This window comes from Perognathus longimembris, chromosome 5 (assembly GCF_023159225.1).
Source record: "Perognathus longimembris pacificus isolate PPM17 chromosome 5, ASM2315922v1, whole genome shotgun sequence".
NCBI classification, from domain to species: domain Eukaryota; kingdom Metazoa; phylum Chordata; class Mammalia; order Rodentia; family Heteromyidae; genus Perognathus; species Perognathus longimembris.
The window spans coordinates 67,541,282-67,682,085 of NC_063165.1; the positions used below are offsets into that span (position 1 = coordinate 67,541,282).

At 39.1% G+C, this 140,804-nt stretch overlaps 1 protein-coding gene and 1 pseudogene across 2 annotated transcripts; both read right to left on the reverse strand.

Moving 5' to 3' along the window:
* Window positions 1-497: 497 nt before the first annotated feature.
* Window positions 498-69,008, reverse strand: Pik3ca (phosphatidylinositol-4,5-bisphosphate 3-kinase catalytic subunit alpha). Of its 2 annotated transcripts, XM_048347082.1 has the most exons (22): window positions 68,586-69,008; window positions 61,476-61,545; window positions 31,981-32,408; window positions 30,703-30,912; window positions 28,656-28,906; window positions 26,846-27,091; window positions 26,004-26,089; window positions 23,380-23,485; window positions 21,709-21,861; window positions 21,483-21,617; window positions 17,883-18,007; window positions 15,985-16,066; window positions 15,515-15,679; window positions 14,064-14,167; window positions 13,019-13,190; window positions 10,673-10,779; window positions 10,070-10,191; window positions 8,613-8,691; window positions 6,627-6,797; window positions 5,981-6,098; window positions 5,495-5,646; window positions 498-4,379 (listed from the first exon to the last, which is right to left on the reverse strand). In XM_048347082.1, exons 3-22 carry the CDS (start codon window positions 32,330-32,332, stop codon window positions 4,109-4,111), a joined length of 3,207 nt encoding a protein of 1,068 aa, XP_048203039.1. In that variant the 5' UTR covers window positions 32,333-32,408; window positions 61,476-61,545; window positions 68,586-69,008; the 3' UTR covers window positions 498-4,108. The 2 variants fall into 2 exon arrangements, with proteins under 2 accessions (XP_048203039.1, XP_048203038.1); XM_048347081.1 differs by lacking the exon at window positions 61,476-61,545.
* Window positions 69,009-115,300: 46,292 nt separating this feature from the next.
* LOC125351956 lies at window positions 115,301-116,699 on the reverse strand (annotated as a pseudogene).
* Between the last annotated feature and the right edge of the window lie 24,105 nt (window positions 116,700-140,804).

The window sequence follows — 140,804 nt, forward strand, 5'->3', positions numbered from 1 at the left end:
AGAGAGAAAACAATTTTTAGGAAGAAGCTTCCCAGGCCATAGCATACATGTATATAAACATATATACACACATACATACATATGTATACATATATGTATATAAACACATATACATACACATATATACATATATGTATATATATTTCAGTTGAATGCAATAATTAAAAGGGTTTTGTGTTACATTTTAAAAACAGCCCAGATGCAGCATTGTAACCACATATTTGAGGATACTGTTAAGGCTCAATGTTATGGTTCAACCTTCACAATTCCATTCTTGATTAAGACTTAATGCCCTCAAGGTACACATAATTTCACAATCTGCAGTCTTCTGAAAGATGACTTGCCCCATCTGAGTGGGATGGATATAAAAATGAAGTTCATTCACACTATTTCACTGTGTTCTAACCCCTCCCTTCACATTCTCCTCTTTTCAACAACATTGGAAGCATAACATTTCTTTAAATGGTGGAAGCACCACAATTACTGATACCTCATGCTGTCTCTAAATTGAATATTTTAGTGATGTCTTTGACACCAAGATAAACTTTTAAGGTGGACTCTGAATATTTGGATCCAGCCCAGTATGCAGTTTGTGCAGGCACAGAATAGGAACTTATAATACTCAGAAAAAGTTAACATACTGTCTTTACCATACTGCTGAAAATTAAATTTCTTCAAAAAGTTGGCAAGTGTGGGCTACTGATCAAATTAAGCAGATAGTCAGAATTAACAGATATTCAGAATCATTATCTAAAGAAACAAATCCAAGTTTATGCTCTGTGAGATTTCCATGGAACCTCTAACTAGGCATTTTACAAGGTTTTTCAGTAATGTCAAATCATTTTTTTTTATGGGAAAAGAACACAAATGGACTGTGGTTTATCTGTGTAAAAATCACCAATCCATTTAAAATAAAATACAAGCGGGTATACAGAGTCTAATCAAATCATCATTTTCCTTATTAATAAGAACTACACTTTACACAAAATACTTTATCAGCAGCTGTTTTCATGAAAAAACCAAGTCATAGTTTCACAGTTGAAAAAGTTACACATTAAAATATTTTACAGTTCATTATATATTCACTAGGTTCCCATTTCCTAATGGACTTGTAATATAAAGCAGAATAGAAAGGAACACCTCAAAGTTGATTACTCAGACACTAACTTTTACAGAGAACACTAAGAACCACAAAAGCTTAGGTTCTATCAGAAAATAGCAACCAAATTCCATTCTCTTAAAAAATCCAATTAGAAACATTAAAAAAACAGATTCAACAATATGATTAACAGATTTCAAATTAACAGCAGTCTAAAAATCTTCAAAAGAAATGTCTGTATAGCTGCGAATATCATAAAAAGTTAAAGCATGAATTTCAGTTGATTATCTTTTGCTAATGTATTTAGTTAGGGATATTTTTTTCTTTAGAATTTGTTCCCCCCTCCAAAATAATTACTTAATGAATTACTTCTTAAGTTATTTAATGAAACCATGGAGACTAAAGTCAGTTACACTGTATCTAATAACAATAATGATTAGCTATATAGGAACTGACCAATCCTTGGGTACTAATTTCTGATATTCAAGTACCTAGAAGCAGCTATATTATTGCTCACTTCAGACAGATGTTAGTCACTCCATGTAGCTTTCAATTCAATTTTTGGTCTTTGCCTTTATGAACTCTCGCTGTCCCCCTTTCTTAGACTAGCCGAGATTCTTCATTTGTTTACAGGGCTCCAAATACAACTAATTTGGTGATAATATTGCGAAAACAAGTGTGAATCATGAAATAAGCTATACAACTTGTGTGTTCTAAATGGGGAAGAGGTCATAGGAGTTGGGGAAAGAGGATAATTATCTGAATTAATGTGGAAAACATTCAAAAAAGGTGTAATTTTGTGCAAGGAGTCTCAAGGCTTATTTTTACTTTTTATTTTTTGGCACTTAGGCAAAACACAGTTCACTGTTAATTCTTCAGTTTCCAACATCAAAGTTGCAGATTTGTATCTTTCACTGAGTTTTCCTATAATCAATCCCTGATATAGAAAAGACTGGGATGTTCGTATGAACCAGCTGCATGTATCTTAACATAAAATGTGAATTGAGAAGCTTAAATAAGTTATGAAACCTATACCTGCACAAGAATCTAATCTATTGGGTTTCCTGCTTAAAACAGAGTTAAAATTCTGCTTTACTATTCCAAGACAGTTTACAGAAATAAGTTCACCTAATATTCAAATTTATATACTTTTGGCAATATTATATACATGCTTTAGTGAAGTACCTACATCTTCAGTAATTATGCCCTTTGAGGGTTCTAAAGTAGCTGGATATTAAGTGTATTAGAGTCCCTTGTTCACTATTCAAGACTTCTACTATAGTTATCTGATTTCATAGATGAGTAAAGTGATGATGTTTTTACTAGAGTATATAATGTACACTCTTTATAAAGTTGTTCTCCAATAATATGTCTAATCTAGAAAACTGTCAGTAAATTATTGCACTTTTATTTCTTGGTGTGGCAACTGTACATTTGCTAAAGCTATTTTTCAGGACATGAATCATTTCACATAGTGAGTAAAGTATCATATTCTACGGTGAAGACTAGAATCAGCTACCATATCTTGGGTGAAATGTTTTTCAAAATGTTTAAGAATGTATCCTGTGCTCAAATGGAATTTTAATGAAGTTGGAGTGAGACCTGACCACTTGGAAATGGAAAAAGATCTTAAAATGGTTTAATGTTCTACTTTTATTATTGAGCTATAGGTAAATAGCTTAAAAGGTTAAAAAAAGTTCATGGTTTCTATTTACCCATATTATAAAGTATTTATGGGCACCATATCTCACCTGAGGGGTGAATCTAAGTTACATTAATTTTGGTAACTAATTTTCTTATGATTACCATTCTCAGCTATAATAGGGTGAGGGAACTCATGTAAAACAAAAAGAAATAAAAGTTAGAAGGGTGAAATTCAATCTGTTTCCTCAAGTAGGTATACAGTTGATATTGGTACAAATATGAGAGTGAGCCTCTCCTATAGACCAAGAGAAAAGCTAACCATGCTCCAACCAACAATAAAAATTTGGGGTGCAAAACAATGCGGGACTATGGGACAGATTATGTAAATAAAGAGTATATATTAATAAAAGTTTCTATAATATAAATAGCCTTTAATAAAAAAAATAATCTTTTTAATAACATTAATACTTCTATTTTCTGGAAAACATGCATGAAAAAATGTATTCAGTTCAATTGGAGAAGAAAAATCAACTTAAGATGAATACTGTACAATGCTAGAAGAACTACTCTTGCTATTCTTTTGTATGATTACTTTAGTTTGTGGGAGACCAGAATTTTCTAAGGAAGTAAGAGTCATATTCTTGTAAATACTGTCCAGGAGAAAAAGAAGAAGAAAAAATCCAAAAACTACCTTATGTCAGGTCTCATTTGTTACTGCTTCCCAACCTGCAGATAAGACCGCAAATCTTAAAAATGTTTGATTAATTAAAAAGTCTCTGGTGAAATCTCAAAACTCCCTTCCACCCCAAGTATTGTTTCTTCATTAAAACAAGAAGTCCAAGGGAAAAAAAAAAAGACCTCAAAGTTTAAATTTGAGCAGCAATGGGAAAATATTAAATTTTCATTCTTTTCCAATCTCATGTAATTTAACATGAACTTCAGTTTTCTTTGAGCTAATATAATAACAACATTTGTTGCATCTACATTTTAAAACATAGAACATTTATGAGACAAACAGAATGTCATTCTTTTCCCTCTCCATCATTTGTATACATTTTGGGAATTTTCGTTTCACTTTTAAAAAAGATACAAACAATCTTCAAAGTTTACCTTTTTTGGACTTAAGGCATAATATGAAATTGCGCATTTTTCTAAAGCTTAATTTTGAAATGAACTAGTTTAGTGCTATCAAACCCTGTTTGCATTTACATTATTTAAATTATATAATATTTCTGTTCTTGCTGTGAATTCTAATGCTGTTCATAGATTGTGCAATTCTTATGCAGTCAGTCTTTGCCTGCTGACTGCTATTAACAGTGCAGTATAGAATCCAGACATTGGGCTTTCAGTTTCTCGGTTACCATTTCAGTTCAATGCATGTTGTTTAATTGTGTGAAAGATCCAATCCATTTTTGTTGTCCAGCCACCATGATGTGCATCATTCATTTGTTTCATGAAATATTCCAAAGCCTCTTGTTCAGTTTTATCTAAGGCTAAGGTCTTTCGAATATATGCAATGTCATCAAAAGACTGCAGTTCTGGCATTCCAGAGCCAAGCATCATTGAGAAAAGATTTATGAAGAGATTAGCATGCTGCCGAATAGCTAGATAAGCCTTGTAACACATCTCCTGAAACCTAGAAGTGGTAAAAACATTTGGTCAGTATGAAGCAAATGGGTATTAATATCTTTAGGTCTCTACATAAATATCCCATAATTAAAGGAGCTTATTTGGAAAGAAGGATAAAACATAACATACCTGCCCCTCCCTTCTCTTCTTCCCAGTATTTTCTATTTCCTTTACCATACTAAAATATAAGCACCATGAGGACAAAAACTTTGCTTACTGCTTTATTACAAACACACAGAGCAGTGTAAGACAGCAGAAATTTAGTATTATATGGATGAACAAGTCCATAGTAAAATATGAAGTTATGGAGTCAGTAGACTGTCACATAAATCCGTTTTATAAAATTGCTTTAGGTTTAAAGATAGAGTAATGATAGAAAAATTATGAATACGCATAGAAATGCACTTGACTTTAAGGATAAACAGCTTTTGTTTGTTTTGTGCAAGTACTGTGCCTTAGATTTTTTTGCTCCAAGTTTGGCTGTGCTGGCTTTAAATCTAGATCCTCAGGTCACAGCTTCCTGAGTAGCTAGGAAAGCCACTGCTACCTGGCTTCTTGGTACATGTTGTTTTAATCATTTTACATTATTTGAAATATGGAGGACAAAGAGCTTAATTACCTAAACAGTAGCAATACTTATTTTTAGAGTATAAATGGCTCAATAAATGAAATGAGTTTTCATTCCTATTCTCTTTCACAGCATCAGGCAAAGAAACACACACACACACACACACACACACACACACGAACATTCTAGTTTTGCTAAGTAGTATCCACTATTTTAAGCCTCTTAAAAGAAACACCAATTGCTACTGAAACATAAATAAATTTTTTTTTTAATTTTTCTTTTCTCCTTTTCTCTTTTTGCCAGTCCTGGGGCTTGAACTCTGGACCTGGGTGCTGTCCTGAGCTTCTTTTTGCTCAAGGCAAGTGCTCTACCACTTAAGCCACAGCTCTACTTACAGCTTTTTTGAGTAGTTTATTGGAGATAAATAAGAGTCTCACGGAGTTTCCAGCCTGGGCTGGCTTCCAACAGTGATCCCCAGATCTCAGCCTCCTGAGTAGCTGGGATTAAAAGTGCGAGCCACCAGTACCTGAGACTCTATGCACTTGATTTCTTACCTCTCAAATTCTCTGGTCTTTGTGCACTCTTGGGCTCCTTTACTAATCACTATCAAGAAATCTTGTGTCAAAACAAATGGTACACGTTCTCGTTTATAACCAAACTTTTTCTTCTTGTGATCCAAAAAGTGCCCAAAATCTATATGAAAGAGCTTTCAAAAATAAGAAATCATGTTATATATTTTGACATATGGAAACATACAATATATATAAATATTTTTTTTTGGCCAGTCCTGGGCCTTGGACTCAGGGCCTCAGCATCATCCCTGGCTTCTTCCCGCTCAAGGCTAGCACTCTGCCACCTGAGCCACAGCGCCCCTTCTGACTGTTTTCCATATATGTGGTGCTGGGGAATCGAACCGACAGCTTCATGTGTAGGAGGCAAGCACTCTTGCCACTAGGCCATATTCCCAGCCCCGAAACATACAATATTTTAAATTTATGTTTAAATAAGTATAAAACATTTTGAAGAGAAAAAGGCATTACCTGTCCATCATCTTTCACCATAATGTTACTGTTGTGACGATCTCCAATTCCCAAAATGAAAGTAGCAACACAATATCCAGCACATGAGCGTGTAAATAGGTCAATGGCTGCATCATATCTACAAAAACATAAAAGAAACACTTCATAAAGAGTGTAGAAACAGGAAGTGATCTAGGCCAGACTGTGGGAATATGACTGAAGTTTCTCATTGACATGAGGTAAGTTAAGTAATTAAAGACTTGAAGAATTTTGAAATTCTGATGTTTCCTAGGGTTTCTAAGAAAATTCTGTATGTTCTCTGACCAAAATATCATTCTGATAATGGCAAAAAAATGTAGAAAAATACACAGAATTAAAGTCAGCTTTTTTCTAATTATTTTTGTTAACAATGACTTATTAAGTAACATTTTGAATATACATTCTCTTTAAAGCCATAAGAATACATGCTATACACATACGGTGAATGCACAGGATTTATCAAAATATAAGCAATTCTGGTCTCAAAATAATCTTAGAAGTTGAGCATATTTTTTTCCAAAATAAATTTTGTTTTTTTGTGTGGTCTAGCTAAGAGGAATATATATATACTCAATCACTAACAAACTCATCTAACAAGAACTCAGATGAATATAAGAAAGAAACTCACATTTCTCCTTTGTTTTTATCTTTGAGCCATTGATGCAGTGTGTGGCTGTTGAACTGTAGGGCACCTTTTAGGCCACCTTTGCACTGAATTTGCATGATGGTGTGAGAATTTCTCACCACTTCAATGAGGCCTACACAGTCACCAATTGACAGACAACCATAAGGTAACATTCTGAAAAACAGAGCAGAACCATTTATAATTAAAACAATGAACTTTAAGGGAGAAAATATTTTAATAGGACAAAATATCAAATTTCTATTTGTAAATTTGTTGTACATGACCTTTACTGTCTTAACCTACATTATTATTATTTTTTTTTTTTTTGCTTTTTACAGTATGGCAAATATATTCCTGGAAAGATCCACAAAATGATCTACCATTATTTACTGCAGCCTCCATTTCACCACTTAATTTTCTGAAGGGGATTATTAAAGAAATTATAGCAACAAAAATATAAATATTTATGACTAAAAAAGGTGTGTGGATTTTGAGATGTTTAAATGTCATACAAGTAAGAATTCAGGGTGGCAGTTCTCAAATTTCTGATTTCAGTTCTCTTATACACTTGTAAAAATTTAAGGACCCCATAGAGCTCTTATTAATAACTTACACAAAAATTACTCAGAAAATCTCTTAATATTTCCAATAAGCTGAATTTAACTTTAGATGCTTCTTTTTGTAGAGCCACTAATTTACAATTAAGTATTGTAAGAACCAGAGTTATTTATTTAAATCCTTCATTGTTTCTAGTTCTGAAATCTCTTTTATACTCTACTCCTCTGGGAATGGTAGTGGTATGTGGATATCTTATGACACAGGAAACTATGCCAGAAAGTAATCATGATGGAAAAGGCCATTAATTATCTTTGGAAAGCATCAGAATAAGCAATGAATGAGGAGGTAACAATTTGAAGTTGATGACAAATTTTTATTTTAGCGGATAAGTGTCTATTTCCTTTCTGGCAATAAGAGAACACTTACTAATTGTCACTGATGTGTACGTGTATATATGCATATTGCATATTGCATATATGCACTTGTATATATATCCACATGTATGCAATTCTTAATTTATAAGAGGCATATAAATAAGCCTTTGTCTTGTATCTTTTATTTGTTTTTTCTGTCTGTCCTGGGGCTTGGACTCAGGGCCTGAGCACTGCCCCTGGCTTCTTTTTGCTCAAGGCTACTACCACTTGAGCCACAGTGCGAAACAGCCTTTTCTGTTTATGTGGTGCTGAGGAATCGAACCCAGAGCTTCATGCATGTCAGGCAAGCACTCTACCACTAGACCACATTCTCAGTCCTTGTATCATTTTTACATAAACTACCTTGTTGTTGTAGCCTGACTTGAGTTATGCCCACCTACAAGCAAATGTACTCTTAAAAAAGTGTCTTTTACTGAGATGATGTGTTTTGAATTTGCAAATACACAAGTCAGAGGGGAAAAAAAACCTATTAGAAGCAATAGCAATTAGGAGAACATGAGGCATGTTGAAGATACTGATAACTGAAAAATGGACAAGAGCCAAGGAACAGATAAATTATGCTAGTTCTTTCCATAAATTTTGCTTGCCCCCCAAAAGCTTTAACTTAGAAAAGTTCTATTATAAAATTTACTTTTAAACTTTGCCTATTTTGTTTCATCTTTTTGAGACAGCATCTTTCTGTATAGCCTCAATTCATGGTACCCCTTGCTTTAGTTTCCTGAGTATGGAGATTATAGGTGTACTTGTAATGAAGGAATAAAAAAATGGGCCTCTTCTCTCTCCTATGTCCTATAGCTCTTCTTATTTAGTTAAAATCATATTAGCTATTCTAAGACAAAAAAGAAGGTAATTCAAAGTGCCATAGTGTAATCAGCTCCTGTTCATTTACTTCTGAATACATTACTTTTATCTCAAAATGCTTCTATAATTGATATTTAATAACAATTAATTTTTGAGGATCGCTTTCAAAGTACAGGTTATCCTATTCTTTACTTACCTAAGATCAAGACCCTGATTTTGCCAGATATTTTCCATAATGCGAATAATTTGAAGTGTTAGCATATCTTGTCGCAAATCTGAAATTCAATGTTTACAAAATATTACTTTTACAACTGTTTAAACTCTTTGTCCAGTTAAAATATAAGCTTCAAGAAGGATAAAAATTGTATCTGTTAATTGCCAAAACCCCGGGATTAAACAGTATTTATGGAATGAATGAATATTGATACCACCCACAGAAATCGTAATTAAGTAAATAGAAATTAATGTTAGTATTTCTGATTCTGAATAGGCTGAGCAAATTCCCCTCAACCAATGAAGAATAAATGGAGAATGACCCTAAGCCCAGACAAACACCAATACTTTTGAAGGCTACTTTCAGACACTTATTACCTAAGAGAATTACTATAGGAATATCAAGGTAACTTGCATTCATCCTATCTTTGAGCTCTTCGTCCTCTTTTAACTGTACCACCATGATCTCCTATCTTCTAAAGCTCCTACTCTTTTCTGTAATTCAGTAATATATATTAGTTTTAATCAATGACTGCACTTCAAGTTTCATATTTTCTGAGACTCCCATGCATATATATATAATGAAATGCTTGTTTTGTTCCTTTGCTAGTCTATCATAAGTCCACTTTAATTTGCAGACAGCCAAGAAACAAGAGAGAAAAAAAAGCAAAGTTTTACTCCTTTACAATCAGTAGTTCTTTTTCTTTAAAAAATTTTTATTGTCAAGGTGATGTATGGACGGGTTAGTTACATATGTGGGGTAGTGAGTGGGTAGTTATTATGATTCAGGACAAGTAAATGATTTTAGGAGAGGCTACTTTTAAGAGGAAAAGAAGAATGGAGAAAAAGCCTCTACTACTTTCCCAGTAGCCTCAGTTAGAAGTTATATTTGAACATACAAAAATATCATCAACTTTTGGATTTCTTGACTTCTACCATATTGCAAAGTTCAAGATATGCCCTGGGTCATGGATGAGGATGAAGGAGAATGACGGAGACAATGAGTAAAATCAGGGACATTGTATACATATGTCAAAATGAAACAGCTAATTGGTACTATTAAAAATACAGAAAAAGCGGGCTGGGGATATAGCCTAGTGGCAAGAGTGCCTGCCTCGGATACACGAGACCCTAGGTTCGATTCCCCAGCACCACATATACAGAAAAACCAGCCAGAAGCGGAGCTGTGGCTCAAGTGGCAGAGTGCTAGCCTTGAGCGGGAAGAAGCCAGGGACAGTGCTCAGGCCCTGAGTCCAAGGCCCAGGACTGGCAAAAAAAAAAAAAAAAAATACAGAAAAAGCAATATTTGCCTAATAATCTACATTTTATCACATGTGCAATGCTAAAATAGTTTTCAATTGTTTTCATGGTATTCAAATATGCTGTTTATAAAAAGATAGAAAAATTTATGCATCATAAGCTTAAAATATTCTTCCTTACCATCTCCATTTTTAAAGATGATCTCATTGTTCTGAAACAGTAACTCTGACATGATATCTGGATTCTCCCAATTCAACCACAGTGGCCTTTTTGCAGAGGACATAATTCGACACTCTTCAAGCCTTTAAAAATCATTAAAACCTTTACTAAGCATTTTACCCTTGTTACACTTTTTAGCCTCAAAATTACTTAAAATGAGTATACAACAGTTTTCCAAGTTTTATAAAAATACTTAACTTTCTCATTTTTATGTATATTACTTTCTAAAGAAAAATACTAAGCTTAGAAATGAGTATGTAACTATGAATTTCATCACATCATTAGTTTTACAGACATTATATTCCATTTCTTATGTAGAGTACCAGAAATTTTGTCCACAGGTTTCAAACTCTATTAAGTAGTAGAAACTGATTTCAAATAAATGTAGTTCACATGTACAACACTTTACTATTCCTATTCTGCAAGGCAGAAGAATGGGAGAAGGAAGCATATATAATGAGGCATTCTAATTACATATAGTACATTTTAACTCTTCTCAAGACTCTGCTACAAAAAATGTACTTATTCAAATATATTACTAAAACGGCTAAGGAAGAACCTTACCTGAGGTTTCCTAGTTGATGAGCAGGGTTTAGAGGTGAGAGGAAGCCCTGCAGAGCATCCATGAAATCTGGTTGCCTCATTTGTTCAACTAAAAACTTCATCTGTACCTGATTTAAAAAAAAATGATCAAAGATAGAAATGAATTTCATGAATTTACACACTGAGAATTCAGATTGGAATCCATATCCTCAAAGGGTTGCATTCTAGTGAAGTGAATAGGGTTTCTAGGACGCAGAGCAGCATGTTTAGGGAGAGAGGAAGCACTTAGTACCTTTCTGTGGAAAGATGAGCTCTGCTGGGACAGAGGTTAACCATGACCTGAGCTCAATTACTAGTTTTTATAAATCAAGCTGCATTAGGATTTAGCCACGTCTATTTATCACCTGCTGACTGCTTTCATACTGGAATAGCAGAGTAATGAATTTCATGAGTTACTAATTTAAACCAGGGAAAGCAATAGGTACAAAATAAATGTCTATATTTCACAAGTTTAGCTAATAGTTTTTTATATTTCAGAATCTATAATTGTTGGATTACATTTTATTGTGAAATTACAATTGTAAGTGTTTATAATATAAACATAAATTTCTGTTCTTCCAAAACAGTTTATTTCCTGCTTGCCCATAAATTCCACAAAACTAACTTTCTTTTTCCTGATCTCCTTATCTCCTTACTAATCAACAGTTTTCATTCAATCCCTCTAAGCTGCCCTTATATATGCTTGAAATACATTTTCTAATATACTACATTTGAGCTTATATACTATAATTGTATAAAAACCAATTCAATCACATAGTTTACAGCATTTAACTGAGAGAATGACTTTCCCTAGGTTAAACAGAATTTTTTAAGTTATTTTTTTCCTTCCAGTAATAATAATAAAGATGGTTGAGGAAATCTATTCAAGAGAACTAATTTGTGCTCTCTGCCATTTGATAATTCAGTAATAAATTGCGACACCTCCCCACCCCATTTCATTAGAAGTCAGGATCCCACTTTTCACTGTAGGAAAGAATTGGTAACAGTAATAGGTTATAAAAAAATTTTTGCTGGGCCAGTAGCTGTTGGCTCACTCCTGTAATCCTAGCAACTCAGGAGCCTGAGATCTGAGGATCACGGTTTAAAGCCAGCCAAGGCAGCAAAGTCCATGAGACTCTGATCTCCAATTAACCACCAGAAACTGGAAGTAGCACTGTGGCTCAAAGTGGTACAGCACTCGTTTTTGAGCAAAAACAGATCAGGGAAAGTACCCAGGCAGTGAGTTTAAGCCCCACAACCAACAGAAAACAAAACAACAAAAAAACAACTTTACATCTCATATAAATTAGTTAAATTAGTTGCACTCAATGTAGGATATATCCATTGAATGACTATGAATTTGTTTGAACTTAAAATTGTAAAAACTCACTTCATTTCACAGACTTTCAGAGCCATTACTACTAATAAATGTAAAATAAACAAAGGGAAGAATTATTTTAAATACTGCTGTGTAAAGAAAGAAAAGTAAACAGATGTACATTTATTAAGCATCTCTTCTATGATAGGCATTTTACATTGTGAAATTTAGTTTACACAAAAACTTTATGATGAAAGTATCAATCCTATTTTGCAGTGAGGAAAATTAACCTTAAGGGCCTAAATAATGCATCTAACATAAATCCATATTATCAGGGCTAGGAATATGGCCTAGTGGCAAGAGTGCTTAACTCGAATACATGAAGCCCTGGGTTCAATTCCACAGCACCACATCTATAGAAAACGGCCAGAAGTGGCGCTGTGGCTCAAGTGGCAGAGTGCTAGCCTTGAGCAAAAAAGAAGTCAGGGACAGTGCTCAGGCCCTGAGTCTAAGCCCCAGGAGTGGCAACAAAAAACAAAACAAATAAACAACAAAAGAAGATACATAAATCCATATTATCAATTCCAGGCATCAGGATGTACACTAGATGTAAACAACTCTGCCCCACTGGAAGGAAGTGTCTCAGAAACAACCCATATTCTTTTAATGTTTGCCTTGAAAATGGCAATGTGATATCTATGTGCAGATAAATATATATAAAAGCCTTTCAGGACTGTCACAGTAACACTTTTCACAGAGTTAATGTTTGTCCTAAATTTCAAGACCCTAGAAGTATATATTTTTGTGTCTAGCTATAGAATTTCAAAAATTATTATTTTGTAAAAATTGTACATAAAGTATTGTACAATTTATACTGTTTTCATCTTGTGTGGTTATTGCCTAATACTTTTTAAACTGGCTAAATATGTTTAAAATTCAAATATTCTGTTAATAAAATATTTTAATTTTTTTTTCTTTAAAAGTCTTAAAACAAGTAAAGAATTACATACCTTTTGTGTTTCATCCTTCTTCTCCTGTTTGAGAATGTCAGTTAAGTTAATGAGTTTTTCCATAGCTTCGACTTGCCTATTCAGGTGCTTCAAATACATCCCACAGGCACGACAATAGGACTCCAAAAGTAGGCCAAACCTCTGACTAACTGTTTTGTTGTGCATTTCAGATCTAAAAGAATCGAGTATATACATAAGTATATATTTATGTTCTTAACTGAGTTTATAATTGTTAAGAAAACAGGAAAACCATTTTCCAAACTGAGTAAAAGTTACAACCATACCAAGAATAAATGGTTCAAAATCTACCATTTAAAAGAAACTGGTAAAGAGTTTCAAGTAGTTTATAAATTTAATAAATAACTAGGGCTTGTTTTATTATTTATTTTCTCAGCATAAAATGTAAAATGTGTGAACAAAGAACTCAGTAAATATTTGATTTTTCTGGCACAAATATTTTCAGTTCTTTATACAGTTTCTACATTTAAGTTATTTTACACCTGCTGGGTCCCATTTCTTAATTTTTAGCATTAAGAAAATATTACACATAAATGTTTTTTCTAAATTTATTAATAAGTGTATGGTTTAGGACCTGTTATATAATATGCCAGAAGATATATCAAATTCCAAAAATATTTACTATTATTAATTAGCTGGCTAAGGCCATACCATCCTGAACGTGCCCAATCTTGTCTAGTTAGCTCCAGTAAAAAGTATGGGATTTTGCCTTTATTGTCCTGAATCCCAGGTAAGATTTTTCATTTATTTTGGGCTATTGTGTATATATAGTGAAACCAATAGAAACAATAATATGCATCTAGCAAATTTTACTTAAGTAAATTAAAACCTTCAAAAATATTTCAGCTCTCATGACATATAAAATGAGGTTCTGACTTTATTTACTTAATTTTAAAGTTTAAGAAAGTTTAAGAGTTCATCAGTAGCACAATGTGGAAAATTATTTCAGTCAAACAAAAACAGAGTACATAAGTAACTCAAATTTATACATTTATTAAGAATTTGGTGGGGAAATAATTTGACTTACTTTAAATGCCAAAAGAAAAAGTGTCCAATCCTTTGATTTGTCAATGCTTTCTTGAGTAAAAATCTCACAAGCAGATTGTCCAAATATTGCTCATATTTTAGAACCTAGATAATTAAAAGAAGTTATAAAAACTTAAGTAAAAATAAAAAGATGAAACAAAAAGATACATACACTCAAAGAGTTTACAAATGAGAAAAAGAGAAATAAGCACAAGATTACAAAATAATAGGAAATATAAAAGAAGTCTAAGAGGAGAGATATATTACAGAAACAAATCCATTTAAACTAAGGTATACTATCTTCCTGTGTTTAGGAAATCTTTTTGGAGTCAGGGCTTGGGCAATGTCCTGGCCTCTTTTCACTCAAGGCTAGCACTCTATCACTTGAGCCACAGTGTCACTTCTGGCTTTTTCTATATATGTGGTGCTAAGGAATTGAACCCAGGGCTTCATGTACATGAGGAAAACACTCTACCACTAGGCCGTATTCCCAAAGGTTAGGGAATCTTTATAATGTAAAGATACTCAGTCATCAAATCAAAACAAAAACCTAGCACACTTTCAACTAAAATCTCAATAAGATTTTCTATGGAATTAATTGGCTGATTCCAAAATTTTTTTTCAAAAATTCTTTCTCAAAATTATAGTCAAGAAATGTTGGGCTGGGAATGTGACCCCTTGGTAGAATGCTTGCCTAGCATGCATGAAGCCCTGGGTTCAAGTCCTCAGTAACCACATAAACAGCAATATCCAGAAGTGGGGCTGTGGCTCAAGTGGTAGAGCGCTAGCCTTGAGCAAAAGAAGCTCAGGTATAGTGCCCAGGCCCTGAATTCAAGCCCCAGGACTGGCAAAAAAAAAAAAAAAGTTTGAAAATAAGGGAGCATTTTATCATGTCAGAATTTATGAAAAGCCAGGCATGGTGGTGTGTACTGGTAGTCCCAGCTAATCTGGAGGCTGAGGCAGAAAGATCACTTGAGTTCCTAAGTGAGCAGGACCAGCCTGAGCAACATACTCAAAAAAATTATAATGCAGTCATTATCTTCAATTTATATTGTGCAAAAAATGAAATATGTAACTTGAAGATAAATAAATGGGGGAAAATGGGAGGGAATGACCAAGAAGCATTGTACTCTTAAACTGACATATGGAATTGTAACCCTTTGGGACAACAATTTAAGAAGTGCCTATTTCCTGCTACTTAATTGTTGGGCTTTGAATTGATCTTTCTGAATAATTACACTATTTGAGTTCTCCATAGGGAAAAGCAACTACAAAAAAAAAACAACAACCCCTCAAACGAATCCGGGTCCATTTCTGCATTTCAAGAATTAAAAAAATAAATCTTGGAAAGTAAGGAATGACAAAATTTGTAATATAAACTAGTTATACAACTAGTTAATTAGGCTTTGAAAGTTGCATGGACTTGGAATAAAGCATTACTTTCTATCTTACCTGTACTAGCTGAATTAAGTACTGAGAAAGTTTATCATCTGTTAAATACTTTTCCAAGCACCGAACAGCAAAAGCTCGAACCATAGGATCTGGGTAATTACAGTCCAAAAGCTCCATAGCCTGTTCTGGTTTGATTGGAGGCCAATCTTTTACTAAGCAGTACATCTGTGTTTGAATAAAGATAATAAATTTTATTTAAAATTAAGGATAGTTATAAATAAGCTCTAAAACATTCTCTTGGCTTCCAATTTTAAAATTGGTTTAAAAACCTCCTTAAAATTTGCTTAAAACTTTCCATTTCTATTAGTTTTATCTGTAAAGATGAGCTGGATGATACTTTTTCTCCATGTATTACCGTAATTAATAATCTATTTTGTTTCTGAAACTTATGCATATTTTCTGAGAAAATAATTTAAGTGCCCTACCTATGCTGTACAACAGTTGTTCAGTGTACTCAAACACGCACTTACCTGAGCTACTTCATCTCTAGAATTCCATTTAACTGACAGAAGCAATTTGGGTAGAATTTCAGGAATGGTTACACAATAGTGTCTGTGGAAAAAGACAAAACACAATTTTAAAAAGTTTTTCTATGTCTTTCAAAAGGTTCAAATGTCTAATTCTTTGATTGTTCAATCTTTAAAAAGTTCTAAACTTTTTATAGTTACTATTAACCTTTCTTCAAATCCAAAGAAATTACTTTTTAAAGCAGTACATATAATTTACACATTTAGTCAAATGACAAGAAAGAAAATTCAAATTGAGGGTAAATACTTAATTTTCACATATGTTTAAAAAATTGTGGATATTTTTCACACAACTTTTTAGACTACCCATATTGTACAATCTTATCGAACTTGGAGCAGAGTCACCATTTCTATCTTCTAAGGTTCTTGGACAAACATGTTTTAATGGACTACCTGAAGAACTGTCCAGAAACTGCTTTAAATGTACCAGTATCACTAATAAGAGCCAGCATCAGTTTTGCCTAATACGAAAATAAGAAATTATATAATTATTTTAAGTAATTGTTAGAAAAAAGAAAAATAGCTGTTCAAAATTTATTATCTAGATCAACTATAACACAACTGGTCTAGAATTTTGTTTTTTTTTATTATTTTTATTTTTTTTTATTTTTATTTTTTTTCCTCAAATTTTTATTATCAAACTGACGTACAGAGAGGTTTTTATTTGTTTTTATTGAATGCAATTTTTAAAACCTAGTTAAAACTCTCTTAGAGAAATTCTTGTAATCCCAGGTATTTAGTTTATCTCAAAACATGAAAACTGTTGTTTGAGGCCAGCTCAGGCAAAAGTTAGCAAGACGCTTATCTCAAAAAAAAAAAGAAAGAAAGAAAGCTGGATTTGACCTTTCATCTTTTAGTCGTAGCTACTTTTTTTTTTTTTTTTGGCCAGTCCTGGGCCTTGGACTCAGGGCCTGAGCACTGTCCCTGGCTTCTTCCCACTCAAGGCTAGCACTCTGCCACTTGAGCCACAGCGCCGCTTCTGGCCGTTTTCTGTATATGTGGTGCTGGGGAATCGAACCTAGGGCCTCGTGTATCCGAGGCAGGCACTCTTGCCACTAGTCTATATCCCCAGCCCCTAGTCGTAGCTACTTTGGAGACGAAAGTACAATAGAGTTTGGAAGACAGTCCCAGGCAAACTTTGGGCAAGACACTCTCTGAAAAACAAGCTAAAAGTAAAAGCACTTGGGAGTCACTCAAGTGTTTGCCTAGCAGCAAGTGTGAGGTCCTGAGTTTAATCCCCTGTACCAAAAAAAAAGTCACAGGGACTAAGATTAAGAAACACAATTCAGTAGAAGAATAAGTACTTAACATACATAAGGTCTAGGTTTGATTTCTTAAAGTTTTCAATGTGCAACGTATAAATACAGCATATGTACACAGAAATATAACTACATCCACAGATACAGGTTTGTGTGTGTGTGTGTGTGTGTGTGTGAGAGAGAGAGAGAGAGAGTGCGTGCGCGTGTGTGCTGGTAGTGGGGCTTGAACTCAGGGGCCTGGACACGATCCTTGAGTTTTTTTTGCTTAAGGCTAACACTTTACTCCTTGAGACACAGCTCCACTTCCTGCCTTTCAGTGGTTAATTGGAAACAGAAGTCTCATGGACTCTTGCTTCAAAGCTAGATCTTCATATCTCCTAGCTACTAACCCTCCTGAAAAGCTAGAATTTCATGCATGAACCACCAGAGCCCGACAATGTCTGTATTATATAGAAGTCAAGGTTAATAAGGAAAAACATGCAAATTATACTTTATTTCCTAGGTATGGTAAATATATGGCAAGATTAAATGAAGTCCGTCATTCTCTTCTATAATAAAAGAGAATCACCATCTTAAACTTACCTGTGGCTCCAAAGGAAATCTTTCTCTTGCTCAGTGATTTCAGATAGCGGATCCCGTGTACAAATTGCTCGAAGTTGTTCTTTATCGTTCTCTCGTAATTCATTATCTCTAGCTAATCTGTTACTCTATAAAATAAAGTATATTTTTCTAGGGTTTTCTTTTGCCACATAGCTCCCCTTGGATCCTTAAATGATCTACTAAACACAGAAATTAATTTTCTATAAATGTTACATTAAGAAATAAAAAGTTCATAGAAGAACTGGTTTAAGATATGGTATTTGGAGAACAAATTCAGTCACTTACTTGGTTAATATTACCACAGTTAGAGAATGCTTACCAGTTAACTAGGTAAATTGCCGGATTGGGATTCTAGGAGTCACAGGTGAATTATTACTACTTACTCCTTTCCCTGATGCGATCTCTTCCTTCTATACTATTAACTAATCTGCTAGTTTCTGGCATAAGAAATAATTAATAAAAACCTAAAGTTTTATATTCGTTCCTAAACACATCCTTGTAATCAATGCAACGCTCTTAAATTTTAGAAGTAAAAATAAAACAAGAGGAAAAAACATTGTATATTAAATGTTAGAAAACTAAAAATTTTTTAGCTGATTCCACATAATGTGTTTGTTCCCTGTAAATGTTGATATAGTAACTGGATAATGAATAAGCATGATAGCAACATCAACATATTATGAAGTGCATATTTCTTAGCCATTTCTAATGCTACGAATGAAAGGAGACTTCTATGGTAGATGGTTTTAAATACTCACACACTGTTAATTTATTTAACATTGTGAAGAAATGATTTCCACATGTTCATCCTACCATTGCACTTACAGTACATTTCTAAAATATGCACTTTGTGTGTGTCTTGTACCTTTTTTTTTGGGGGGGGGAGGTTACAAAACAATAATGACCTTGTATTCACCAACCTTCAATTCTAGTAGGAAATCACATGAATAGCTAAGATAAATAAGTTTGCTTTGATGGAGGAGCAATAAGAAGCCTCTAAATCCAATCCCATATAGATCATGGGAAAGAGACATGGGAAGTAGAGCTCACAAATGTAAAATTGGCAGATTAGGTTGAAAAGTTTGGCTTCTATTTTAGTGAGAACTATTTAAAAGATGAATGCCAGGATTTGATTTATGTTTCATAAAGATCATTCTGTTCTATAGAAGGAGAGAGATCAGTTAGGAAGCTACTGTAATAGTCCAAGCATGAAATAATGCATACTTAATCCTCGCATTACCAGGAAAAGAAGTCATCTAGATCCAAGGAACTCCATCTATTTTTATATTATTTATTTTTCTTTGTCTACTTCTAATACAAAATAATTCACAAAAGAATAGTGATGAATATGGTTATAATTTTATTAGATATTTTTATGAAATTTAAAAATAACATTTTCCCATATTTTCCTCATTTTGAAATATATCTTTGTTAAATTGTAAATTACACTGCCAAAATGTAACACATTTCAAAACTGATGGATTTCATTTGGTGATTGATTTTTCTAAATATTTGTAAAACATTTCCATCTTTATGTTTGTAAATATCAATCACAATGATCAGGGAGTTTATATATTTCTGTATCATTCATCCTTTCAGTAACTTTTGTATAAATGCTGGCAAAGAACTTTGTACATTTATTCATGATGTGAGACTTTGAATGAGGCTGTATTTTAAAGTAATGAACCAACTAATTTGATACTGGAAATTTCAAAGTAGTACAGTATTTAGCATGGCATAGTTATTGCTATGTGCTTTTAGCCAAGCTTACAATGAGAACTGGGAGCAAAATTCAGAGGTGGAAAGATCTTAAAAGCTTACAGTCAGAATAGCGAGTGTAAAATGAAGTTGGGATTAAGAAAAGAAAAGTCAATTTCTTTTCACTGGGACAAAGGGAAAGATGCTTTGCTCAGACACATCTCAGGAATCAGCAGGATGCCACAATCACATGCTGAACAGGATAAAAGGATAAGTTTAAAAGATTGTCTTCTAAGAGGGCAGCTAGCATGCTACTCATACAAGACTACCTTCTCTTCCCTATGCTCAGTCACCCACATACTCAGAGGCTGATGCTACTACAATTGTTCAAACGGGTTTAGCTACTGTTCCAGCTGGCGGCAGACCTTAGCATTGTCTGCACTGTGCTATTTTTGCAGGCATGAAGAATTTTTAGGAGTTTTGGTTTCATGGGGGCTTCCACTAAAATATCAAAGGAAAGCCTGAAAAGCCAACCATCATTGGAAGTGGAACAGTTCATAATACAAGTGATTTTGCTCCCTCTATCTCCTAGGAACAAAAAATATCTATGGTTGTCACAGTTGGCATAATGGTGATTCTGGCTGTAGCCTAATGTTTCTAAACATCCTTCAATGCACAGGCTAGACCCTACAACAAAAATTTATCTAGGCTAGAATAAAGTATAAATGTCTCAGTATTCCTACTATGATTTATCTTGTAGTTGAAAAATACCTGCTCTTCAACTTATAGGTAGAAAATTTAAAAAACAACAACTGTCCAATGAAACCCTAAGATACCACAAACAAAAAAACACTACAAAGAACAGTGTTTACAGACTTTTTATACTGCTGGAAAGATATCTCAAGATATTGGAAGATGACCTAAGAAAACTTAAGGGTTATGGGTTAGTGATGTTTTATTTCACTATCATATCATCCTAGACCATTATATCCATCTTCTAAACATCTGTATTACTTTAGTCCTCTATAGTATAATTAGAATTAATAAGGTTGAAATAAGTCCTATTATGGTAAATGTATTTTTTCATATATACACACAAATATATAACTATAACATCATTATGCATTTTGTATTTATAAACGTTTCCAATGAATTCTAACGGTAACTAGTAAATAACAGTAACTCTTACTCTCTTAAAAAAGGAAATAATTTTTCTTACTTTTGTTTTTATCATAAGTAAAATTTTAAAACAAAATATAAAGTACAACTGCCCAAAAAAGAAACATCATTTACATTATATACACAGAAAAGACATTATTTAGTTTATGAAAGCAACTAGTATACATCTTAACTGAGAATAGAACTAGGAAGTAATTAAAGCTCCTAACTGTAGTATTCCAGGTTGCCTCTTGATGCTACTATTATTGTGGCTGAGACACCTGAAATATTTTGGGACTTCTTGGCTAAAGCAAAACATATATTTCAAGAAGGAGAGAGACACTAATTTTGTCATGATTTATAATGTTATGTTTTTATTTACATCAATTTTATGTCTGTTATCATTATTAATAGTGATACTGATGATGAAATTTAATGTGTTTCATCACTAAATAATCAACAGAGACCTCTTTAGTTCATTAGTTAGTGCTTATTCAGGAGTTCTATAGGTATCTACCATTCAATAAACAGATGCTAATGAAGACAAGCCAGGGATTTGGATAAACTAAAAAGAAAAGGAACCGCAGGAAAAATATTAGTATATAGAAATCTCATATTGCTGTAGTAACTAGGCTAGTGTAAGTAAAGTACATGAAATCTTTTCTAGTCAGAGTTGTGCACCCATGTCTATAGATGATACTTAAGAGGCTAAGTGATTTGCCTTACCAGGCCTGCATGGGAGTAACTAAACCCTGCTTCTCGAGACACAGACCAATTGGCATGCTCTTCAATCACTGACATATCTGGAAACTTCACCACACTGCTGAACCAATCAAACTCCAACTCCAAGCATGGAGTTTCCTAAGAGATGGAAGAAAGGTTATTACACATACATTACATTTCACTGTCATAAAAAGAGACTCTATGTAATTTATGATAATAAAAAGCTTACTTTATTTGGATTTGACCCAGTAACACCAATAGGGTTCAGTAAATCTTCTAGTCCATGAGGCACTGGCCAAAGATTCAAAGCCATTTTTCCAGATACAAGGGTATCAGTGTAATCGAACAAGTTTATGTTTCCCCAGGCCAATGGACAGTGCTCCTTAAGAGAAAAAAGAAAAAATTCACTTTTCTATGGACTAAATTATAAAATGCATTTAAAAAAACAAAACACTTTCCTCATGCCAGATGTGGTCAATGGCTGACTCTTATAATCCTAGCTACTCAGGAGGCTGAGATCTGAGAATCAAAGCTCAAAGCCAGCCCAGGCAGACAAATCTTCAAGATTTTATCCTGAATCAGCCAGTAAAACACTGGAACTGGAGATGTGGATCAAGTGTCATGAGTGAAAAAGCCTATCAGTTAAATAAGCAGCAAGAAGACCAACAATCATACCTTTTTCCCTAGAAAAGAGAATTTTTACAACTGTTCCTATAATCATAAAAATATAAACTCTACCAAGAGTCATAATGACCTTTTTCAAAACTTAAGCACTTTTTATTTATTCTTTTTGGAAATTACGTTTCTTCTTTCATGATAAATAAGTAGTAATCAAGAGGAACAATACATGTATGCCAAAAGTCAGTTATGTGGTAACTCTCCACATGTAACGAATTATATAAATATGAACTAAGAACATATTCATCAAAAAGTAATTTCTGAAGCTCTGTTATTCTTCCATAACATATTTTAAAAAATATTAGCTGGGTGCCAGTGGGTGACACCTATAATCCTATCTTTTCAATAGGATGAGATCTTCAGGATCTTGATTTAAGGCCAGCCCAGGCAGAAAAGCCCTCAGGGACTCCCATCTTTAATAACCAGCACAAAGTGAGAAAAGAGGCGTGACTGAAGTGGTAGAGTGCTACCTTAGAAAGTAAACTTAGCAAGTTTAAAGTCTTGTATAGTGTAGGCTAAAAAAGAAAAAAAAAAGCCAGGAAGCCATTGCTCATGACTGTAATCCCACTACTCAGGAGGCTGAGCTTTGAGGACAGTGATTCCACACCAGCCCACACAGGAAAGTCCATGAGACTCTTACCTTCAATTAACCACCAAGAAATCAGAAATGAAGCTGTGACAGAATTGGTAAAGCACTAACCTTGAGCTTTAAAAAAGGTAAGGGACAGCACTCAGGCCCCAATGCCCAGTGCCCAAGCTCCACAACCAACACAAAACAAACAAAAAGGGGCTGGGGATATGGCCTAGTGGCAAGAGTGCTTGTCTCTAATACATGAAGCCTTGGGTTCGATTCCCCAGCACCACATATACAGAAAGCTGCCAGAAGTGGCGCTGTGGCTCAAGTGGCAGAGTGCTAGCCTTGAGCAAAAAGAAGCCAGGGACAGTGCTCAGGCCCTGAGTCCAAGGCCCAGGACTGGCAAAAAACAAACAAACAAACAAAACAAACAAAAAGAACACTTTAAAATATATTTGATCTATTTTTTTCTTATTTATTGTCAAAGTGAAGTATAGAGAGGTTACAGGCCTTGGGTGTATTTCTTGTACTGTTTGTTGATTTGATCTATTTTTAAATAAAGAAAAACTAGCATTGACTTTGTAAGGAGATAGATATATAATTAGCAGATTTTAGAGGTAAACATACTTTCCTTCTGAAATACATTACCTCTTTAGCACCCTTTCGGCCTTTAACAGAGCAAATGGAAAGGCAAAGTCGAGCAGCACGAGGAAGATCAGGAATGTATATATCATAATTCAGCCATTCATTCCACCTATGCAGAAGTTTAGCAAAAAATAGAAGCTTTATCCCGAGCACATAAATGACTCTTACAAATCAAAACCCAGCATATGATACATGAGAACAGGCACATTACAAGGCTGTATCCAAGTGGCCAAGGACATGTAGTTATTTTATTATTATTTTGGAAACAGAAAAAGGAAATTAAAATTTCATGAGATAGTACTATACATGAGCATGTTGAAAATATAAACACTGACAATACTAAGGGGAAGTGATGATACATACTTACAGGAAATCTCACACGCTAAGACTGGGGCATAATTTATTGCAACAAATCTGGGAAGTATAATCCACTACAAGAGAACCATACACCCTATGATCCAGCTCTACTAGAATAGAAAAATCATATAAATATCTATCAAAATGTTAAGAGAATTATTTAATATATTCAATCTGTAAATAACCCAGACTCAAAATACAATAAACTGTGATATATTCAGATAAAGGATAAAGCAATGCAAATGAACAAGTTACTAATAAGATGAATGAAATCCAATAAATATGATATGAGCAAAGAAGCTAGACACAAAAGAATGTCGACTCTTTTGACCCCAGTTACATAAAATCCCAAATATGATCAAAATAATCTTGTACAAATCAGGATAATGGTTACCTTTAAGGGGAAGATAGGGAATGGGCAAGAGGAAGGATTTTGGAATACTGGTAAATGGTCTATTTTTTTGACCAATAGAGTGATTCCATGGACTTTCACTTTATAATAAGTCATGAACTCTATAATGAGATTTGGATATATTCATATGAATGTGTTATATTTTACTAAAAAGTCAAATAGAAAAGTAAAGGAGATAATTGAGAATTTTCTAAAATTCTAATTACATTCAGTGGCACTTTATACTGATATAGTTTTATTTAGAATAACCTACTATTCTAAATAAGTCCTTATGCAGATAAAATGAAGGATAAAGAGAAACAATTAAAATTTGAAAATAGCCACTTCCTAAGAGATAATAAAACAATACTCATAATAAGAAAACAAGAAATTACAACAGAATATAGCAATATAACAAATTATACAAATTTTTTATAATAAATCTCATTTTGTTGGATGTTACATATAAAATTCTGTTTGTATTTGGTAGGTATACTTGTTAAAAACTATGTACAAAATGCCTTTAAAAAAATGAACTCATTTTGTAGTCCAAGTGGGCTCCAAGGCTACATGTATGTAAGCCACTATTCCTAACTAGACAGTTTAAAAATAAATAATAAATAGATAAACAACTCCTAAAATCATAAGAAAAAAATAAATGGACTTATCCACTTAGAGATAAAGAATATGGACTGCAAGGAGAAGAATCTTGTTTCCATAACTTCACTAAACATATGACCCTTTTTTGCCCCATTAGTCAAGTGCAACTAATACTTCTACTACTGCAAAAAAGTAAATTCTACTTGTAAGGTTAAATGACAATGGCTATTATTTCCTCAAAATATCATTTTGATGTTCCTCTTAAAATCACCACATGTCTGTGACAGACATGCAAGTATGAGGAAATAACTTTTTATTCACAAAAGATTTCCCAGCATAATTTCTAATTAAAATGATGTGCTTTGTGACCTGTAGTAGTTTGTGCAGTGATGAACTGCTTCTCTTCACCCTGGTAGACAAGGATACCATCTCCTTTAATTTTTCCTAGGGTCTAGAAAAGTAGCTACCTCAAGCATTTTAATTAAAAAAACAGAACTTGTGCTTGAATCTCCATTCTAAATTCAGCATGAAATCAATTTCCAGGAGTATTAACTAGTTAGCACTACTGCTATTCTATGAAATCTACATCCAAATTTCAGTATCAATTTAAATTATTACTGCTATGATATTCAGGGGTTAACTGTTATTCCCAAATAATTCTATAAAAATAAAAGGATTGGCTTGGCCGGAAGTGGCACTGTGGCTCAAGTGGTAGAGTGCTAGCCTTGAGCAAAAAAAAGAAGCCAGGGACAGCGCTCAGGCCTTGAGTTCAAGCCCTAGGACTGGCAAAAAACAAAACAAAAAATAGAAGGATTCCTATGTATTCATTACATCTGAGCAATAATAATTTTTAAAGATTCCTAAAACCTCTTCTTTCCCTAAGAAATTGCCTTGTTCCCAAAGACCCTTCAACTGAATCCTATAAATATCTATTATTGGGAGTAATTTGAACAAATATGCATTAGAGGAGGTTGGCTGTGGAACTGTGTACTAACTCTTACTGCCTCACACATATACAAAGATAAGACAATAACATGTTGGATTTTTTTAACCTAATGTAGGGAATTGTAAGAACAAGATATTCCATCATCTTCTTGAAACAATGGACAGAAATAAAAAAAAAACACTTTGGCTATGATTTTAGACAGAATCAAAGAGTGATTTTTGTGACTGATGTTTATTTGTCCTATATATAAATGTGTGGTAATGCAGCGCACTTTTAAAAGTGTTGTGAGATACCAACCTGACCTTTAGATATATGTACCGTATACTCCCTTACCTGGGATTGGAACAAGGTACTCTTTGAGTGTTCACATTGTCACATAAGGGTTCACCTCCATGGTAGATACCAGTCCGAACATATATCTAAAATAAGACAAGACAAAGGGAAAGGGGGAAGGAGGGAAAGAAGGAGGGAGGGAAAAAAAGAAAGAAAGTAAATAGAAGGTAGGAGGAGAAGGGAAGGAGAAAGGGAAGTGGATAAAAGAAAAAAAAGTATATAAAAATATACATATATTCACACACATACAATAACACATACAGTAACAAAACTCAGCATCAAACAGTAGAATAATATAACTAATATGAATATGAGAAACAATGAATTTTTTAATTTTTTCTTTACACCTAAGTGTAACACTGATACAAATACTGCAGCAAAATTTGCTACTGCCTTTGTTAAAATGATGGGGACATCAGACTATTAAAAAATTTAAACAGGCTCACAATCCCTAAACCAGGTTTGTAATCCAGAATTACTATACCAATAAAACATGTAAGCAGCTGACACAGTACAGCAATGCCATAAAGACATTAAATAGTTCTGTAAAAAACACATAAATATTTAAATTAAGTAGGATTAATAAAGATTACAAAAAGGCTCAGTTAAGTCAGATCAGCCTTTTGTTGCCAGAAGTTTTATAAAACATTTGATTTTCAGAGCCTAGGAGCATCAATATTAAAACTGCAGAACAAAAGGGTGAGGTAATGTGTAACACAAAGGTATAGTAACGTAGATGTAACTCATTAAAATCTTTTTCAAGTCAACTGAAAACATACAAGGCAACAGATTATTACACAGCTCATAAGTTTTATAGAAAGTAAGCATGTATTTTACTTTACCTTATCAATGTCTCGAATATTTACATTTACATAAGTTGCACAAAGAATTTTTATTCTGAGTGCACTATTTATAACCCAAAGGGATTTTGTAGATGTTTCTCCATTCATATAAGGTGTAGCTGTGGAAATGCGTCTAGAGTAAGATGGCATTGTAAAACAGTCCATTGGCAGCTGAGAGTAAAGGCTTTCTTTAGCCATCAGCATCAAATTAGGCATCCTCCCAAGCATTATACAACTTCTTATATACTGTAAAATATTAAGAAAAGTGGCAAGAAACTTCCTTGTAAGTTTTTTTGGCTTCAAAGGCAATATATACAAGTATCCTGAGTTTACATATTAACCAAATTAATATGTAAAGTATTATTAAGATTATTACAATCACACATACCTTTTAGAGCATTTTTGTACTTACTTGTAAGTTAATGATTATGTGAGAGCAAGATTACAGTATGCATCAAAAAATACAGATGAATATGTTACATAAAAGAAAACAGCAAGACCAAATTTGGCCTTATCTTTCTAAAACTACTAAAGGCAAAAATCAGAGGATCCTCATCGCAGAAAAGTGTTATCATTTGAATAAACCTCTCTCATCATGATGCTTCCTCTCAAGGTTGCTGCCTAAACAAGTCCCAAGAAACTTTTTAAATTAAGAATAAAACAAAATACAATGTCTTAATGAGAAGCAAAAAATTATGGAGATATTCTCAAAATGCTACAATGTACTGATCCAAATTCTGAATAATAGTTTGAATAAAGAGTTTTTTAAGAAGATAAATCCTACGGTACACATATTATAATGGCCTACTTTCTTACCTGTAAACTCTACTAGATTATAATCAGTCTGAAAGCCAGGACCACATCTTACTTGGTACTACAAATTATAATTTGGCATGTGTTTGCTACAGTTGCTTCTTATATTAACTTAGTGAGTGGGAAAAGTGTGTGAAAGTAATACTAACACTGATCAAGACACACTGTACTCAAACTACTTTGTTGAATGCAACTCCTTTGTATAACTAAAGACAATAAAATTATTTAAAAAAATAAAAAAAACATACTCCTTGAAATGCCTATTTTAATTCTATTCTCATGTATTTTATTTGTTTATTTATGGTGCCACTACTAGGGCTCAGACACAGGGTCTGAGCAGTGACCCTTTTGTGCCCCTCAAGGCTGGTGCTTTACCACTTGAACCACACTTCCCTTCTGTTTTTTGGCTGATGAACTGGAGATAAATATCTCATGGACTTTCCTGCCAACGCAGGCCTTGAAGGAAACTCAGGTATCAGTCTCCTGATCAGTTAGTATACTAATATAAACCACCAGCCCCATATCATGTCTTAGGAGAAAATAAAAACCACAAAATACTCCATATTTATGTTATTGTAGCTCTGCATATATGCAACCTCCATATTGCTATTACTGTAACTGGCAACATTTTTAGACTTAATTATTACAGCATGAAAATACACTTGAATATATGGTTTCCCAATATTACTTAATTTTTAAAAAGCTGTCCTAAAAATACAGGCAACAGTTCTTGTGTGGTTACTTTTAAATTTAAAATTAGTATTTGGGGGGAGGGGAAGAGGATAGTGAGGTGGTAATAACCTCTCTCTCTCACACACACACACACATACACACACACACTATAAAAGGATACAGGATGGAGAAGAGAAATGAGAACATAGTGTATTTATTCAAAGTTCATTGTGTACATGTTTGGAAACATCATAATGAAACTCCTTCATACTACAAATATATGCTAATTCAAAAAATAAAAATATTCTTGAAATGTATTACTCACCTTGTACTGACTCAGTGGGTACTTTTCTAGGAAGTATTCATCACAGCCACACACTTTTAAAATATACTTGCCCTGATATTCTAAAACACAGAGTTTTAGTTGTTCTGAGGACAGCAACATACTTCGAGTTTTTTTCCGGATTGCTTCAGCAATCACTTGTTCAGGTACACAGTCATGGTTGATTTTCAGAGTATACTTCTGCTTGTCATTATTTGGAGAAACTATTACCCAAATCACTACTATTATTTGTCCTATAACAGAAAAATATTAGATGTAATCATCCTTTATACATCATTCATCAAGAGATCTTCAAGAAGTATGTACTACCCATTACTCTAGCCATAATTATAAATGACTTATAGTCAATCTAATTAAATGTAAGTATTTATTGTCTGGTAGAAAAACTTTGCATAATTGATAAGATTAAGATCAAATAAGCCAGTCCTCTTCTGAATGCAGTGTAAAACTGCAAGATTTCCATGAAATGAACAATGTTCATTGTAGTCTAAAATTTGTTAAATGTTTGTACATGTTGGAAATTTTTCATAGTGAGTAAAGTAAAAAGAACATTCCATTTAAAAATGTTTCCTAAAATGAATTTTTAAATCTTATATTGAACTACTTTAAGAGAAAAAGAAATAAGATGTTTTAGATGATTATAACCAAATTATAACTTTAATAACTTGAGATATTCTATCTGTTCAAATTGAAAGCTTCACTTTGTCACATTGAGAAAATACAAGCTGGTTGCTAGTAGTTCACATTTACAATCATACCCACTTGGGATGCTTAGATCAGTGGGATTTCAGTGTGAGGTCAGCATGATCTCAACAAAGTCCATCTCTTAGGAAAGTCTTAAGAGACCCTATCTCAAATGAAAGCTGGACATGGTGGTATGAACCTCTCATCCTAGCCATATGGGAGGCTGAGGAAGGGAGGGATTATGGTTCTAGGGCAACCTAGGCAAAAAAGTCTTTCTTTTTTTTTTTGGCCAGTCCTGGACCTTGGGACTCATGGCTTGAGCACTGTCCCTGGCTTCCTTTTGCTCACTCTGCCACTTGAACCACAGCGCCACTTCTGGCCGTTTTCTGTATATGTGGTGCTGGGGAATTGAACCCAGGTCCTGATGTATACGAGGCAAGCTCTCTTGCCACTAGGCCATATCCCCAGCCCAGCAAAAAAGTCTTCTAGACTCCATATCAGAGAAAGTTAAGTGTGGTGTGGTGGTATATGACTGTCATCCAGTTATGAAATGACACCAAAATAGGAAGGTTGCAGCTCAGGGATGTGCTCAGGCTACAAGACTTTATGGCACATATAAACAGCAGAAAAAGATAGCTGGAGTTTGCTCAGCCGTAGAGCACCTCAGTTCAAACCCAAGACTGTCCAAAACAATAAATAAACAAACAAACTAGAAAAGTACAGATAGGTTATCTGACGCAGTGATACTTACCTGCGAGTCAAAAGTATATATACTTTTCTTCGTTTTATTCTAGATATTGGTACAGTAAATGTCGCATATTCCTCTAATATCATTCATTATGATCAAACTTAAATACTGCACTAAAGAAAGCTCACGTATAAATAACAAGAATGCATTTTCCCGATTCTTCCAAATTTTCATAAAATGTTTCTATTCATACTTTATGTATTTAATTCTATGGTGCTGGAGAATCGAACTGTGGGCCTGGCATATGACCATAAACAGTTGATCACTGAGCTACATTCCAAAGACCTCAGTTTTATTTTTTTTTAAGACAACCAGTTCTAGTTCCAAAGGCACAGTGAGTTTCAAACTTAAATTCTTGTTTTTTTGAGATAAAAATTCAGCCAGGGATCAGCATTCTATGTACACAATTCATTCAGTCATAAAGATTTATTGTGCACATGATGTACACTAAGCAATTATATTTTGTCACTTTAAGCAGCCTTTGCCTTCACTTCAAGGAGGTTATCAATCTAGGAAAATAATCCTGAAAAAAAAAATAGGTCACAGGCAGAATAATTCACTATAGTAATGATTCCAGTAGCGTAAGAATGTTCTTACCTTTATCTAATTTATTATATATGTGCTTTGGCAATTCTGGTGAAGATTCCACATTTGGGGGATAAACATACATTGCTCTACTGTGAGGTGAATTGAGATCTCTGAGATCCACAGCTTCTTTACAAACATTCAGAATGTTTCTTCGGAAGTCCTGTACTTCCGGGTCTTTAACCATATCAAATTCACACACTGGCATGCCAATAACAAAACCTTAAAAAATATTGCATGAAGAATAGAGCATGTTACTAAGGTCATGGTATGAACATGTTTCTTTTCTTTTCTTTCCTTTCCCTTCCTTCCTTCCTTCCTTCCTTCCTTCCTTCCTTCCTTCCTTCCTTCGAAGAATAGAGCATGTTACTAAGGTCATGGTATGAACATGTTTCCCCTCCCTCCCTCCCTCCCTACCTCCCTCCCTTCCTCCCATGGTATGAACATGTTTCCCCTCCCTCCCTCCCTCTCTCTCTCCCTCCCTTCCTTCCTTCCTTTGGCCAGTCCTGGGACTTGAAATCAGGGCCTGGGCACTGTCCCTGAGCTTCTTTTGCTTAAGGCTAGCACTCTACCACTTGAGCCCCAGCACCACTTCTGGATATTTCTGCTTGTGTGGTACTGAGGAATCGATCCTAGAGCTACATGCATGCTAGGCAAGCACTCTACCAGTAAGCCGTATTCCCAGCCCTGGACATGTTTGTTACAAACAGAAAAGTGTACAGATTTACAAAAGCACAAAAGCATTAAGATGTTTTTCTAAGGTAAGTAAACCTTAGATGCATACATATAGTAAGAGTTGATAAGGTCCCATTTTTTCAAATTTAACAAATAAACTTCTCATATATACCAATATACTGATTCTATGGTCAATTATTTATTTACAGAACAACAAAACCAGGGTATAACAAGTCAAAGCCCTATAAATCATATTTCTAATAAAATACTTATAGAATATAAAAATATTAAAGAGTCATAGTTCCGTCAAAATACTTTAAATTTATAAAGAATTTTTTTTTACCAATCAGAATCACTTTTTGTTTTGGTCAGTTGTGGGACTTGAACTCTGGGCCTGGGCACTGTCCCAGAGCTCTTCAGCTCAAAGCTAGCACTCTACCAGTTGAGACATAGCGCCACTTCCAAATACTTTTTTGAGAAAGTTATTTGTAATTGTAAAAGTATGGGTTCAAATAAAATGTTTTAGTAATTAGACAAGAGGCAAGATTTCAAATTATTTGCACTTTAGAATGGGAAGAGAACATAAATTTAATTTAGCTGAAAACTGTATCATACCGATTTCTCGATTGAGGATCTTTTCTTCACGATTGCCTACTGGTTCAATTACTTTTAAAAAGGGTTGGAAAAGCCGAAGGTCACAAAGTCTTCTTGTTTCATCAAAAAATTCTTCCCTTTCTGCTTCTTGAGTAACACTTACAAAAATGTAAGAAGATTCATCTTGAAGAAGTTGATGGAGAGGGTATTTTCTTGCTTCCTTAAATAGTTCATGCTTTATAGTTACTAATGTAGCCTCACGGAGGCATTCTAAAGTCACTATCATTCCATTGGGTAGTAAACATTCTACTAGGATTCTTGGGGGCATCAAATGGATGCCCCACAGTTCACCTGATGATGGTCGTGGAGGCATTGTTCTGATACTTTGCAAGTTTTACATATGGAACTACTTTAATGAATTAGACATATGGCTATTCCAACGCAGTAACCTAAAAGAAAAAGAAAAACATCTATTAAAAAGAAGCAAATACAGAAAAATGCATCAGAAAAATATCACACTGCTAAATGCAAAAGTTCATTTTATGCACTGAACTTCATGTCACTGCATTTATTCAACTTCAACTCCTCTTCAATACTTTGAGACTGTTGTTCTAAGGTAGGGTATAAATAGTCCATCTCAGCTGATGATTTCAGTGGATCATATCTGTAATCATAGCTACTCAGACAGCTGAGATCTCTCCGGAGGATCACTATTCACAGCCAACTTGGGCAAAAAAATTCCCAAGACTTCATTTCCAATAACCAAAAAAAAGGAGTACTGAAGGCTTGAATCAAGTTATAAAGTGCCAACTTAGAAAGCATGAGGCCTTGAGTTCAAATTCCAGTATCATGAAAACAAAAAAAGCTTCAGCAGTTTGTAAAAACTACATATATTTAGATTTTAATACATCATTTAAGAAACATCTGAATAGACATCTGAAGACACGAGAAAAATTTAAAAAGCAAGTTTAATTTGAACCAAACATATATCACATTCTTCATTCTGTTATTTTATAGAGCAACAGAATTTGGACTAGAAAAATATCTCTAAGGTCATAGGACCACTGATCTTATTTTAAGATACATAAAGTTGGGTCTGGAAAAGTTAAATCCTTTTCCTGTTTCACCTTTTAATACCAAATTGCAATCCCCAGATAAAATGATTCAGTTTTCATTTCCTTCTTAGATCAATCTTCGTAAGTCCCTCTTTTTCTAATAGCAATGAGCAGGTGAAATTGACTCTTATATAGGTTATTTGTTAATTATAATGCATTTTAAATAATAACGACAAATTTAGAACATTGCAAATATTTGCTCAAATACCATTCTTAAACAACATTGAGGGATTTTTGAAGGATACTATCAAAACCTACAAAATACAAGTTTATCTCTTGTTGATTATATTTTCTTTTATTCAGTAAGCTAAACTGCAAAGTAAAGTGAAAGGCACCAAAAGATAATAAAAGTAAAAAAGAAAGTTAAGCTAGAGAAACTGAACAAAAAGGCCACATGACTTACTATATTTGTTTATAGTCTACCATGTATTATAGATAACAACATACTTATAAAGGTGCAAGGCTGGGCTGGTAATATGGCCTAGTGGCACGAGTGCTTGCCTCGTATACATGAAGCCCTAGGTTCAATTCCCCAGCACCACATATACAGAAAATGATCAGAAGTGGTGCTGTGGCTCAAGCTGGCAGAGTGCTAACCTTGAGCAAAAAGAAGCCAGGATAGTGCTCAGGCTCTGAGTCCAAAGCCCAGGACTGGCAAAAAAAAAAAAAAAAAAAGGTCCAAGGGTGTTTTCCCCAGACCTATGTTGGGCATTGGTTATGTAGTGAAGAATGTGATTGACTGAGATTGGGGTTTAAGATGGATAAGGAGTGACATCACCTACAGATATTTCTGTATTCAAATAAACTAGGGTAATATAGAAGAAAAGAAAACATTTTAGATTCATTTGACCTACCAAAATTGAACTAAAAGCATGTAAACCACTTAAAAATACATAGAGAGCAATGAATTTGAATCAGTAATAATAGTCTCCCAACAAAGAAAAGCCGATTCACTATCAAATGTCATCAGACCCTCAAAGATGGACTATCATCAATATTCCTTAAGCTTTTCCATGTATCAGAAAGGGAAAGAATACAGCAAAACTCATCTTATAAAGATAAAGCTAATATTTATACTCATAACCAGATATGGAAAGAGAATTACAGAGTAATCCCTTTGGCAGACATGCAAAATTTGTAAATAAAATATTTGCAGACTGAATTCAGCAACACACTAAGCAATGGCCTGTGGCAAAATTCAACATCTTTTATGACAAATCATCTGAAGAAACTAAAAAAAGAAGAAATATATCTCAACACAATCAAGGCTACATATGTCAAATACATAGTGAACCTTACTGTAATGGGCAAAATTAAGGGTGACAAGTCTTCCTACCAGTCTTCCCTGAGTCCTTGAATAAGGATTCAAGATAGTACTGTGATTCCTAGCCAGAAAAATAAACAAGAGAAAGAAATAAAAGGGATTAAAATAAGAAGGAAATGGTTAAATTATCCATGTTGGCAGATGATTGTATATTTTAAAGATCCTAACAATTATATTCTACCTTCTAGATCCAATAAGCTTTTGGTAACATACAAGGATACAAAATTCAACATACGAAGTTCAGTATTTTCTCAGGATACCAACAAGGAACATACAGAGAAAGAAATAATTAAAACATCTTTATTTGCAGTAAGTAGTCTCAGAAAATGGAAATACCAAGGTATAAACTTAATTAGGGAGGTGAAAGAACTCTCTAATGAAAACTATACGATACTAAAGAATGAAACTGAAGGAGCACCAGAAGATGGAAAGACCTCCTATGCAGATTATGAGATCAATTAATATGACAATGGCTTACTACCAAATCAATATATAGTTTCAATGCAATGCCTATGAAAGTCCTAATGTCATTCTTTGCCTAAACAGAAAAATCAATCCAAAATTTTATGTGAAAACATAAAGTACTTCTAATAGTTAAAGTAATTCTGAGTATTAAGAGAAATGCTGGAGGTATTATAATACAGGACTTCCAATTATACTACAGGACCATAATAAGAAAAACAGCATGGCCGTGAAATATAAACAGACACAAAGATCAATGGAAGAAAATAGAAGACCTAAATGAAACCACACAGCCATTTGATCTCTGACAAATGAGCCAAAAATATACACTGAAGAAAAAACAACTTCTTTACCCCATGGTGCTGGAAAAACTGATTATTTACATGTAGAAAACTGAAACTTAACCTTTATTTTTCACCCCATAGCAAAATCAACTCCAAATGGATCAAGATTTTTAATGCAAGATAAAAAAAATTGAAACTACTAGAGATAAGCATACAGAAAATTCTGGAAGATACATGGAAACATCTTTCCAAATATCTTTCCACATATCTCCTGGTATGTCTCCAAGAAACAGAAGAAAAAATTGCATGAAATTAAGCTCAAGTACATCAAATGACACAATTATAAGAATCAAAAGACAACCAACAGAATGGAAAAATCTTCATTAGCTGTATCCAGAATATATAAAGAGCTCAAAAGTTAAAAGAGAACTAATAATTCAATTAATACATGGACAAATGAATAGATGGCTGTCAGAAGTACAAATACCTTGGCAATTGGGAAATGCAAATCAAAGTTACATTTAAATTCCAATCAGAATTATTACAATTTTAAAAAGCAACAATAAATGCTGGCAAAGATATGGCACCTTCATACACTGTTGGTAATGGGAATATAAAGCAGTATACCCACTATGGAAGAAGGTTCCTCAAAAATCTAGAAGTACATCTACACAATACCTTTGCTTAAACTACTCTTTGGTATTTATCCAAAGGAGGATAAATCAGTATACATAGGTATGCACTGTTTCTAATAGCCAAGGAGCAGTCAAGATGCCCAACAACAGTACGATAAAGAAATATGGTGTGTTTATGCCTTGGAGTAGCTATAAAACAAAGTAAATTTACATCATTTGTCATAAAGTAGATTAAAACTGAAGATCATCATGTTGAGCAAGATAAGCCAAGGTAGGGGCTGGGGATATGGCCTAGTGACAAGAGTGCTTGCCTCGTATACATGAGGCCCTGGGTTCAATTCCCCAGCACCACATATACAGAAAATGGCCAAAAGTGGCGCTGTGGCTCAAGTGGCAGAGTGCTAGCACTGAGCAAAAAGAAGCCAGGCACAGTGCTCAGGCCCTGAGTCCAAGCCCAGGACTGGCAAAAAAAAAAGATAAGCCAAGGTCAAAAAGTCAAGTATTATTACATGGTTTTGTAGAATCTAAACCAAAAATAATGATGGTGGTGGTGGTGGTGGTGATGATGATGTTGATGAAGGTAGCAATAATACACGTAAAAGGGAGGCTATCTGTGGGGGATCAGGAAAGGTTGGAGGAGGAAAAGGAAAGGATCCTGAGAAGTACAAGGTTGTATGTGTGTGTGTGTGTGTGTGTAAAGACAGCATTAATGAAATCCACTAAACGTTGGAAAAGTGGAAAGAAAGAAGGCACATGGAAGTATATATACACGTATGTATGTATGTATGTATGTATGTATGTATGTATGTATGTATGTATGTATATGCACACATACTTTTTTGTTTGTTTGTTTGCCAGTCCTGGGCTTGGACTCAAGGCCTGAGCACTGCCCCTGGCTTCTTTTTGCTCAAGACTACTTGAGCCACAGCACCTTTTCTGGCCTTTTCTATATATGTGGTGCTGAGGAATTGAACCCAGGGCTTCATGTATACCAGGCAAGCACTCTTGCCATTAGGCCATATTCCCAACCGACATACATGGAAATATAAAAGAGGGTACAAGATGAAATTTTCCAACTGAAGTATTTTTGTACTTACAAAAGAACTTATTTGAAAAACAAAAAAGATTATAAATAATAATAATTTTTTAAATAATATTTTAGGCTACTTAAAGTTACAGAATGAAAAATGTACTTAATTTTCTATACATACAAATAAGACAGCAGGCCTGTTTTCTTACAAGACAATATAAATTCAATTTACTCTTTGATGAGTGGCACCTGTACAACTATATTCTCACAAAAAACATATCAAGGGAGCTGGGAATATGGCCTAGTGGCAAGAGTGCTTGCCTCGCATACATAAAGCCTTGGGTTCAATTCCTCAGCACCACATATATAGAAAATGGCCAGAAGTGGCGCTGTGGCTCAAGTGGCAGAGTGCTAGCCTTGAGCAAAAAGAAGCCAGGGACAGTGCTCAGGCCCTGAGTTCGAGGCCCAGGACTGTCAAAACAAAACAAAACAAAACAAAAAATACATATCAAGGCTATTTGTGATTATGAGCAGTGATTCTTCTGGCCCTAAAGTTAAGGGACCCCAGGTTAGATGTACTTCTAAAAATTATTCCCTAATCCCATGTTTTTTAGTAGTGAATCTTAACAGAGGCCAGGCAAACAGATCATTGTAGCATTTCTTCCCATTCCTGACCAACATCTAAGCAACATGAACATGTATACAAGATTTTATAATACTCTATAACTAAAGGCCAACAGACCAAATGATAATGTAAGGGGTTCTGCCATATAGGACTGTAAGAGCATGAAATATGACAGAAACCTTGCTAACCAAAGATTTTGTTTCTTTCTTCATTCTGGTCATAAAATTGCTGATCAAGATGCATTATATTTATAAAATGCTTTGTGAAATCGCACCTCCTTTGTACAATTATATAAAGTTTTCTTTTTTTTTTTTGCCAGTCCTGGGGCTTGGACTCAGGGCCTGAGCACTGTCCCTGGCTTCTTTTTGCTCAAGGCTAGCACTCGGCCACTTGAGCCACCATGCCACTTCCGGCTTTTTCTGTTTATGTGGTGCTGAGGAATCGAACCCAGGGCTTCATGCATGCATGCAAGGCAAGCACTCTACCACTAAGCCACATTCCCAGCCCCTATAAAGGTAATGTTTAATTACTAGTAAAAGGCAGGCACTGGTGACTCATGACTGTAATCTTAGCTACTTAGGAGGCTGAAATCGGAGGATCATGGTTCAAACCCAGCCTGGGTAGCAAAAGCCATGAGACCAATTAACCAACAAAAAATTAGAAGTGGTGCTGTGGCTCAAAGTGGTAGAGTGCTAGCCTTAAGCAAAAGAGCCCAAGGAGAGCACCCAGGTCCTGAGTTCAAGTCCCATGACCACCACCAACAACAAAAAATTACTAGTAAAAACTACTATGTTTTGGCACAGTATTAAAAACTTTCTTGGAAGGGAAGGACTGGCATTTATCTGTTTGTAAGAGTTCGATCTTTACTAGCAGTCCAAGTAGAGTAGATAGTGCTACTTAAAAATGAGTCAACATTTCTGTATTAACATATTCTGTATTATTAGCAATAGAGTAGAAAAAAAAAGAATCTCAGACTCTCCATTGTCACTTGTCTGTTAATTCATTAAGCAATCTAATTATTTTGAACATCTAAATGTATTCTTTCAGTGCAGGAAGACAACATCTCGAAAGCTGAGTTTTTAATCCCTGAATTGAAAATGTTGCTCTATTGCTGTATTTCATCATTTAAGGAATCAGTGTCCAAAATATGACCCACAGATCAAATCTACCTTACTACTGCTTTTGTAAATAAACTTATGTCTGCCTACATACACACATGCAACATATAGAGAGCCATATTTACTTGGAGCAAGAGTCTCACAGTCTTTCCTGCCCAGGCTGTGTTCGAGTGGCGATCCTCAGATCTGTCTCCTGAGTACTTAGGATTATAGACATGAGCCACTGGCACCTGAACTTTTGATCCTACCTCCTCTGCTACTTGACTTCTTGGAGTACATATCTGGGCAACCCATCCCTGGTGCCAACTGAAGAATTTTCTAAATATATACAGGTTATGATATCATACTCAACCCTATCTCTATAACCATAATCCTACACTTTAAATCTAAATTTTCTGGAACAAGAAAAAAATAAAAAGAAAACAAATATCAATTTTAAGCCAGTAAGTGAAAATCTTCAGTAAAGTGTCTCAAAAATCAATTCATTAGATAATTTCAAATATCACATGTGATTTGGAATGTTTTGAAATACTTCTAAAGTTACCTCTAGAATTGTCACTCTTCTTCTCCTTCCTTTCATCATTCTGCTTTCTCTATCTTTCTCTATCTCAAGCATTCGATAGCCATCAGAATTTCCCCCATCTCTCTATACCTTCAATTACTTCAACTATAATTAAAGCAAGGTATTCTGCTTTTCCTCTTTACCATCACCAGTGTGCTCTTTTGCTAATACTGATCTCAAAAACTGCAATCACAATTTAGTACAATATTCTAAACTTTATATTACCAACACCTAGAAAACTATTATTTGGGTGTAGATTATGAATCTACATGAGCACAAAGTAAAATGGCATTAGTCTTTCGGTCTTTAGAAGTACATTATGTTTAAAAACATAAATATTATACGCATTAAAAATGACAGCTATTTTGAAAGCATATATCTGCAAATTTAGGACTACAGAGGCTAACTCAATTGGTAGCATAGTCCCCTCAAATAACTAAAACAGGTAGCTTGTGTTTACTAGAACCTCATGTTTCACAAATACAGAAGGTACTTAAGATATTTTTTGAATAATTTTAATGGATTTAAAAAACTCAGGGCTGGGGATATAGCCTAGTGGCAAGAGTGCCTGCCTCGGTATACCCGAGGCCCTAGGTTCGATTCCCCAGCACCACATATACAGAAAACGGCCAGAAGCGGCGCTGTGGCTCAAGTGGCAGAGTGCTAGCCTTGAGCGGGAAGAAGCCAGGGACAGTGCTTAGGCCCTGAGTCCAAGGCCCAGGACTGGCCAAAAAAAACAACAACTCATGTTTCTGATTCTTTTTGTTATGTTTCCATGTCATAACCAGACATCAGCAGAAAAAAATAGTATTTAGCGTATTGGCTACCTCTACACTTAGTAGAAATAGTAATTATTTATTATTTTATGTTTTACATAAATGTATATAATTATTTTTAAATGTATTACATAATACATTTATATTATTTCATATTTATAACTGTTATTTTAATTACAAAATAGATCTTAAGTTTAGTTTGACTTAGAGCACAAGAACAAAAACATCCACCTTTGTTTCTTATAAAAGTGATAAAAAAGTGATTAAAAGCTGAGTTTAATGGAAAAAAAATGAGTGTACTAGTTGAGATTATTTTAAATATTTCTAGCTAATAATTCCTTTTCTTAAATGTACCAAAGCCTCTTACAGTTATTCTATTTGGCCAAATATACATATTTATTAAAATTATCTGCACCCATGTTTGTCTTCTTACTGGGCTATGGACGTTTCCAGGTGAAGTATGGAAGAAGGCACTATAAACTTGGAGAATTTAACTAAAACTAAACTTGAAAAAAATGTACCAAAGTCTTGAAGAAAGAGATTACAAAAGGAATACCAAGAAAGAAATGGATGAAGATATACCTTACAAAGGAAAATAGAAAGTACTCAGAGACAAAACAGATTTGAGGAATCAGAAGCAAACTTTTATATTTCACTGCAGTGGGGACTTGTGGGAAGCAAGTGTCCCTTAGAACCATTTTCTGAGCCCCAGTCAGGGCCTCTAAGGTTCACTTCTTCTCAGAGTCACTAAGCATTGCTGGAATGAGTCCAAAGGAACAGCTGCACCATATATGAGCTCTGGAAGGATGCACATTATCCATTCCTTCCAAAGTGTTGTCCTGCACTGACCTTTAGAAGCTAACCATAAGAAAAAAGACTAAACTGATGCATTTCTCTAATATAAGAATTACAGGTAGGCTTAGGGAGAGTCTATGATAATTTTTTAAATGACAATTAAGACTTAAGGTTAGCTAAGTAGTATCTATAGCAATGTATACTTTACCTTACGAACAAGGTGGGTTAAAAATTCTAATGTGAATAGCAGAATCAAGTAAAGAAACACAGACAAATTACAGTTTAATAAATACTTGATATTAAATTATTAGATAGATCACGAACTAAAGTCATAATAAATCTTGAAATGTACTGTCATTAATTTTCTCAATTTGTTCTTTAAAAATTCAAGATTTACAGGCTGAGGGTGTAGCCCAGATAGCCCAATGGCAGAGCACTTGGCTAGCATTCGTGAAGGTATTGGATCAATCTCTCATAGGTAAAAAAATAAAAATTTTGAAAATCAAAATTTATAGACATAAGAAAGTTAATTTTTTTAAACATAAGTGCGAAAGGAGACTAAACATTAATCAAGGGAGGTTAGAGGTAAGACTACAAAAAAGGCAAATGTCATTAAGCAATGTAGCAAATATGAGGTTATTTCATAGTATCAAGTATTTTAATTGGACACAAATGGCTTCAATGTAATAAGACTTTCCTAATAAATACTTCTTTTCTCATTTGCCTAAGACAGTCAAGGTGAATTTCAGCTTCCCATAAAACAAAGGGAGGGTGAACAGAAACAAATGACAAATCAGACAAGTCTAGTAATCCCATTTACAGTTTCAGAACAAGATGACAGTATTTAGGAAATTATGGTTTCAAAATACAACATCTGAAAAATGAATAAACTTCAAATGTAAAAACATTGTTTTCTAGCAAAGTGTTTTTATATGATTCCACTTTATTAACTGGCCAATCTTGAGTAACAGTATATGATATAGGAGCCGTTTGTAGAATCAGAGTATCTCTTAAGAAAAAGCAGAAATAACCAATCACTGACATCAGCGTGGATATATTTTGGGGGATTTTCAGTGGAGAGAAGTGGTATTTGAACTCAGAGCTTCACACTTCATGGCTAGTTCTTCTACCACTTGAGTCATGCCTCCAGCCCTTTTTATCCTGCTTCTAGCCCTTTTTGTTATGGTAATTTCGGATGTTAGATCTTGCCTTTTCTGTGCACACACTATCACATTCAGCTCTTTCTACTGGGGAGGGAGGGTGGGGAGTGTCTCGTGAACTTCTGCCCTGGCAGGTAGAGAATCACTATCTTCTCAGCTATTGGCTGAGATGTTGTCTAGGGAACTTTTTGCCAGAGATGGTCTGCATAATCCTTGCCTTGTGAGTAGCAAGTAGCTAGAATTTTAAGTGTGAGCTACCAGCACCCAGACAGCTTTGATATCTTGAAGACATCTATACCACTAAATAATCAAGAAAAAAATGTGTTGGAAACTTTTAGATATTCTAAAACTATGATATTAGTATATAGTAGCAAGAAAAATAGCGTACATTAACCTAGTCTTGTTCTGAACTAAGTGCTCAATCCTAGTATTTGTGCATTAATGGTAGTACGCCTTAGTTTCACTGATGCTAGGGAGAACACTGAAAAATTTAAGACTTCTCCAGTAAGGGCAGGCCTTACCTTTTATGTTTCTCTTTTTAGCTTCTATCTCCCTTGGTGGAACTGAGCTTGCTCCCTTGGTTAGTGCTCTAACAGATGAGACAGGCATCCAGCCCTATTTTGCTTTTTTGCTTTTTTTTTTTTTTAAGTCACACAGACTTTCCACCCAGGCTGGCTTCAAACCATTATCCTCCAAATCTCAGCCTCCTGAATAGCCAGAATTACAGCTGGTATTGAAACTAGTTCCCTAATCCCTCTATCAAAAATGATGACCTATTCCCTTGTGTCACATGATGAAGGACATAATTTAATCACTACTGGGACTCATCTTCTACTAACTACCAAAAAAGCTGGAAATGGAACTATGACTCAAGTGGTAGAGTACTGATCTTGAGAAAAGGAAAAAAGTAAAAAGCAAAAAGTCAAGGACAGTTCCCAGGACCCCCCTCCCACACCCACCCACCCACCACCACCACCACCACCACCACCTTATTTTGATTGATATTACTTTAGGGTAAATTGGGTTCTTTCACATTTTTGCAATCAACAGTGTATTTCTATTTATCGAAAATGTTCAGTGTTCCTCAGTAATTTTTCTATTACCCCCCAAAAAATTCCCTCTAGAATTAATATTTTTTACCTGCATGCAATCTGCCATCATAGATTAGTTTGGATGATATTTAACTTCATGTAAATTGTATCACACAGTGTACCCTTTCTTGTGCCTGGCTACTTTTGCTTAAATTTTTTTTTATATATTCATGTTCTTATTTTGTGGTGTTAGGGGTCCTACATATGCTTTTAATTCATTAGTAGTTCTTTTTAACCACTAGGTAGTATTCTAAAATATACAACTCACTGTTGAATGTATGGGCTGTTTTGTCTAGCTTGGTGAGCATTTCAAAATTATTGCTTTTAGTGGCTATATTTTTGTTGAAAAATACTTTGGGAGGGAAATGATGGGTTGTAAGACATGCAGAAAAAGAGTTAACATTCTTCAAACTAATGTTTGTCTTTGAAAAAGTTTGTTTCCAAAGTTGGCCTAAAGTTGGTGTTTAGAAAGCTCAATCTTGTATATTGGCTTATAATGGTTCACTCTAATCAACTTTTAATGGTTCACTCTGCCTAAACTGTACATAACAATTATATGGTTTATTCTTTTTTTTAATATGGTTTATTCTTAATATCTGTTTTCCTTCTAGGAATCTGGAATTTGGTTTTATGTAAGGTACAGTTGTGATTAACCCACAGTACAATACTTGGAAACTAAATCTCTAGTAAACTTGCCACTGTCACACTATATGCTGAGCTGCATTGAAAAATTCTAGAAAACTATCAAACCTATGGACAGTGTTGGAAATGTCCCAACATATACAATAAATGTTATATTTAACTATATAGTTCTCCAAAGGATTTATAATTTCACATTCCTACTAATAAATCAGAGCTCCAGTTGAGCTATATACTCACACCTATTTAGTGGTATCAGTGTTTTTATTTTAGCTTTCCTAGTGGATATTTCATTGTAATAGTTTGCTATATTTTTGTTTGGTTGCTGTTGATGCTGTGAATTAAAAGGCGTTCCACATGAATATATGCTTTTATTCAGGTACATTTCCAGGACTTACTGTGGTTTTACTTTGTATTTACTAGTGACTAATAATGTTAGAAATATTTTCCTGTACTTACTGTTCATTTGCATTTGTTCTGTGAAAAATCTGAGTTGTCTTCCCATTTTTACATTATATAATCCATGTTTTTCTTTTATTGTTGTACTGACCTTTTAACTTTTGTCTTGTATGTAAGTTTAACTGATTTGGAGAGGAGAAAGGGAAGCAAAGAAATGATGGGACAAAGGATGAACTAATTCCACAATGATATTTACTAGACACTATCGTGGAAATGAACTATACAACTTGGGTGGAGAGGGTTGTCAGGAGAGAAAAAAACTGGGAGAAAACAAGGAGGGGGGTGACACTGTTTAAAAAAGAAACATACTCAATACCTGACGTATATAACTGTAACCCCTCTGTACATCACCTTTATAATAAAATTTTTGGTTCCCTTCTTATTAATTTAAAAATATCAGTCAGGGCTGGGAATATGGCCTAGTGGCAAGAGTGCTTGCCTCCTACACATGAAGCTCTCGGTTCGATTCCCCAGCACCACATATATGGAAAATGGCCAGAAGGGGCGCTGTGGCTCAAGTGGCAGAGTGCTAGCCTTGAGTGGGAAGAAGCCAGGGATGGTGCTCAGGCCCTGAGTCCAAGGCCCAGGACTGACCCCCCCCCCCAAAAAAAAAAATATATATATATATATATATATATATATATATCAGTCATATGTCCTGTAATCCCAGCATTAAAAACTAAGACAAGAGAACTGTAAACGCATGGTCAGCCTGAGATACACAGTGAGATTCTGTCTCAAAAACAAAAGTTTAAAAAACATTAAAAGTATTCTTCATGTAAGTTCTGCCATGGCTTGAGCTTATTTCTAGATAAATGATGTTTTATTGTCAACTTGGTGACTAGGTTCTTCTCTTCCATTATATTTTACAATAGGCTGTTGTATATAATAATATAATGTCAAGAAGCTACACAGTCAAAGATGTATATTCTTGCTCCATAAAAGTCAAGTCAAAGGTATTGGTCTGTAACAGTACCATAAATTGGGCCCAACAGCAATCAATGATTTATGCCTTCAATCTTAGCTTTTCAGGAGGGTGAAATCCAGGAGATTTTTTTCAAAGCCAATGTAGGCAGAAGAGTCCACCCATCCTCAAAATAACCAGCAAAAAGTATATATGTGTGTGATACTTATGTGTATATGTATTACACATATGTGTGTATGTATGTAAGAATTAGAAACATCCAACATATTAAACAAAAGGGAATGTTTCATACATCACAACAGGGCATTTAATGGAATACTATATTAGTATTAAATGATACAGAACTGAATGTACTGATGTAACAATATCTCCAAAATAAAGAAACAGAATAACTGCATGACAAATGGGTTTGTATAAGGGGAAAATAGATCTTTCATTTAAAAATAATCAGAGTAAAGACCTTTGTGGCCAACCCCACCCCCCCCACCCCCCACCGTATCTCCTAAGTAAGGAGAATAAGAAAAAGAACACCATCTGATGAAGCCAGAAAACTATCCTAAATACATGGAGATTGAGAGGGGAAGCAGAGAATAAAATAACTTGGTAGAAGTTAGTAAAACTAAATTTAAGGGCCTACAAATAAGAAATATGCCAGTTTTCATGAAACCTTAGCATATTCAGGACTGGGAAATTCCTGAAACTACTCAGATTCCAGGTCTAGTCTATTTTGTGTAGTGAATGACTTCCCAACTCTACAGAAATCAAAAGGCATGGTTTCTGGAAAAATTAAACTCTAGAAGCTTTGATCTTCAATGGGTACAGAATTAAACACATATTGTCAAGTGTGGCGGTAAATAACTGTAATTTGGAATATCAGTCTGAGGTACATAGGGATACCCTGTTAAAGCAGATACAGGTAAAGTTGTTGCTAAAGTCAGGGGAATCTGTAAAAGTCAATGGGATCCCAAAGTTCCTTACTTTAAGATAACTCTAAAACAAACATCCTCCGACAGGAAATGTTATGGTTAGTCTCGAATGTCAACTTGCAATCTCTATCTGCTGTCATTGCCCATAACATTTTTATCTTTTCAAGGTAGACTACACCAACGATTCTCAAATGGGCTTTTAGGCCTTTAGCCTCAGATTGGAACATCATTGGTTCCCTTTCCCCTTGCTTACTTAGAAGCTTTCAGCTTCTTGTACAACTGGGTTCTCTGGCTGTTCAGTGTGGAGAGGCCATTGCCTCTGATATAATCCAGTGTAATAAATTCCCCTTTATAATTAATTAATGCTATTATCCTAGAGAACCTATTAATTTAAATTTTGAAACCAAGAATGCTTCTAAATAAATAGAACTGTAAAAACAGATTTCCTTATTTTGTAGTTCTGTGAATTTGTTCTCTATTATGATTAGATATAAAGAAGCTAATAAGACTCTCCTTCTATGGCATAAACAATTTAAAGAAATCTCCAAGTAACTAGGTACTGATGGTTTCCACTTATAATTATAGCTACTCAGAAGGCTGCAACCTGAAGACTGTGGTTCAAAGCCTGTCTGGGTAGAAAAGTCTGTGAAATTCCACCTCCAATTCAGCAGAACAATGCTAGACTAAAAGTGTAGTTCAAACTGTAGAGGGCTAGAGCTGTGAGCAAAATGTACAAAGACATGAATTCAAGTACTAAGGAAGGAAGGAAAGAAAGTAGGAAGGGTGGGGGGGAGAATCCAGAAAGTAAAAGTATTTGTGAGAGGCACTAAATTTAGTGACATTATACATGATACTAGCTTATTGCTGATGAAGGGATTTGAAAGCTCAGGAAGACTGCAAAGCTAGAATGAACTTACTATGTAAAATCCACATTTAAGATATTCAGAAAAGATGATCTCTTCACCAACACTTTAAGACACAGATATATGAGATGAGCAACATCATCCTTTAAGAACTCTGTCACACTGGGAGCTATAGTTTCTTAAATGTAGTATAGTACTAAGTATAATGGGATTCTGGAAGATCAGAGGCCAAGTGGTACCACACAACCACCCAAGGCAAAGTGGACACACTTAGCATAATGGACATTGATCAGAGTGATCTGAGTCATATAGGCCTATAGTATTGATTAATAATGATGTTACCAGCAATAACATAGCTAAGAATCCTACTTAATTTATTTTATTTTTTTACTTCTGAGACAGAGCAAGGCCAAGTACAGGCTGGCCTGGAACTCACAATACTCCTGCCTCAGTCTGGGAATGAGAATTATAGCATACACCACCACACTCAGCTTTTTGTTATAAGATTTTTACTATGCAGTCCAAGCTGACTTCTTGCCACAGCCATCCTGAGTGTTAGGATTTCAAGGGTACACCATCAAGTCCAGCTTAATTCTTACTTATTCTGTATAAGAATAATTCCAATGCTAATGAGTGGAAGCTTTTTGAATCTTAACATCAGGAAACCATCGATCCTCATCCAATTTCCAGACTTGTGCTAGTTTAGGGAAAGCCAGATCCCTTGAAGAATAATTCTGCTACACCAGAAATACTGCAATACCAGAAAGTTTTACTGTTAATCATGATCCATCCCTCCCAAAGGGATCTCCAGCTGTTTACCTAACTATACAATGGGGAAAAGGAAATAATCACAACATTTGAGCTCCTATGACAAAGTTAAGCTGATTCTAGGAGATCCAATAATTAATGTAGCACTGTAGTCAAAGCAGGGCTCAGGTATATAGTCAATGGAGCTTTAGCCAAGGTCTGACTCAAGCCTAATCACGTGGTGACTCCAAGGGCAACTGCTGTTCCAGATGTGCTTTCCTTGCCTGATGTTTCTTTCTGGGACAACTTCTCAAGGACAGTGATAGAAATTAAAAAAAAAAAAAAAAAACTTCACAGAGGCAGAACTTCAAGGAGCAGACCTTGCTGTATATTTTGTTAGAAAGAAAAAATAACTAGGTATGTGATTACATACAGATGCGTAGGTGCAGCCAGTGGCTTGTCTGGATGATCAGACTTGGAAGAAGCATGATTGGAAAATTGGTAACAAAGACATCTAGAAAAGAGGCATGTGGATAGACCTCTCCAAATGAGGAAAGGATGTGAAAACACTTGGGAGCCATGTAAATCATCACTAAATGGAATACAGAAATACTTAAATCAAGTGGACAGGAGGACACATTCAGTGGGTGTCTCTTTCCCCAATCATCCCTGTCATTGCCCAACATAGTGCCAAAGATAGACGGTGAACACCTAATCTGAGCGCACCAAAGGCCAACATAGCATCATTTCCTTGAGTGGTTTAGCTAGCAATCTGGTGCCAGGACCACTTCCATTATAGAAGGGTAAACACTTGATTTTTATTTTTATAGAAACAGATACTTATCCAGGGTATAGATCTGCCTTACTTGCACAAGATGGTCCTGTCAAAACCAACACTAGTGGGCTTACATAATGCCTTGTCCACAAGCATGGTATCCCATGCCACATAGCTCTGACCAAGGAGCGCATTTTACAGCCATACATGAAAATGGTCTTTACCATCGGTCCTACTATCTTTTTTTTTTTGCCAGTCCTGGGCTTTGAACTCAGAGTCTGAGTACTGTCCCTGTTTCTTTTTGCTCAAGGCTAGCACTCTGCCACTTGAGCCACAGTGCCACTTCTGGCCGTTTTCTCTATATGTGGTGCTGGGGAATTGAACCCAGGGCTTCATGTATACAAGGCAAGCACTCTTGCCACTGGGCCATATTCCCAACCCTGTCCTACTATCTTGAAGTAGATGGCCTGATAAGAGAATGTGTCTTCTGAAGAGGCAGTTACAGTGCCAGCTATGTGGCAACACCTTCTTCAGAAGGCTGTATATGCTCCTAATCAACATCATAATACTATATTTCCCTAGCCAGCAGAAATGGGACTGGTACTACCAGAAAAATTCTTGCTTCCTATTCTTATAGAGTTATGCTCTGCCAGCACAGAAACATTAATTCCAGAAGCAAGGAGTACTTCTACAAGACATAACAACAGAACTAGAAATCAGTATTTTCCCTTGAATACATAGTCCTCATGGCTCTGAGCTAACAGGCTAAGAAAAGAGTTGATGTTGGCAAGGGCAACACTTCCAATCTCCTAAAGGGAAAACTGGACTACACTCCACAACTTAAGATGTTTTCTCAATATTATTGTACTTTCTTACTAAGGTCAACAGGAAACTCTATCAGTTAATCCAGGTAAGATGACTTTTGACTCAGATACTTCAGGATTAAAGGGGTGGGTCACTCCTCCAAGTTAGAAATCAAGACTCCCTGAAATACTTGCTACAGACAAAGGGAGTGTTCATTTCGGAGAATAAGGAAGCTACAAATATCCACTACCGGGGCTGGGAATATGGCCTAGTGGCAAGAGTGCTTGCCTCGTATACATGAAGCCCTAGGTTCGATTCCTCAGCACCACATACATGGAAAACAGCCAGAAGTGGTGCTGGGGCTCATGAGGAGGAGTGCTAGCCTTGAGCAAAAAGAAGCCAGGGACAGTGCTCAGGCCCTGAATCCAAGGCCCAAGACTGGAGAGAGAGAGAGAGAGAGAGAGACAATAGCCACTACCATCACACAGTTCCAGAAGGAAGTTACAAGTGCCCACTATGATCACACAGTTCCAGAAACTGTCATTTCCACTAGCATTTTCAATTTTGTTAAGAACAGGTTTACATATATGTACACATATATTAAACAGATCTTTCCTTTTGTTCCTTTATGTAACTGAGTACTTAAGCATTATAAAATCTGTACTATAAGTTATGCAGATTTCATGACATAAGCAAGCATTCTTTAAAGAATTTTGCTACCTATTGTAGGAAAAGAATTACTACATTTTCAGTTATATGTAAGATAGCTATACCATTATCTTTATTTGGAGATGTGTTTGTGTCCAGCTGAAAAAGGGTAGACTTGTGATAATCCATCTTGATTATTAACTTCATTAGATTAAGATGCCTAAGAAATTAGTAAAGTACACTTCAAGGTATGTCTATGAGGGCATTTCCAGAGACAGTGACATAATAAATGAGAGGAGAGATCCACACCGTATGTGGTTGGTGACATCAAAAAGGCTGAGGACCCAGATAGAATAAAAGTGGAAAAAGGAGAAAATCAACCAGCATGTGCAGGCCTCACTTTTTCTTGTGTTTTATTTAAAGTGTATCTTAAAATTTGGCTTCATGAGTCATGACAAATGTCAAAAACGTCCTATCATTCAAGTTTTAAACCACTTCGAACCAGGCACCGGTGGCTCACACGTGTAATCCTAGCAACTCAGGAGGCTGAGAGCTAAAGATTGTGGTTCAAAGCCAGCCCAGCAGAAAAAAAGTCCTGGTGAGACTCTTTATCTCCAAATAATCACTCAAAAAACTGAAGTAGAGCTGTGGCTCAAGTGGTAGAGCACTAGCCTTGAGCACAAAGTGGCTCAGGGATAGCATCCAGGTTCGATACTTTAGAACTTTTACTTACAGGCCATCCATTTAATTTTATACTTCATATCCACTCTGTATGACCTTCTCTTTTCTTGCCTTTTTGGAATGGCTAGGACTTCAAGATAATTTTGAATAAATGTGGTAAAAACAAATATCCTTGCTGTACTCTTAATGTTAAGTGGAAAAACTATTTACTATGAAGTATGTAATTTTTTCAGATATCCTGTCTCAGAGTGAGAAAGTTACCTTTAATTTCTAGTCAATTGAGAATTTTTATTTGAACTTATATTAAATTTTATCAAATATGTCTATATATATGAATACAGTATTTTAATATGATTTTTCAACTTTTTCTTATATGCATGGTTCCTTACACTGGACTTTTGAAAGCTAGCCTTTCATTAATAGGACAAATTTCACACGATCATGCTCTTTTAAAAAAAACACATTATATTCCATTCCTAAGTATCCTAATATCTTAGAAGTGAGTGAGTGAGTGTGTGTGTGTGTGTGTGTGTGTGTGTGTGTGTGTATGAGGAAATCTGGCTGCCAGACATAATGTGATGCCTTTGTTTCAGCTCTGGGATTTGGCAATACAACTCAAAATGAAATGCAATAGACTTCTTCCTCCTATATTTTCTGAAAATTTGGGATCAATTCATATTTTTTCTTCTTTCAATATTTGACAGAATAATCAGCTATGTCACTGGGACCTTGTGATGAATCTTGATCATCAACCTGATTATAATGACAAATGCCTAGGAGATTAGAAAGGAACATTTCTGAGTATCTTCATGCCAAGGAGATTAGTAAGAAATGTTTCTTCATATGTTAATCCTTTTCCAAGAGGATTAACTGCCACTACCTCTGTAGTTGACACCACTATTCGTCCTGAATTTCAAATATAACTTTTTCTATTGTCCACATGCTTACTTACTTAGAAATCTGTTAATTTTCACATTTGAGAATTTAGTTTGTATGTTCTACTACTGTCATTTTTGTAGGAAGGAGTGCTAGTCCTGGGGCTTGAACTCTGGGCACAGGCACTGTCCCTGAGCTTTTTGCTCAAGGCTAGTGTTCTACCAGTTGGACCATAGCTCCACTTCTGGCTTTTTTTCTGGTGCTTAATTGGAAATAAAGAGTCTCATGGACTTTCCTGTCTGGGCTGGCTTCAAACGAAGATCCTCAGATCTCAGCCTCCTGAGTAGCTAGGATTACTGATATAAGCTAGGATAACTGAATATTGTTGATTTTTAACTTTGTAGTTCTAGAACATACTGCATAATTGTATGCTTTTATAATTTCTGTATCTCTGTATTATTTCTGTAATTCCCATATGTATACTCCGTTCCCATTATTCCTCCTATAATGACATTAATAACACTGGGTATACTTCAAAGAGAGTATAAGTGGGCAGCCAAGAGGGACAGGAGTGGATATAGGAAGTAAAATTTGCTAATAATAAAGTTAAGTTTTCTTATTATACTCTTTTACCTAACTGTAGTAATTTGTATACCAGTACACAAAAAAGGTATATAACAGCTAGCTATTAGTTATTCCTTAACTCTTCCCAGTATTAATAAAAATGTGGGTCTTTTGATATCAAGTTGAATCTTCGGGTTTATGATATCTATTAATAGTTCAAGGAATACTTTTTAATTCCTATTTTTACTAAGACAATAAAATACCAAATCAACTCACTAATAATTCGGTTAGGAGAACTAATGCTTTCAGACTAGTTTATGTGTTGTTGTTTTGAGTGTATATTGTCTATATGTTAGTCTCTAAAATAGTATAAGGAGTTTCATAATAACTTTTACTATATTAAATGTTTGAAAGAAAAGTAATGAGAACAGGTTAGCTTTAATAAATCTTAATGCCTTAATATATCTTTTTGTTGTTGTTTTGTTTTTTTGCCAGTGCTGGGCTTGGACTCAGGGCATGAGCACTGTCCCTGGCTTAATTTTGCTCAAGGCTAGCACTCTGCCACTTTAGCCACAGCGCCACTTTTGGCTGTTTTCTATATATGTGGTGCTGGGGAATTGAACCAAGGATTTCATATATGCAAGGAAAGCACTCTTGCCACTAGGCCATATTCCCAGCCCCCAATATATCTTTTTTAAAATGATATAGAATTTATCCATGAAGATACACAGTAGAGAATAAATGAAAAAAATCAAACATTCACGAGTTAATACAAAAGTTCAAGAAATAAAACACATCATGTTTTGGGGGAGAATAGCAATTTTCTGGTAGATGATCTTTACATTTGATATAGCCCCAGTAAAGTATCAATGATTTGTATGTAGAACTAATTAGTTTCTCTCTAATGTTTCTAATATTAAAAATCTGCAAAAAAAAAAAAAAAAAACTCCAGGAAAAGTTAGGGGAAGTGAGAGAAAATAACTTAACTCTCCTAATATTAAAGCGTATGATCAAACTACTAATAAGTAACAATAACAAAATATGGTTTATTAGGGGTCAGCTAAAGCTTAGTGGTTATATATGCCTATCAGCCCAGGTATTGAAGGAATGAAAAAGGAAGATCATCTGAGACCTTAAATTTGAGATTAGTCAGGATAATATAGAGAAAACTTTGTCTTGAGAATAAAATAAAGATTCCATTCAATATACCAGAAGAAAAACTTCAAAAGCAAACATACAATGTATCATACTACATGGTAAAGGCCACAGAGAACTCCTGTTGGGGAAAACAGCGTAGGTTACCAATTTGCACTTTGCAATAAACTAAATCTTACTAAAAATAAAAAATTAGCATTAAAAATAAAATAATAAAGCCAGGTGTCCAGTGGCTCATGCTTGTAATCCTAGCTACTCTGGAGGCTGAGATATGAAGATTGTGATTCAAAAACAGCCTGGTCAGGAAAGTCCTTGAGACTCTTACTTCTAATAAACTACTCAGAAAAAGCAGGAAGTGGTGCTGTGGCATAAGTGCTAGAGACTTGAGAGCAAAGAGGCTCAGGGACAGCAACTAGGCCCTGAGTTCAAGGCCCAGGACAGGTTAAACAATTTAAAATAGGGCTGGGAATATGGCCTAGTGGCAAGAGTGCTCGCCTCGTATACATGAAGCCCTGGGTTCGATTCCCCAGCACCACATATATAGAAAATGGCCAGAAGTGGCGCTGTGGCTCAAGTGGCAGAGTGCTAGCCTTGAGCAAAAAGAAGCCAGGGACAGTGCTCAGGCCCTGAGTCCAAGCCCCAGGACTGGCAAAAAAAAAAAAAAAAAATTAAAATCAAATAATAAGTACTACATGAAAATATGAGTTTTTCTTTTTACTATTAATGAAGTTATTTCTAAGTAAGAGTAGAAAAAAGTGAAAATACAAAAGAAATAAGTACTGTTGTATGTAGATGGAAAATTCCAAAGGACAAAACAAAATATAAACTAGTAAAAACTCATATTATTGATAATGGGAAATTGCATACTATACAAATAGTAATGGTGTGATAGAAAATACACAAAATAAAATGTATTGTGAGTTTACAGAAACAGCAGTATAAATGGCTAATTCAACAAAATGTCCCATCTTTCTTCAAAATAAAATAAAATGTGAATTAAATGATACAGCATTTCACTTATTAGATTTGCAAAATTAAGAGAAAAAAACAACACTGTGAGAACTTTGTTAGACACAGGTAATAAAAAATGAGGGGAAAAGCTGTGAAGAACCAAAGAAGTACCACAACCTAGTATTTGTTATTCCTGAAGTTCTGAAATGAGATAAATGGACAAAGGAATCTTAAAGAAACTAAAAACATCTGTGAACTAGAGAGATACATTTGGATTAAGAATATTACCAAGCAGAGCAAATACAAAAAAAAAAGAAGAAAAAGAAAAAGAAAAAGAAAAGGGGAAGGACCAAAACAAGAATCCATACTAGACAATATATTATAAAGATAGAGCCTAGAATGGTATATAGATAATCAAGAATGGGGGGCTGGGGATATGGCCTAGTGGCAAGAGAGCTTGCCTCGTATACATGAGGCCCTGGGTTCGATTCCCCAGCACCACATATACAGAAAAACGGCCAGAAGTGGCGCTGTGGCTCAAGTGGCAGAGTGCTAGCCTTGAGCAAAAGGAAGCCAGGGACAGTGCTCAGGCCCTGAGTCCAAGGCCCAGGACTGGCCAAAAAAAAAAAAAAAAGAATGGAATAAATTATCTGACTGGATTACTATTCTTATTAATTTTAACTATGGAGTAGTTAAAATCTGTTGGAAAAAAATTCAGCCAGGAACTTTAAACCTAGCAAACTAAATAAATAAATAAAATTTCCAAATTGGTTCTAAGACTTTTTTGCTATCCCCAACCAATCCTATGGCATTGACCTGAATAACTAATATACTTAACTGAAGAAAGAAGACTGTACAAGACTGGTAGAATGGACATCATAGTCAGCACATATAAACATATAATTTTTCAAAAACATTGAATTTGTTTTATATCAATCAGAAAAAGTATTAGGACCAAACCTGGAAGATGAAATCTGTACGGTTAAAGAGTGCTCAGGAAAAAAGAGGACAGAAGAGTTACAACAGGTTATAAGGAACAGATGGAAGAAATGAACAGTTAGGCAATATAGATATACTGAAGAATATATTATGTTTATTTTCACAATAAAAAAAGAAAAAGACCTGGAAACTTTTAAGAACAACATGTAATAAAAACAACATGTAATAAAATTATGTTTCAAATAAGGAAACCAACACAATTTTGAACAATATATAGAGTATATAAGAAGATAAACCAAATTACCTAAATGGTACTATATTTGTTTGTAATACTGCACACTAATTCAGAGAAAGAATTTTTGCTGAAGTACATATATTTCATCTTAATATTGAAGATAAGCAATCATTCTCCATAAAAGTATTTTGAGGTAATAAGAAACTGCTTTTGAAAAACTTGTACAAGTTTTTACAAGTATTGTTTATTTCAAATTATAGTACCTTAAATTTCATTTTGTAGATTTAAGTGCCATAAATATTGACAGAAAAAGTAAAAAGCCAACAACTGGCTATAGGGATATTACAAGATGACTCTAATTATCTAATATGTTTCTTTTAAAAGAACAACTGGCTATACGGATATTACAAGATGACTCTAATTATCTAATATGTTTCTTTTAAAAGAACAGTTGCTACTAAATATTTCATTGCTGACATTTAGTTTAAACCTTAGCTACATGTATTCTTCAGTGTATTGTCTGAACTTTGCAGCTGGTCATTATTTCCATCAACACCTTAAGAATGAAGTCTACAGTAAGGCTAAAGCATATCTAAACTGGAAACTAAGCTTCAAAAGTATAATAGAAATCCACCTGAACATTTGCACATATACAGCTTTCTTCTTAATTACAACACAATAAAATGTTCCCTATATAAACTGAAGAAGTGTTTGCAGTCATTCCGGAAGGAATGATGTCTTCTGCAAAGGAAGCAAATACAGTACATGTACAAGTGAAGAACATAAAAGTGAAAAAAAGACTATTTGAGGCTACCATTAGTAACCTTTTCTGATACATTCTATTTTTTGGAAGGTAAGAGGGTAGAAGAGTTTGCTTGGGATCGAACCCAAAGCCTTGTACATGCTACCATTTCTAATGGTGAGTTACATTCTTCCATACCCCTAACTTTTTCCTTGATACATTCTCCCTTTTTTCTGTATATATTTTGGGTTCTTTCTTTGTTACAGTTGCCTTTACATAGTGCATATAATTGTGTTATTTTTTAATTCAAATTACTATGAGAATTTCATAAAAATGTTTTATGACTATTTCCATATAAGATGTAATAGTTTACTTGCTAAGTAGTTATGCTATTGTAAACTGTTATATAATGCTGAAAATGGAATTACTGGGTCAAAAAGTACATTAATTTCAAAAACCTAAAATTGCCCATTTGTTTTCTAAATGCAGTCAATGGAATTACATGAGCAACAATATTTTATAGTACTATTCCAGAAAAAGCATCAATTGTCTAACACAAAAAGTTAAACTATATCACCACATCTTAAAAATTCACCTTCTTCAATAACCTTTTAGGAAAAAATACATTTCCTATGTGCTTTTAACTCTGGTTTAGTAGAAGAGCCTGTTTTCTCAGACTGTGAGGGACTTCATGCTTCTGAAAATACTTTAAAATTTTAAAAATATTTCAAAATACTTTAAGGTTTAAATACAAACACCTGCTACATTTTTGCAGAATTCTAGTTCTGGCTTGTAAGTCTTTTAATATGTTCATTGGATGGGGAGGCCAGAGAAAGAATAAGTGCCACTGTTTTCAGAGTCACATAAAATAAATTTTCCATTTGTAAGTCCTTCCATTTCTTTTACATTTTCATTTTTGGTAGCACTGAGATTTGAATTTATGTTCCGCTTTAGTCATGACTCCAGCCCTTTTGTTTTATTTAACTTTTTTTTTTTTTTTTTTTTGCCAGTCTTGGTGCTTAAGGGTCAGGGCCTGAGCACCGTCTGTGGCTTCTTTTTGCTCAAGGCTAGCACTCTACCACTTGAGCCACAGCGCCACTTCTGGCTTTTTCAGTTTATGTGGTGCTGAGGAATTGAACCCAGAGCTTCATGCATGCAAGGTAAGCACTCTTCTGCTAAGCCACATTCCCAGCCCCTGCTTTACTTTGTAGATAAAGTTTTAAACTTCTGCCTGATGTAGCACCCACTGCAATGATCCTATATCCTTCTACACTAATAGGATTACAGGGAGCCACCCACCTGGCCATTAGGTCTAATTCCTAATAAGTGTTTTCCTAACGATTCTCAAATATGTCTTTTTCTGTTTGCTTCTATTCACTTCCTTATCATAGAGTGTTTGATTCTTTTTTTTTTTTTTTTGGCCAGTCCTGGGCCTTGGACTCAGGGCCTGAGCACTGTCCCTGGCTTCTTCCCACTCAAGGCTAGCACTCTGCCACTTGAGCCACAGCGCCGCTTCTGGCCGTTTTCTGTATATGTGGTGCTGGGGAATCGAACCTAGGGCCTCGTGTATACGAGGCAGGCACTCTTTGCCACTAGGCTATATCCCCAGCCCGAGTGTTTGATTCTTTGATCTTAATTAAACTTTGATCAACTGTACTATCCATGCTTATATAACCATTTACTCTAATTTTATAGTACACTTAAAAGGTTAGCTGACATTCATTTTTCTTCATTGTTCATTGGAAACTATCTCACTTTTACTTGATTAGCCCCTCAAACAAAATAACTACCTTAATTTTTAAGATACACTGTATTGTTTTTTGCCAGTCCTGGGGCTTAACTTTGGGACTGCTGGCTATCCTTGAGTGCTGGCTAGCATTCAAGCTCTTGAGCCACAGTTCCACTTCTGGCTTTCTGGTGGTTAACTGGAGATAAGAACCTCACAAATTTTCCTGCCTGGGCTGACTTCAATCCATGATCCTTAGATCTCAGCCTCAGTGTAGCTAGGCAGGAACCACCAGTACCCAGCTCTTCAGACACATTTCTTAAAAGAAAATTACGTTATATCTGTGGGAAAACTGAAATTTGAATTTTCATACAATAGTTGAATTTTCATTCAGGGGCATGATATTCATTCCTCCCTCTCATGTATCTCAATAAAGATTTTTCTGTTTGATCCATAAAGGCTCACACATTTTTCACTAATATATAAAAATTTTTCTCTTGTTATAAATTACTTTAACCAACAGGTATTGCTATCATAAAGGAGAACTATTGATTTCAAAATTGTTACATATAATTATTGTATTATTAATCATTCCAATACTGTGATTACTGTCAGTTTTCACAGGAATGTAATCATACCACAACAATGGCAATGTGTATGTTTATAAAACCTGCTGCGCAGGATGCATAGGTAGAAAGAATAAGTTCAAGGTCATCCCTCAGCAAAAAACTTAAGACACTGTCTTAAAAATAGGTATACACAATCAGCTCACAGTTGTACTCTAGAGCACTGTGGTTCAAGGCCAGAAACAGCAAGAAGGGCTGGGAATGCGGCTTTGTGGTAGAGTGCTTGCCTAGCATGCATGAAGCCCTGGGTTTGATTCCTCAGCACCACATAAACAGAAAGTCACAAGTGGCACCTTGGCTCAAGTGGTAGAGTGCTAGTCTTCAGCAAAAAGAAGCCAGGGACAGTGCTCAGGCCCCAAGTTCAAGGTCCAGGACTGGTTAAAAAAAAAAGAAGAAAAAGAAAAGAAGAAGAAAAAAAACCACAGAATAAGTTTGAATAATCATCAACCATATTCTACCCAAACTGCTAAAAAAAATTTTTTTAAAGCAAAAGTGAAAGGTAAGCCAAGAGTCTCCATTATATAAGGTATCAAGAATAATACTAAAACCGGAAACTTGTATCAGTAGCATCAGTTATCTTAGTGACTAAAGGGAAATAGAGATTAAATGCATGGAAATAATCAAAACACATGACTGGTTTCACTATTTTCAAATGAATGATTTGTAAAGTATTCATATCCAGGTAGTGTCTATTATTGGTAACAAACAAATACACACACACACACACACACACATATATAAGGGTAAATACTGTATAATAAAGGCTCAGGGCAAGCCCAACAAAAAAGTATAAGCTGTATAAAGTAGACATGAAAACTATATTAAAGCCATGTCACAAAGAGACTATATAACAATATTAAACAACTTTAGTACATGAAAGAAAGATAGGGAAAGGAAATACCTAGTAGCACGAAATTAATACTGCTTCAATGTCAGGGAGTTACAAAGATATCTACTAGGATTAGAAGACTCTAGGAATAGACAGAAAACAAGATCCATAGGAAGCTGAGGCTAGATGTAAAATATACACAGCAGTGCTGGAGCACGGCTCAGGGCTGAATGCCTGCCTAGAAGAAAGCATCGGACACTAATTTCAGATCAAAGTACTGCAAACCATTTAGTTAATATTTTCTATCCATTAAATATCAAGCTAAATCTCCATATGGCAATTTTAATAAGGATTAGGTATAAAATACAATTCAAATTATAAGAACAAAAATGAAGTTTAAAGTTCCAATAGAAAAGAAAGCAGTAGAGCTGGGCAACAGTGGCTCACGTCTGCAATCAGAAGGAAGAGATCTGAAGATCAAGGTTTGAAGACAGCCTAAGAAGAAAAGTCTCTGTGAGACTCTTATCTCCAATTAACTCTGCAAAACCGGAAGTGGAACTGTGGCTCAAAATGGTAAAGGACCTCAGGGACTGCGCCCAGGCCCTGAGCTCATGCCTCACAACTAGCTAAAAAAAAGAAAAAAAGAAAAGAAAGCAGTAGTAGGGGATGGGAATGTAGCTTAGTGCCTGCCGAGAGGCCCTGGGTTCGATTCCTCAGTATCACATAAACAAAAAAAGCCAGAAGTGGTGCTGTAACCCAAGTGGTAGAATGATAGTCTTGAGCAAAAAGAAGCTCAGGAACAGTGCCCAGGCCCCGAATTCAAGCCCCAGAAATGACAAAAAAAAAAAAAAAGTAGCATAAAGAACAGATACTTCTGGCTTGTTGGAAAACAACTGTATTATCCAGTACCCAATGATTTGATCCATTATTAAATTTCAAATAAGACAGAATTCATTTCACTACAAAATGCTCTAAAAAAATTGATGAATCTTAATGATATGGTTCTTACTGTCAAAGTGTGTGCTTACTATACGCTAAGTACTGTCTTAAATGCTTTCACTTATTATGCTCATCTGTATTATTTATTTTTTTGTGTCAGTTGTAGGGATTGCACTCAGGGTCTGAGTGCTGTCCCTGAGGTCTTTTGCTCAAGGGTAGCCCTCTCTCACTCTGAGCCACAGCGCCACTTCTGGTTTGGGGTGGTTAATTGGAGATGCGAGTCTCAAAGACACTTCTGCCTGGCTGGTTTTGAACTGTGATCCTCAGATCAGCGTCCTGAGTAGCTAGGATTACAATCCTGATCTACCAGCACCCAGCCCTCACCTGTATTATTATTTATGATATAGGTAGTTATTATTCTTCTTTCATAAGTGAAAAATATGTATTACACAGAGAATATATATATATATATTTTTTTTTTGGCCAGTCCTGGGCCTTGGACTCAGGGCCTGAGCACTGTCCCTGGCTTCTTCCCGCTCAAGGCTAGCACTCTGCCACTTGAGCCACAGCGCCGCTTCTGGCCGTTTTCTGTATATGTGGTGCTGGGGAATCGAACCTAGGGCCTCGGTATACCGAGGCAGGCACTCTTGCCACTAGGCTATATCCCCAGCCCTACACAGAGAATATTTAACCTCTATTGGGTAAATAAGTTGCCCAAGGTTAGAACATTAGTCATCTTAATAGTCTGACCCAGTACATGCTCTTAACTCTTATGATATATATTTAGAAGAAGAAAAAGAAAATTAGAGAAGCCCATGTAGACAGTTTATATTTTACAAATTTTGTCCTAACCTCATATATTCTTTACAATTGTCAAATTACTTGCCTCAAATATTTGTTTGGGAAAGAAACAGGAGGAATGTTCTAAATTGCTATTTTCTGAAATAACTTCCAAAGTAATAATAACACAATACAGTTTGAATGTGTACAGATTTTATTACTGTCTTGGTTTATGTTATTTCTACTAAAGAAAAAATTACCAGTCTCCACAATAGGAAAATATTAGTAATCAACATTGCTTTGAGTCTTTTTTTTTTCTTTTGTCAGTTGTGAGGCTTGAACTCTGGGCCAGGGCGCTGTCCCTGAGCTCAAGGCAAGCACTCTACCACTTGAGCCACAACGCCACTTCTGGCTTTTTTCTATTTATATGGTGCTGAGGAATCGAACCCAAGGCTTCATGTATACAAGGCAAACACTCTACCACTAAGCCATATCCCCAGCCCCTGCTTTGAGTCTTACTACCATTTTTATCAATACAAAAACCACTCTGAAAAAATATGTTCAACTTTTACACCAATATATAGTCAGAGAAAAAAATGCAAATACCACTTTTTTATGACTGTCCATTAATCTATGTTTATAAGCCAACAGCTGATTTGACAAAAAGTACAAACGCAGTAACTCCAAAGTTTTTCAAAATATCTCATTACCTGTTTTCTGATCAAGGACATTGATTTTTGTCATCTTTCCATGTATTTGTCTGTGCAACTGAGGATAGATCTAGGGTGGAAAAAAAGAGGTTTACTAAGCCTCTGAAATTATGTTTTTAAGTCTAGAATACATCTTCTGAAAACTGTTTACTAGTAAGGGCTATCAAGGGAAATTATAGAAGTCTTCAACAAGTAAAGATGATGTCAAGTGTTTATTCACAGTTCTGTAACAGGTCTACTGGCCTATAACGCACTAGTATGTGGTGATGACCTAAGCACAATGCTTGTTGACGATATGATTGCTTCCAATAATAATCACACCGACAGTAGGCTTGGTTTCCCAAAGTCATTAATAATTTCAGGAAACTAAACCAGCAAACAAATGAATGTTATTTCACACCATTCTTTTCCAGTCAGATTCCCCCAGAATTTTACACAAATATTTGCAACTTTTTAAAAACAGATAAAAAGACTTTTGGTTCTGAAAATATAAGGAAGATACACTGTCTTCCCTGTAGGGAGTGACTGACTTACTCTCCTCTGAAACCAAGAACAGATTTTGCTTACGATTCTCAGGGTATGGGAATTATGAAGAACCTTAGAAATTTTGGAAGTGGAGAAAAAGCACTGAAAGGTCAAGCTCTCCACTGGACACAGGTAGCTCAAGGATATAATCCTAGCTACTCAGGAAGCTTACATGTGAGGATCACGGTTCGAAGCCATACAGGCAGGAAAGTCTGTGAGACTCTTATCTCCAATAAACTACAAAAAAAAAAAAAGCCAGAAGTGGAGCTGTGGCTTAAGTAGTAGAGCACTATCTTTGCACACAAAAGCTCAGGAAGTGCTCCCAGACCCAGAGTTCAAGTCCTAGAGCTAGCAAAAAAAAAAAAAAAAAAAAAAAGCAAAAAGAAAATCAAGCTCAAACACCAAGTTAAATGTAGAACCTACACTTTTATAATATATAATACAAACTTCTTTTTACAATAACACAGCCTCCTTAGTCTATTCCTTCAGTCTTTTATATGTGTGTATAGATACATATATATGTCTGTGTGTATATACACACATTTGAAGTTAGTTAACTTTTAGTTCTTCTTACATAACTCAAATCTATACTCAATACACAATAAACTAAGTCTCACATAGAACAATTTAGCTACTTTTAACAACTACTTATTTTTTTTTACTATTTCTTTTCAAGTATTGAACTACTAATAGAAATATCAGAATCACTTGCATTAAGGTACTATGCTAGGTGCTAGGAAATCAAGAATGAACACATCATTTCATCTGTTCAAACATGATGCTTAAAATCCTCTTTATGTTACTGCCTTATATTTCTATACTTGATGAGATACATTTCTCTGAGGAGAACCAACTCCTTGTGAGTTAAGTGTTATATTACCAGAATGTTTGTACCTTTGTACAGCTGTTTTCACAACTAAATAAATACTATAAATCTAAAGTATATAATCCATAATACAGATTTTTAAAACATCACATTTATTTCAAATGGTATTGCTTGCCCTGATACAAAGACTACTATGTTAAAACCGTAATCACATACAACATTTTTTTATAAAAGCACATTTGAGGCAAATTGTTAAGCTAATAACCAAAACAGTACAGGAAACATGAGTACTCGTTATGCCAAGTACAAAAATTATTCTTATACGATATAATAAATACACTTTATCTCAACCAGTTTATGCAATAGTTTTGTGATCACTTAAGTTATTTCATTATTGAGTTGCTTGGCAACATATTATGGTTTATATTGCATGAATTCAGGAAATGAGACAAAAACATGGTGTAATTTATTACACACATACACACACACTCAAAATTGTGTGATAGAAATGAATTTAGTCCCCTAGGACTAAAGTACAGCTAAAACATAGAGAATGCTATTTTGTTTCAAGGAATATTAAATTTGAGGAAAAAAATAGCTCTAAAAGTCACTACTTTAAACTTTCAAATTCTCACTGGGATGCTTGTGGATGGTTAGAGCCTAAGGATCACAGTTGGTGAGACCTATCTCAAACATAACCAGCAAAACAAACGAGGCTGCAGGTGTGCCTCAAGTGGAAAAGTGTTAGTCTAGTATATGGAAGACCTTGAGTTCAAACCCCAATACCGTAAGGAAAAAAGAAACAACAGAATTATTTTTTAAATATTATTCTAAGCTTAAACTCCCTATACTGAATAGGTGGGGAAAGTAGGAAAGAACACTTAAAACTTCCTTAACTAGGATATAGTACATAATTTATGTAATAAAGAATTGTATGACAAGGATTAATAACAATAGATTTCAGAGCAATATTATACTATGTGTAATGTAATAATACACTTTCCATATTACAAAAATCACATTACTTTCCAAAAGATAGTTAAACCTAAGAAAATGACCAGTGGCACTGCTTAATCAGGAAAGCACCCACCCAGAATGTAAACCCAAGTCCAAATCCTAGTGTTGTCAAAAGAAAAATTAAAAACATGACTCCCAAATAATGTATCAACAACTTTGGTCCCCTAATACATGTAACCATCAATCTCACAATGGAAACACTTTATGTCTATCTTCTGGAATTGTTCCTAACAGAAGATCAATTTTTCCTCTATTTCCTTTTTTATTCAGAACTAATATTCCCTAAATTGTGAAGTTTAATGAGCTATCACCAGTTTAAGTCTTATTTTGTAAACTATTGTTAATTTGTTCCCATCTTTTGAATGAAGTCTGACTATGCTTATCTTTGGATGGGTGAAAAGTCATCAGCTTAGACAATTTTCTCCCTCTCATTAATAACTTGGCACTTGCTATTCCAAATGGTACACTTCTCAAGCATAATTATCTCCTAAGTAAGAAGACCAACACCTGGGTGTTTGACAGTGGTATGGGGTTCTGAGAAAATGAAACCAAAAGCCACAGTGGTTTTGGTCCTCATTCACACTTGCATACCATTAAGCAGAGTGGAAAACTGAATTTATTATATATGCTGGGTCCTTTTAACTCCACTAAATCCACTCAGGAGATCTAACAACTCCTGGGGAGTGGAGGAGGAAATGAATATTTTTAAAGTTCCTAATCCAGGTAAAGAACAATTTTGGATCAATATTAACTAATTTAATTCAACAACTCTAATCAGTAGTAATTACTTCCCCTAATATGTATTAGATTTAAAGTAATTCTGCCAATCAGTTTTAGAACCAGGTTTTGAACACATCATATTCCAAAGCCAATATTGTTAGTCCTCAGAATTTTAAGACTAGATCACAAAGTACAATATAGAATATCCAGTAGAATCTGTTTATGCTCCAGATGAGAACAAAGCCTGAAGATACTAAGATCTGCCCAAAGACACAATGTTTCCAGGAAAGGAGAATAGAGACTGGAACTGAAACATTCTGACTTCCAGTAAAGTATTGGTAATTAATAATGGTCCTTATATTTGTGTGCTTTTATTGTGTCTAAAAAAGGGTGTTTTTAGATTTTTTCTTTAAATTCAGTAGTAGTACAAAGGGATTACAATTGAAAAAAAAGTGCCAGTTATGAGTACAATATGCCTTGATCAATGTCATACCCCTTTAATAATTCTTTCCATATCTCCCAACTTCACCCACCCCTCAATTTTCTTATTTCCATTTTCATACACACACACACACACACACACACACACACACACACTTTGGTTGCATTCTCTCCATTAGTCTACACTCTCTCCTTGACCTCAATCCCTCCAGATATACCACTGGTTCTAGTTTCCTTGTATTTAATTTTTAAAATATTAAATGCACATGGTAAAAATCAAAACAAGAGCTTATGATTTATTGCATATTGTAAGGAAATCTGTCTCTAAAATATTGACTTATCCTGTCAAATCCCTATAATGTACTAGTTATGATTATAAAAATACAACTGTTAGAAAATAGGAGTCCCTATCTGCATGGAATTTACATCCTGGAGAACGATACACAGACAAATAAGTAGGATATGACAATGGAGCAAGGAAGTGCTATGACAGTGGCTAGTACCACAAGATGCCATGGGAACAGGAGATTGGGACACCTGACCCAAACTGGATTTTTCAAAGGAGGACAGGTAAGTTGAAACAGCTAAAGAAAGAAATGAGCACACCAATGTTTCTGGAAATTCAAACACATTTACAAATGAGATCAAGGAAAGATCAGGAAATCTGTGTAGAAAGAAGAAATAAACCTAAAGATAGAAAAAAAAAAGCAATCAACAGAAAATAAAGGTCTTTGCAAGCCAGGGATTTACAGTGTTGTCAATTTGAATTATGTGAAACATAAACAAATAATGTGTGGGCTCCACCTCTTACCAATTTAATCAAAACCTCTGGGGATGAAACTCTAGTACTAGTATTTTTTTTTAAGTTCCCTAGAGATGTAACATGTAACCAGGCTTGAAAATCATTAAGTTGGAGAGGGCATTAAGTATATACGTTGACTGTAAATAAAAGAAACAATGATATTAAATAATGCAAACTATTTGGGCCTTCCTTTCTCTAGTTCTATTTAAAAATGAGATGGAATAGAGTACAGCTAGGATGAGACAGTGAAAGATACTGCTTTTGTCAATGCGTCGGTCATCTTTCACCTTATGGAACTCAGAACATCATTTCATAGAAATAATACTTCTGTCAACAAGACTGCAACAGAATTCTAAAAGTAAATAATACTGTACTAATAAGACATAAACCATAGAATTCTAAGACATACTTCTAAATTTGAATAATTTTTAAGATCACAAGTATAGCCACTGGAAGTCTAATCTTTTATACTACTATACTACTTAAGAAACACATTTCAGTTAAACACCACCCCCTACTTTGGAATTCAAGTGATAGAATAAAGTAGAGAACTGATCCTTTTAATGCAGCTCTGGCTGCTAAAAAGATCAAATGGGATTAAGTTTGCTCTCTTTAAATAAACAGATCAACAGAACAAATTCCCTTTACATGATAATCACAACTATTTAAATCTTTATTTAGGAAAGGGCACTAAGGAGGGGCATGCTACACACAAAGCAAAATGTTTTAGGAAAAAGTTGTTATGATCAATTGTGTATTCTATTTTATTTTTTAAGAGTATTTGAAAGAATGCTGGTTTGGAAGATTTTGCATCTAGGACTGCTCTTTGCAGTCAGGCTTTCACCTACCCTTTAAAGTATATACACTTTCAAGTAGTAATTTTTAGTCTGAGTATGCTATTTTTACTTATGGATATCTCTTTAATGTTGTACCCAACTCATTTTTAACTTCAGATAAATAAAATCAATGTTGTACAGTTCTAGTAGGTTCATTTTTAACTCTGACAGGAATACCTTCCAAACTTTATACTAAACAACCAATGTTGACACTCATTACTTATCTCTCGTAAGATGCTACTAATATTTTGAAAGCTATCATTTCTTTCGCTCACTTTGTGATTTTAATAAGAAATCACTCTACTTAAGAATAAGTTGCAGAAACTGTACAAGAAATGTATCCAGTGCCTAACGTATGAAACTGTAACATTCTGTACATCAGTTTGATAATAAAAATTTGAAAAAAAAAAAGAATAAGTTGCAGATTTTACTTTACCTTTGCCCACCCCTCAGGTTCCAAAACGAGATGAAAAAATTTGAGAAACACACACACACACACACACACACACACACAAGCTGTCTTCAGATAATTTTGGCTGATGACACAGCAGAACAGTTAATCTGATAACTAAAAATTTTCAGAGCATGTGTTTAGATGGTGATCTATACTGTCAGACACCAGAATTGAATGTTGGTTAATTTTTTTTTTTAGAACTTGAAGGCACGCATTCTAAATTCTTCAGCATCAGTTGCTTTGAGAAATCGTTAATGGAAACCCAAGTGTTTTTACTTATTCAAACTAATGTAACAATGAGGCATTTAAATATTTTTCTGGACACTTCTGACAATATGCAACCCAGCACATAAATTTGGTGCAATGCAAACAAATTCCCAGTGAATCTTGTTTCTCAGGATGAAAGCACGCAACCAATATTGCCCAAGAAGTTCAAAAGTTGCGGCAGATATCACAGACTTCGGTTATCTGGGATTTACCTGCCCACCTTTCCCAAGAGTCCTCCAAGGCCTTACAATCTACGATCCAAAGCATCACATTCACAATGTCGCCCAAACCCATGCCCAGCTGCACAAGGGCGCAGTGGTGGAATGAAGAATCATCACAAGGATGAAATCACAACTCCTAATTCATTAAAGAACGTACAAGCTGTGTTCCACAAAACCCCTTTATTTAACTGTGTAAGAACTCCCTACCACTCCTAAGTCTAGTGACACCACCACCAGTATTGCTTTAGCATCCTAAAATAAACTCCTCAAGCCCTGATCAAAACCCACTGATGTTTACACAGCCCAAGTTTTGGCTCGGTGTCATTCTGGAAAGCCGCTTAGGAAACAAAACACGGGCATCACAAAAGGACTTAGTAAAGGTACAAGTCACGTGAGCCATGTGTCAGGTCTATGAATGAAAGATCCAAACATTCGATTGTGTGGCTGAACGGAAAACACAATCTCGAAAGGAAGGGTGGGAGGGGAGCGGAGGTTTCCTTTCCTTCAGTACCCCTGCCGGGCGATTTAAACCCAGTATGAAACAAATCGGGGCCGCCAGGCTGGCGGGTCCGGAGCTCGGGAGTGACAGCCCCTCGGGAGCCGCCCGCCGCCCAGGCACAGCTTCCTCTCCCCGGGGTGCTCGCCGGTGGGCGTGCGGAGCCCGGAGACCCGCCGGCCGCCGCGGCCGAGCAGCACCCCCGGGTGCACTCCCTCGCGATCTTCCCCCCCCCCCCCCAACAAACCAGAAAGGAAGCCGAACCCAGGAATCAGGCAGCGGCCCGCGGAGCGCGAGGGGCGAGGCAAGCCCTCGCCGCAGTCGCCGGGAGAGGCCGAGACTGACGACAGGGAGGGAGCGGAGCGGCGATCGCCGGGCCACCTCCGCCCTAGGCCACCGCGGGAAGACCACCGGCCGGGAGCCCCCGCCCAGGGAAGGCGGGCGCGCCCGAGTCCCCGGAGCCCACCCGTCCCCGGCCCACCGCGCCGACCCGCGCTCTACTCACAATCGGGGCTCCTCCAGGCTGAGAGGCTCTAACCGCATCGGGTCCCAGCCCCGCGGGCGGCGGCGGCGGCGGCGCCGAGGGAGAGGAGAGCGGGCGGCTCGGCCCCCGCCTCCCGGCCCCTCTCCCCCGCCGCTCCGGAGCTGCCCGGCCGGGCCCGAGCCCTGCCTCGCCGGCGGCCCCAGCCCCAGCGGCCGCGGCAGCAGCAGCCCGAGACCTCAGCGGCGGCACCGGAACTGCCGCTTTCTCCGGGCTCCCAGGACTCGCTGGCCCCCGCCACACACCCCCGCCCCAGTCGCCTTTCTCTGTCGCCCCTGTTTTTTTTTTTTCTTTTGTTTCCAGAATAAACTTTATTGGTCTCTTTTTCCGCTCACATCGTGTAAACAAACAAGGAACTCTTCCCCACCCCCTCGACTTCCCCCTCCTACGGCAGAGGAGGGTGAGAGCCGAGAAGGAGGCCGGCTCACGAGTGACCTGGAAGCAGATGTGGAGAGGAGCGGAACTGACATTCCGGCGAGGGGAAGGAGGAAGTGGGAAAACCCGGAGGCAGCGCGCCACCGCGCCTGCGCGGCCCTCCGCCCGGAGTGGGATCTGTGGCGACTGTCGTGCAGAGGGGTTTGGAACCCGGGGGTCGTCTGCGGTGGGGCGGGCGTTCCCGTTTTAGGACAGCGTACGAGGGGTAGACTTGCGCTACACGCCGCTGGCGGGCTAGCGTGGAGATGTGGAAAGGAATCGTGGGAGCACACGAGCTTTTTGGCTTTTACGCCCGGAGAGAAAACAAGATTAGGTGTGAGCCGAAGGAGGGGGGCGTGGCCGCCGCTGGCGGTGGGGATGGGTGGAGGAAGGCCCGATCCGGAGTGGGGCGCCGGCGGCGGGGCCCTCTACCCACTCGGGGTTAAATTGGACCCCATCCCGAAGGTAGTGTGCTCTGCCACACCCCCTGCAGTCCTGGGACTAGTGCTACCCCGTCTGCACGTGCACTGCCACCCCTCTTGATTTCTTTAAAATTTTCCTGAAACAGCTCTTGAAAGTGGAGGACACTCTTTTTTTCCCCCGCATAAACCTGATGTGGAAGGCTTAAGCCATTTTGTCTCTAGATTCGACCCAAAGTTGTATCTTGATACTGCATTAGCACAGATCTCTTTTTGCTTCTGGGTGCCCTAGGGGGAATCTTTAGGGTACTCTGGGTTTTCTCTTCCCTTTAGCCTTTTTTGCACTGGAAAAAACAACAACTCACATTCAAGTCCACCAGGATTGAATGTTTAAGGAAATGACACATCCTAAAAATATTACAGCCCAATTTAACATCCAGACCAATGTCAGTCCTCTGGGATTCCACGTCTACAACTCTTAAGTAAGATCTATCTACTCCTCTGTAAGGCCCTCGTTTAATTTGACTGTATTTCTATATTTCCTGTTTTCCCTCTTTTCACCTTAAGTTCTTGTGCTCATCTAAGATTTCAAGGGTCTAAAGTTCTCAATACTGTTTTCAGAAGTTTCAGAACAGACCCAGCACTTGTCGCTCTACCACCTTGAGGCAGAGCGCTGCTTCTAGTTTTCTGGTGGTTATTTTGAGATAGAAGTCTCAAGGCTGTTGCTGCCCCAGCTAGCTTTTTCTCAGATCTCAGCCTCCTGAATAGCTAGGTATTAGGTTTTTAAAGTAGGTAGCTGGTAAAGGAGAACACCACGCGGTATTCAGGCAGGAGAGAAAAGTTTATTACCGAACTGCTGGCCTGTGGCCAAGATGATCCATGGCCGGAGAGAAGGGAGAGAGAGAGAGGGGAGAGAGAGAGAGAGAGCGACCCCCACCCAGCCCTGAATTCCCATCTATTTTTCTTCTTTTTCTGGGAGTATCCCCAGTCCTGACGGCCCTTTTTCCGCGAACCGAGCTGCTGTGAGTCGCCATGCGACACTTTTCACTAATACCATTGCTGGCCTCCACATCCACCTCCATATCCACACCACTTGTCTGCCCTGGTGAGTGAAACTGCTGCTGCTTGGGTTCTCTGCCGCTCCATCCGCCGCTTCTGCCGCTTCTGCCGCTTCTGCCTACGCCCCTTGCCAGCAGGAAGCAGCCAGAGAGAGTCTTCGTCCTTTTTCATAACTATTAAAAGGCTGGAATGTTAGGTCCTCTCCCTGAGGGCTACATGTAGATGCCCCCACCTCATTGAGTCTCCACCCAGTTACCTGGGTAACCTGCAGACCTGGAGGCAGTTACCTCCCCTTTCCCTGAGGTCACCTCCTAATCCACCTGGCCACACCCCTTGCCCCTGCCCTAAATAAAGCAGGGCTGGGTGGGGGTCGCTCTCTCCCTTCTCTCCTCTCTCTCTCTCTCTCTCTCTCTCTCTCTCTCTCTCTCTCTCTCTCTCTCTCTCTCTCGCTCTCTCTCTCTCTCCCTTCTCTCTCTCTCCCTTCTCTCTCTCTCCCTTCTCTCCGGCCATGGATCATCTTGGCCACAGGCCAGCAGTTCGGTAATAAACGTTCTCTCGTGCCTGAATACCGCGTGGCGTTCTCCTTTACCGGCTACCTACTTTAAAAACCTAACACTAGGATAATAGACGTGGACCACCGGCAAACAAATCTCTCTCTTAAGTTCTTTACAATTATTTCATTTGTTCCAGTCCTTTGACTTGAACTCAGGTCATGGGTGCTGTCTCTGAGCCTTTTGGCTCAAGACTAACTCTACCACTTGAGCCATAGCTCCACTTCTGGCTTTTTGGGGGGAGGGGGGATTGAGGGTTAGGGGTGGTGGTTAATTGGACATAATAGTCTTGAGGACTTACCTTCCTTGGCTGATTTTTGAAACTGGATCCTCAGATTTCAGTCTCATTAGCTAGGATTACAGGCATGAGCCACTGGTACCCAGCTAAGATTCTTATTAGTCAGATATTATACCTCCCAGGTCATTGTTTTGTTGTATTTTTTGGTTCATTTCTTCAGTCTTTTATTTGAGCTGTTTTCTGGATCTTGTCAGTCCAATCACTTAGTTGAATATACTTTTTTTTTTTTTTTTTTTGGCCAGTGCTGGGGCTTGAGCTCAGGTCCTGTCCCTGAGGGCACTGTCCCTGAGCTTTGCTCAAGGCTGGCACTTTACCACTTGAGCCACAGTGCCACTTCCAGATTTTTTTCTGTTTATGTAGTACTGAGGAATAATACTAGGGCTTCATACATGTGAGGCAAGCCCTCTACCAATAAGCCACATTCCTAGTCTTTTGAATATAAAATTTTTATGAACAACTATTTAATTTTACAGAGCTATTTGTTCTCTGTCATTAAAAAAAAAAACAACATACTGTTTTTCAGCTATGCACAATGTCCTCCCTTTTCTTACTAAGAACAATAAAATATCTGAATTTTTTAAACTTTATCTGGTTTAGATCTTCGTACCCCATTTGTTCGTTTGAATATTATGAGTTTTTTTCAACTGTGATAGCACATGCTATTCATTTTTGTTTTGTATAACGAGGCACTAAAACATCTTGGTGGAACCATTTGGCAAGCTTTATTGTTGGGTAACCAAATGTTAGAATCCCCACAGTGAAGCTTTTATGTTCATTCATATTTTGAGCTTGTCAAGAGGTTTTAGTGAAGTGAGTCAACATTCCTCTCTTTGGTAGCATCTGCCTCTTTTCTATATCTTATCTCCATCTGTTTTCCATCTTTAAAAAAATGTGTTGATAGCACTTTCAATTGGTGCTCTTGATTTTTTTGGGGGTAAATTTATCATTTTCAAAAATTTATAAGGCTGGGTACAGTGGCTTACCTCTGTGATTCCAACAACTCAAGCGTTCAAAAGGGTCATGATTCCAGCCTAGCACCAGACAAAGTATTAGTGTGATTCCATCAAAATAAAACAAAAACAGACAAAATGAAAAACAGCAAACAGCCAGCCAGGAATGTCCATGATAGTAAAACACTGCTGTAGTTGCAGCTGTTCAGGAAATCCAGGTAAGAAGCTCCTCTGAGGTTGCACCTGGGCCAGGAGCCTGAAACTCTCTTAAAAACAAACAAACAAAACTCTAAGAAGGAGATAGGGCTTGGTTAAAATGGAAAAGAACTTAGCTATCAAGTAAGTACAAGATACTACATTTAAACTCCAGTGCTGCCCCCCAAAATAAAGTACTTGTGATGCTAGTTTTATGTAGCAGCTTGCAGGGAGAAATTAAAAATTATTTGGCCAATATACCATATACATACATACGTACATATATACATACATACATACATACATATGGCTTTTTAATTATTTAAGTATTTTTATTTTAAACATAAAGGGTTTTAACTAAGGGTTTGTACTTGCTAGGCAGGTGCACTACATTGCCAACATTTTCTGCTTGTGTTATTTTTCAAATAAGCTCATGCATTTATGCCTGGGCCAGCCTGGTTTCTATTCTGTGTAAACTTCTTCAGTAGCTGGGATGACAGACCAAGTGTTTTATGTTGTAATTGGTTGAGATGATGTCTTGCAAGCTTTCACCTTGGGCCATCCTCACACCACAAACATCATAATCTCAGCCACCCAAGTAGCTAGGTTTAACAGGCATGAGCCACTGTATTTGGCTGTATTCTTTTTGATGAAAGGCTTATTTTTCAGCATTGGGTGCTTTGGGTAGGTATTAGAACTTTTTGAGGGTGAAGCCTATTAGAAGGAAATTAGGCCCTTGAGAGCGCACCCTAGAAGAGGCAAGTGGAATCTTAGTCCCTTCTTTTTGCTTTCTGGCTTCTGTGAAGTGCTCTGCACTTCATCCACCACATACGTGTATGCTGTCACAAGCCCAAATCAACATGGCCAAGTGACCATGGACTGCCACCTTTAAAACTGTGGACCAAGTTAATCTTTCTCATTCTAGTAACTTAGTGTTTTAGTGTTTTGTCAGTGAGAGAACACTGAATTACACAACATCTACACTCTTAGGAATTTACTTATAATTGCATAAATCTACTTTATAATACTGAAATCTTCCATTTGAGGAATTCTCCTTTCATTCAAATGTTTTTTAATATATTCCATTCTATTACATTATATTGTAGTGAAGAGTTTCTTCTTCTTTTTTTTTTTTTTTTTTTTTGCCAGTCCTGGGGCCTGAGCACTGTCCCTGGCTTATCTTTGCTCAAAGCTAGCACTCTGCCACTTGAGCCGCAGCGCCACTTCTGGCCTTTTCTATATAAGTGGTTCTGACGAATCAAACCCAGGGCTTCATGTATACAAGGCAAGCATTCTTGCCACTAGGCCATATTCCCAGCCCCAAGAGTTTCTTCTTATACAGAAGGCATATTTCCTATTATCTTGATATATTTTTATCATTTTAGTTGCTTAGAGAATAGATTCCATTACATTTTCTTATTATTGAGAATAAAGCCATTGATTAGTATGTTTATCTCCTTAATAAATTTCTGCATGTTTTGAAAAAAGTTATTGGATTTTACATAAAATATTTGTAATCTGAAAATATGTATATTTTATAACAAAAGTATAAAGTTAAAGCTATTCCTCTGAACTTGATACATATTCTTATATATAATTTTATTTTCTTACAGCAGTTAATATATGAGGTTCTTTTCATGTTTTTTTTTTCCAAGTAAATACTACATATTAGAAGTTTCTCTTGATCTATTCATACATTCAATGAACAAATAAGTTTGAAAAATTGTATCTTTATGTATTTTTTTATTATCTTTAAATAGTTGTACAAAGGAGTTGCCACTTAACAAAGCAGTTTATGAATACAATATATCTTGATTAATGCCACCCCTTTCATCATTTTCACCCATCCCTCCCATCCCCACCCCAAAACTGTGTCAGGTACTTAGTAGTAGCTGAAGATTATTTACTAAATGAATGAACAAATTCAGCTTTCTAAGGCATCTACTTTCCTACTTTTAGGCATAATTTTCTCAGTCCATCTAGATGGATAAATCATTTCCTTTTATTCTCTCCCGTACTAAGGAGAGAATAAAGAGTTACCATTCTATCTATAAATGTTCCATTTTATGAAACTTAAATTTTAGCTCAATGTTTCATTAAAATTTTTTTCCTAGGACACTGGTGACTCACAGCCTGCAATCCTAGCTACTTAGGAGGCTGAGAGCTGAGAATCATGGTTCAAAGCCATCCCAGGCAGGAAAATCCATGAGACTCTATCTCCAACAAAATACAAAAAAAGACAGAAGGGAGCTGTGGTTCAAGTGGTAGAGCACTAGCCTTGAGCAAAAGAACATCAGGGACAGCAGCCAGCCTTGAATTCATGCCCCAGAAATGACAACCCCCTCCCCCCAAAAATCTTTCCTTCCATCTGTATTGTGATTTCATAAAGCTAATTCTGACACCCGAGGGGGAAGAAAATAGATTTAGTTATTTAAAAAGATGAGAGGATGATGTCTAATAATTTTAGATGAAGCTGATACTTAAGTATGAAGATGTTTATATCACACTCCTCAGTACCCTTTGCACCAGTGATTTCAAGTATGTGTGCAATCTTTAAAAATACCTGAGGAGGGCTGGGGATATAGCCTAGTGGCAAGAGTGCCTGCCTCGGATACACGAGGCCCTAGGTTCAATTCCCCAGCACCACATATACAGAAAATGGCAAGAAGTGGCGCTGTGGCTCAAGTGGCAGAGTGCTAGCCTTGAGCGGGAAGAAGCCAGGGACAGTGCTCAGGACCTGAGTCCAAGGCCCAGGACTGGCAAAAAAAAAAAAAAAAATACCTGAGGAGCTTAATAAAATATAGAAAATTTAGTTCCCACATCAAATGTACTGATTTTATATTATGCATAGTTTGTTATTGGAAACTTGTAATACAAACACAATAAGCCCATAATAATAATTTTCCAGGTAAGTGGCTATTTTTCTGGGCTAATGTTTTCTGTACTCAGAACTTCATTTAAATTATGCAGATATTATTTACCTTGAGCCATACTATACTATTATTGTCTTATTTCTTATATTTTTAGTATTCTTAAAAATCCATATTTTAAAGTGTTGCATTTTTTAGGCTTTCCATGCTCAATCAACTGTATACACAGGAAAAAACCTGTCAGATGATTTACCTCATAATGTTTTATCACACAGGTCAATATTCATCTCCAGTTGGGAAACATACACTTGTATGGTTGTTACCATAAAACTTAACTTTATGTATTTCCTGTTTCCTGAATCTCGTGCCCTTTCCTTTCTTTCATTACTCTCTCATTTAAAAGAAGCTCACTCTCTTGAATATCCTAAGAAATGAAGAATATAGCAATTTTATTTATTTATTTCTGCAGTGCTGGGGATTGGATAAAGGGCCTGGTACATGGTAGACAAGGGCTAGAAACCCCACCATAAGAGACATAAATTTTTGAGACCACCTATATGTCCATTTTTTTGTTTGGTCTCACATATGGTTAATAATGTCTTAACCAAAATCATGTTTCTATAATAACAATAGCAACAACAAAATACTGAGTAACTGAAGCAACTAGAAAACCGAAGTCCAAGATCAGAACACCAATTCAATAAGTATCTGATAAATATCCTCCTCCTCTTGGTTTATAGACTATGACTTTTTGCCACAAGGAAAAGGGAGAAAGGGGGGAGATAGGTAGATAGAGAGAGAAAGAGAAAGAGAGATGGACAGAGAGGCGGGGGGGGGGGGGAGAGAGTGCTAATACATTTTGTTCCTTTAAATCTAGTTGTCTCCTAAAGACCTTCATCCTCAAACAGCCTTACATTGGGTTAGGAGTAGACTATGGTAAATAATTAACTAGATGTCTTTTTCACTAAAGGACTAAAAACACCTTATACTTTCTGCTAAGGCAGTGGTAAATGGTTAGAAGTTCTGTACCTCCAGACATTCCTTACACTATGTACTTATCTTTCTCCCTACCAATCTTGTATAACTTTCTCTACCCCCTGGCACCTGGGCAGTCTGTTCCTGCAGTCACCAGAGAGCCTGGAGATTACCCAGGGACCCAGTGAAAATCTGGATGGATTTCTCAATTGCCTCACAGTGGCGCTTCAGTGCTAGGCTATAAAGGAGGGTATAGTTATTCTTAAAATTTTCCTCCTGGCTGGGGATATGGCCTAGTGGCAAGAGCACTTGCCTCATATACATGAGGCCCTGGGTTCAATTCCCCAGCACCACATATACAGAAAAAGGCCAGAAGTGGTGCTGTGGCTCAAGTGGCAGAGTGCTAGCCTTGAGCAAAAAGAAGCCAGGGACAGTGCTCAGGCCCTGAGTCCAAGCCCCAGGACTGGCAAAAAAAAAAAAAAAAAAAGAGGAAACCCCATCTGAAAAATAAAGCAAAACAGAATTTAAAAACTTTCCTCCTCTTGTTAGGAGCTCAATCTCGTCTTCCTTCTCCCTCTTTCTGCCTCTCATTTGCTTGCTTGCTTACTTTCTCAAACTCCATGTCTTACCATCCCAACTTGTTTTCTGCCATCTTGGCCATGAAGTGGGTTTTCATACTGCCCCCCACCTTCCTGTCAGAGATCAGAGAAAAATTTATTTACTAATGTGTCTTAGCTATCTTGGTTAGCTCTGTAAGATTGTTATTGAAAGTATTTGTTTTCAAAATTTTAAGTTTTCTAACACTGACTATGTACTTCCATCATGTTGGGCAAAATGTCATTTTGCTGCTTGAATTCCAGAGAACTTACACAGCCAATTTTCTTTTTGCAAAAATCTAAGCACACCTTAAAACTTGTGCACAAGTATGTGTATGTGTAAACATGTGCAAAGTAATCTCATTGTAACACTTAAAAGTTGTCATCATGGTGTCAAAATTATTTGCTTTTTGACTACAATTATACCTAGTGTAAACCTTGTGTTAAAGGAGTCAATTACCAAGTGTGCTGCTTGTTAAAGGGAGAAATCTTTATCAATGGAAGTAGTAAAAAAATGAGACCCAGGAGATTCCTTTGCCCTCTTTACAAATGGTGCTGACTTAGCTGCTTCTCTGCTAGATGCTCTGACAGGGATGAAGATTTCCCCTTTTAGTCATCTAGTTCGCACTGAAGAACTGAGGCAGCAAACACATTTCTCCCAATACCATACAAATGGATGTCACAGAGTATGATTTTGTATTTTTAAAAAATGAAGAGAAGTTTCCTGATTGATAGGTAGAAGAGGAAATGACTAGGGAATAGTTTTAAACTTCTGCCTGGATTTACTGTGAAAACTACTTATGGTTAGGAGTATTTAAAACATGTCTTTCCATTTCCTTATGAATAGGGTGATGTCATTCTTTCTGATGGAAGCATAGAATTCCATTGTCTATATATACTACATTTTCTTTTTTTTTTGCCAGTCCTGGGGCTTGGACTCAGGGCCTGAGCACTGTCCCTGGCTTTTTTTTTTTTTTTTTTTTTTTTTTTTGCTCAAGGCAGCACTCTGCCACTTGAGCCACAGGGCCACTTCTGGCCATTTTCTGTATATGTGGCGCTGGGGAATTGAACCCAGGGCCTCATGTATACGAGGCAAGTGCTCTTGCCACTAGGCCATATCCCCAGCCCCTTACTACATTTTCTTGATCCATTCATATGTGTGTATATATCTATATAGACAGGTATATATATTTATATATACTATATGTATACATAGTATATACTATATATGTATATGTGCCATATAATATATATTATAGAAACTATCACTCTTCCCTTTTGTTAATCCCACTGAAAATACTATGAGGAACCAAGGAGTAACTATAGCAAAAGCAGTGATTCTTGAAATCATGGATTAGACAGTGTTAAATGAAGACAGTACAGCATGTAGGAGGTGCTATGTTAACTCCCTATCATAGAGCCTAAGATTTTTATTAACTTCCGGCAGCAGAGAATAAGGTGTCGTTTTTGTTTTGTAACAATAAATTGTTATTCCAAAAGTGAATTCTCAATTGTCTACCAAGATGAACATTTTATTTCATGCCTGAGTGAGGTTCTGGGGCCTTCCGTTCCACTCAGTAATGATGGAGCTGTGGCTTCGAAATTTGCAGAATGAGTGAACTCTGGTAGTAGTGAAGTGAAGGACAGTGGTCAGCCTTGGGGAGAGGATCCCACACATGGGATTGAGGAGAATTGGACTGTTTCAGAATGGGCCAAATATTTCAAATTTCAAGCAAAAAAACTAACAAGCAGTTCTATTAGTTATGCATGTTACATTTGGGGTAAAAAATAATTAATTTAAATGGGCTTTCAGAAAGGAGATGGAATTGACTTTCTTCTTTTTGCTGAACTACCATGAATACTAACACTCTAGTCATGGGCATTCTAAGAATTATTTAGAGTCTTTTTACAGAAACTCCTTCCATTAATTTCCATTTGCCTATTTGACAAGGAAATCAATAATTACCATTAAAATACACCTCTTGAACAACAGCAAAAAGTTGTTTTGTAGGACTTGAAGAAGTTGTCAAAAGCAGACTTCATACCCTCAAACTCTTTTGTATTGTTAAGGGTCTCAAAAATGACTCCTTACCCCGCCCCTCATATTTGTTAACATGGCTAATAAAGCCTATGATTAAAAAAAAAATAATGAGACCCAGACCAGGTCCTAGCCAGGTATAATGAAGAAAACCAGTAAGGAGAAATATAAAGAGGAAAGTTAGTAAAGAAAAGCTTGGGAGAGGAATTGAGGAAACAAAATTAGTTTCTGCTGGATAAGAAAGGATTTGGAAAGTAAGAGTTGTCTTAAAATGATTGTTCCAAAATGGAAAAAAGCGAGGCAGACAAACCCCAGAAAGTTCAAGTATGTAGCAGATGGTATGAGTATGTCTATGAGTAAAGGTGGTAGGTAACTAAGTTAATAGATTTAATAAGGTCAAGATTAATTCATTGGTGTAAAACCAGCATCTCATTCTTTTTGTCCATCTATGAAAGTATTTGTGCACTATTTTGTCATATTTTTAATACATGTCTTCCAAGTATATAAGCCACCTTGGATTCAGAGCTGACAATGGCTTATTTCAATCTTCAGTAGTAAAGTGCTATATTCAGTTAAACAGTTTTAAAACTGTTATTATAGATTTTGCCCTCTTGCAGTATCTAGCCAGACCCACAGAAAAATTCTGACAAGTATTTGTTGTTCAATTCTTAACAAGTTATAGGTAAGCTCTGCTTATTACTTCTATGGCCTCTTGTTGCTTTAATTTGGAAATAAAATGGGTTTTGTGGCAAAGACTCCTTTGATCTGGGGATTGCAATTCAAAGCCAGCCTAGGCAGAAAAATCCCTCTGAGACTCCATCTCCCAAGTAACCAGCAAAGAGCCAGACTGGAAGCATGGCTCAAGAGACTCTTATTTCTAAATAACCAGCCAAATTCTGGAAGTGGCACTGTGGCTCAAAGTGGTAGAGTGCCAGCCTTGAACAGAAGTGCTCAGAGACAGTGCCCAGGCCTTGAGTTCAAACCCCATGGCTGATGAAAAAGTATCAACTGAGGACAAGCCATCCCAGCAATGAGCACTTAGACTCCTGGGACCCGGCCAGTCTGGGGAAGGAGGAGCCATGAAGAGCAATAAGAGGAGGTGATGTCACATCCTAATGGAGTCACTTTGTGCAAGCCCTTTCAAAATTAACCACAGCTGGAAGATCAAGAAAAATAGTTATGAGCATGACTAATGTTCAAAGTGAGTCTTAGACCCAGGACAGTTATCCTTGGCAGGTCCCTGTGTCTCCAATACATACTCTATAATCAGATATCTACCAAAGCCTGTCTGCCATCAGACCCTTAACCACTCCAACCCAGCCCCAGCTTCTGACTGCTTATTGTTTCCAGTCTACCAAGCTCTCCCCTACTCAGTCACCAGATGTCAAAGTAGCTAGGGACATTTTCCACCACTCCAGGACTACCTGGATCACAGGAGTTAGGAACTAGCCAAACGAGCCAAGTCATCCAATTTTTAATTTTCTGCCCTGAACCCTTCCTTTTGCCATTTGTGGCTTTCTAATATTTTTTTCTTATTCTTCTTCCCCTGGCTTGTAAGATTTCTTTCAGATTTATCCACATTCACCACCAAGAAACAGTTGCCACTTGCTGCTTTCTTCTGGATGGGACAACTCTGCCTTCTACCCCTACTGCCAATGCTCATTGCCAGCAAGAAGGAGCCAAAGAGAATCGGCGCCCCTTTTTACTTCATAACTATTAAAATCTCAGGATGATAGGTCCACCCAGGAAGGCCACTTCTCTCCATCCCAGTCTCACACAGGCTTCCCCTTCTCCTTTGTTTTCCAGTCAGGAAGTCTCCAACCAGCATCTGTGTTACCGAGGTGACCAGCACACCTGGGGATAGTTACCTCCCCTTTTCTCTGAGGTCACATCCTGGACTGCCCTGGTCACACCTCCTCCTTCGGACCATGGGCAGCTGCAGTTACTTCCAAATCTGCTGTGGCCACATAGTCAGCCCTTTTCCATGGACCTTCCATTGTGGGGCTGGCCAGCAGTTTGCTGTCTTCCTAATAAATCCTTTTTGCCAGAACATGGCAGTTTCCTTTCGGCAAGCCTTACACGCTGGACTTAGCAATTTATTAATAAATAGGAAAAATGGTTAGCTTTGTTGGGTGATTTTGGTGGCTTTGGACTTTTGAGTTATAATGAACATTGACTTTTCTACTGCTCTTTTTCTGGATTACTTGTTCTGGGGGGTCAGTTGCCACATTGTAAGAAGATGCAGTATTATGAAGAGTTCTGTGTGCTTAGAAAACAAGGCCTCTCGCCAACCATGAAATGAAACACTTTAAAGATTATCTTAAAGCCAGGTGCTGTAATCCTAGTTACTGAAGAGGCTGAGATCTGAGGATCGTGGTTTGAAGCCAGCAAATATAGAAAAGTCCTTTTGAGACTCTTCAATTAACCATTCCAAAACTGGAAGTGGCGCTGTGGCTCCAGTGGTAGACAGAGCACTAGCCTTGAGCACAAAGAGGCTCTGGGACAGCGCCCAGGCTCTGAGTTCAAGCCACACAACCGACAAAAAAAAAAAATCTCCAAGTCTTCACATAGCCCCAGCTAACAGATGACTGTCATCTATCTCATGAGAAAGCCTCAGCCAGAACCATTTGGCTACATTACTCGCAACCGGATCCTTGGCTCTCAGTAATCGTTTACAATAATTAATGTTGCAAATTGTTAAGTGTGTGTGTGGGGGTGCAGATTGTTATACAGCAGTAGATAATACAACTTGTCATTAAACATTACTTTAAAATCTAAATTTACATTAAATCTAAATTTATTTTAACTGATACACAATGGCATAAAATGTACATATTTATGTGATGTGTACATTATGTAATGTTTAAAGTAGATTAAGCATATCAAATTCCTTCAAGCTTTTCAAAATATGCAGTGTATTGTTCTTATCTATATTTACCTTCTGTGTAAATAGTACACAAGAAGTTATTGCCAGGCACCAGTGGCTTACATCTGTAAAACTAGTTACTCAGGAGGCTAAGATCTGAGGATCATAGTTTGAAGCCATCCCTGGCAGGAAAGTCTGAGAGACTCTTAGCTCCAGTAAATAACTCAGAAAAAGCCTTCAACCTTGCAAAGGATAAATGTGTGCTGTTTATAAATTACCATCAATCTAAGGCATTTTTATATACCAGCCTGAATTGACTAGATAATTATTGTATACCTATCATGTCATATTTTCTCCTGTCCCTATCTTCCTTCTTTTTGCCTTCTATGAAATAAGTTATTTTGGTTTTGCTTTCACTTAGAAAACTTGTGTTTCTGCTGGTGTCATGGATTTTGTCATAAAGCACCTGCAAATAAAACCCAAAGATCTGAGTTCAAACCCCAGTAGTGCTAGAAAAAAAAAAAGATAAAAAGAAGGAGGTAGGAGAGATGAAGGGAGAAAAGTAGTAAAGAAGGAAAAAAGGAAGAGGAGAGAAGGAAAGGAAAGAAGGAAGGAAGGAAGGAAAGAAGGAAGGAAGGAAGGAAGGAAGAAAGGAAGGAAGGTGCTCCTACCTGTGACCACAGCTAGGAAGGTGGAGATTGGGCAGATTTCAGTTTAAGTTGAACCTAGTCAAAGAGTTCATGAGATTCTATCTCAATCAATACACCTATACATGGTGTGTAGTTATTCCAGCAGTATGTGAAGCATAAATAGAATAATGGTTCAGTCTAGCCTGTGAAAATGAGATCTTATTTGAAAAACAACTAAAGGGCTGGTTGAATGGCCCAAGTAGTTGAGCTGAGTGCAAACCTATGTATCTCTTTGAAAAGAAAAAGCCAGGTGCTGGCAGCTCAAGTCTGTAATCCTAGCTACTCAGGTGGCTGAGATCTGAGGATCTAGGTTCAAACCCAGGCTCGCAGGAGTGTCCCTGAGATTCTTATCACAAATTAACCACCAGGAAACTGGAAGTGGTGCTGTAGCTCAAGTGATAGAGTGCTAGCCTTGAGCTGGAGAGTTCAGAGAGCTCTGTCATAAAGCACCTGCAAATAAAACCCAAGGGTCTCAGTTCTGTCCAGGCCCAGAGTTCAAGCCCCAGCACTGGCCAAATAAAAAAAAAGAGAAAGAAAAATTGGCGTTTATTTTAAAAACTACTGTTGAGGCATGATTACCATGACATCATTAGTAGCCTTCCAATGTGGAATTGTTAATATTGAAGTCAGCACTTGCCTTCTGTGATGGAAAGGAGTCTTAGAGCTGCTCAGAGAAAACCCTTGAAAATACCAAGTTAGGAGGGAAGATGGCGCCATCATGATAGGGAGGCACCCCAACTCGCTCCAACGGAATAGTGAGCTGCGAACTCCAGCACCCAACACCCCATCAAGAACCCAGCAAACCCAACAACTAGAAGCAACAGAGAAACACAGGAAATGAAAAAGAACAACAAAAAAAAGAAGAGCTTATAACCTGCACGGAGCCAGAAAATCTCCGGGGTACCACCCCACCCGCTGACCCTGGCCCGAACAGGGCCAGGCTGGGAAAGGGGACCCGGCGCCAGCAAACCAACAGCTGAAAAGTCATGCCAGGAGCGCAGAGTGCAGACAGCAGTAGCCCCACGGACCCCAGACTGAGTGCAGACCAACCGAGACAGACGGCGGTGTCGAGGGACCGGAGCTGCAGGACTGAACGGCCGGGATCAGACGTAAGCATCAGGGTAACTCGCAGTGCAGATGGGGAGAGACGGGACTGCCACCACCAAACGACCGATCGCCACACCCCGGCACCACAGCCCCGAAAAGCCCACAGCAGCGTGAGACACACACACAACCCAGGACCAGTAAGTTCCTATTACCCTCCCCCACCCCCAATGGGAGGCCAGTTCTAGCAGAGACCCAAAACCTACAAAGAAGCTAGAACTCCCTCCCTCCCCCCCCCACCCCGAGGGAATAAAGCAGCCCCATAGCTGGTGGCACTAAGACCTCTGGGAGGACATGGGAACTAACAGGGGCAGAGCAGCGCCAAGGCATCCCCACCAAAGCCCCAGCTGGGGAGCCTGAACCTGGCTGCACTGGCCCTGCCCCTTCCCCAGCAGGGGCCCGGGCACTGGTAGGCATAGGAAGCCCCACCTGAGGTGCCTGGCCCTCGCGGACTTTTTGAACAACAGTCACAGGCTCTCTGGTGTGCAACACCAGCACAGCAGGGACACCTGGGCCTGAACACATGCCCCCCTCACAGCGAAGGCACAGAGATTCTGTGGGCACCAACCTGCGCCCAGACACTTGATCCTGCTGGGGTCCACGCATAGCGCCCCCCTACAGCAAACTCGCGAGAGGGCACAAGCACCTCCAACAACTCGGGGCAGCATGCCCCCAAAGGAAGCACTAGAGTGCACACGCATGTGCCCCCCGGAGGGCCAACGTGGGCCAGCGAGCTAGTCCTCCAGCAGGAGGATCTCCTGCCCAACCCTCCGTGGGAGTGCACAAGCGGGCAAGCTGCAACACCTGCTCTGATAGGCGCACTCCGCACAGGTGGGCAGGCCACCCCTCAAAAGCAACATCTGCTCCGACAGGAACAATCCACACAGGTGAGCGAGCTGCCTATCAGTGGGTCCTCTGACCAAGGTACCAAGTGGAAAAAAGAACCAAAGAAAGAAAAGCCTCCACGCCACGCAGAATCAGCGACCCGCAAACCCCCACCAGGGGCACGCTAGGGTCAACACAACACAGCAGCAGGACACTATCCCACAGAAAAAACACCAGAACCTACCCACCCCCAAGTGCAGTGAGGGTGACCACCCCGGGAACAACCGAGACGGGCACACTCACCCATTGGGCAATAAGGTTCAACAGCCAAACTCAAACCCAGAGCCAGGACACAAACAAGTCTCCCACTGATGGACCAGTGGGAATCAGCACAAAGCCAACCCAAGGAAGCCACCTACAGATCTCCAGATGCGCAAATCACATAGAAATATTACAAATTACATGAAAGGGCAAGCCAACTCGCCAGCTCCAAAAAGCAGTATGGCTAAAGAAGAGATGGAGAATAAAAAAAGCAACTGAGGCTATGATAGCAGAAATGATGGAAAGCCTCAGAAACGAAATCAGAAAACAATTCCAGGAGTTTAGAAAGGAAGTCTTGAAGGTCCTTCAGGAAGCCAAAAAAGAAATGGAAGGAAAAATAGATACAGTGCAAACCTCCGTTAAAGAGGACCTTAACATCCTGAGAAACAAAATGCACGAAAATATAGATTTAAAATACAACTTTTTTTTTTTTTTTTTTTTGCCAGTCCTGGGACGTGGACTCAGGGCCTGAGTGCTGCTGTCCCTGGCTTCTTTTTGCTCAAGGCTAGCACTCTGCCACTTGAGCCACAGCGCCACTTCTGGCCGTTTTCTATATATTTGGTGCTGGGGAATCGAACCCAGGGCTTCATGTATATGAGGCAAGCACTCTTGCCACTAGGCCATATTCCCAGCACTAAAATACAACTCTTTAAAGGAAGAAGTTTCCACTATCAGAGCTGATCTGGCTACCATAAATAGCTCCCTGACATCCATAAACTCCACACTTGAATCCACAGCACAAATAATTGACCATATTGAATCCAGAATCTCTCTCGGACGATGATGCAGCCGACAAGGACCAGAAAATTACCACACTCCAAGAAACGGTAAAGCTCCAGGGCAGACTAATCTAGGAGCTAGCAGACAAAGACAAGAGATATAATCTGCGCATAATTGGAATAGAAGAAGGAGCCGAATACCAGAGCAGAGGGCTTCAACATATTTTCAATAAAGTGACTGCAGAAAACTTCCCCAATCTCACAAGGGACCTCACCCAGGTAACCGAAGCCTATAGGACGCCTGGCAGACCAGACCCTAGAAAATCCTCACCCAGGCACATAATAATCAAGACTTGAGATCTCAAGAATAAAGAGCAAATTTTGAATGCAGCTAAACCGAAGAAAGACATTTATTACAATGGAAAAAGGATCCGAATAACAGCAGAACTCTCCACACAAACCTACCACGCGCAAAGACAATGGAAGAACACCATCCAAGTTCTACAGGCCAACAATTGCCAACCCAGAATAAGATATCTGGCGAAGCTAGAAATCATATTTGAGGGAAAAACCAGATCTTTCCATAGCAAAGAAGATCTAAAGAAGTATGTGAATAAAAAACCAGCCTAAAAGCGAATTCTAATAGGGGAACCCCACCGAAAAGAAATCGTACAGGACACACAGACAGAAACAGAAAGAAACTACAATAGGGGCTGGGAATATGGCCTAGTGGCAAGAGTGCTTGCCTCGTATACATGAGGCCCTGGGTTCGATTACTCAGCACCACATATACAGAAAACGGCCAGAAGTGGTGCTTGGCTCAAGTGGCAGAGTGCTAGCCTTGAGCGGGAAGAAGCCAGGGATGGTGCTCAGGCCCTGAGTCCAAGGCCCAGGACTGGCCAAAAAAAAAAAAAAAAAGAAACTACAATAGCCAGAGACCAACAGAAAGACCAGCTCACTAAAGACAAGAAAAAAAAGAGAGAGAAAACAGCCTAACAAAAAAATGGAAGGGGAAAAAACACTCTCATCCTTGATCTCTTTGAATATAAACGGTATAAACTCTCCAATAAAGAGGAGCAGACTGGCAGAGTGGATCCGCAAACAAAAAGTTGCCATCTGTTGTCTACAAGAGACCCACCTTACAGCAAGGGATAAAAACAGGCTCCAAATGAAAGGATGGAGCAAGATCTTCCAAGCAAACGCACCTACCAAAACAGCAGGAGTAGCCATCCTGATCTCAGACAAGCTGGACTTCTCATTAAAATCAACTCAAAAAGACAAAGAAGGACACTACATATTAATACGAGGAAAAATCCAAAATCAAGACATCACTTTGATAAATGTATATTCACCGAACAAAAGAGGCCCTACATATGTCAAGCAAATTCTCACAGAACTACAGAACAAGATAGACCCAAGCACAATCATAGTGAGTGACCTTAATACCCCACTCTCTCCATGAGACGGATCCAACAGCCAGAGGATTAGCAAGGGAGCTGAGGACCTGAGTAACACCATATCCCAAATGGATCTGACAGATCTGTACAGAATTTCCACCCTACAGAGACCCAATACACCTTCTTCTCAGCAGCCCATGGATCATACTCCAAAATAGACCATGTCATAGCCCACACAAAGAACCTCAGCAAATACAAAAGTATTGACCTCATCCCATGTATTATATCTGACCACAGTGGAATAAAGGTAATCCTCAATAACAACGGTTACCACAGAGGCTATACACATTCTTGGAGGCTAAACCCCACACTGTTATCTAACACTTGGGTGACAGACCAAATTAAAGATGAAATTAACAAATTCATAAGCCACAATGACAATGAAAATACATCACAAAGAAACCTATGGGATACAGATAAGGCAGTGCTGAGGGGCAAGATCATTGCCCTCAGCACTCACATTAAAAGAATGGAAGGAAAGCAGGTAAATAACCTCACAATGAAACTAAAACAACTGGAGAAACAAGAAATGATCGAATCTAAAATGACTAGGAGGAGAGAGATCACAAAGATTAAAGAAGAGATAAATCTGATTGAAAATAGAAAGACCATTCAACAAATAAATAAAACTAAAAGCTGGTTCTTTGAGAAAATAAATAAAATTGACAGACCCCTCGCAAGACTTACAAAAAAAAAAGAAAAAAGAAAAAGAAGAGACTCATATACGTAAAATCAGGGACTCCACCGGAAAAATTACAACAAGTACACACAATATTCAAACAATTATAAGGAACTATTTCCAGAACCTCTACTCACTAAAAAACAATAATTTTACAGAAATGGATCAATTTTTAGAGAAGTATAAACTCCCCAAACTGAACCAAGAAGAAATAAATCAACTAAATAAACCAATAACTTACAGCAAGATACAGGGGGTATCAAGAGCTCCCAACAAAGAAAAGCCCAGGCCCAGATGGATTCACCAATGAATTCTATGAAACCTTTAGTGAAGAGCTAATACCAATACTCCTCAAACTCTTCCGTGAAATAGAAACAGAGGGAGAAATCCCAAACTCATTCTATGAAGCTAATATTATATTCATCCCCAAACCAGGCAGAGCCCCAACAAAAAAAGAGAACTACAGACCAATATCACTAATGAACACAGACACAAAGCTCCTCAATAAAATATTAGCTAACAGGATCCAGAAATTGATCAAGAAAACTATACATCATAACCAAGTAGCTTCATCCCACAGTCACAAGGATGGTTCAACATCCGTAAATCAATCAATGTAATCCACCACATCAACAGAACTAAAATCAAGAATCACATTGTTATCTCAGTCGATGCCCAAAAAGCCTTTAACAAAACACAACATCCATACTTATTAAAAGCTCTGGAGAGAAGAGTAATAGATGGAATATTCCTCAAAACAATAAAAGCCATATACAACAGACCAACTGCTAATATCGTATTAAATGGGGAGAGACTAAACTCGGGAACAAGACAAGGATGCCCACTATCCCCACTTCTTTTCAATATAGTGCTGGAATCCCTAGCCATGGCAATAAGGCAAGAGGAGGACATCAAAGAGATCCACATCGGCAAGGAAGAAATCAAGCTATTCCTATTCGCAAATGACATGATCTTATATCTGAAGGACCCAAAAAACTCAGTCCCCAAACTCCTACACCTAATAAACCATTTTGGCAAAGTAGCAGGATACAAAATCAATCCACAAAAGTCAGCAGCTTTTCTGTACACCAGCAATATATAAGCAGAAAAGGAAATTATGGAAATAATTCATTTACAGTAGCCAAAGGAAGAATAAAGTACCTAGGGATCAACCTAACCAAAGACATGACAAACCTATTTAATGAGAACTATAAAAATCTAATAAAGGAAATCAAAGAAGACACAAGGAGATGGAAAGACCTCCCATGCTCATGGCTAGGCAGAATCAATATAGTGAAAATGGCCATATTGCCCCAATTGTTATACAAATTCAATGCAATCCCCATCGAAATCCCAGCTATAGTCTTTACTGAAATAGAGAAAGCAACCCATAAATTCATATGGAACAGAAAAAGACCTAGAATAGCCAAAGCAATCTAGGCAAAAAAAAAAAAAAAAAAAAGCAGTGCAGGAGCTATCACAATACCAGACTTCAAGCTCTACTATAGAGCCATCATAAGAAAAACAGCCTGGTATAGGTATAAAAACAGACTGGAAGACCAATGGATTAGAATTGAAGATCCAGAAATAAAACCGCACTCTTACAGTCAGCTGATATTCGACAAAGGAGCTAAAGACATACAATGGAATAAACAGAGCCTCTTCAACTACTGGTGCTGGGAAAACTGGGCAGCCATATGCAGAACACTCAAAGTGGACCCTAGCCTATCACCATGCTCCAAGATCAATTAAAAATGGATCAAGTACCTCAACATCAGACCTGAATCCTTGAAACTACTGAAGGACAGAGTAGGAAAGACACTAGAACTTATAGGCACAGGAAGGAACTTCCTGAATAGAGTCCCAGGGGCACAACAGTTAGGGGAGAGACTCAACAAATGGGACTACTACAAAATAAAAAGTTTCTGCACAGCTAAGGACATAGCCACCAAACTAGAAAGACAGCCAACCATATGGGAAAGGATCTTTACCAGCACAGCAACAGATAAAAGCCTAATATCTGTCATCTACAGAGAACTCAAAAAACTAACCCCCTCCAAGCCCAGTAAAACAATTAGGAAATGGGCAAAGGATCTAAAGAGAGACTTCACAAGAGAAGAGATGAAAATGGCAAAGAAACACATGAGGAAATGTTCAACATCCCTGGCAGTAAAGGAAATGCAAATAAAAACAACCCTGAGATACCACCTCACTCCAGTTAGAATGGCCTATACTCTGAACTCAGGCAACAACAAATGCTGGAGGGGGTGTGGGGAAAGAGGAACCCTTCAGCATTGTTGGTGGGAGTGCAAATTAGCACAACCACTTTGGAGAACAGTATGGAGCCTTCTCAAAAAAGCTCAACATAGACCTACCCTATGACCCAGCCATACCACTCCTAGGCATCTATCCTGAACAACAGGTCCCAAGATATCAAAAAGACATTTGTACTTCCATGTTTATCGCGGCACAATTCAAAATAGCTAAAATATGGAAACAACCCAGATGCCCCTCCACAGATGAATGGATCAAAAAAATATGGTACCTATTCACAATGGAATACTATATAGCCATTAGAAATGGTGAAATATTGGTATTCGCAGGGAAATGGTCAGAACTGGAACAAATAATGTTGAGCGAGACAAGCCTAGAACACAGAAAACAAAGGGTCATGATCTCCTTTATATATGACTGTTAAGGAGGGGGTAGGGGAAGACAGTAGAGAGCAGGTCTGCGAAACCAAAAACTTCTTGTCAAATGGTATATCCCACAGGTTTGGGTCAGCGACCTTACATTATGTAACTAAAACCAAACAACTACTCAACATATAAAGGTCAAAAATAGACCTCTCAGTGGATCACAATAGCTCAAAAGCTATGTATGTACATTCATATAAGACTATTATTGACATATTGTCTACTGTCGACATTACATTTAAAGCCCTAGGCGAATTTTCTTTGGCGTAGGCCACATGGCTACTGTATATGTTCTTGGTACACTGTGTATTGTATATATGTCTACCTGACCTAGGGAAGGGAAAGAAAAACAGGGCTTAAGATATCACAAGAAATGTACATACTGCCCTACTATGTAACTGTACCCCTTGTGCACAACACCTTGTCAAAAATTTTTGTTTCATTAATTATTAAATTAAAAAAAAGAAAATACCAAATTAGAATTGAGATTTTTTTTTTTTAGAATATTGTGACTTTCTTCCTTTTTCCAGTTTTCAATCCATTAAAACTGAATTCTTACATATAAGAACATCTGCAGGCTTGCTCAGAGACATCTGAATTCTAGTCCTCATCATTATGAGTGATGGAATGAGCAGCCAATATAAATAGGCCACTCTGAGCTCCATGTGTCTCGAGGATTGGATCAAGGTGTGTTTAGGAGTTTGTTTATCTTTATATATCTAAGTCACAGATTTTCAACTTATTTGCTCAGTTTTCTTTAATCTCTCAATTTGTAGGAAAAGCAAACTATCAGTAGAAAACAGCTGAAAAAGCAGGAAATAGTGGAAGAGTTGTCAGAAACGTAGAAGATAACTGGTTGTCATTCTTGTAGGTCCATCTGCTGAAAGGTAGAAAAAGGCTTCAGGCATATAGCTCATCATTCCAAAAAAGCGAGAAAATACTGGGAAAGGTATATTTTCATAGTGAATTTGTTTTCACAAGATAACATATTGTTCAAGTGATGTAAAATTGAACAAAACAATATAGGAAACTACTAGAGGCACATGCTAAATATTCAAAACACAAAAGGAAAATATATATTGACTTCTCTTCATTGATAAATTGTAGGCTCTGGCAAAAAAAGAATTGACAAACAGGACTGCATAAGCAAAAAAGTTTCTGTAGGGCTGGGAATATGGCCTAGTGGTAGAGTGCTTGCCTTGCATACGTGAAGCCCTGGGTTTGATTCCTCAACAACACATATATAGGAAAAGCCAGAAGTGGCGCTGTGGCTCAAGTGGTAAAAAGAAGCCAGGGGCAGTGCTTAGGCCATGAGTCCAAGCTCCAGGACTGGCAAAAAAAAAAAAAAAAAAAATCTCTATAGTGAAGGATATAGTCACTCATGTAAAAAGAAAGATTACAGAATGGGAGCTCTTTTCCAGCTATACTACTTTCAAATTTCTAATAACCACTATATACAAAGAGCTAAAAAATCTAAACTGCCAAAGAATCAATAACCCAACTGACACACTGGCAGGATATAATAAAGGTAACTGAATGTCAATATTCATTTTAGTACTATCTACAATAGCCAAGTTATGGAAACAGTCCAAATACCCTACAACCAATTGATAGATCAAGAAATATATACATGCATACATTTTTTTTCTTTTTCTTTTTTTTTTTTTTGCCAGTCCTGTGCCTTGGACTCAGGGCCTGAGCACTGTCCCTGGCTTCTTCCCGCTCAAGGCTAGCACTCTGCCACCTGAGCCACAACGCCCCTTCTGGCCGTTTTCCATATATGTGGTGCTGGGGAATGGAACTGAGAGCTTCATGTGTAGGAGGCAAGCACTCTTCCACTAGGCCATATTCCCAGCCCCATTTGTTTTCTTTTTCATCCATTAGAAATGACAATATGCCATTTTCAGGGAAATGTACGAACCAATAAAAATGGTGTTATGTCAGGCTCAAACAGAAAAAGTGAATGTTTTCTCTCATAAGTTATGTGTGTGTGTATGTGTGTAAAAATTGAACTAGAAAACTTGAGATGTGTGGGGTGATATATGTCTATACCTATCTGTCTATACATGAGGGCAAGAATGATGTAAACAGTGACACGGATGAAATAGTTTCTACATGTATGTTGATATGTTAAATTGCAACTCTTTTCTATAACTATTTGAAGAAAATTTTAAAATGAGGGGAAACAAACGTAATTCTTTTTTTTTTTTTTTTTTTGCCAGTCTTGGGGCTTGAACTCAGAGCCTGAACACTGTCCCTGACCCAAGGCTCTACCACTCTACCACTTGAGCTACAGCACCACTGATGGATTTTTCTGGTGCTGAGGAATCAAACCCAGGGCTTCTTGCATGCTAGGCAAGCACTTTACCTCTAAGCCACATTCCCAGCCCCAAACATGTACTTCTTTAGCTCTTATTAATTCCAATTTAAGTCCTAGAGACTTACAATAAAATGTTGACAGCATTTAACTAACTTTTGAGAACTGAGTAGGATACCATGGGCCCTTTTGGCAACTACAAAAGGCCTTTATTGAAGGATTGACACCCCCCCCCCATTGCCTCAGGCTCATACAGACATCAGGCAGGAACCTCAACAAGGGAACCTGGTTTGATATGCAGGCACCAGGCAAAACCTCTAAGGGCACCTGCTTTGATATGCAGACAGAACATCTCACCCAGGCCCAGCTGTAAACAACCCTTTGTGGGCCAAATGGAAAAGCCTCACTTGCTAGACTTGGTGGCAGCTTTCAATAACTTGCCTCCTTGCTCAGACCCCATATAAACCTGGTCCTAAATTCACCCCCTTGCACAACCTCCATCCCGCGGGAAGGTCTGTGCCCAACCCCACTGTTTCTCAATAAATAATACTGGCCTGTTGGTGATCCAGTCAGGCCTATTCCTTCTCTGTTCTCCATTTTCCCAACATATGGAGCATGAAACCCGGGAAAGGAAAAAGCGCCAGAAGGGACTGGGTCCCTCCACCCGCCTCCTGACCGCCTCTCTTGGAGCCTTCTTCCTCCTTTTTCCAAGGCCTCTCCCCATCGGGAGCACAGAGCTCACCGAGCTTACTTTGGGCTTAACAGCCGCCTGAACCGATCTCGTGGCCTTTGCCTCCGTAAGAGGTGCTTGTGTCCGTGGATGGCCGCCCCGCGTGGCTGGGGCATTAATGGCCCCTTGTGTAAACCCAGAAAAGGCCTCATCTCCCCGTTCTCCCTCCTTCACCTGTCCCCAGACTCCGATCTCCAGGCAGGAGGCTCTTCGACTCCATCCACCACCACCTAAAAGCCTTCGGGTCTGTGGCGGAGGCACCCGACAGGGACCTGGGGACTCCAGGAGTCCTCCACCTTCCTGTCTGTAGGGTCCCCAGAGATGCCAGGAATGTCCTCAGTGAAAGGATATGTCCTGGCCATCCCAGGGACCATGCGGAGATAATCACAGACAGGAGAAGAAGGTTCATAAGGAGGTTTATTAGTGGGGCCATAGTTCCCACGGGAGAGGGAGCTACATGGTGTCTGCACCTTATCCAGGTGGCAGCTTCCCTCTCTTTGGGGGTAAAGGGGAAGTGGTTAGGTACTGAATAGGAGTGGCTCATTAGGTATGGGTGGATCCGGGGGCTAATGGAAGGAGCTGAGGACCTGAGGTTCCTGACTCTCTAACACCTTTTAATTAGGACCTTTGGGGACACCCTCTCCTAATTATTGGGATCCTCTGTTGGCTTTCCCAAAGCCTCTGGGATGCCTGAATTGGTGGGACAGGCTCTGTAGGCCTACCAAATTTTCCAAATTGTCTCCTGGAGACACCCCATTGGCCTGCCTGTGGTCTAACTTTAAGACTCAGTTGACTGATTTGCAGGGTCCCAGGGACCCCCCCCCCCCCCCCCCGCCAGGTTCCCTCTTAAAGGCTAGCCATCCTGGATTAGCAGTTCCATAAAATCAAGTCTATTCGCCTTTCTGGCTCCTGTAACTACATTCCTCTTTAGCTGGTCGGGATTCCCTAAGTAAAAATTGTCTGCTCCAAGCAAACCTCTTCTGTTGACCTTTGACCTCTCTTACTTCTTGCCTTTTTCCTTCACCCCCAAAATCCCATAGCATACCCAAAACAAATCTATCCTTTTTGTCTTAATTTCTTCCTTAAGGCAAGCTGCAGAGTAAAATCGCTCCCTCTCACCTCTACCCTGATAGCTCTGTTCAATTGCATCCTCTCAGTAGAAAACTGTTCAGCCACCCCCTCCCCCCAATTCTCTTTACAGGCCATGGAGAATGACACATAGGAAGAGACAAAGGCCACATGGGGAGTTTTTGCAACCCTTCCACCAAGCGTCAAGATTGTTTTAAAGGTTTTAATGTGCCTCAGCATCAAAGTTGTTTTAAAGGTCTTCGTTCTTGATATCAATATTTATTTAAGCATGGAGATTCTGTTAAATTCTGTTTTTTGGGTTTTTTTTTTGCTAAATCTTAAGTTTTGTCTTGTATTTTGTTTAGTATTGCCAGTTTATCTAAAACTGACCATGTGGTTCTATCATGTTGGGCAAAATAATAATTTTGTCGCTGGCATCCCAGAAAACTTAACTCCTAGTCGTTCCTTTCTAATTATGCCTCAATGTCCCCTACCCTAAGGTACTTTAGGGACTTGCTTTCTAGAGTTACATATACCTTACCTTATATATAACCTACATATATATATATATATATCCTTATATATACTGTTGTGCCAAGTCGCAAGACCACCCCCAAGAAGACCACCGAGATTCAGACACTCCGAAATGCAAAAGCAAGGCAAGGCTTTATTTAACGAGCTGCCAACTCGGGCCTCGTCCTACCCACTGACACAGCGGAGGTTAGGAGGGAGCCCCGAGCTGTGATTACACAGTGCTTATAAAGGCAAAGAACAAGGTTACAACAATCAGCTGTGCAAGCAAGATTAGAACACAGGTACAAATCTGATTGGCTCAGGGTTTGATTCTAAAATGGGGTTCAAGTGGTGGGGCCTGACTTCAAAGTCTGGCACCTCAATACCTCCCCTAAAATCTGCCACTATCCAACTCCTCTAGATAAAACCTGACCTGGGTGAGCTCCCTCCCCAAACCCAATCCTCTGCCTTGTGTTCCCTGCCCTCCTCCCTAAAGTAAAACCCCTAATCTGGGACACTTCACACCCCTGCTGTGGCCTCCCACCACCAACCCGTCCTTATTTTTCTTAAAGACCCAAATACTTTTGTAACCCCAAACCAATATCTGCTTTCTCCCACTTCCTGTCTAGGGCTAAAGGCTATTATTCTCCCTCATTCTCTCAGCCTTTCTCCTAACTCCTTTTCCTTTTTAACCCCAATCCTGGGAGTCAAAAAGCCAAATGGCCCCTAGCTTGGTTCAAGACCTCCAAAAAATTAACCAGGCAATTGTTCCAGTGTGCTCTACTGTGTCCAGTCCCTACACCCTACTCTCCCATATCCCCATGCACCTCACCTCTAGGCCCCTTTTTGCCTTTACCTGGGAAAACCCAGACACCCTCCAGGCCCAGCAGCTAACCTGGACCATGCTTCCCCAAGGGTTCTGTGACAGCCCCCATTAGTTTGGCCAAGCCCTGCAGAAGGATTTAGCTTCATTAGATCTCTTCCCCAGCCTCCTCCTTCAATATGTAAATGACCTTCTCTGCAGTCCTTCTGCTGACCTAAACCTCAAACAACTCCCTTGCTTCCTGGGGTTACAGGCCCTCCAAAGACAAAGCCCAGATATGCCAAAGATCAGTTATATATTTGGGAATATATATATATATATATATATATATTTTTTTTTGGAATAACCATTTCCCAAGAGGGACAAGCCATACCTCCCCATAGGGTTCAGGAGCTCCTCAACTATCCCCCACCTCAATCCAGGAGAGACCTCTTGGCCCTCCTGGCCCTCTTTAACTTCTATATCTGGATCCCCAACTTTTCTCTTTAGTCCAACCTCTGTACTCTGCCAGTAAAGGGCCCCTTGACGAGTCCCTCCTGTTACCCAAATCTCTCAGCTCCTATCTGAAAGGATATGTCCCAGCCATCCCAGGGGACCATGCGGAGATAGTCACAGACTATCCACTTGGAGCATAAACCCAATTGTGGCCCATTACAAGGAAGGAAGAATAACTGGACTGGGGGCAGGAAGGGAATGTTTAGGGACAGTGGACTGGTTGGGAGTAGCCAGTCAGAGGCTAATAGCAAGTTCCTACCCAGATGGAAAATGGACAGGTTTGGCCAATGAGGTTACACTTACTGAGCATGCCACGTTACACGCAAGTGGCCAAGGGAGTTACAATCTGCCTCAAAGCAACTGTTTGAACCAACCTATCATTCTAGTTAGACTTGGCACACAGATTTGGCGGGGCTCACACGATGCAGGCGGATACGCCTACTCATGGGAAGGCAATGGTTTAACCTTGAACGTTCCACTACTCAGGTGGTCAAGCAGTTTACACAATCTTATCACAGCGAAGGGTAACTTCCCTGGATAGGGCGGGGGAGATCTTAGCAAAGATGGAGTCGGCTTCTGCTCACTTTAAGTGAGATGGAGTCAATCTGACACCTTTCACAGGCAAGAAGGCAGGCAGAGTTTAAAGAAGCAGGAAGAGAAAGAGAGAGAGAATTCCATCTGCCTGAGCACTCATAGAAGTTATGTAAGTCCTGTAATATATCAGGGGTCGAGTGCTCCATGAAGGGGCCACATGGAGTTCCAAATTTGGGGCCAAATTTGATTGCATGAGGCAGGCTTAAGATTGGGCTCAAACTTGAGCAGCTTTCTTGAAGCATTTTAGACTGTCCCCCACCCTGGATGAGTGACCAGTGGAGCTGTACTAGAGATTCCCACCAGCGTCCCAGTGGGGCTCTGTTCAGTTGACTCCAAAATGGAGTGGACTCTGAGGGAATAAACAGCTAATTGGAGCTGGCACATCAATTGCTGATTCCCTTTACCTAGCCTGGTGGCTTATGGTCCCTGGGAGTGGGGCTCAGAACTTGGTGCCAAGATTTCGGTCAGTAAAGCGGCCTGTAAGGCCCAGTGGCCTTACAGAAAATTGATCCAAGCTCCTGGGTAATGGTCACTAACCCTGGTTGGACGTTCAAATCTGTCGTTGTTGTGGTGGATGGAAGTAGAGAGCTCGATCAGGAGAAGTTACCTCAGTGGTCCTCTGGGTGGGCTTAGGACAGTAGAATAGGTCCTGGGTGAAGTTTGGACCCCCCCCCCCCAAATGAGGAAGCAAATCCACCGGGGAACCTATCTTGGGTTCAGCACCAATGAAAGGATATGTCCCAGCCATGCCAGGGGACCATGAGGTGATAGTCATGGACAGGAGAAGAAGCTTCATAAGGAGGTTTATTAGTGGGGCCATATCTCCCATGGGAGAGGGAGCAACATGGGGTCTGCACCTTATCCAGGTGGCAGCTTCTCTGGGGCAAAAGGGGAAGTAGGTAGGTCTTAGTAGTGAGTAGGAATGGCCCATTAGGTATGGGTGGATCTGGGGCTTAATGGGAGGAGCTGAGTACCTGAGGCAGGGGAAATGCTAACTCTATCCTCCTCAGCTCCTATCCCCTCAGCTTCTATCCCCCTCAGCTCCTATCTGTCCAAGTCCTCTAACCTCTCCCTCCCAGACCTTAACAAACCCTTTTCCTTCTCTAGTCTCTGTCAAAAGGGAGAAGACAACTTTCATCCCCTAGAGTGTTATTTCCCCCACCTCAGGTGCTCAGCCCCTCTCACTAGCCTCCAGCTCTACCCATACCTGAACTCCCTGCCCTAAAGCTATAATTGGCCACTTCCACTTGCCACTCTGACCTACCTATTTGCCCTCTAGTCCCAGGGTTATAGAAGCTACCACCTAGATTTGGTCCCACTAATAAACCTCCTTATAAACATTCTTCTCCAAAGCTTCGCCTGTCTGTGACTATCTCTGCATGGTCCCCTGGGGTGGTTGGGACAGATTCTTTCATAGGGTACCTATCCAAACAACTGGATAAGGTGACAGAGGGATGGCCCCATTGTCTCCAGGTTCCAGCAGCTGTGGCACTCATATATGGCCCCAAAAATTTCTCTCCACAGCCCACCACATTCTAACCTCTCAGTCCTCTCCTTGTCTCCCTCCCAAATCCAGACGCTTCATGCCTTTCTCCTTGACCCTACCCTATTCTTTGAACAAACTCCCCCTCTAAACCCTGCTACCCTCTTGCCCACCTCAGCCCAAGAACCAGAACCTTTCATACATTCCTTTCCCAGTACCCTAGATCTCTCTCTAAACCCATTCTCCCCCCTCTCAGACCTGCCTATTCCCTGGGGCCCCTGACTGGTTTGTTGATGGCAGCTCTCTTAGATGTTCTCCCTATGTGACAGGATATGCCATTATTCAAGGTAACTCAGAGGTACCCAGCTATCCTGTACACATAGAGGTAAATTCTTCCCCTCCTCCATACCACCTCACAGCAGGCAGAGCTGGCTGCTCTAACACCTCCACCATGCTGTAGGTTGATTGGAAAGTTAACATCTATACCGACTCAAAATATGCATATAACTTCATAAACTCCAACATCCTGATTTGGATGGAGAGAGGATTTTTAACTCTAAAAGGATCCCCTATTGTTAACCACCCTTATCCAGGATCTCCTGGATTCTGCACTGCTCCTGGAGCAGGCAGTCATCATGCAGACTCACGAGCCACTGCCCTGCAGCAGGATGCGGCCCAGGTCCTCTTCTAGACAGCTGTGAGGAAAAGAACCAGGAAGGAGAAATGTAAATTTAAAAAAGTTAGTAAAGAAAGCTTTGGAAAGGGATATTGAGGAAACAAGAAATGGTTCTCTCTGGATAACAAAAGATTTGGAAAGTAACAATTGTCTTAAAGGAATTAAGACAAACTCTAAAAAGTTTGAGTATGTAAGCAGATGGTATGAGTATGTCTTAAAAGATGGAGCTTGAGTAAAGTTGGTATGTAATTAAGTTGACTATGATTTACAATTAAAAACTACCGTCTCATTATTTATGTCCCATCTATGAAAGTAATTGTGTAAACCAAAGTTCACTTAAGTGTTTATGTCAAGGTACTTCAAATGAACACCTTTTAGCTCAAATGCCATTTTTCTTGTTCAATATGTAAGCTACCTTAAATACAGAGCTAAAAGGACACCAGCTCCTGCAATCTTTGTTCTAATCACAAAGGTTTAGTGACACCTACAAATGTCTTAACCTCAATTAATATCCTAAAAGTATCATTTGTAATAAAAAATAACTGCATTTCTATTTGATCTCCTTGTTTCTTTAATTGGGAATAAAAAGGGGTTTTGTGGCAAAGACTACAGTTCAAAGCCAGCCTGGGCAGAAAAATCCCTCTTGAGCTCCATCTCCCAACTAACCAGCAAAGAGCCAGGCTGGAAGCTTGGCTCAAGAGAATTAACCAGCCAAACATGGGAAGTGGCATTCTGTCTCAAAGTGGTAGAATGCTAGCCTTGAGCAGAAGTGCTCAGGGACAGTGCCCAGGCCTTGAGTTCAAAGAAATGCCTACTGAGCCATCCCAGCAACAAGCACCTGGACTTTCAAGCCAGTCCAGATAACCAGGAACCATGGAGAGGAGGAAGAGGGTCACATCCTGAAGCCACTCTGTGATTGCCCTTTCAAAATTCACCAGAGCCAGATCAAGGGAAATAAGAGGCTTGCCCATCTAATGTCCATGTCTGTCTACCTTCTAACTGGACAGAAATTTACATTCTTGCCTTTGTTACCTGCTATTTCTATTTCCTATCCATACCATATCCCCAGTGATATGGAAATTCCTCCTTCCTGGTAATGGGACAAACTGGGATTATGCTCCAAATGTGCCCAGGGTTTGTTTTCCTATGTCATTCTTACCAACTAGTCCTGCCACCTTGTCAGCCTTTTGCCTGATCTTACCTTTTTCAAGTTTGTCTTTAACAGGATAACAGCCCTCACTCAGGACACTACCTGGGAGCACTTCAAGGTACTGCAGGCAACCGGGCACTGCCTTTCCCTGCCCAGCACAGACCTGCACCCTAAAGACCCCAGTGACTCCTCGACATCCCCATGTCAGCAGGAAGTAGCTGGAAAAGACCACAACATCCCTCAATTTTTCATACTCCTTCAGGGTTTCAAAGGATGGGAATCTGCCTTGTTCTAATAACTCCTTGTTGCTCCCCTCACAGCCCCTTCTTTCTATGTATCCAAAGATGGAATATGAAGGATTGACCCCCACCCTATTGCCTCAGGCCCACACAGGCACCAGGCTGGATGGAACCTGCTTTGGGAACCTGCTTTGATATGCAGGCAGAACATCTCACCTAGGCCCAGCTGTAAACAACCCTTTGTGGGTCAAATGGAAAAGCCTTACTTCCTAGACCTAGTGGCGCTTTCAATAACTTGCCTCCTTGCTCAGACCATATATATATATATATATATGTATATATATATACATATATATATATATATACATATATATATATATATGCCTGGTCCCAAGTTCACCCCCTTGCACAACCTCCAATCCTGTGGGAAGGTCTATGCCCCTCCCTGTTTCTCAGTAAACAGTCCTCACCTGTTGGTGATCGAGTCTGACCTATTCCCTTTCCATTCTCCATAATTCTGCTGTACTAGTATTAGGGCTCTGGTTAGGAAACCTGGGATTATGGCACATGGGTAAGGGATTTGTAAATAATTTAGATTTCCACTTCTGTGAGTCTTAAGAGCCTTCAAAGATACTCCTTTGTCCTATTCACATGCACCTACTCTGGGCAGACCCCATGAAGGTCATTCACCTTCAAGCATTATAGGTTCTTTCAAGTGCAAACACTTGTTTCTTCTTTGGGCTACCAGGGAAGTAACTAAGATTAATTTAGTAGAACTCACATTATAACTCATCCAGGGATATGCTTGGGCTTGGCATGGGAAGATCGTAAAACAACAACAAAAGCAGGAATTAACATTACTCAACATAAGAAACAGCTTACTGAAAGCAGGCCACTGTCTTGAGGTAGTGAAATTTAACACTAACAAGGGCAAGAATGTGACAAATTTATATAACACAGTTCACTAAAGTTTGGAAAAAGGGATTTCCCTGGCTGATGAAAGTTAATATGCTTATATTCTGGCTGGCTTACATAAGATCTACGTTACAGGAGAAAGAAATTGCTGAGTTATATGCTACAAGAAGGTATAGAAGCTGAGTGCCAATGGCTCATGCCTGTAATTCTAATAACTCAGCAGGCTGAGATCTAAGGATCATAGTTCAAAGCCAGCCAAGGCAGGAAAGTGCCTGAGATTTTTATCACCAATTAACCACCAGAAAGGTAGAAGTGGAGCTCAGGTGGTAGAGTACAAGCATTGAGCAAAAAAATCTAAGGGACAGTGCCTAGGCCTTGAGTTCAAGCCCCAATAAGGGAAGGGAGGAGAGGAAATAGACTTTCTAGTAATTCTGAAGGAAATTTTTGTTATTTACTGTGTTCTAGATGTGACTTGTTGCTGATGGTTCATGTATTAGAAGCTTGGTATTTATATTAGCTGTGTTGGGGAGTGGTGTAAGACTTTTTTTAAATTTAATTTATTTATTAATTGAACACAAATTTTTTGACAAGGTGTTGTGCAAAAAGGGTACAGTTACATAGTAGGGCAATGTGTACATTTCTTGTGATATCTTATGCCCTGTTTTTCTATCCCTTCTCTAGTTCAGGTAGACATATATACAATATACAATGTATCAAGAACATATACAGTAGCCACGTGGCCACGCCCAAGAAAGTTCGTCTACGGCTTTAAATGTAATGTCGATATTAGACAATATATCAACAATAGTCTTATATGAATGTACATACATAGCTTTTGAGCTATTGTATTCCCCTAAGAGGTCAATTTTTGACCTTTATATGGTGAGTAATTGTTTGTTTTTAGTTACATACTGTTGGGTGGCTGCCCCAATCCTGTGGGGAATACTATTTGACAAGCAGTTTTTGGTTTCACAAACTTGGTCTCTACTATCTCTCCGTCTCCCTTTGTTAACAATCATATATCAGGGAGATCATGCCCCTTTGTTTTCTGGGTACTAGGCTTGTCTCGCTCAACATTATTTGTTCGAGTTGTGACCATTTCCCTGCGAATACCAATATTTCACCATTCCTAATCGCTATGTAGTATTCCATTGTGTATAAGTACCATATTTTTGGATCCATTTGTCTGTGGAGGGGCATCTGGGTTGTTTCCATATTTTGGCTATTGTGAATTGTGCCGCGATAAACATGGAAGTACAAATGTCTTTTTGATATCTTGGAGTTTGCTGTTTAGGATAGATGCCTAGGAGTGGTATGGCTGGGTCATAGGGTAGGTCTATATTGAGCTTTTTTGAGAAACCTCCAACTATTCTCCAAAGTGGTTGTACTAATTTGCACTCCCACCAACAATGGAGAAGGGTTCCTCTTTCCCCACACCCCCTCCAGCATTTGTTGTTGCCTGAGTTCAGAGTATAGGCCATTCTAACTGGGGTGAGGTGGTATCTCAGGGTTGTTTTTATTTGCATTTCCTTTACTACCAGGGATGTTGAGCATTTCCTCATGTGTTTCTTTGCCATTTTTATATTTTCTCTTGTGAAGTCTCTCTTTAGCTCCTTTGCCCATTTCCTAATAGGTTTATTGGGCTTGGAGGGGGTTAGTTTTTTGAGTTCTCTGTAGATGACAGATATTAGGCCTTTGTCTGTTGCTGTGCTGGTAAATATCCTTTCCCATATGGTTGGCTGTCTTTCTAATTTGGTGGCTATGTCCTTAGCTGTGCAGAAACTTTTTAATTTGTAGTAGTCCCATTTGTCAAGTCTTTCCCCTATCTGTTGTACCCCTGGGACTCTATTCAGGAAGTTCCTTCCTGTGCCTATAAGTTCTAGCATCTTTCCTACTCTGTCCTTCAGTAGTTTCAAGGATTCAGGTCTGATATTGAGGTCCTTGATCCATTTTGAGTTGATCTTGGTGCATGGTGATAGGCTTGGGTCTACTTTGAGTTTTCTGCATATGGCTGCCCAGTTTTCTCAGCACCAGTAGTTGAAGAGGCTATGATTATTCCATTGTATGTCTTTAGCTCCTTTGTCGAATATCAGCTGACTGTAAGAGTGCGGTTTTATTTCTGGATCTTCAATTCTAATCCATTGGTCTTCCGATCTGTTTTTATACCAATACCAGGCTGTTTTTGTTATGATGGCCCTATAGTAGAGCTTGAAGTCTGGTATTGTGATAGCTCCTGCACTGCTTTTTTTTGCCTAGAATTGCTTTGGCTATTCTAGGTTTTTTGCTGTTCCATATGAATTTATGGATTGGTTTCTCTATTTCAGTGAAGAATGTGGCTGAGATTTTGATAGGGATTGCATTGAATTTGTATAACAATTTGGGCAATATGGCCATTTTCACTATATTGATTCTGCCTAGCCATGAACATGGGAGGTCTTTCCATCTCCTTGTGTCTTCTTTGATTTCCCTTATTAGACTTTTATAGTTTTCATTAAGTAGGTCCGTCACATCCTTGGTTAAGTTGATCCCTAGGTACTTTATTCTTTTTTTTGGCTACTGTAAATGGAATTGTTTCCATAATTTCCTTTTCTGTTTGTATATTGCTGGTGTACAGAAAAGCTGCTGACTTTTGTGGATTGATTTTGTATCCTGCTACTTTGCCAAAATGGTTTATTAGGTGTAGGAGTTTGGGGACTGAGTTTTTTGGGTCCTTCAGATATAAGATCATGTCATCTGTGAATAGGGATAACTTGATTTTTTTCCTTGCCGATGTGGATCCCTTTGATGTCCTCCTCTTGCCTTATTGCTATGGCTAGGGATTCCAGCACTATGTTGAACAGAAGTGGGGAGAGTGGGCATCCTTGTCTTGTTCCTGAGTTTAGGGGGAATGATTTAAGTTTCTCTCCATTTAATATGATATTAGCAGTTGGTCTGTTGTATATGGCTTTTATTGTTTTGAGGAATGTTCCATCTATTCCTGTTCTCTCCAAAGCTTTTAATAGGTATGGATGTTGTATTTTGTCAAAGCCTTTTGGGCATCGACTAAGATAACAATGTAATTCTCAATTGTAGATCTGTTTATGTGGTGAATTACGTTGATTGATTTACGGATGTTGAACCATCCTTGTGACTGTGGGATGAAGCTACTTGGTCATGTTGTATAGTTTTCTTTTTTTTTTTTTTGGCCAGTCCTGGGCCTTGGACTCAGGGACCGAGCACCATCCCTGGCTTCTTCCCGCTCAAGGCTAGCACTCTGCCACTTGAGCCACAGCGCCGCTTCTGGCCGTTTTCTGTATATGTGGTGCTGGGGAATCGAACCTAGGGCCTCGTGTATCCGAGGCAGGCACTCTTGCCACTAGGCTATATCCCCAGCCCCTGTTGTATAGTTTTCTTGATCAGTTTCTGGATCCTGTTAGCTAATATTTTATTGAGTAGCTTTGCATCTGTGTTCATTAGTGATATTGGTCTGTAGTTCTCTTTTTTTGTTGGATCTTTGCCTGGTTTGGGAATGAGTATGATATTAGCTTCGTAGAATGAGTTTGGGATTTCTCCCTCTGTTTCTATTTCGCGGAAGAGTTTGAGGAGTATTGGTATTAGCTCCTCACTAAAGGTTTTGTAGAATTCGTTGGTGAATCCATCTGGGCCTGGGCTTTTCTTTGTTGGGAGGTTCTTGATTACCTCCTGTATCTCACTGTAATTTATTGGTTTATTTAGTTGATTTATTTCTTCTTGGTTCAGTTTGGGCAGTTTGTACTTCTCTAAGAATTGATCCATTTCTGTAAAATTATTGTTTTTTGCTGAGTAGAGGTTTTGGAAATAGCTCCTTATGATTGTTTGAATATCGTGTGTACTTGTAATTTTTCCGGTGGAGTCCTTGATTTTATGTATATGAGTCTCTTCTCTTCTTTTTTTTTGTAAGTCTTGCAAGGGGTCTGTCAATTTTATTTATTTTCTCAAAGAACCAGCTTTTAGTCTTATTTATTTGTTGAATGGTCTTTCTATTTTCAATCAGATTTATCTATTCTTTAATCTTTGTGATCTCTCTCCTCCTAGTCGTTTTAGATTCTGTCATTTCTTGTTTCTCCAGTTGTTTTAGTTTCATCGTGAGGTTATTCACCTGCTCTGCTTCCATTCTTTTAACGTGAGTGCTGAGGGCAATGATATTGCCCCTCAGTACTGCCTTAGCTATGTCCCATCAGTTTTTTTGTGATGTGTTTTCATTGTCATTGTGGCTTATGAATTTGTTGATTTCATCTTTAATTTGGTCTGCGGCCCAAGTGTTGGATAGCAGTGTGGGGTTTAGCCTCCGAAAGTGTTTATAGCCTCTGTGGTCTCCTTTGTTATTGAGGGTTACCTTTAATCCACTGTGATCAGATATAATACATGGGATGACGTCAATATTTTTGTATTTGCTGAGGTTCTTTGTGTGGGCTATGACATGGTTGATTTTGGAATATGATCCATGTGCTGCTGAGAAGAAGGTGTATTGGGTCTCTGTAGGGTGGAAGATTCTGTATAGGTCTCTCAGATCCATTTGGGATATGCTGTTACTTAGGTCCTCAGCTCCCTTGCTGATCCTCTGGGTGTTGGATCTGTCTCTTGGAGAGAGTGGGGTATTAAGGTCACCCACTATGATTGTGTTTGGGTCTATCTTGTTCTGTAATTCTGTGAGAATTTGCTTGACATATGTAGGGCCTCTTTTGTTTGGTGAGTATACATTTATCATCGTGATGTATTGATTCTGGATTTTTCCTTGTATTAATATGTAGTGTCCTTCTTTGTCTTTTTGAGTTGATTTTAATGAAAAGTCCAACTTGTCTGAGATCAGGATGGCTACACCTGCCGTTTTGGTAGGTGCGTTTGCTTAGTAGAGCTTGCTCCAGCCTTTCATTCGGAGCCTGTTTTTGTCTCTCGCTGTAAGGTGGGTCTCTTGTAGGCAGCAGATGTCAACTTTTTGTTTGTGGATACATCCTGCCAGTCTGCTCCTCTTTATCAGAGAGTTTAAACCATTTATATTTAAAGATATCAAGGAGAAGGGTGTTTTTTCTCCTTCCATTTTTTTTTTTTTTTTTGGCCAGTCCTGGGCCTTGGACTCAGGGCCTGAGCACCATCCCTGGCTTCTTCCCGCTCAAGGCTAGCACTCTGCCACTTGAGCCACAGCACCGCTTCTGGCCGTTTTCTGTATATGTGGTGCTGGGGAATCGAACCTAGGGCCTCGTGTATCCGAGGCAGGCACTCTTGCCACTAGGCTATATCCCCAGCCCATCCTTCCATTTTCTTGATGGGCTGTTTTTTCCTCTTTTTTTTTTTCTCTTGTCTTTAGTGAGCTGTTCTTTCTGTTGTGCTTTGGCTATTGTAGTTTCTTTCTGTTTCTGTCTGTGTGTGTTGTACGATCTCTGTTCAGTGGGGTTCCCCTCTTAGAATTCGCTGTAGGGCTGGTTTTTTATTCACATACTCCTTTAGCTCCTCTGGTGTGGAAAGATCTGGTTTTGCTTTCAAATGTGAACTCCAATTTCGCTGGATATTTGATCCGAGGTTGCATATTGTTAGCCTGAAGTACTTGGATGGTGTTCTTCCACTCACTTCGTGCTTGGTAAGTTTGTGTGGAGAGGTCTGCTGTTATTTGAATCCTCTTCCCATTGTAGAAAATTTCTTTCTTCGCTTTGACTAAATTCAGAATTTTCTCTTTAATCTTGAGATCTGAAGTCTTGAATATTATGTGCCTTGGGGTGGCTTTTCTGGGGTCTGGCCTGCCAGGTGTCCTATAGGCTTCGGTTACCTGGATGGGGTCCCTTGTGAGATTGGGGAAGTTTTCTGCAATAACTTTCTTGAGAACATTTTTAAGCCCTCTGCTCTGGTATTCGGCTCCTTCTTCTATTCCAATTATGCACAGATTATATCTCTTGTCTTTGTCCATTAGTTCCTGGATTAGTCTGCCCTGAAGCTTCACTGTTTCTTGGAGTGTGGTCATTTTCTAGGTGTTGTCGACTGCTTCATCGTCCAATTCTGGATTCCATGTGGTCAATTCTTTGTGCTGCGGATTCAATTGCGGAGTTTATGGATGTCAGAGAGCTATTTATGGTTGTCAGATCAGCTCTGATCGTGGAAATTTCTTCCTTTAAAGAGTTGTATTTTAAATCTATTTTTCATGCATTTCAATTCTCAGGATGTTAAGGTCATCTTTAAAGGAGCTTGCATTGTATCCATTTTTGCTTCCATTTCTTTAAAGGCGGCTTGCATTGTATCCATTTTTGCTTCCATTTGTTTCTTGGCTTCCTGGGTGTCCTTCAAGATTTCTGCTCTAAACTCCTGGAATTGTTTTCTGATTTCATTTCTGACACTTTCCATCATTCCTGTTAACATGGCCTCCTTTGTTTTTTTATTCTCCATCTCCTCTTCAGTCGTGCTGCTTTTTGGAGCTGGCGAGTTGGCTTGCTCTTTGATGAACTGTGTTATGTTTCTTTGTGATTTGCGCATCTGGAGATCTGTGGATGGCTTCTCAGGTTTGGTTTGTAGCTCTGCCCTCCCTCCTGTGTATGCGTGTCTACCAGAGCAGGTGCTGCCGCTGTGGCCCCGCCCACCTGTGCGGGGTATGCCTACCAGAGCGGTCGCTGTCGCCGGGGGCCCCGCCCACCTGTGCAGTGTGTGCCTGCTACAACAGGCACTGGCGCTGTGGCCCCATCCACTTTAGCAGTGTACACCTCCCAGAGCGAGCCCCGGGTTGTTGGCTTGTGTTTGCGCCCTCCCGCGAGTCCGTTGTGGGGGGCGGTATGTGTGGGGCCCAGTGGGATCAACTGTCCGGTTGTGGGTTACCACCCTCAGACCTTGCCTCCGCTGGGAGGGGGGGGGGCGTGATCAGTCCCAGGTGTCCCTGCTGTGCTGGTATTGCCCACCAGTGCCTGTGATTTTAGTTGTAAGAGTCCGTGAGGTCCAGGAGCCTGGGGTGGGGCTTGCACTGCCCGTCGTCCCCCGGCCCCTATTGGGAAGGGGGCAGGGCCGATTCGGCCAGTTCAGGATCCTGTGTGGCCTTGGGGCTGCTCTGCCCTTCCCTTGCTAAACTGACTTCCCAGTGCCTGATGGGAGCTTCCCGCCTGATTTAGGGGTTCTTTGTTCCCTCGGGGTGGAGAGAGGGAGGGAGGGAGCTCTAGCTTCTTTGTAGGGCGTGGGTCTCTGATAGCTGGTCTCCCTTTGGGGGATGGGGGGTGATGGGGGACTCACTTATCCTGGATTGTGTGTGTGACCTGCGCAACCGTTGGTCCTTCAGGGGGTGGCGAAGTGTCATGGTGGGGTCCCCGGCTCCCCCCTTCTGCCGCGTTGGGTTCCCCAGCCGCCGTTTGTCTGATTCCGGTGTGGACCCAAACTTCTCGTCATCCCCGTCGTATGTCTTGGTCCGTACCCTCCCTAGTGTCTGTGAGGTCCTGCTGTCTGGATTCTGCGCTCCTGGCAGCCTGTCTGCCGATCGCCGGGTTCCCCTTTCCCAGCCTGGCCCTGTTCCGGCCAGGGTCGGCTGGTGGGGGGAGGGTGCCCCGGAGATTCTCTGGCTCTGTGTAGGTTTTCGGCTCCTCTTTTTTACTCCTTTGTGTTTTTCTGCGTATCTCCACTGCTTCTGGCTGCTGGTTTTGCTGGGTTCTTGATGGGGTGTTGGGGGTTGGAGTTCCCAGCTCGCTATTCAGTTGGAGCGAGTCGGGGTACCTCCCTACTGTGATGGCGCCATCTTTCCTCTGGTGTAAGACTTTTAAGAGAGGAAAACTAACTAGGCACCAGTCTCTTATGCATATGATCCTAGATTCACACTTCTAGGCCAGCCTGGGCAAAAAAATATATATTTTTTAAATCCCTGTATCAAAAAAGAAAAGAGCTGTGTATGGTGGTTTGTACTGATCATCCCAGCTAGGGTAAGAAGCAAAGCAGGCTAGAGGTATGGCTCAAATGGTACAGTACCTGTGGAGCAGGCATGAAGCCCTGAATGTAAACCTCAACACTGTCACAAACAGAAAAGCTATGATAAAGCTATGATAGGAAGTTCTGTAACACTGGGGGCTTATCCTTGGGCAATATTAAGGTAGTTCTTGTGGTACCTGTGAGTTGCTATATTTGAAAGACTTTCATAGATGGTAAGCCTGATTATTCTGAAGCCTTGTGGGTTCAATGTCTGGTGATATGGTATCTCCACATCTGTTCCTTACACAAAGTACTCAGTACAGCCATAACAATCTGGCAACATGTCTTTGAACCTTTGCACTAAAACTTCTTTACTTTGTAAATATCCATAATAATAATGCTTTCACAGTATAATATTTAATATGAAATCCTGCCTGGAATGATGGTGTTATTCTAAATAATATTAGTTTCTCTGCTTCATGCAGTTATTGCTCTCTTTTGAGAAAAAATGATGGATATTCTCCTTATGTTTTCAGTTTAATCTCAATGTATTCCAACCATTTTGTTATATTTATGTTGTAGATAATGAATGTAATTCTTGGAAAGGTTAAGTTACTACTTTTATTGAGTACCTGGTCTTCAATATAGTCGAAAGCATCTTCATTACAAAGATAAATTTTCAACATCTGTTCCTATTCCTTCGCCAGGGAAGCTAGCTATTGATCTGATTTAGCTTGAGTCTGATTCCCGCCCTTTCACTAGTATAGAATAAACCCTACTAGATGAATTAACAAAAAAGAATAGGAAGGAACCAATATAAAGAATCAAGAATCATCCTATACTCAATGTACCAGAGTAGAAATAATTCTCTAAATGAAAAATCAAAACCCAAAGTATGTTGAAAAGCAACAACAGGGTAGAGCAAGAAGGCAGAGTATGGCTTTCTTACTCAGGATCCAAGAACGAGAATGAGCCCAAGAACCACGAGAAAAGACAAGGACAGCCAAAACTTATAGTAAGACAGAAAGGTGGCAGAGGAGACCCAGAAAGGGTTTGCATGTCCAGCATCATGTCCCCTGGTGTGGAAGGGAGGCTACAGGGCAAGCCAGATGACCTCTATGACACCTAATGTGCAAAGTGATCCACATCCATTGACTGCTTGCCAGCAGGTTATTGCCAGACAAGCTTTGGGACTGAGCCACAACTGGGAAAGAAGAAAGTTGGAAAATAGTGGAGGGTTTTTTTTTTTTTTTTTTTGGCACTTCTAGACTATCTAGCCACCAGAGCTGCCAGTAGGGGGAGCTGAGATGCTAAATGTAGTGATGTTTATCTATGAAGCTACAATCGTCATCACTAGAGGCAGCTGTGACCCTGAAACAGCAGCATCTATAGTTCTACTATTCCCTGGCTAGGAGGAAATAATCTCAGCTAAGTACAGGTAGCAACAGCCCTCTGGCCTGTGGTCTGAGGAGTATACATGGCACATGGGCTCATGGAACAGAAAAATGCAGGAGAATAGACACTACTAGATACAACAAAAGAGTAGAAAAGAATCAAGCATCAAGACATTTTTTGTCAGTCCTGAGTCTTGAACTCAGGGCCTGGCCACTGTCTTGAACTTGTTTTGCTCAAGATTAGCACTCTACCACCACTTGAGCCACAGTACCACTTTCGGCCTTTTCTGCATATGTGGTACTGAGGAATCAAATCCAGGGTTTCATGCATGGTAGGCAAGCACTCTGCCACTAAGCCACATTCCCAGCCTAGAATCAAGCATCTGAAAACACCAAAATGACAAGAAATATGATGTAACTTCCAATAGAATGTTAAGGTCTTAACTCTGCATACCTAGTGCCAGTTGACTATATATATGTTGTAAACTACAAAACAGAAAGCCAGTCCCCAGACTCCAGCTAAAGAATTAATAAATTTGATGTTTGAGGTTTTCAACAACCATGATATAATAGAAAAATAAAGGAAGATTGAGAGGGATTTAGGCAGAGAAGCAAGCCCAATTAAATTCTGAAAAAGAAAGCTAATTACTGCCTGTAGACAGGAAATTTCCCTGTAAAGGACAATCTTCTAAAGTAATAACAGATAAACTAAACAGGAGGTTGATACTGGCAACCTAAAGAAGAAACTAAATTTGGGGTGCTGTGGCACTGAAAAATCGAATGTCTTGTGAAGGAGCCATGAAATGCAAGGTCATGCCATCTTTGCCACAAAGGAAAACATTGGAGAAAGGACCTGCCCTCTCTTGGTGGGGTGGGCTACTTATAAAATGACAGTTCTATGACTGAAGATACCTGGGGATTCCCACTACTTGAGTGTAAGCTGGTCAGTCCAAATATTCTGTGAGAAATCCTTGATGTGTCTTAAAATGGCTGAAAGTTAATTAAATTTTTGTAGATAACAGGGCTCAATTTTCTGCCTTAATTGATTCTCAGAAAAACTACATGATCACTGGTCTTGATGGAGAACCAAAGATCAAAAGATTCACTCCTCTGCTGAATTGCAGCTTTTAGTTCTTCTGAAGCAAAGAAGTCACAGGCTACACATGTGAAACACTGGACAGCCTGAAATTCCTCATTAAGGAAAGAAAGCACTCACCCTGATGAAGCAGTTATCTGCCTGATTTGTGCAGCTGTGGTGACATTTTACATAGATTTGTGGCTGATATTTGGTATTTGGGTGATATTTGGGATTGAGTTCTGTTTCCCATCTCTCATGGGTTTCTTTTTTTGTGGTCTGGGAACTTGAACTCAGAGGCTGAGTACTGTCTTTCTGTCCTTTTCTTCTTTTGCTGAGGGCTAGTTCTATACCACTTGAGCCACAGCTCCACTTTGGCTTTTTATTGGGTAAATTGGAGGTAAGAGTCTCATGGACTCACCTTTCTGGGCTGACTTTAAACCACAATAATCAGATCTCAGTCTCCTGAGTATAGGATTGAAGGTGAGAGCCACCTGCACACAAATTGGGGTGCTTTTTAACTCTTGTACCCTTCCTACTCTTAGCAATTCATTATACTTGGTCACAAATTATAGGTCATTGATTATAGTCCTGGGTCTATTTTTGCAAGGGAGAGCAATATTTAATCTGATGCTGGAGAAAACCAAGAAGTCCAAAGAAACCTTTTGTTCTCCTGGAACTCGTGGTATGTCAAATTTAAAACTGGTGGCCCTAAAGAAAAGGCTAACTTAAAAATCATATTAAACACTGGTGCTATCACTACGATGGGCCCACCATCAAATTTATTTTCCTTTGATTATAGAGAAACAAATGTGACCTGCTTGTTACAGGCTAGATGGCACACAGTGCTGTGGAGGTATTCCTTTTCCTCTTAATCTTACAAGGGTATCCCTGTTGTAAAACCTTCTTAGTGGAGCTGGAATCCAGGGAAGATCATTTGCTGAGGCTAGTGTTGCAACTTTTTGTAATAATTTTTGCTTACTGTCATAACTGTACAGTCACTATAAATAACATTACTCTTGTAATTATGCACCTAGTGATCCCACAAATAGTTAAACATGAACAGGGTCCAATCTAAATCATCAGTCCAAAATATTTTTAGTATGTGTCATAATGATCTATCTCTCAATAGCACCTACTTGGCAATAGCAATAAAAGCTACAAAATCTGATAGCAGTGATCTGTTAATTATTGACTTATTGGAGGAGAGTGATTAGATACGGCATCAGGAATAAGATTGATTCCTTTGGGCTGGGATGAGAAGGAATGCTCTTACTTTGGTATGGAGAAGAAAAAATGCTACTACATGCAGGATTTAAAGGTTGGTCAATCAGAGAGACAATGTTTTATAGCTGTTTCTGCAAGAAGTTGCAGAACTCTGAGACCATTCTATTGCAAATAGTAGCTGTCCTTCTGGTACACTGGAGTGAGACTTGTAAGGTTGTTGGTAAGGAATGTTGTATATGTAGCAGAAGCCAGGTACTCATAATCTTAGCTAAGAGGCTGAGATCTGAGAATTATAGTTCAAAACTTGCCTGAGCAGAAAGTCCCTGACATTCCTATCTCCAGTTAACCATAAGAAACAGACAGTAGATCTGTGGTTCAAATGATAGAGCACTAGCCTTGAGCACAAAAAAGCTCAGGGACAACACCCAGACTCTAAGTTCAAGACCCATACCTTAAAAAAATGCAAAAGTCAAGTAACAGAAACAATTAACACAGTTGAGCTACAAAAGAAAAAGAAGACTATATGAATTGTTTTGGAAGTCTAAAATATTGGGGAGGTATAAGTTCCATTGACTGGAGCTGCTTTTTATAGCTTGCAATAGCTATTGTAGTTATCAATCTACTGTACTGTAGAGAGCAAGTATTTTTGTATTTTCAGTATGTTCATTCTGAACTTCACATTTCCCAAATGGTTTTAGAATTCCTTTTCTTTTTTTACTTTTTTAAGGAGAACCCTTTATTGCTACCAGAGGCTTTTTATCATCAGCACATGGTCTTGTTGGGGTCTGGCTATACCTTTAAGAGGCAGGCCCCTTCTCCTGCCCTGAGGCTGCTTGGCTGTTATTCACTTCTACCTTTCCTCTGGGTCCGGAACTGGAAAGGCAGCCCAAACCAGCCCCGCCTCCCATCTGGCTTGGAGCACATGGACATCATAATGGCGCCAAGCTGAGCCCAAGGGGGCGGTTCTCTGTGCTGTGATCTCCGCCTCTGGGGGAAGCTCCATGACATCACTGTGATGGACAGCTCAGATTAGCCTGTCGCTAATCTGAGCTAGCGACTCCAGGTCCCTCCCCTTCCTGCCGCCATTACTGTTATATAAACACCTCCCCTGAGTAAAACCGGTGGGCCGAGATGCGCACACTCGTGTCCTGTGTCATTCTTTAAGGGACCAAGGGAAGGAGGGGTGTCTCACAACTATGCACCCCCAAGGTTTGCACATTGGGCCACACTCCAGCTTTTCTGCCCGGCGGAACGGAGCAGGATACGCACGAGGGTGAAAGGGATCCCAACATGGTCTGACTGCAATACCTTCTTCAGACTGAAAAAGGAGCTGAGGACCCAGGAGTTATGAAGATAAATTTTGGTAGGTTGGGAGGCAAGGGGAATAACTTTTTATCAAGAAAAACTTAATAGTTAACATAAAACTAAGGTACTGAATTCAGGTATTACGTGTTACAAACTCAAATTATAGAGCTGCTCCACAGACAGTCTCTCCTGATTACAAATGAGTGAAAACATCAGTTACGAAAAAGCTAATTATACGTTACATACATGTTTCTTTGGTGTGCACCTGGATATATTAACTTTATCATGAATTATTTTATACAAATGTCAAAAATGCTTTAAACAAACCTAAATGTCCTAATTATGCACTATTTTAAAGCTTTAAAATAAAAATAGTAATTTTGTTTTTAACTCAAGAAATTCAACTGAGATAAGAAAATCAATTTGGTAATAATGAGAACTTTTCTGTTATCACCACTGATTCAAATGGGCCAATACTAAAATACCCTTTTGGATTAAACATGGTTGTCATGCTAAGTTTATTAAATTGCTAAAAACATTTTCAGGAGTTACCTATTCAGTGGAAGTCAGTATATAGAGCAACATGCATAAAGTTCATTCAGTATTCAGTGGGGAAACAAGCAAAAGCAACAGAAAATTAAATCAGGGTTGTGAAAGCAAGGGTTAATAGCTAGAAATTTTGGAGCCTTTTAAGCATCAAGTATGAAATTTTTTCACATGGGGCAAGACTGGAACTGATACACTACAAACTTTCCTACTTCTTAAAAAATACTTTGAATATTTTGAAGTTATATATAAATTAAATAATCAATTATAATTAGCCGCCAAATGAAAAGGGGCTTTTGTTTCATTGTGAGTTTTTTTCTTTTCTTTTTTGCCAGTCCTGGGGCTTGAACTCAGGGTCTGAGCACTGTCCCTGGCTTCTTTTTGCTCAAGACTAGCACTCTAACACTTGGGCCACAGTGCCCCTTCTGGCTTTTTCTATATAGGTGGTGCTGAGGAATCGAACCCAGGGCTTCTTCCACTAGGCCATATTCCCAGCCCTCATTGTGGGGTTTTTATTTTTTGGGGGGTGGCTCACTTCAAAACAGCCTGTATAGCCTTTCCTGGTTTTGTATGTTTTCATTCCAGAGTAGTCAACCTTAGTTTTCCCTGGCAGGTTAACTAACATTTGGGTGAAAACTACATGACAGAAACAGGCTGCAAAGGAGGACAAGGGGAAGTATGTCCCTCTTGTCTTGACAAATCAGTGCCACACACAGAACCCACATTTTCTGCAGCATTCTCTTCATTATAGAGCTGTTTAATTCCATCATAGAAGTCATCCACTTCCATTTCCTCTACTTTGCAAAGCAGAGGTGTGCTTGCACCCACTGGCAACTGGGACATGATGACTGAAGGCTGCTGTACTTCTGACTAGCACTTCTGGCTTGCTGTTGTCCTTGGAGCAATCTGGGCCTGAGACAGAGGAGGGATGTAATCTGAACACTCCTTTGTCAGAGGTCACCAGTGTATGCTTGAGGGGATGGTAGACATAAACAGAATTTAAAGGCAGAGAAGACTGCAGAGTAGAAAGATGATGTGCCACTAGCTCCTGACAGTGGATCAACTGGGAGCTATCCCTCTGTGCTTTCAGAAGCAGTTCAATTGAAAGAGGAAGCCAATAGGGAATGAATTTCTCCATTTCCAAACTAACCATAGCCAGTGCAAGAATAGATCCTTTGACCTGCACAAGTGGGTTGCAGGCCATGCAATAAAGTAGCTGCTTGGTAAGTACTGCCAAATGTTGAGCTCAATTTAGGCAAATTGAAAAGTAACTGAAGCTTAGTTGACACTGCAATGGCATGAAAAATGTGAAGAAAATCCAGTGGTGTGCCTGGATGAGGATCCCAATTCAACTTATCCAGAACAATTCTCTCCATTCTCAAAATTTCAGATGAGCAACGGCCACAGAAACTATCTCTTGTCAATACCTGCAGCACTGGAATTTTATCATCTTCAACAGACTTGGCAGCTAGGAAAAAAAACAAAACCAACTGATTGCGATACAACTCAAATATTTTGGATGGGCCTTTACAGTAGCTACAAATCTGTCTAAAAGATGGCTAGCCCGCGCAAACTTTTCTGGGTAAAGGTTGAATTGGTACTTGAGCTTAGCCACCGAATTACTTCATCTCTCCCGGATGGAGAAACATTCTGATGTGCAGGCATTTTAGGCCCATCCACCTTCCACATCTGTGCTTCCCCAGAGATTGCCTTTTCCAGTAGGAAAGACAATTTCTGATTTCCCAAAGGCCCTGGAAACTTCATGATATCCAATCGAGCTGTCTGCCAACCAGCTTAATGTAGCTCTTCTTCTTCTTCTTCTTCTTCTTCTTCTTCTTCTTCTTCTTCTTCTTCTTCTTCTTCTTCTTCTTCTCCTTCTTCTCCTTCTTCTCCTTCTCCTCCTCCTCCTCCTCCTCCTCCTCCTCCTCCTCCTCCTCCTCCTCCTCCTCCTCCTCCTCCTCCTCCTCCTCCTTCTCTTCTCCTCTCCTTCTTCTCCTTCTCCTTCTCCTCCTCCTCCTCCTCCTCTTCCTCCTCCTCCCCCCTCCCTCCTATTTCCCCCTCCTTCCTCTCCCCCTCTTCCCCCTCCCCTCCCCTCCACCATACCCCTCCTCAGGGACAGGGGCTCTGATGAGGAGGGAGAAGAGGGGGGACCAGGTTGGGGGTGAGGGCACAGGCCTTCATGACCTCGGATCCAAGGCCATCGCTGCTGGTGCACGGGTCGGGGGGGGCTCCCACTCCCACGGGGAAGTGGGGGCCGGGGGGGGCAGGACAGGGGGTGCAGAGGCCGGGGTGCTGCCCCTGCCAGGAAAGCAGCTTCGAGGGGAAATGATGAAAGGGGAAAGGGAGGAAAAAGAAAAGGTAGGGAATGGGGGTAGGGGGGGATAAGAAAAAGGTGGAGAAGAACTCTTAGAATCTTGACAGCATTATTATCCATATATAGAAAACACTCTTTAAAATGACTTTCACAAAGATCCCTTTAATTTTTCTGTAAGTAGAATAACTTTATCTTCTAATCCTGATCATCTTCTGATCCTGATTGCAGAATCCTGTCAACTAAGTTTCCTGCCAAATGCATTTCTTATGTCACTTCCCAAATTAAATAAGAAAATAACTTTTAGGTCTCCTTTGCCAGGTAGGTCACCAGTGCATTCTCAATATATGCTGCTATAGAAAACAGACAATCAACCTACTTACTTACCCTTTTTTTTTTTTTTTCTTTGCTAGTTATGGGGCTTGCACTCACAGCGGGGGACCTATCCCTGAGCTTCTTCTGCTCAAGGCTAGCACTCCACTACTTGTGAGCCACAGCTCTGCTTCTGGTATTTTCTGTTTATATGGTGCTGAGGAATCGAACCCAGGGCTTCATGCACGTTATGCAAACACTCTACCACTAAGCCACATTTCCAGCCACCTTTCTTTTTTTATTGTTGTTATTTTGTCTTTTTTTTTTCTTTTGCTAGTCCTGGGACTTGAACTCTGGGTCTGGGTCCCCGAATTTCTTTTGCTCAAGGCTAGTGCTCTACCAATTGAGCCACAGCTCTACTTCTGTTGTTTTTTTATGGTAAGAGGCTTTGGACTGAGATTCTCACATCTCAGCCTCCTGAGGAGCTGGGTTACAGGTGTGGACCACTGGACCAGGCCTTCTCACCTTTTTTTTGCCAGTCCTGGGGCTTAGACTCTGGGCCTGAGCACTGTCCCTGGCTTCTTTTAGCCCAAGGCCAGCACTCTACCACTTGAGCCACAGCGCCACTTCTGGTTTTTTCTGTTTATTTGGTGCTGAAGAATCGAACCCAAGGCTTCATGTATGCAGGGCAAGCACTCTACCCCTTGGCCATATTCCCAGCCCCCTTGTTTTAAGATTAGAAGACACCAAAATCTTTTATGGGGGAAAAGAGGCAGGATAGATAGATCATAAGAGGCAGGGAAATTATATTATTTTTAATAAATATTCAATGACCTAGACATAGATATTGAAACCTGTATGAAGTTGAGGAAAAGCAGTTAAGCTCCTCTCTTATCATATGCTCTTTCGGTTGTTGGGTTAAAAGAACAGAAGACAAAAAAAGAAACTACTATCATCTGCCTTCTCTGACCTGATAAAAACTTGAGAAATCTTCATGAATTGGTAGAGACAGAAAGAATGAAATGATGGTCTGGTGAAAGGAAACCCTGATGGTTGACTTAGTTTTGAGTAGGCCTCACCCATGTTATATACCCAGAACTCTTGTCTAGGTTAGAAATTGCTAGACTAACTTGTATTCTCAGCTCACAAATTCTAAAAATGTATAGATAGAAACTATCCCTTTGCTTCTTTCACTTATTTCCTTTCTTAGGGAAAGCAGGACATACTTCTTTTTCTTGTCCATTTTTCTATATTTTCTCCTGTTTTACTAAAACCAATCTTTACTAAACCTTTAAAAATCACCAAATAAAACAATTGAAGGGAAAGTTTTCTTCTAAAAAAGGACTACTAATGGGAAATAAATATATAAAGAAATGTTCAACATCCCTGACAATAAAGGACATGCAGATCAAAACAACATTGAGGGCCGGGAGTTTGGCCTCCTGGTAGAGTGCTTGCCTAGCATGCATGAAGCCCTGGGTTTGATTCCTCAGTACCACATATATAGAAAACGGCCAGAAGTGGCTCTGTGGCTCAAGTGGCAGAGTGCTAGCCTTGAGCAAAAAAAGCTCAGGGACAGTGCCAAAGCCCTGAGTTCAAGTCCCAGGACTGGCAACACACACACACACACACACACACACACACACACACACACACACACACATTGAGATTCTATCTTATTGTAGTTAGAGTGGCTGTCAAGAAAACAGTATGAGAGTTGGCAAGGTTTTTAGGAAAGAGGACCTTTTATACAATGTTTGTAGAATACAAATTAGTACAATCACTATGGAAATCAGTATGAAGGTTCCTCAAGAAACCAAACCTAGAACTGCTGTTATATCCCTGGAATGTATATCTAAAGGAGCAAGAGCGAAGAGTCATTGAGATATGTGAACATCCATATTTACAGCAACACTATTTACAATATTCAAACAATGAACCATCCTAGTTGTCCAAATGCTGATGAATAAATAAAAAGAAATGTGACACATACAATGGTGTATTATTCAGCTATAATTAAGAATGAAATTATATCTTTTGCAGGAACTAGCGATCATATTGACCAAGACAAATAAAGTTTAGGATGGTAATTACCACATATTTTCTTTCATATGCAGAATCTAGATTTTAAAAAATATAAATAATAATAATATGGCATGATTGAAAAGGGGGTCTTTCTGAAGGAAGTCCTAATGGGAAGGGAAACAGTATGAAGGTGATGGGAGGTATGATTAAAGCACATCATATATAGACATGTATGAGAACATGTGTAATAAAACTCATCTAAAATTATTTTTAAAGAATTCTTTCTGTGCCCGCCACAAGCTGTCCTTGCCTCTTTCACTAACATCAGCTTTAATATCTTTCCTTGCTTGTAATGGATGTTTTTCTGAAATCTCCAATGCATTATGCTAATTCTGTCCCTCGTGTCCTCGTTTTTGACTATAATCCTGATCCTATCTGCACATGGCTGAGTCCTTTTTTTCTCTTCTAGGCTTCATTTAACTACTATTTCTTAGAAATAAGACTAAAATGAAAGACCCTAAAAACGCCTTGTTAGTTTACTTCTATCATATTTCTCCTAGTCATACTTTTATGTATGCATACATGTACTATGTATGTACTGTATATGTGTATTATATGAGTTTAAATATATGTATATATGTACATATATATGCATTTTACAGTGCTGTGTATGCTAGGTAAGTGCTATTTTTATGGGTAAGACATGTTATGGGGTTCGAGGGAGGGGATTCCCCATCCCTCCAAGAGTCTACCACTCAGAGACAGTCCCAAGCAAAAAGATGGATTTATTGGGGAAGCAAAAAGCCAACTGACTGGCCAGGGACACAGCACAGAATTGGGAGCTGCCACCGTGACCCTGAGCAGTCCTCAAATAGGGGGCTTATAAAGGTAAAAGCTTAGCACAGATGTAGGGGCTTGACACAGGGGGTAGAGCATGCAGTAAGTTCACAGATGTAGGAGGTTGACACAGGGAGTAGAGCAAATAACAAACTGAAAGGATGTGTCCCAGCCATCCCAGGGGGCCATTCGGAGATGGTCACAGACAGAAGAAGAAGGTTCATAAGGAGGTTTATTAGGGGGGCCATATCTCCCATGGGAGAGGAAGCAACATGGGGTCTGCATCTTATCCAGGTGGCAGCTTCTCTGGGGCTAAAGGGAAGTAGGTAGGTCTTAGTAGTGAGCAGGAGTGGCCCATTAGGTATGGGTGGATCTGGGGGCTAATGGGAGGAGCTGAGTACCTGAGGCAGGGGAAATGCTAACATTCCCCATTTGTTCTTTATTAATAACTGGGGAAGGGTACCAGGCCAGGAGTATGGGCGGAGGTTGTTTCTTCTGTAGCTACTTCTTGCTGTAAAGGGGTGAAGTAGTCAGGGGTCCCCAATTCATCGTTTGACCAGGTACCATCCAAGAAGTATTTGCTTGACAGTTTGGTTGGTAAAGGTCCTCATCATTTCCATGAGAATGGTTATCAGGGCCAAAGGGTGTCATGGTCGCCTCTGGCTACCTCCTGCAGCTTGTGTACACCAAGGAGTCACTGGGTCTGGGATCTTCAGTATCCAGATCTGCACTGGGCAGAGCAGTGTAAGTGAAGCCTCCAGTTGTGTGTAGTAACAGGATGGCCTGAACCGCAAGTTCCCAGGTGGCGCCCTGGGTGAGGGATGTTATCCTCTTAAAAGAGACTTTTGAAAAGGTCAGGCAAAAGGCTAACAAGCTGACAGGACCAGTTGACATGAATGACATGGAACACACCTTGGCCACAAGCCAGAAAAATTCCATTTGGAACATAAACCCAATTGTGGCCCACTACAAGGAAGGAGGAATAACTGGACTGGGGGCAGGAAGGGACTGTTTAGGGATAGTAGACTGGTTGGGAGTAACCAGTCAGAGGCTAATATATATACAAATAGCAAGTTCCTACCCAGACGGAAAATGGACAGGTATGGACATTAGGTGCGCAAGCAACTATTCCTCTTGATCTCCTGGCTCTGATTAATTTTGAAAGGGCAAGTTTAAATTGACTCCATTTAAGATGAGACTTCATCTCCTCTTACTCCTCTCTACGGTTCCTCGTTGTCAGGATTGACCTCGTCCTGAAGGTCTAGGTGCTCATTGTTTGGATAGCTTGTCCCAGTTGGCATTCATGGGGTTTGAACTCAAAGCCTGGGCACTGTCCCTGAGCACTTCTGCTAGAGGCTAGCACTCTACCACTTGAGCCACAGTGCCGCTTCCAGCATTTGGCTGGTTATTATAATATGAGTCTCTTGAACCAAGCTTCCAGTCTGGCTCTTTGCTGGTTAGTTGGGAGATGGAGTTTTAGAGGGATTTTTTTTTCTGCCAGGGCTGGCTTTGAACTGAAATCAAATGAGTCTTAGCCATAAAAGCCCTTTTTATTTCCAATTAAAGCAACAGGAAAACAATAGGAGTAGAGCTTACCTGTAACTTGTTGAGAATTGACCAACAAGTACTTGCCAGAGTTCTGCAATGACAAAACTCAGTAGATATGATAGGAGTCTTCAAACAATTGATTATCACTTTAAAGTTCCTTGGGCTATTTAACCACTAGCATTGTGCCAAGAATCCAAACTTGGCACCTTTTTGCTATTTACCAAAATGCATCTAACTTCAAAATAGCATAAAAACCAAATCATATCATTTAACATTACCGGCAGGTGGAAGAGTACACAAATGAATAATAAGAGGGCAATGGGTCAGGACAATGTAAAAGCCTCAGCTTCAATGGATCCAAAGTGGCTGTGTCTTCCATCCCGAATCAACAGGCTTCATTAGTCATGTGTGATGGTGGCAGGCAGGAGAGATGTGTTGGATCTGGGCGAGGCTGTAATGGCATCTCTCAGAGTCCATTGGATAGATTGTCATACCTCCTGCTGGGTTGCCTGCAAATTTCTATACAAACTGGTTAAAGACATTTGAAATCTCCCAGTATTCACTGGTTGCTTATTCTGACTACTCTGGCTTTTGTAGGCTGGTGCTCTACTGGTTTAAGGAGGGTGAAAACTTTAAAAAGATTTTTGAAGGCCTGGGCCTGTTCAGACCTTTTCCCAGTCACAAAATCCACACAGACCAAAAGCCAACAACCAAGTCTGCTCTCTGCAGTGGCCACCAACAGTTTCTGAGACACAGAGGGGGAAGACACCAGTGTTACCCCAATGCAAACCTGTGGCCACCAAACACAACTCTGATGCTTTTAACCTTGGAGTAAGACTCATAACCATGTGTCTTAACTTACTACACACTTGAAGTCTCAGCTGCAACTCTGCCATAACAGGCCTAGTATAAACCCAACTCTAATCTTGGAAGTATACTAAGTCTTTTAGAACTGAGCTAGCTACTTGAGGCAGGCAGAGCCAGGGCAGGAGTGCTCTAGGCCTGTCAAAATCTTCACAAGAACACCACCAATGATTCAGAGATATGGCTAGGCTGGACAGGCACGGGAGACACCCATGCTGAAGAGGGTCCAGAATGCACTTCATTTGTTCCCTGAGCGGTCTCCCATGCAAGAGAGACAGAATAAGGAATCACCAGTAGTGAAACCAGGCAGTTGAAGAACAGACTATGGAGGTAGCTTCCTGTAGTCACGGACCGCCACCGTCCACACAGCTAGCACACGTGTCGACCTGTATCCTGACTCACTACTAACTGCATCCTATAAATCAAAATATCAATCCTGGGTCAGGAAAATCAAGGTCAGCACCCACATTTGCACACTCGTTCCAAACTGACTCTGGTCCCTTGCTCTTAAAGAGTTTATGAGAGCACAGGAGAGAAAATAGAGAAGCAAAAATCTTAGCCTACTTTATCAGAGTTGCCAGGATCAGATGTACATTTGACTTTTAGCATAGATGGACAAACAATAACATGCTGGTTTTACATCAGTGTACTTATACCATGTGCTGCATATTTGGACCTTTTGGCGTTTTTCTTAGACACATTTGCTTGCACTCAAACATGATCAGTTTGGGTTTATTTTTTATTTTTTTTTGCCAGTCCTGGGGCTTGAACTCAGGGCCTGAGTACTGTCCCTCACTTCTTTTTGCTCAAGGCTGGCACTCTACCACTTGAGCCACAGTACCACTTCTGGCTTTTTCTATGTATATGGTGCTGAGGACTCAGGGCTTCATGTATACGAGGTGAGCACCTTACCACTAGGCCATTTTCCCAGCCCTCAGTTTGGGTTTAAAACTGAGTTTTTTCTTTTGGCTTGGAGTCTGGTGATTGGAGTCAGGATAACCTCCAGGCTGTTTACTGTGACACTACCCACAGGCTTCAAGGATCAGTTTAACACAAGACTTAAAGTAAGTTAAAATAGTAGTCAAAAGCAAGTAATTTTGATACCATGATGCCAGTTTTTACATATTTTACACACAGACAGACAGACAGACACTGTGCACAAGCTTTGGGGTGTGCTTAGATTTTTAATTGGCCATGCAAGTATTCTGGAATTTCAGTGGCAAAATGACATAATTTTGCCCATATTTTAGAACCATGTGGTCAGTTAGAAAGCAAAAAGGAACTTTTCCAGTGAGCAAAAATTTTCACAGATTATATGGCGAGGAAACGGAGAAGCCACATTTTGAGAAACCAGTTCAACTCCAATGGGGAGCTGAAGTGGGATGCTATGAGCAGAGAGGGTCCAGAGAAGGGAAACAGGACAGGAACAAAACACCGACACATGGCATGGTGTAATGGGAGCAAAGCTGCTCAGAGCCTAATCAGGGCCACAGCAAGACGATTTTACCTTTGAATATTTGAATTGCAAGGTGGCAGTTACAGAGTTCAGGGGGGGCAGGGTTACAGGGAGCTTGAGTTTCCACATCCCCACCCTGCCTCTAGGAATTTGGCACACCCATTACCTGGGGTGGGGTGGGGGGACAACACTCCATCTCTGAGAGTTTTTGGAACCTTGATGGAACCAAGATGATGCTTGTTAAAACCAATCCTATTGTCCACCACATGGTCAATGCTAGAGAAAACTTAGGAGTTAGCCAACAACAAGCAGAACTTAACAGGATCTCCAAGCTTAACAAACATCAATAACAAGAACATAAAACCTTCCTTTGTGTCTTTCAAAGCAGATGTTAAACAAACATTGGTACTTTTGGAAGCTAGTACCAGCCCATCCTATATCACAGTCAGGAAGGCAGACAGGCAGGCAGAGTTTAGAGAGAGGCAGAAAGAGAGATAGAGAGAGAGAGAGACAGAGAGACAGAGAGAGGGGAGAGACAGAGAGAGAGAGAGAGAGAGAGAGAGAGAGAGAGAGAGAGAGAGAGAGAATTCCATCTGCCTGAGCACTCAGAAGTTATGTAAGTCCTATAATATATCAGGGGTCGAGTGCTCCATGAAGGGACCACATGGAGTTCCAAATTTGGGGCCAAATTTGATTGCATGAGGCTTAAGATTGGGTACAAGCTTGAGTAGCTTTCTTGAAGCATTTTAGACTGTTCCCACCCTTGATGAGTGACCAGCGGAGCTGAACTAGAGATTCCCACAAGCGTCCCAGTGGGGCTCTGTTCAGTTGACTCCAAAATGGAGTGGATTCTGAGGGAATAAACAGTTAATTGGAGCCGTCACACCAATTGCTGATTCCCTTGACCTAGCCTGGTGGCTTATGGTCCCCTGGAGTGGGGCTTGGAACTTGGCGCCAAGATTTCAGACAGTGCTGCGGCCCGGTGGCCTTGGCCCAGTGGCCTTGGCCCAGTGGCCTTATGGAAAGTTGATCCAAGCCCCCAGGTAATGGTCACTGACCCTGGTTGGAGGTTCAAATCTGTTGCTGTGGTGGTGGATGGAAGTACAGCACTTGGTCAGGAGAAGTTACCTCAGTGGTCCTCTGGGTGGGCTTAGGACAGCAGAATAGGTCCTGGGGGCATCTTGGATCCCCCAGAAATGGGAAGCAAATCCACTGGGGAACCTATCCTGGGTTCGACACCAATGAAAGGATATGTCTCAGCCATGCCAGGGGACCATGCGGAGATAATCATGGACAGGAGAAGCTTCATAAGGAGGTTTATTAGTGGGGCCATATCTCCCACGGGAGAGGAAGCAACATGGGGTCTACACCTTATCCAGGTGGCAGCTTCTCTCTGGGGCTAAATGGGAAATAGGTAGGTCTTAGTAGTGAGTAGGAGTGGCCCATTAGGTATGGGTGGATCTGGGAGCTAATGGGAGGAGCTGAGGACCTGAGGAAGAGGAAATGTTAACACAAACAAGTTCAGCAAGCCATTTACAGAAGTAGAATTTTGGGGTCAGGTTGACCTAATAATCAAGATGGAGTCAGTTTTATTTCCCCCAACATTTCTACCATGTTTCCCTAATCAAGATGGAGTCCGCGCTACAACACTCTAACATTGATATATATCCCCAACCCTATATTTGACAGAAATATTTCTATATCATTTTGTTTTGTACTTGGATTGAACCCAGAATCTCAAAATTGCTAGGCAAGCTCCTTACCACTTGAGCCACACCACAGTATTTTTTGCTTCTACTTTGTTTGTCAAACAATGTATTGTACTTTTGCTCAACTGGCCTTTGACTGTGATACTCTTAATTCTCTTTCTAGAGTAGATGTGATTATGACACCATGCTCTGCTAGTGACAATTTCTTAATTATACTTATGGCTTTATTGTCTTTATACAATTTGAATGTGAATTTATAATCTTTTTAGTCATCATATATGGAACAAGAGCTCACAAATCTTCCAGTACCTAGAATTTAGCAAACACTGGTTTCAATGAATTTGTTAGGTAAAAGATTTTTTCCTTTTTACAATTATCTTTAAGTAGTTACACAAAGGAGGTTCAATTGAAATATCAGTTTATTTAATTTAATTAAATAATTATTTTTTGCCAATCCTGGGGCTTGGACACAGGGCCTGAGAACTGTCCTGGCTTCTTTTGGTTCAAGGCTAGCACTCAACCACTTGAGCCACAATACCACTTCCAGCTTTTTCTGTTCATGTGGTGCTGAGGAATTGTACCCAAGGCTTTGTGCATGCTAGGCAAACACTCTACTGCTAAGCCACATTCCCAGCCCCCCAAATATCAGTTTATGAGTAAAATACATCTTGATCAATGTCATGCTATCCCTTCCAAATGATTTTAAAAGAACACCCTACTATTTAAGCTTGAATTAAATCTTACATATTATTTTACATATATATACACAGCTTCCTAAAATTTTATAATTGGATATAATCTCAGATATTACCTAACCAAAATAATTTATTACGCAAATATGAAAGATGCTGCCTAAACCTATTAAGTGACTTATCCAATGAAAACGAGTACCAAGATCAGGACAATTACTCAGATTGTCTGACTGCTAGTCCTGGTATTTCTTTCAACAATGAATTCTGTCATTGTAGTAGTGAAAAATTGAATTAGCTGGCATTTCACAGCAAAGGGGACCCTGCCTCTAACTAGTTACGTTTGTCCTTCAGTAGACATCAGTCCACTCTTGTCTAAGTAAGTTCAAGGTATTAGAATTAAGAATCAAAAGATGGAGGGGGAGAAAGATGGCACCGAAAGAATAGGAAGGCACCCCGACTTGCACCAACTGAATAGCGAGCTGGGAACTCCAACACCCAACACCCCATCAAGAACCCAGCAAAACCAACATCCAGAAGCAGTGGAGAAACGCAGGAAAACAAAAAGGAGCAAAAAAGAAGAACCAAAAACTTACACGGAGCCGGAGATTCACCGGGGCACCCTCCCCCCACCAGCCGACCCTGGCCCAAACAGGGCCAGGCTGGGAAAGGGGAACCCGGCGATCGGCAGACAGGCTGCCAGGAGCGCAGAATTCATATAGCGGGAGACCCCACGGACACAAGGCAGGGTGCAGACCAAGACACACACCGGCAGCGACGAGAAGGTCGGGTCCACACCGGGTTCAGACAAGGGAACCCAGCGTGGCAGAAAGAGGGAACCAGGGAAGCCACCACGACACTTCGCGAACCCCTGAAGGGCCAACGGCTGCGCGGGACACACACACAAAGTAGCAAAAGTGAGTCCCCCATAATCCCTTCCCCCAACGGGAGACCCAAGCCCAAAAAGAAGCTAGATCTCCCTCCCTCCCCCTCCCCACTCCCGAGGGAACAAAGAATCCCCAAATCAGGCGGGAAGCTCCCATCAGGCGCTGGGAAGCCAATTTAGCAGGGGAAGGGTGGAGCAGCCCCAAGCCCCCAAAGGTTCCTGAACTGGCAGAACCGGCCCCGTCCCCTTCCCAACAGGGGCCGGGGGATGGCCGGCAGGGCAAGCCCCAGCCGAGGCGCCTGGACCTTGCGGACTCTTACAACTAAAATCACGGGCGCTGGTGGGCAATACCAGCCCAGCAGGGTCACCTGAGCCTGATCACGTCCCCCCTCCTCGCAGCGGAGGCGCGGTCTGAGGGTGTCAAGCCACACCCGGACAGTCGATCCCACTGGGCCCCACACATACTGCCTCCCCCAACGGGCTCGCAGGAGGGCGCAAGCACAACCCAACAACCCAGGGCTCGCTCTGGGAGGCATATCCCGCTAAAGTGCCTGTTGTAGGGGATTCACAGTGCACAGGAGGGCGGGGCACCCGGCGAAAGCGCCCGCTCTGGTAGGCGTGCCCTGTACTGGTGGGCGGGGCCACAGCCACAGCACCTGCTGCCGTAGACACGCCTACACAGAAGGGAGGGAAGACTTACACAGACCTCCAGATGCGCAAATCACAAAGAAACATAACTCAGTTCATCAAAGGACAAGCCAACTCGCCAGCTCCATAAAGCAGCACGACTGAAGAGGAGATGGAGACTAAAAAAGCAAATGAGGCCATGTTAACAGGAATGATCGAAAGCGTCAGAAATGAAATCAGAAAACAATTCCAGGAGTTTAGAGCGGAAATCTGGAAGGACACCCAGGAAGCCAAGAAAGAAATGGAAGCAAAAATGGATACAATGCAAGCCTCGTTTAAAGAAATGGAAGCAAAAATGGATACAATGCAAGCCGCCTTTAAAGAAAATCTCCACATCCTGAGAATTGAAATGCAAGAAAAAATAGATTTAAAATACAACTCTTTAAAGGAAGAAATTTCCACGATCAGAGCTGATATGACAACCATGAATAGCTCTCTGACATCCATAAACTCCGCAATTGAAACCATAACACAAAGAGTGGACCATATAGAATCCAGAATCTCTTGCCTGGACGATGAAGCAGCTGACAACAACCAGAAAATGACCACACTCCAAGAAAAGGTGAAGCTTCAGGGAAGATTAATCCAGGAACTAATGCACAAAGACAAGAGATATAATCTGTGCATAATTGGAATAGAAGAAGGAGCCGAATATCAGAACAGAGGGCTTAATCATGTTCTCAATAAAGTTATTGCACAAAACTTCCCCAATCTCACAGGGGACCCCATCCAGGTAACCGAAGCCTATAGGACACCTGGCAGGCCAGACCCCAGGAAAACCACCCCAAGGCACATAATATTCAAGACTACAGACCTCAAGATTAAAGAGAAAATTCTGAATTCAGCCAAAGCGAAGAAGGAAACTTTTTTCAATGGGAAGAGGATTCGAATAACATCCGACTTATCCACACAAACTTACCAAGCTCGAAGTAAGTGGAAGAACACCATCCAAGTACTTCAGAATAACAATTTACAACCTCGGATCAAATATCCAGCGAAATTGGAGTTCACATTCGAAGGGAGAACCAGATCTTTCCACACCAAAGAGGAGCTAAAGGAGTATGTGAATAAAAAACCAGCCCTGCAGCGAATATTAAGAGGGGAACCCCACCCAACAGAGATCGTAAAAGACACACAGACAGAAACAGAAAGAAACTTCAATAGCCAAAGTCCAGCAGAAAGACCAGCTCACTAAAGACAAGAAGAAAAAAAAAAAAAAACAGGAAAAAACAGCCCAACAAGAAAATGGAAGGAGAAAAAACACCCTTATCCTTGATCTCTTTAAATACAAATGGCTTAAACTCCCCGATTAAGAGGAGCAGACTGGCAGAATGGATCCGCAAACAAAAAGTTGACATCTGCTGTCTACAAGAGACCCACCTTACATCAAGGGACAAAAACAGGCTTCGAATGAAAGGATGGAGCAAGATCTACCAAGCAAATGCACCCACCAAAACGGCAGGTGTAGCCATTCTGATCTCAGACAAGCTGGACTTCTCTTTAAAGTCCACTCAAAAAGACAAAGAAGGACACTACATATTAATACAAGGAAAGATCCAGAATCAAGACATCACGGTGACAAATGTATACTCACCGAACAAAAGAGGCCCTACATATGTCAAGCAAATTCTCATAGAATTACAGAGCAAGATAGACGCAAACACAATCATAGTGGGTGACTTTAATACTCCTCTCTCTCCAAGAGACAGATCCAACACCCAGAGGATTAGTAAGGGAGCTGAGGACCTAAATAACACCATTTCCCAAATGGATCTAACAGACCTATATAGAACCTTTCACCCTACAGAGACCCAATACACCTTCTTTTCAGCAGCCCATGGATCATATTCCAAAATAGACCACGTCATAGCCCACACAAAGAACCTCAGCAAATACAAAAGTATTGACATCATCCCATGTATTATATCTGATCACAGTGGATTAAAAGTAACCCTCAACAACAAAGGATACCACAGAGCCTATACACACTCTTGGAGGCTAAACCCCACGCTGCTATCCAACACTTGGGCCACAGATCAAATTAAAGATGAAATCAACGAATTCATAAGCCACAATGACAAAGAAAACACATCACAAAGAAACCTATGGGACACAGCTAAGGCAGTACTGAGGGGCAAGATCATTGCCCTCAGCACCCACATTAAAAGAATGGAAGCAGAGCAGGTGAATACCCTCACGATGAAACTAAAACAACTGGAGAAACAAGAAATGACAGAATCTAAAACGACTAGGAGGGGAGAGATCACAAAGATTAAAGAAGAGATAAATCTGATTGAAAATAGAAAGACCATTCAACAAATAAATAAGACTAAAAGCTGGTTCTTTGAGAAAATAAACAAAATTGACAGACCCCTTGCAAGACTCACAAAAAAAAGAAGAGAAGAGACTCATATTCGTAAAATCAGGGACTACACAGGAAAAATTACAACAAGTACACACGATATTCAAACAATCATAAGGAGCTATTTCCAAAACCTCTACTCAGCAAAAAACAATAATTTTACAGAAATGGATCAATTCTTAGAGAAGTACAAACTGCCCAAACTGAACCAAGAAGAAATAAATCAACTAAATAAACCAATAACTTACGGTGAGATACAGGAGGTAATCAAGAACCTCCCTACTAAGAAAAGCCCAGGCCCAGATGGATTCACCAACGAATTCTACAAAACCTTTAGTGAGGAGCTAATTCCAATACTCCTCAAACTCTTCCGCGAAATAGAAACAGAGGGAGAAATCCCAAACTTATTCTACGAAGCTAATATCATACTCATTCCCAAACCAGGCAAAGATCCAACAAAAAAAGAGAACTACAGACCAATATCACTAATGAACACAGATGCAAAGCTACTCAATAAAATATTAGCTAACAGGATCCAGAAACTGATCAAGAATATCATACATCATGACCAAGTAGGCTTCATCCCTCAGTCACAAGGATGGTTCAACATCCGTAAATCAATCAACGTAATTCACCACATAAACAGAACTAAAATCAAGAATCACATTGTTATCTCAGTCGATGCCCAAAAAGCCTTTGACAAAATACAACATCCATACCTATTAAAAGCTTTGGAGAGAACAGGAATAGATGGAACATTCCTCAAAACAATAAAAGCCATATACAACAGACCAACTGCTAATATCATATTAAATGGAGAGAAACTTAAATCATTCCCCCTAAACTCAGGAACAAGACAAGGATGCCCACTCTCCCCACTTCTGTTCAACATAGTGCTGGAATCCCTAGCCATAACAATAAGGCAAGAGGAGGACATCAAAGGGATCCACATCGGCAAGGAAGAAATCAAGTTATCCCTATTCGCAGATGACATGATCTTATATCTGAAGGACCCAAAAAACTCAGTACCCAAACTCCTACACCTAATAAACCAATTTGGCAAAGTAGCAGGATACAAAATAAATCCACAAAAGTCAGCAGCTTTTCTGTACACCAGCAATAGACAAACAGAAAAGGAAATTATGGAAACAATTCCATTTACAGTAGCCAAAAAAAGAATAAAGTACCTAGGGATCAACTTAACCAAGGACGTGAGGGACCTATTCAATGAAAACTACAAAAATCTAATAAGGGAAATCAAAGAAGACACAAGGAGATGGAAAGACCTCCCATGCTCATGGGTAGGCAGAATCAATATAGTGAAAATGGCCATATTGCCCAAATTGTTATACAAATTCAATGCAATACCTATCAAAATCCCAGCCACATTCTTCACTGAAATAGAGAAACCAATCCATAAATTCATATGGAACAGCAAAAAACCTAGAATAGCCAAAGCAATTCTAGGCAAAAAAAATAGTGCAGAAGGTATCACCATACCAGACTTCAAGCTCTACTACAAGTCCATCATAACAAAAACAGCATGGTATTGGTATAAAAACAGATCGGAAGACCAGTGGATTAGAATTGAAGACCCAGAAATAAAACCGCACTCTTACAGCCAACTGATATTCGACAAAGGAGCTAAAGACATACAATGGAATAAACATAGCCTCTTCAACTACTGGTGCTGGGAGAACTGGGCAGCCATATTCAGAAAACTCAAAGTAGACCCAAGCCTATCACCATGCACCAAGATCAACTCAAAATGGATCAAGGACCTCAATATCAGACCTGAATCCTTGAATCTACTGAAAGACAGAGTAGGAAAGACACTAGAACTTATAGGCACAGGAAGGAACTTCCTGAATAGAGTCCCAGGGGCACAACAAATAGGGGAAGGACTCAACAAATGGGACTACTACAAATTAAAAAGTTTCTGCACAGCTAAGGTCATAGCCACCAAAATAGAAAGACAGCCAACGATATGGCAAAGGGTATTTACCAGCACAGCAACAGACAAAGGCCTGATATCTGTCATCTACAGAGAACTCAAAATCTAAGCCCCTCCAAGCCCAATAAACCTATTAGGAAATGGGCAAAAGAGCTAAAGAGAGACTTCACAAGGGAAGATATAAAAATGGCAAAGAAACACATGAGGAAATGCTCAACATCCCTGGTAGTAAAGGAAATGCAAATAAAAACAACCCTGAGATACCACCTCCCTCCAGTTAAAATGGCCTATACCCTGAACTCAGGAAACAACAAATGCTGGAGGGGCTGTGGGGAAAGAGAAACCCTTCTCCATTGTTGGTGGGAGTGCAAATTAGTACAACCACTTTGGAGAACAGTTGGAGGTTTCTCAAAAAGCTCAATATAGACCTACCCTATGACCCAGCCATACCACTCCTAGGCATCTATCCTAAACAGCAAAACCCAAGATATCAAAAGGACATTTGTACTTCCATGTTTATCGCGGCACAATTCACAATAGCCAAAATTTGGAAACAACCCAGATGCCCCTCCACAGACGAATGGATCCAAAAAATATGGTACTTATACACAATGGAATACTACATAGCGATTGGGAATGGTGAAATATTGTTATTCGCAGGGAAATGGTCAGAACTCGAACAAATAATGTTGAGTGAGACAAGCCTAGAACACAGAAAACAAAGGGGCATGATCTCCCTGATATATGACTGTTAACAAAGGGAGACGAAGAGACAGTAGAGACCAAGTCTGTGAACACTGTATATGTGCTTGATACATTGTATATTGCATATGGGTCTACCTGACCTAGACAAGGGATGGAAAAACAGGTTGTAAGATATCACAAGAAATGTACACACTGCCCTACTATGTAACTGCACCCTCTTTGCACAACACCTTGTAAAAAAATTTATGTTCAATTAATAATAAAAAAAAAAGATGGAGACTCAGAGATGGAGATGTAGATTCAGTCTTTCCTGATACTGACAGTCATGAGCTTTAAAGATCAGAAACAATGGACACTTGTAAGAAATAAGGCTACAAGGATTCAAATTGAAGTCCAGTTGCCCTAGAAGAAAAATGAGAACTTAGGGAACAACAAGGATTCCAGGTAGCATCTGAATCCTAGTTTCCAGATTTCCAGTTGCCTTCTGTATAGGGGGACTACTAGAAATCTCCAAGATTCTTCAATTTTCTGCTCCAATAAATTTGAATGTGTTTCAGTTACACATATTTAATATCTAAAAGGTATTTATAGAAGCAATCTAAATTCCCAAAGTATAGACAAATCAGTATTAAGACTCTATGTTAGGTTCAGAAAAGCATTATTATTATTATTTATTTTTGCCAGTCCTGGGGCTTGGGACTTAGGGCCTGAGCACTGACCCTGGCTTCTTTTTGCTTAAGGCTAGCACTCTACCTCTTGAGCCACAGCACCACTTCTGACTTTTTCTGTTTATGCGGTACTGAGGAATCGAACCCAGTGCTTCATGCATGCTAGGCAAGCAGTCTACCACTAAGCCACATTCCCAGCCCCAGAAATTCATTATTTTTATCTTAACATAGGAAGTTCAAATTACTTCCTCTATTGTTTTTTAAGAGTAGGGAACTGACTTTCAGATACAATCCATTCTAAAGCAGATGTGTAGGATTTGAATTCAGATGAACAATTTTCAGATAGTTTTATTAACTTAAATTCAATGTGGTCTGTTTCCATTATTAAAATGTCCTATATAATGCTACTACCACCTGGGAGTTGTAAAAATGCAGAATCTTGATTGGTCTTGACTTCAGACCTACTGAGACATTATCTGCATTTTAGAAAAATCATCAGGTAATTTGCATACAGATAGAAGATATGATCTAGTTGAAACAAAGGCATGAGTGATAGAATTATACTGAATAAATTTGAACTGTAATATCACATTTCAGAAACATTCATCCTTAAAATGAATAAGATAATTCCTATCTCACTGGCATTTTTGTGAGAAACTTGGGTACGAAGGCTCCAACTATAGTGTCTGATACTAGGCTTTAATAAAAGTTAATGTCCTTCCCTTTCAATATTCGGTAAATATATCATTCCCATTGTTGGACAATAGTCATACAAAATAGTATTTTATATGGTTTAGTGTAGTACATGATTTTGCTAATATTTCTATATGCTAGCAGTATTATTATTATTATTACTATTACTATTTTGCCAGTCCTGGGGCTTGAACCCAGGGCCTGGGCACTGCTAGCACTCTACCAGTTGAGGCACAGTGCCACTTTTGGCTTTTTTTCTATATGCAGTATCAAGGAATGGAACCCAGGGCTTTGTGCATACTAGGCAAATACTCTACCACTAGGCCAAATTCCTGGCCATCCAGCAGTATTATTTAGAAGAGATTTCATGGACAAGAGCAAAAAAAATAGTTTTCCATTTTATTATTAATGTATCACATATTGTACCTATGCTGAAGAAAACACAAAATATTAAGGAGAATCATAAAGTCTTGAATCATTATAGACTATTGGGAAAGAGAATGCAATAAATTAAAATCCTAATGGAATTTCTTATGGGGAACTTGACAGAGTGGTTTTCAAATTAATTGGGATAAACAGTAAATAATAGGTGATGAGACAAAATAACCCCCAAATCCAGTATGGGATAACAATTTTTACCTTTAGCATCATTTAATGAGTTCAAAGAGTGATAGCGAGGAAGGGAAAGAAAGAGGAAGAGAGGGTCAGGGAAAGACAGTGAAAGAGGGAGAGAAAGAAAGGACTTTTATTACTTATCTCTATATAACAATTGCTCCCAATTCAGCAACTTAAAAAAACATTATTTCACATGATCTCTGTGAGCAGGAGCTCAAGAATGAGTGTTTGTAACTCAGTTTTCTCATGAGACTGTAGCCTTGTTCACTGGGGCTGCAGTTTTAGGCTTGAGTGAAGCTGAGGATTAGATGAGTTCTAAAGTCCCTCACATGGAAGAGAGAAGGCCTCACTTCTATGCCATGTGTGTCTCTCCATAAGGCAATTGAATGGGACAAGCTTTCAGAAAGAGAAATCTCTTTGTCCTTAGTCTTTGTTTTCTTTTTGCCTGGGGCTTGGACTCAGGGCCTGAGCATTGTCCCTGGCTTCTTTTTTGCTCAAGGCTAGTACTCTGCCCCTTGAGCCACAGTGCCACTTCTGGCCTTTTCTATATATGTGGTGGTGAGGAATTGAACCCAGGGCTTCATGTATATGAAGCAAGCACTCTTGCCACTAGGCCATATTCCCAGCCCAATCCTTAGTCTTTAGAAGCAGCTCTCATTATAGGTTTACATTCTTACTCTTATTAGTGAATGTTTCTAAGAGAAAAGAACCAAGTACTATGTTTAACTAAACCCAGGAAAGTAAACATGTCTCAGAATTATTTAACACAAGGCAAGAAAGGATTTGGTCCCAGTATTGTTTAGCAGAGGAACAGAGAATTACATGGATTCATTTCAGATCTTTGAGGGCAACTATAGGTCCTTGGCACAGATAAACCTAGAAGGGACTGGTAACTCTGACCATGTGATTAGGATAGACTTCACAGAAGAGATAGTATACTAGGCAAACCTAAGAGATAACGTAATTTTGTTAAAAAAAAAATACTATAAATAGCCAGGCATGGGTGGCCCATGTCCGTAATCCCAGCTACTCAGAAGACTGAGGTTTGAGGATTGAAGTTCAAAACCAGTGTGAGCAGAAGAGTCTGTGAGACTCTTATTTCCAATTAGCCAGCAAAAAGCCAGAGAGGTGTGGCTTAAATGGTAGAGTGCCAGCCTTGAGCAAAAACGCTAAGCAAGAATGTAAGGGCATGAGTTCAAACCCATACCAGCCCACAAAATCAATGTATGTATGTATGCATGTATGTATGTATGTGTCTATCTGTCTGTCTTAAATAAGACAAAAATTGGGAAATTATCAAAATAATAGGTGTACTCAGACCTCACACATCCTATACATTCTACCAATGACCTATATCCTCAATCCCAAGGGAGAATTTTTTTTTTTTTTGGCTATCCCGGGGCTTGACCTCAGGGACCTGCACATTGTCCCTGAACTCTTCAGCTCAAGGCTAGCACTCTACCACTTGAGCCACGGCCCTACTTCCTGCTTTTTCTGTGTCTGTGGCACTGAGGTATGGAACCCAGGGCTTCATGCATGCTAGGCAAGCGCTCTACCCCTAAGCCACATCCCCAACCCCCAGGGGAACTATTTTTTTAAACATTAAGTAACAAGTTATATTCTCATGAGTGTTTAGATTATCAGTTAGATTGTTCTTCAAAAGACAAACCAAAGACAAGATCAGGTAAGTCTACAAAACAAAACCTATAACGTTAAGAACTAAACATGACAGCCTGTTATTTATTACTTATTAAATGAACTTGATTCATATATTTCTGCAGCTTCTAACATATAGTATTTGTTTTTTCTTTTTTGAAAATTTCAATTTTCTAAACTTCAAAAGGTTGTACAAAGGGGTTACAATTTAATGTGTCTACGTGTTGAGCTTCCATAATTCTCCCTCATCCCATGTGATCCCTCCTTCCAGCCTCATGTCACATTCTCTACTTCCTTTGTCACAGATGTGCATTTAGTATTCTTGTTGTAGTTGTGCCTTATTCCCTTTATCAGTTTTAATAAAAGACCTTCTATGTGCAATATGACAAAGTGTCTTCATCTGTTTTCTGTTCCTCTAATAGCATTCCTGAAACTAGGTAATTTGTAAAGGAAATACATTTATTTAGCTCATGGCCCTGGAAGCTGGGAATCTTAGATAAGGATGTCTGGTGGAGATCACATGGTGCCTCATAACATGGCAGAATATTTGGGTGCATATGAAACAGAGAGACCATAAGGGATAGCTTGCCTTATTTACAACCTGGTCTGCTGGTGACAAATCCAGCCCTGTAAGAACTGCATTACTCCCTCTTAATAACCTAAGCAATTCTTAAAGGTTCCAACTCTCAACACTGCCACAATGACAATACAATTTCAACAAGAGTTTTGCAGACAGTAATACTGTAGCATACACATATTAAAACAATTCAATAAGAGATATGTAGCTTGATGAATAAGCTCTATTTTGACACATACTGTATATGTGCATATACAGTTGGAAAAACAATTCAGAGCTCTCCTTAAATGGCCAATATATATTAGCTATGTATGCACTAACCAGTCATTTATTTATAAAAATCACTGATGAGTTGTTTTTGCTATTGGATGGTGCATGTTTCAGCCAAAGAAAAAGCCTTAATATTCTGTATAAGTATGCCTACCACTACAACTGCACATCTCTTCCTTTCCTTCTCTTTCCTTTTTCCTATCTTTTCCTTTCTGGCTCTCTTTTTCTTTCTCTCTTTCTATCTTATCAGTAGTAGTGTTTGAACTCAGAACCTTGTGCTTTCTAAGCTGTCATTCTACCACTTCAGCCATGCCTCCAACTTTATTTTTGCTGGCTATGTTGGGGATAGAGTTTAGTGAACTTTTCTGCCTGGGCCGGCCTCAAACCATTGTTCTCCAGGTGTCAGCCTTCTGAGGAGCTAGAATTACAGGTGCTTAGGCTTATTATGCCACCTCTTAGAACTTAAGATATTAGGTATTCTTGGTATTTTAATTATTAATAAATAATGCACACGAATGTGAACCTACTTTATGCTACCAAGTATACCCTTAAAATAGTTAAAATGGGCCAGGCACCAGGTGGCTCAGTCCTGTAATCCTAGTCACACAAGAGGCTAAGTACTGAGGATGGCAATTAGAAGCCAGCCTAGGGCAGGAAACTCCTATCTCCAATTAACCATCCAAAAGCCAGGAATAAAGCTGTTGTTCAAGTAATACAGTGCTAGCCTTGAGGGGAAAATAAAGCTCAGACAGTGCCCACACTCAAGTTCAAGCCACATACACCCAATCATTAAAATGGGAATTTCTGTCATGCTGTGCATAGAGAAAAAGTAGCCTGCAAAACTTAATATTCGGAAATACTACAAGCTAGTAAAATCTAGTGCTGGAATCCTTCAGTTTATCTCTTTAGTTTCAACTCTGCGATGTCCAGGCTGTTTCCTACAGCATGTACTATCTTAGGGTAAACCAGTTTCTTCCCTCTCTCGCAGGTGAGGCTCCATCTCTGGTTGACTTTAAAGCAGAGGAGAGGGCAGGTGTGTGTTTTATTGCTATGGTAGGCCACAGGGCTGAGCTTGCTTTCTACCCTTGAGGGGCGGAGGTGCAGAGGTGTCCTTTAAAGGTTCTGGAGCAGCAGGGCGCAGGACTTGGAGCTCCATTCAGCCTCCTTTCAGGCCGACCAGCAGGGCAAGAGAGGGGCTGAGATGAAAAAAAAACCACAACCCAAAACCCCACAAAAATACAACTTTGGGTCTTGCAACAGGAAGATGGAAGTTGCAGACGCCCTTCCTTACTTGCCACGGTATGCTGAGACGCTGATGGCTGCGATTGGAGGTGGTGCAGCCCCCCCCAACTCCCCCACGCCCCAACTCGCGCCCTTGTTCCTCTCAAGGATCAGCTCAACACTCCTGCACTAGCTCTCCCGGCACCTGCCCCGCCAGCGGCGCCGTCGTCCGCCCGACCGCGCATGCGCAGCGACGGCCCCGCCCGGCGCCCTCAGGCTCCGCCCCCGCCGCCTCCCGGTTCCGCAGTCACTTCCTGCAGCTGTTTCCCTGTGGCTCGGAGCGGAGCGGACTGACTTGACAGCACAGCTGTGGCGGGGGCTTGGCGGCAGCAGGCGGAGAAAGTTGCTGCGGAGAGGCGGAGTGGATCCGGCGGGGCTGCTCCGGCCGAGCCGGGCGCGCGGGGCGGGCGGCGGGCGTCCTGGACCGCGGGACCGAGGGACGGGCGCACTCGGCGCCGGCGCCGCGGCTCGTCCTGGGGGTTCCGGTGAGTCCGGGCGTGGGCGAGGCTTGAGGCGCCAGGACGTGCCGGGGCACTGGGGGTCGCCGGCTTCTTTTGGATGCAGTCTTTTCCACTGCCCTCCGCGTGACGGTGCTTGCGCTGCTCCCGGCTTTTTCTTTTTTCCCCCTCAGTATTTCACGTGTAGCGTGTGGAACCTCGGTGCCAGCGGATGTCTGGGCCGTCCCACTTGTCCCCCTTCGGGGTGAGTGCATCTATGTATCTATATCTATATCTACATATATGTATGTATATATAATACATATGAGGGGGTGCATCTTTCGTGTTGGCATCCTTGCAGGATTAAGGTGCGTGTGCGCGTGCGCGCGCACCTCTCAGGAATGCAAGGTGTTTGTTGTGGATGATGCTGAACAGACAGTCTGTAGCTTTGATCCACAAATGTAAACGGTTACGCGTCACCGGGGAGACCGAAAAACATTCGCCAATTCATCAAGGCCTCTCCTTCCTCAGTTCTGCGTTCCTCCGAACCTTCCTGATGTGATACACACGCACTCTGCTGATTATTTTTCTGACTGACGCCTTCTGATGACCTCTGAGTGTGGCTCCTCTCCCTTCTTTCATTTCCAAAATTCCCAACGACAATCTTCCCTAGTTTGTTGTGATGTCAGAAACTTGTTTCTGTATTCCATTCCCTTTCCTCTGTAGATTTTTCCAAATGAGAAAACGATTGCTTCAATACAGTATGTGAAGAGTAGGCCTCAGTCTAAATCATGAAAACTATGCTATTATAATTTGGCTGCTTTAAACCAGATACTTTGTGGAGACTTGATTTTCTTTAGTATCCTCTTTTCCAGTTTCCAAACAAGAATATGAAAAACCATAAATCCATAAATTCTTCATTTATGCCACTGCAAGCATAATTTTTAGAACTGAGTAGTATTTATTCACATCAGCCTTTAAGTCAGTTTTTTAAGTCATTGCATCAGTTGAACAGATCTGAGTCACATATGTTTGGGTCTCTTTATATTCCATTAGTCATTTGTTCATTCAGTGATGGAGACTTGATTTTGCTTATTTTGGATTTATGTATTTGTAAACTCTTGTTTGTATTGTGATACCTGTTGTAATTTTCATGTGATATATTTTCTGGAAGTCGGCCTTATATTAATTGTTACACAGTTAGAAGAAATAATTTTGTTATGCCTAGCCACTCTTTAAATGTTACAAAGAAAATACATTAGTGGGTGCGTCTATGCTATAATTTTTTTCTTTAATTTCATTCATCTGGGAAGAAGATCTTTTTGTACTTATGCTTTGAGAAGATCTTTTTTTTGATGGAAACTTGCAGGCAAAATTAAGGAGAACATAAGCTGGAATTCCCTCAAGTGGCAGTGAGCATGCATTCAGAAAACATGTCCAGACATGCTTTGGTGATTAGTGGCATTTAGTTTTCTGTTTATATCACTGA

Coding starts and splice junctions, on each gene's coding strand:
- Pik3ca (XM_048347081.1), bottom strand. CDS start 32,332: ATGCCTCCACGACCATCATCAGGTGAACTGTGGGGCATCCATTTGATG. Junction 28,907..30,702: donor ATATAATAAATTAGATAAAG/GTAAGAACATTC, acceptor TTTCTGTTATAG/GACAAATAATAGTAGTGATT. Junction 5,647..5,980: donor TGGTGAAAGATGATGGACAG/GTAATGCCTTTT, acceptor TATTTTTGAAAG/CTCTTTCATATAGATTTTGG.